The sequence below is a fragment of the Empidonax traillii genome, unplaced genomic scaffold, assembly GCF_003031625.1.
Source record: "Empidonax traillii isolate 1590-97213 ecotype Southwest subspecies unplaced genomic scaffold, ASM303162v1 scaffold111:size2041728, whole genome shotgun sequence".
NCBI lineage: Eukaryota > Metazoa > Chordata > Aves > Passeriformes > Tyrannidae > Empidonax > Empidonax traillii.
Window position 1 is genome coordinate 1788794 of NW_020955304.1, and position 142831 is coordinate 1931624.

At 49.2% G+C, this 142831-nt stretch overlaps 2 protein-coding genes and 1 long non-coding RNA gene across 5 annotated transcripts in view; all 3 read right to left on the reverse strand.

Moving 5' to 3' along the window:
- Window positions 1-24610: 24610 nt before the first annotated feature.
- On the reverse strand, window positions 24611-106553 carry ADCY9 (adenylate cyclase 9). Of its 2 annotated transcripts, XM_027882777.1 has the most exons (10): window positions 104673-106553; window positions 61919-62091; window positions 56864-56968; window positions 52540-52757; window positions 48379-48481; window positions 45132-45340; window positions 38607-38766; window positions 35437-35585; window positions 32566-32607; window positions 24611-26744 (listed from the first exon to the last, which is right to left on the reverse strand). In XM_027882777.1, exons 1-10 carry the CDS (start codon window positions 106369-106371, stop codon window positions 25556-25558), a joined length of 4047 nt encoding a protein of 1348 aa, XP_027738578.1. In that variant the 5' UTR covers window positions 106372-106553; the 3' UTR covers window positions 24611-25555. The 2 variants fall into 2 exon arrangements, with proteins under 2 accessions (XP_027738578.1, XP_027738579.1); XM_027882778.1 differs by lacking the exon at window positions 56864-56968.
- Window positions 36475-37213, reverse strand: LOC114057022. Its single transcript, XR_003571114.1, has 2 exons — window positions 36994-37213; window positions 36475-36775 (listed from the first exon to the last, which is right to left on the reverse strand). It is a non-coding gene; the product is annotated as an uncharacterized LOC114057022 (long non-coding RNA).
- Window positions 106554-121688: 15135 nt separating the features above from the next.
- The window catches only part of SRL (sarcalumenin), a 25279-nt gene continuing 4136 nt past the window's right edge, over window positions 121689-142831 (reverse strand). The window contains exons 2-7 of one of the 2 annotated variants that reach the window (XM_027882779.1): window positions 136536-136634; window positions 135551-135646; window positions 132053-132088; window positions 127491-127607; window positions 126538-126771; window positions 121689-125372 (exon numbers count right to left, since the gene is read on the reverse strand). In XM_027882779.1, coding sequence (XP_027738580.1) covers window positions 124561-125372; window positions 126538-126771; window positions 127491-127607; window positions 132053-132088; window positions 135551-135646; window positions 136536-136634 — 1394 coding nt within the window. In that variant the 3' untranslated portion in view covers window positions 121689-124560. The remainder of the gene's footprint in view (window positions 125373-126537; window positions 126772-127490; window positions 127608-132052; window positions 132089-135550; window positions 135647-136535; window positions 136635-142831) is intronic. The other variant, XM_027882780.1, reaches the window with a different exon arrangement.

The following is a 142831-nucleotide window of genomic DNA, read 5'->3' on the forward strand; positions in this document are numbered from 1 at the left end:
TGAGGTCTGGCTGTAATCACGTGGAGGTCTCTTACAGACCTCTGCTTCTATCACTGTATTACTCATTAGTTACCCAAGTAAGGGCTCCCTGGTGCTGCCTGCTTTAATTCCCTTCAAAACCAGCGAGTTCCCATCTGTTTCAGGATGTCTCAGTGTGGGACGGGGTTTAGTGTCTCACAGTGACTCCAGACACGAGAGCAACAGCTCTTTTCCTGCAGTGTTTTAGTGTGGTAGAAGGCATTTATCCCAGTTTAGGTTAAGGGGGAACATCTTGCTGTTGGAGGTGAGGGGTGGAAATCAGGTCAGATGTCGGGCCCAGCTCAGGACAGCAGAGCCCTTTGCTGGCTGCTGCTTCAACTTTTTAACAAGTTTGGTTGGTGTGTTTTGAACTGCAGCTTGGATCACTCCTTCTTTTTGCCCTTCCCTTTACAACCTGGGCAACCTGGAGCAGTGAAAGCTGTCCCTGCCCAGGGCAGGAGGGTGGAATGAGATGGGCTTTAAGGTCCCTCCAACCCAAACCAGTCTGTGATTCTGTGATTTCATCCCTTGTGGAACTGCTGGAGCAGCTGACCCCAGGAGTCCCCGTAGCACTTAGCTCCCCTGATGACCCCCATCCCTGCTGCTGCTCTAACTCTGCAGCTCTGGCAGGAAGTCAGGATGGAGATTTACCACTGGGGACAGATCCTGAGTGGTCCCACAGCTACCTCCTGGCTCTGAGAGGTTCATGCTGCCTGGTGCTGGGCAACACACCGATGTCACACAAGCACTGTGACTGACCACACAGCCACTGAGCAAGGGACTCTGACAGCCCCCTTGCTGTGACAGGAGCTGCTGTGTTGGTGCCTGGGAGGGAAATGCCACGCACTCAGTGTTGGGAATGAGGAGCAGACCAGAGGAGTAGACATGGAGGGTGTGGTTCCTCTTCCCTGAGCTGGGAGAGCTCATCCATCTCCACAGTAAGTGCCAGGCTTGCCATGCTGGGGAAATCAGAGGGGGGCTGTGAGTCCCAGGAACAGAGTGGAAGGGCAAGGAGGTGCTTTGGAGAGAGGGAATCCTTCACCCCAGGCAGTGGGGGCAGAGGAGGAGGATCCTGTTGCTGCTGGGTCCTGCAGCTTCTCTGTGACATGATGTCCCCTCAGGATGGCCTCAATTGCCTCCTGCCATGAGATCCAAACGGCACCGGGTTGATGGCAGCAGGGAGAGGAAGACTCTGCCTGTTATCCACTGCCCCTGGAAACAGGGCTATGATTAAATACCCCAAAAACCGAGGAGTTCTGCAGTGCTCAGGGTGCCACAGCCCTCTGGTATCACTATTGCAGGAGTCAGATGGCCTCAACTGCTGGTAAACGCGGAACGTGGAATGAGCTCAAACATAGCAGGAGAATGTTGTGAAAAGAAACTCTTTGAAAGACACTATGTAACAAGCACAGTCTGGACCCCCGTGCAAGGCTCCCTGCTGCCCCAGCTGATGGCTGAGCTCTTGCTTGGATTCCCGTGGCCTTCATCCACGGTGCTCAGGAGGCAGGGTGAAGCAGGTGCTTAATGGATAACTCCTTTATTCAGGGACTAGTTCCAAGAGAAATTGCATAATAAAATCTGCACTGCTGCAGCCCATCACCAGACTTCCTGTCTCCAGAATTAAGCTGCTTAAAGACACAATTCCCGAGATCCTACCTTCCTTCCCCACCCAAAACATGGAAGTATCATTTCTATGGCTTGTGACCTCAAAACCTCACAGCCAAACAATTAGCAGTGTTTGAATAACTTCTGAGGAGCTCTGCCCTGTAACTTGTAGCCACTGTGGCATCACCAGAGCAGTTCTCAATGGGAACGGGAGTCTGTTTTTCCAGGTGATGTTATGTCCCAGCACCTGGATGCATTGCCATCCCCAGGGAAAAGAGAAGTCCAGAGCCTGTTGCCTCCTCTCCCCTCGGCCGCCGCAGAAGGTGCTGCCTATTCTTTCTCCAAGCACGTCTGGTTACACACACCCTGCACTCATGGGATTGTGGAGCGGCTCTCTGTGAAATAGCTGTTGTTTCTGGTTTCTGATTGTCACTGTACGTGTGAATTCCATGGTGCTCAGGAAGTGGTGGTAAGCCAGGACCGCAATCACGGCGCTGTTCTGGGTTTAGCCGGATGGTTTCTGCACTTCTGCAAACCCTCAGCTCCCTGGGCTGCGGAGCTCAATGCACCTCCCAAAGGGTCTCCTTGCTTTGCTTGATGCAAAAAAAGTGGGTTTTTGCAGGTGGCTAAACATGTTCTGTAAGTGCCATCCTGTCATCTAATGCTGTCAGGCACTGGTTAGATCCAACTCCGATTCCGCTCTGCTTTTCAGTATGTATCCATTAATTCAAAGACATTCCCTACCTACTTCTTGAAAGAGTCTAGTGGGGGCTGGATGGAGACTTGGACATCACTGTGAACTGCTCAAATTCCTGTCTATCATCTGGCAAAGCCCCATCCTCCCACTGGCACAACTCAGATGTGGAGGAATCTCCCATGTAACAAGTAAGGCTGTCTCACAGAAGTGAGAATAACAGTTCAGGAAAAACATGTACTCTTCTGTCATCAGCATAATCAAATCTATCACTCAGAGGGGTCCTTCTTTCCTATGTCCCAACTGTGAAGCCTTTTTGCTGGAGTTGCCCTGTATTTTTGCCATGACTGACAAACTATTAAGAAAAATCTGTATAAATCTGTCTTTGCACTCTCACCCCGGGTTGTTGCTTGATAAATCATAGTTTGCTTTTTGTCTGAGGGACAACAGTCCATTTGCTTTATTTTTAAAGTCAAACTGCTATGAAAAATCTCTGTCTTTGGGCTGTGCTATGTTATGGTTTCTCGTCCATGTGATACCAGCTCGCACCCTGCCCCACAGTCAGCTTAAAAATCATATTTCTCTCCATAAAATAGTGAGCTCACTTTTAGCAGTTGCAATTAGTGGTTTGTGGGTGGTTTCAGCCAACATAGGCCAAAAGAAAGACATGGAACTTTTTTTCCCCTGCAGATTACATTGCAAGATCCTTCCCTGAGCACACAGAAAGGCAGGATGGCCACAGATACACTCTGGCCATTTGTGATGGGAAGATTTCTGTGTTTCCCACCTCCCTGCCTTGTCCTTCAGTTAAAGATTTGGCCTTCCCCATCACACCATCAGGAGGAGGGTGCATCAGCAAGCTCTTCAGGTGCTGCTGCTCTCAGCTGGCTGATCCCACATGACAGGCAGTCCAAGTTCAGGTGCTGAACTGTGAACTCTGGCAGCGAGCACTGCTCACATTCCCTTCTGGGTCCCCACAGGATCCACCTCTTGCCTGAACCCGTATCTTGGAGAAACACCTCACCCTTCCCACGAGGCTGGTGCCTCCCTCCAGTCGTTGTGTGTTCTCTCCTGGCAGCTCAGAGCAGCGGTGTGTCAGCATCTTCAAACCTAGGGGAGTGGATGTTCCTCGTCCCTTGGTAGGTGTCTCCAGACTCCTCCTCACCCACTTCTGCCCTCTGCTCTTCCCACCATGGCACAGCTGAGATGAGACCAGTACCTGGGAAAGATGGGGCAGGACTATTTACAGGAGCACAGAGTGACAGGACAAGATGGAAGAGATTCAAACTGACAGACAAGAGGTTTAGATATTAGGAAAAAATTCATCCCTATGAGGGTGGGCAGGCCCTGGCACAGGTTGCCCAGAGAAGCTGTGGCTGCCTCAGCCCTGGAAGTGTCCAAGGCCAGGTTGGACAGGGCTTGGAGCAACCTGGGCTGGTGGAAGGTGTCCCTGCCCATGGCAGGGGATGGGACGAGATGAGCTTTAAGGTCCCTTCTAATCCAAACTATTCTATGATTCTAGGATCTAGGGCTCAGCATGTTTGACCACGCTAAGCATTGCTCCTTTTGATCCAAGGCCATCCTACCATCTATTAACTCACTTGGACACACTGCATATGTCTTTTGTGGAAGTAATTCATTACTATAAATCTCAAAGTTCATGTTTTTTTCTCTCTCTGCATATAGCTTTCATTTTTTTACTGGTAGCAGCACTCACAGCAACGCAGTGACTTCCACGTAAGTGTCTGGGATGACATTTGGAAACGCCCTCCCTGTGTTCTGGCTGACAGTCCTTATTTTTTTGCTGCAGCAAAATCTGGTGTTCCCAAGAAGTCTCTGCCCAAGCTCATAGTCTCACCACCATCCTGTGAGCAAAACTCCGCTGAGCCAGGCCATGGGGACACTGGTGGCATTTCTCCCTGCTCTGCTGTTGTTGTGGGTGGTGGAGGCAGCTACAACAGCACAGCTCTGCAGTTCCTCCTGCTCCACTCAGCCTTGCCTGCACCTCTGCTTCTCCTCTCCCTAGTGTCAGTCATGGTTTCAGTGCAAGGCTTTGGTGATCTCTAGGAGCTTCATTCCTGGGTAATTCTCCATACCTTGTCAGTGTTAACCTCGGCTCCCCCACCAATCTGTATCCTTTTGCTGGGGGTTCAATTCTTAAAAAAACTTAATTTCTCATCAGAGACTCTGTTAAACTCCCAGAGTCACCCAGAGAGCAACTCCAAGCTCTTTTGCAGTGTCGGCCTCTCTCCATCACCTGGGTTAAAAGCCAGCTGTGAAATCTTTTGGATTTGGGTGGTGGATAGGTCCCAGGTCCCTCACCTTCTGTGTTAGGCTCCGAGGGTTAACTCTGCCCAAGTTCTTGGAGCAAGGTGCAGCCTCAGAGGTGTCTGCCCTGTCCTCGCTCAGGCACTGCCACAGTGCTATCACAGAATCCTGGAATGGTTTGGGTTGGAAGGGACCTTAAAGCTCATCCAGTCCCACCCCCTGCTATGGGCAGGGACACCTTCCACCAGCCCAGGGTGCTCCAAGCCCCGTCCAACCTGGCCTTGGACACTTCCAGGGATCCAGGGGCAGCCACAGCTTCTCTGGGCAACCGGTGCCAGGCCCCTCACAGGGAAGGATTCCTTCCTGCGGACTGTGCACTCTTCCCATGGAGGAAAGGGCCCCCAGCGGCCGCCAGGAAGCCTTTCTGGAAAACTGTCCTGCTGAACCAGTTCCAATTTGTATGAAATCCTTCAATATTCATCAGGGCAGGGAGCACACTGAGTTGGGCTGACAGGGGGGAATACATTTACTGCCGCTTTGTGCCTCCACCCTCTCTCTTCCTCCACCACAAGTGTCCTTTCCTTGTTTTGGACAAAAAAAAGGGCAACTTCCCCAGGAGTTCAGAGCTCAGTGCTGTCTGGTTTGGGACATGATGATGGCTCTTTTCCCTTTTTTTCTGGCACACAACAAGTTTGTGGAAAACTACTTTATTCAGGTGGGTAACTCTGGAGTATTCAGGGACTCAGTGAGTATTCAGAAACCCCCTGAGGTTTTAGCTTTTGGAATTTGGAAAGCACTGAAACCTTCTGATGTATTAATTGATAAAGAAAGCACTAAATTTCCATGCTGTGTGAGCAAAGCTTTAAAAACAGCTTTTACCTCTGAAACTGAGAAAAATGAAAGAAGTAAGAAAGGACAAAGTGACCAAAATTCATCAATCCACCAACCTTCCCCTCACTCAATTTTTCACATCAGTTTGATTCAAAACAAATTCCTTATTTTTTTCTTGTTATGGCAACAACCAGTCCAAAGGCTCCACTGTTTCTGCAGCCCGGTGGTTCTCTCAGAGAGCTCCTTGGGTATGGTCTGGTTCTCATTTATCCTGCTGGGTGCACCTTGCATCCCTGCCATCACCTTGTTTTGGCTGCCTGAATCACACCTGCAATCTCCTGGGTGCCCAGCATAGAGCCAGACCCAAACTCTTCCTGGTGGTCAAACCCAGAGTTTCTCCTAAAGCACGAGGGCTTTAGCTGGAAAACCTTTTTTTCAGCAGAAATCACCTTTCTCCGTAAGTTTGCACGGTGCCTAAATAGTGGGCTCAGGTGAAAGTAGAAACAATTATTGCCATTATATCTTCTGGTTCATAGAATCATGGAATCACAGACTGGTTTGGGTTGGAAGGGACCTTAAAGCTCCTCTCATTCCACCCCCTGCTCCTTCCACTCCACTCCAGTAGCCCAGGTTGCTCCAAGCCCCACCCAACATGACCCCGAACCCTCCCAGGGCTGGGGCAGCCACAGCTTCTCCGGGCAACCTGTTGGGGTTAAGGGGATCAGAGCAGGGCAGCAAAGTGGCTGTGGTGGTGGTAACAATCAGCACAGGAAAAACTGGGATCATTTCCCCACCCCGGAAAATCTGTGTGAGAATGACTCCAGTGAGGTGCTCGACTCAGCTGTTTCAAGGTTATCAAAGAAATGATCACCCTCCCAGCTGTGATGTCCCGTTCTGTGACATTAATGGCAGGGAAATTTAAAGCCGAAGGAATGTCTTGGCACAGCATGCAATTTGCCTGGGGAAATTAGTTTCAAAAAGGATCAGAAAGTTAAATACTACTGCTGAGCTTAAACGAAGGTGAATAATTTTATAGCCAAAATAATATTTTTTCTACGATAAATTATGTAGAAGGCGAGAGTAATAAAATGTCATGCTCCAGGGTATAAAACAATCCCTGTAAAGGTCAGGAAGCTCTTTTAACATACCTGCACATCCCTGCAGATGCATTTTAATTTGTTTGGATTTTGTGTCCTTGATTGGACACGATACTTGCCTCTCCTGAAGTTCCTCAAGGCCAAACACCTCGTTGGGTGGACAGAGAAACCTTCCCCCGCTCTCCCAGGATATTGTTCCATCCTTTTAAGCACGAAGCAGAAGATTGTTCCACACATCACTCCTGTCCCACTCCTGCAAGGCTTGACATCGGTGGCATCTCCCCCTCAGCCCAAGCTGTCCAGCCTGCACGCTGCTTAATTCCCACAATGTGGAGTTCAACAGTTTGGCTGTCGATGTTCTCTGTGCTTTGGTCTTGGATCACTCACAGCACACGAGGCGTTAAGAAGAGAAACTCTCTTTTCTCCTTGCTTTCCCTCCTGCCACACCTCAGCCATTAAAGCTTATCCTTGTGCTTAGCAGGGGAGTGCAGCCAGAGCAGCCCAGCCTGGAGGTCCCTTCATTGTCATCCCAGAGTGGGGCTTGACAAACTGCTGCAGCTCATCTCAGTCCCCCAGCTCCTCCACGTCCAGTGTGCTGTTAAATATCCATCCATGTGCTATTAAATAACCCCCCAGCAATAAGTTTGGCCCCTCAGTCAGGTCAGCTCCGCTGTCTGTGGCCCAAGCCCACATCTCCCTGATTACCTGAAGGCTTCTCAGCTGCCTGCCAGGTTCCTCTGCACAAGGCAACATTTGGTGCTCGTTCAGGGCAATTTGCTGGGCTGCTCTGGATGTGAGAGCTCTGAAATTTATTTCACACTTGTGAAGCACACCCAGACCCAACCTCTTCACAGCAGCTGTCAGCGATGCTCGCAGCGTCCTGCAATGCCTGTGTGGAATTTGCTTGTGGGCTTTGTACAGTTACCCTCTGGGAGAGAGAAAATAGGGGAGAATTCAAGCTAGGAAAGGCAATTTACATCGTTGTTGAAGTGTTAAAGCAGGACAGAGCTGTTATCTCAAACCTAAAAGCAGCCAAAGACTTTGTAAAATACAGGATTTTCATGGAATCATAGGCTGGGTTGGGTTGGAAGGGACTTTGAAGATCATCTCATTCCACCCCCTGCCATGGGCAGGGACACCTTCCACCAGCCCAGGTTGCTCCAAGCCCCGTCCAACCTGGCCTTGGACACTTCCAGGGATCCAGGGGTAGCCACAGCTTCTCTGGCCAACCTGTGCCAGGGGCTCACCACTCTCACAGCGAGGAATTCCTTCCCCATATCCCATCTAACCCTGCCCTGTGCCAGTGCGAATCCATTGCCCTTTGTCCTGTCACTCCAAATCCTTGTCCAAAGTCCCTCTCCAGCTCTCTTGGAGCCCCTTTAGGCACTGGAAGGTGCAGAACACAGATCACCTGAGGCATCTGCAAAGAGGTACCAGTCACCACTGCAGTCATGACACGGCCCTGGTGTCCCCCTAGCCTTTGATCAGAGATGCCCAGAATGATCTTTGCCTCTTCCAGAGCAATGGCAGCTCCATCTCCTCTTCTCCACCTCTCCTTGAGCAAGTGACCCTCTGCACCTGCACACCAGTGTGAGTTCCACTGTGACACTGTGACATCTTCATGGCTTTGGTTATGGATCTGCATCGTCAGCTGTGCCCAAACCAACCAAAACACATCCCAAAACTGTCTGGCTTTGTATTTTCTTGGAGCTGAAGTCCAGTTGAAGCCATTAGATCTTTTTTTTCTCTATTTTTGGACGCCACAAGTCAGTGCATTTCAGGTGAACGTGGAACCCTGTCACTCTGGTCTGATGAAAGCCTCGAGAGAGCAGAGCTCCTGTCTGACAAGATGGGAAGCCACGAGGTGCCAGCACGGCCCTGGTGCTGCCAGGGAGGGTTTCAAAGTTCCCAGCACCAGCCTGGAGCTCCAGCCTGAAGGAAGGGGGACAATCCAGGCACCCCAAACCCCCTCCCTCCCCAGCTGGCAGACCGAGTGATCTCACAGCACTTGGGCAAGACAAGAGATCCTCGTGGCTTCACCTCCCAGGTCCCCACTCGCAGGCTGAGCCCTTCCTCCCAGACACCGAATTAAAGACAGTAGAAAACAAGCTGATTTTGCTTTAAAGGCTGCGAGCCTTGGCGTGGGCACCGCGCCCCTCGCACAGAGACTGGCACTGCCACAGAGCTGCTCCTCACTTCGAGGCTGAATTTGTCCAGCTTCAGTCCCTGGGACATTTCCCTCCCTGGAAATAATCTGGGGATGCTGTAGTCCATTATAGCAGGGCTGTCACTTCCCTCGATCAGATCTCTGGATGGGAGCTTGGTATTTAACACTCTGATGTCCCCACATACCCCCTTCTTTGTACTCTCTATTTTTTCCTTTTTTTTTGAAACATTAAGGAAAACATATTTTATTTTCAGGCTTTTCTGTGCAACTGCAGGGACCAGATACTCTTCCTAAACGACAAGAGCTGAGAATCTCGTGCACTTGCACCACCACAACGATCCTGAAACCTCCTCTAACTAAACCACTGCCCAGATTTCAGCAGGACTATGCGGGACTGATGGACATGCGGGCTGTGACACCCAGCGCAGAACACGCGGGCTCCAAAGTACCTAAAATTATCTCCTGTTGGCTTCTGAGGATCCGTCTCCACCCTCCATTCAGAATGACAACTTCTGGCAACAACAAGAAAACAGAAATGACAGATGGTAACAAAATCTGGTACACAAACATGACAGTAGGCAGTATAATGAACATTTCACCCACTCCTTCATTTATGCTAATCGGCGCTTTTGAGCAACCGGAATTGTTCTGCCAGACAGCCGCGGAGCTGGAGCTCAGCAGAGCAAATCTCAGAGGGCCACCAACCTGAAACCAGGGTAAAACCTACCGGGTGACTCGCTGTGAATGAAATGAAAGCATCACTAAACTCCAGCTGAAAAACCCCCTTGCTCCTGAAAGGCTCATCGACCTCTCCTCCCGCCTGAAATTCCTGCCCTGAAAACACCACGTCCACAAAACAGAGGCAGTCCGTCTTTCCTGCTCCCCAAAGCTCCACCAAAACTCAGAGGAACCAGCAAAACTGAGAACCAGCAGCCTTGCAGACAGTACATGTTGTGATAACAAAATGTATTTGTTATGGCGACGAGAAATTGCCTTTAAAAAGCCCTTCTCTCCCAGATTCAGCTCTCTGGGATGGACCCTGTCCCTGCAGGAAAATGGTTACTCTTCCCTTTGAAGCCCACTTATCTCACGCTGACATTCTCAGTGGAAGGTGCTATGTCACCCACAGACCTCCTTTTATTTCCTATAAAAATGTAAATCAGCCTATTTTTTTTCCCCAACAACCTTATGTAATGATCAGTGTCCTCGCTCAATCATTTGGAAGACGTGCTTTAGCCTCTATTTTATGCAGGAATCTGTTAAGACTGAAACCATTCCTCTCCTCTCTTCCTGGGATTTCAGTGCTTGCAAGAGATAGAGCTGATGCAAAGCTCTGTCGCTGTTCCCGGGGTGGGCCAGACCTGAAGACATCTCAGAGAGCAACAGCAACACCCTTATAATCTCCTGAGGGTATAAAATAATCCTTCCCATAAAAAAATTGCCAGGGCTTTCAGGAAAAAAGGGGCAACCTTGAGCAATTGCCCTCAGAGCCGGCTGGGATGTGTAATGGTACAAAACTGTGCATATTTGTAATTATAAATGAGGTCCTCTGCGATGAACATTCCCAGACACTTCCCTTTGTAGGTCCCAGTTTTCCTTTGCTTACAGTGCTGTCAAACATAACCCACGGCAGGTGAAACACTCTCTGTGGGGACAGAATCACAGCGAAAACTCGCGAGGAAAAGAGTAAATTTTGGCCAAAGCATTTCGGTTGCTTTGGAGGTGAAAAGCCCCATTAGGTGGTCCTGGTGCGTTTCCAGTGACCAGTCTGTGCTCAGCCCCAGGAGAAGGGGCTGGAGATAGTTTTGATGTCAGCAGTTCACCTGATCATAGAATCACAGATCTCCCACTGTGCTTATGAAGATCCACCCAGACTTCTCTGACATAGGGAAAACTTGGCTTTTTCTGCCTTTTGTCGTATTCCTTTGTCATTTCCTGCCCTGGCTGAAGCATCCCCACCTGTTTAGTTGTTCCTTGGGTGGAAACAACTCCATTTCTTTAATAATCCTTGTTGCCTTCCTCCTTCTCTTCTAGCCCTTCTGTGCAAAGCCACGTATCAGTTTTGAAGCCAGGGAATCTCAACAGTTGGAGCAGGAGCCCATGGATCCATCTACCATGGATGGAGGTACGGTATGGCAGAGCAGGGCTTCAGCCTGGTTTGGTTTTAGGGCTTTTTTCAAGGCTTTGCACAGACACAGAGGCTTCTCATCCCCTACCACCGATACTGCCCCCTTCCTTTGCCTGCTGTGGTGGGTTTCTGTGGCTGGGTTTTGGTAGTGGAGGGGGCTAGAGGGGTGGCTTCTCTTAGAAGCTTCCTCTGTCCCATGGAGCCAATGCCAGCTGCTCCAGGATGGACTTCCTGCTCCTGGTCAAGGCTGAGCCAATCAGGAGCAACAGGAACACCTCTGGGATAACAGATTTAGGGACAGAAGGTTGTTGAGCAGAAGAAATTCCAGCCAGGGAAGTGCAGAGTGAGAACATGGGATAACAAGCAGACACCGAGGGCAGTGCAGAAGGAGGGGCAGGAGGTGCTCCAGGTGCTGGAGCTGAGGCCCTGCAGCCCCTGGGGGAGCATCGGGGTCCATCAAGGATTGTCCTCCATGGGAGGGACCCCACGGGAGCAGGGACGGACCCAACTTCTCTCCCTGAGCAGTGACAGAAACAACAACTGCCCGTGACCCCCATTCCCATCCCCCTGCATCGCTGGAGGGGAGAAGGGAGAACAAGGAAGCAAGGAGGGGGGGGGGGAAGGTGTTTGAAGGTATCTGAACAATGTTAGAGAATGAAATGATCGTGGAGAATTTTTGCTGTATTTGTGGTAAAGGTACAAGGGGTGGATTTTGGGTAATTTATCAACTTCAGTTTGGTGTTATGGTGATGTTATTTTGATTTTTGGTGGGGGGAATTTTCGTTATATTCTTTTTGGTAGTTTGTTATTTCTTGTTTATGTAAGAGAAGGTTGTGTGATGAATGTGGAACTTAAAATTCTTAAATCTGTGATTCACAGAGGTGAGGGGTGGAAGTACCGACGTGAGTCCCCCACAGGGGCTACAAGTCCTACCCGGGAAAAACTTGCTCCAGTGTGAGTTCCAGAGTTAGGAAGCCACACATGATGCTCCTTCTCTCCAGGACCTGGTGAACTGGCTGGCAGGTCGTCTGGTGAGCGGGGATCTGTCCTGGGACGTTGTGAAAAAGTGGGAGCTTCTGCCTGTTGTTTGCCACGGAAAAGGGAAGATGTCTGTGTCCAGCTGCTGCCGACAGCAGGAACACCAGCTCAAACCCAGGGACATCAGCTTGGGATGCTGCTGCTCCGATGCTGCTGTGCTGAAGGAGGCTGAACCCCGCGTCCCTGACGGCCCAGGTGTGTTCACAGGGGTCCCACAGCCCCGGGTGCCCCCCCGGTGCTGCCCGGCCACGGACACCCAGCTCTGGCACGGGCTGTGTGGGGCGCAGGGGTCGGGCTGTGGTGCTGGGTGGTCTCCGTGGCTTTGCTGCAGCCCCTGGGGCCAGAGCCCCAACAGTCCCCAGCTCTGCCGGGGCCGTCCCCACATCGCAGCTGGCTGGACACGCTCAAAGTTCACGGTGCTATAAATACCCGGAGCAGGGCTGCCAGTGCTGCCGGCCGGGCGGGGGGGCTGGCAGGACCCAGAGGGGTTTCGTTGCAATTAACCCTGTGGGTGCACAAGTCCTCTCCTGCGCGGTTTGAGAAAGAGGAATCCTCCCATTCGGAATATTTCTAAAGCCAGAAGAGTGCAGCAAACTCCTTCTGTGGCTGATTCCTGCTGGGAACAGCCCTGGGAGAGGTACTGGGATTGTGGGAGCACAGGGGGCTGCAGGACATGGCAGGGAATGGGTGTTTTGTGGCCAGGCACATCCACAGTGTGACCCTCCAGCTTGGGCAGGTCCTCCTGTTGGGGACATGGTGATGTGGGGCCAGCATGGCTCGTGTTGTCCCCTAAAGCAGAGGGGGCAGCTCTCACTCCCCTCCAAGCACAGCCTGGCTCTGCACAGCCCCACTCCCTGCCCTGTACAGCCCCACATGCTACAGCCCTGTACCCCCGAGCCTGCCCTGTGTCCCTGGCCCCATGTGCAGCTCTCACTCCCAGCAGAAGGGCTAAAACTTGTTGAGAACCCCGGAGTGCCACAGAAATGCCCTAAATCAGGACAAGTTCCATCTCGGACTCAGGGACAACCCCAAAACGCAGAGTCCCCAGTGGTGTCAGGTCACCTGAGGCAGAGCACAGTGCAGTGAGGTGTGAAGGGCCTCTCCCTGGAAAGCCAAACACATGGGGAGACCCTCACTGCCCCACCCGAGGCTGTACAGAGCCCTTTCCCGGTGCCAAACTATGATGGAATGTGTCTTTTTAACCACTTCCCTCACAATCTCTGCCATGCTGGGTTGAGGGGCAAAACAGTCTCTAAGGAAGAGCCTCTCCCCTGCCACCAGCCTGGGAAATGTCACCTTTTGTGTCTCTTTGGGCCAAGCAAAGGCACCTTCATCACTTCAGTCCCCATCATTTCCCTCTCCTCCCCATCACCACCGCAGTTCCCCCTCAGTGCTGAGGGATGCCACTGCTCTTCCTGACACTTGACTGGAACTGTATGTTACTCAGGTGAGATCTCCTCATGCCGATGGGGTCCTGCCCCACGGCTGCGCCCTGTGCCCCGTCCCCCATGCTCCCTGTGCTGCTCTGGGACGGGGCTGCCCCAGGGCTGGTCCCCCCACACCCCCACGGCCCCCGCGTGTGGCACCGGCGGGCTCGGTGCCCGGCACAGCAGCGGAGCAGGGCAGCCGGCGGCACTAGGGGGAGATAAAGGCCGGGACATGCCGGGCCCTGCGCCCTCGCCAGCCCCTCCTGTCCCCTTGTCCCCAGGGCCACCCTGGCCCCGGCTGCTGGTGGGGACAGAAGAGAGCTGCAGGTTTCCCCCTGTCACAGTCCCGTTGCTTTGCGGGGCATCTTCAGTCTCTGGGAAGCACCTCTGGCAACGAGAGGCCTTACAGCATTTGCACCTTCATGCAGCAGGTATAAAAGCAAGAAACCACATTTTCCCACATGCAAACAGCACAGGGGTACCCCAAAAACTCACCCAGGAGGAAGGAGAACAGCACAAAGCACCCAGAACAGGGGCCAGCAGGGAAGGAGAGTCTGGGGACCTGCCTGGAAGCAGGGAGTGACACATACTGCGAGACCTCAGCTGCAAGCTCAGCCTGTCGCTGCCCCAACTCCCCTTTCCCAATGCACTCAGGTGCACTTGGCATTGTCACAGCTGTGACAGCCTTCACAGGACCCCAGCACCAGCAAACTGGGCACCTCCAGGGCTAAAACCATTTCAGGGGACATCTGGCTCTAGGCACCACTCCGGTATCACACCAGCTCCTCTCCTCCCATGGATGTTCCTTCTACAGGGGCTCCCTGCAGCCCCTCTCACCAGAGACGGGCAGAGTTTGGGGGAGTTCCCAGGAGACAAAGAGCCAAACCAGCAGGACCTGCCCCAGCAGAGTTGATTTTGCCCTGCTGGGTCACACAGGGCCCCATGGGTGCAGCCATGGCTCCTGTGTCATGAATTGGTGCCAGATGCTGGGCAGGCACAGTGTGAGGGCAGCTCCATGGGCAGGAGCTGTGAGGGGGGCACTTCTCCCTTGTATGTTCTGTGGATTAGAAAGCAAAGTTACACTTTACCCCCTTTTTCCAGGAGGAAGGATTCAGAGCATGGCTGGCACAGAGTTAACCCAAATACTACTGATAAAGGTTTATACACTGCCTGTGATGCCATCAAGCCATGGTGCCCTCAGGATCTGGGCTCACCAGGCACATCCCTGAGCTCCCCCTAAAGAACCCACACAGCACCTGCCCCCAAACCACCAACCTACCCCAAACTTGTGTTTTCTCTCCTACTCTCCGGTTTGGTCGCACTGTGGCATCGCTTCCCCTGCAGCCACACCTCTGATTTGCTCATATTTACAGTTATTTAGAGCTCCAGCTCCACAGTTCTCAGCGCCCTCACTCGTGAGCTGCTCGTGTGCTGGCACTGAGGGGAACAGGGCGGTTGGTAACGCAGCAGCGATGTTGGCCTCGGACCAGGAGGCTGGATGCACAGGGAGGAAGGCAGAGGGTGCCTGGGCCGGGGTGTCATCTGAGCCCCTGCGGGAACAGGGTGTCTCTGCCTCGATATGAGCTGGCAAGAGTGAGAGGAGGGAAGGAGATCCTCCGTCAGCGCTTTGCTATGCTCTGCACTCCCTGTCCCCCACTCCCCGGACACACGGACTCACCGCTGTGGTGGCAGGACACCCGCACCCAGGGCTGCTCATCCTGGGTCCTTGCCCCCTCCCAGGCCTGGAGAGTTTCATGCTCTACCTCGGCTTCGTTACAAACACATCTCAAAAGCAGAGGTTGGGTGCATCCGTGCTTTTCCTGCGCTGTGAGGTGAGCGAGGCGCACGCAGGAGCACCCTCTGGGTCACCCCCTGTGCCAACTGTGTGCAGACAGACGTGGCTCTGACACTGTGCTGTTGTATGAAAGGGTTGAAGATTTGTGCTCAGCCCCCAGCACAGCCCTAAACCTTTTGGGGGCTCTTGTGCAAGTCTGGGGTTTGCACTGTCTCTTAGCCAGTAGCAGACATCCGTGGATTTGCAAACCAACCTGGAAGTAAAGGCTTACTTTTTCTGCTATTTTTCAGTAACATTAAATAAGGACAAAGGCATTGCCTGGGATCGCTTGTGGCACCAGTGCTGTGACTGCAGCACAGCTTCCTCCCTGTGAAACGCATCCTGTGCCACCATGGGACACCAGTCCAGGATCTTGGGCTGCAAACGGGCAGGGATTGGGGTTTGTTTCAATTGCTCCCACACTGCTGTTTTGCTTTTAGCAAATCATCCCTAAGATGGTGCCCTTCTGCTGCATGTTTTACCCATTCCATTTCCATCTCCCAGCTTGGACACAGCCTTTGAAAAAGGACATTTCCCCTCCCAGCCCTAATCCAGCCCCTCCACAGGCAGCACCAGCCTCTTCGCAAAGCTCCCGCTCACCGGTGCCTCATGCCAAGCCCAGCGTGGTCACTTGTCTCAGAGCATCGAGTACAAAGCATATGCAGGACAGATGGGTATGAGGCTTATAAGATAATTAAGCATGTTAATGAAGTTCATTTGCATCTAGCTCTTAAATTCCCATAAACTCTGCGAAGCTGGGAAATGAGAATCGCTGCTCGACACCACAAACAGCAAAAGTTTAGTTACCAAAAGGAAGTGGTAATTATCAAGTCGAGACTCAAAGTCATCAAGGCCCAGCTGGTTGCAGCCCCCCAGGTCCCCAGAGCTGTGACACTCGATGCCACCAGTGCCACTGCAGCAGCCATGGAGGTTAACACAGAGTGCTTGATGGGCTTTGCTGGACTGGAGCAGGAAGAGTGGGGGGAATTACTGCTCCAGGGAAAGATTTGACCCAGAGATGGAGGAAAAGCTCTGAGTGGTGTGGGGGAGCCAGGTGAGAGCACCCCCTCTCCGTGGGCTGCCCCTGAAGCAGGACCAGGGCAGGGCCCTTCGGTGAAGCCTCAGCGGTGGCACAGCAGAGAGAGGCAGGTGGGCACCCCTCAGGCACAGAGGGAGTCCAGGGCTGTGACCAGAGAGTTGGAACTGTCCTAGGAAACCAGGGGAACAGCTGGAACTTGGGGATTGCCAGGGAACACCCAAGGATACCTGAGGAGGACAAGGGTAGGAGCTGGGAGGAGATCTGCCCACACCCACCTTCCCCAGCACCGGAGCTGGGAGGGCACTGGGGGTCCCCGTGCCCAGCCAAGCCCAGGCCAGAGGTCACCTGCAAGTTCTCAACTCCCCAGGAAAGCTGAAATATCACCTCCAGTTCAGCAAGGAGGGCACAAGCCAGGCAGTGTCCAGCCATCCATGGATCACAGACTGGGAGACAGCTCCAGCTGCTGCAGCATCTCTCCATGACCCCCGAGCTGACGGTGGTTCCTCAGAAGCAGAGACCCCAGGAGCAGCACAGCTGTTGTCCCCCATCGTCCCAGAAAGCCTTTTGGGAACTCCTGTGAAACACACCCAAGAGATCTCTGGGCTTTGTAAGGAAAGTGAACTAATCAAGCACAGGGTGGATCTTTCAATACACCCAACGCTGGCGTACAACACATCCTGAACAAGAAATGAAGCACAGAGAGAGAAGAAACTTTAACATGGGGTTACCCAGGACAAGACAAGGCCAAACTGAACACAGGAAGGCAAGGTTTATTTGAAATACCTTGGCAAGATTTATTAAAAAATATCCCTTGGCAGTTGACAATCACCATGATCCACAGTTGGAACCTGACTGGACAACATTGGAACAGCTTTTGCCTAGAACAGAAGGTGAACACTCAGGAACACCCCAGCAAGGCCTACACACCCCTACTGGCATCAAACACCTGGGCTGGAACTGAGGAGCACGGGGCAAGCCCTGGCTGTGGCACCAATCACACCCCAGGCATTACTGTGTGCCCCAATACTTACCTGGGCTGTGGGAAAAACCCAACTACTTAAAATAAGGGGAAATGAATTAATCAGAACCCAGGTTCCACCTCTCCACGCCTCCAGGAGGGCAAAGCTCTTGGTCTTACTGCAGCTGAGGGAGAGCAGAAAAATGGGAAGTGGGAGGTCTGGCTGGACCCATCCAGGTGCCCCCTGAGAAGGGCCTGGTGCCACAGGACACGATGGTGGGTCGCTGGTCAGTGACAAGGAGCAGGATCCAGAGGAAACCTTCACATCTTCCAGCTCAAACCCCGGCTGGGCAAGGGCTCAGGGCTTCATTAGGGGCTTCATCCCCCAGTGAACCCTGATGAACACACGGTGGGAGGCAGGGGGTGGGGGGGGGGCAGACAGACAGACAGACACGGGGTTTGTTCTTTGGGCCAGATTCCGGTTTGGGAAGCACCAAGGCTCCTCTTCTCAACCAGCCACCCCCACTCAGCCAGTCCTTGCTCTGTGGACGCTCCCTCCAGAACAACAGCCTCACTGCCCTTCCCAAGCAGGTTGAGGGGACCAGGGGAAGGCACTGGTACTCCAGAGTAAACCATCACTGCTCTCTGCTGAAGAGAAAAGGAACGACTTCAAATTCATCCCCCGCTCTGGCCAACACAAGCTCCCTGTGGGGAAAAGCTCTGCTGACACCTCCTGCCACAGCTGGCAGTGACCTCTGGCATCTGCACAGCCCCTTCCTGAACCTTCAGAGCTGCACCAAAAAGGAGGAAAAACCAGGAAGGACTCATCTTCTCACCCAGCACTGGGAACAAGAAGGTCATTTACCACCAACTTCACGTGACAAATTCCTTTCATGTTTAAAACACCTCCTAGAAATGTCCCTAATCAAAAATTAACTCGGTGGCTTCGTGATTACCAAAGAAAACACCGTCAAAAGCCAGATCCAAACCAAAGGGCTGAGAAACCTTCTGTTCCAAACTGTTCCTCTTCCAGACCACGAGCAAAGGGCTGCGGCTGAAGCGGGACTGGAGCAAAAATACGAAAGCAAACCGGTTTGGAGTTGACATAGTGTATTGTGAATTACTTCTCAGCTTTTCTACATCTAAGAGAGCGTGAAATGAGCGTCCGTACAGTGCAACAGTTCAATATACAATTGATTACAGAGCTGCAGATAATACGTTGGATCTATATACACACAACGCTTAATATTTCACAGATACAACTTTTTTTTTTCCATCTCGGTTTTGTCCACAAAGCATTGGCAGAGTATTTACAGCGAGGCCTCTGCGAGGAAGCCCCGGCCCCCCGCACAGCCCCATCCGAAGCTGCCCGAGCAGTGGGTGTAAACAGAGCAGTTCCCTCCTCCTGCGAGGGAGGGACAAGGTGGGGAACAACGGGCTGAGCTGGGCAGGAGGGAAGAAATAACGTCCAGCTAACCTGGAGGCTTCAAAACACTTTGATTCGCCTTTTAAAAAATTTTAACTGGGAACTGTTCTTAGTTAATTTTCATCTCATGATTCGGTAACGCCTCGATGACGTTCTCAGGTAATGCTTTCTCCCCATCTGTGTTTCTGTTCATCCCCACGTGTGCCTGTGCAAGGACTGGCAGTGGTGAAGCCCTGCTCCTTAAGGATGCAGGGGATGCTCAAGGAAACAGGGGAATGCTCAGGGGTGTCTGTGCCGGCTCCCAGACCCACCCACCCCCTGGCAAGCCAAAGCCAACCCTGGTTTCAGCTGATCACTCCAAAAATAATCTCTCTCAGGCTGTTTGGAATCAGGTACTGCCACCCTCGACACCCAGCAATGGCTTATACAGGGGGATGTGTGGACAGACCCATCCCCATCCCCATCCCATCCCCATCCCCATCCCCATCCCTATCCCCATCCTCATCCCCATCCCCATCCCCATCCCCATCCCCATCCCCATCCCCAGCCAGCCGTGGTCAGACAGCAGTGCTCCGATTTCCAGCGCAGGGTTTCAGTAACCAGCTGAAATTTGCTCCCAGGAGAAAAGGAAACCAACAGGCAGGAGGGAAGGTGCATTTACAAAGGTGTCCATGGACTGGCTGCACGGAGCAGGCAGTGGGAGGCTGTCCTAGAGCAAACACTCCCAGAGCTTTATCACTGTGCCAGCCATGGGGACAGCTCAGCTGCAGGAGCTGCTGCTGCCTGGGCATCACCGTGGCACCTGCATGGCAGCTCTAGGGGCACATCCAGATCCTCCCCAACCACCCTGCTCAATGCTGAAGTACCAAAAAACTCCAAGGGTGGGAAAGGAGGAAACCAGCCCCTGCCATCAGCAGAGATGATGTTTTATGCCAAGTTAAAAACGCTGTTTCATGGGAAGAAGGAGCTTTGCAGAATAACACAACACCTAAAGCCACCCTGCCGGCGTAGGGGAGTGAGGTGATTTTCCTGAGAGCACAAGGGGGGAGCCTGTTTACCTGTTCCTGGGGAACTCAGAGAGGGTGGCCAAGGTCCTTGTCATCTTTGGATACTGCTGCTGCCTCCTCGCTAACTGGAGACACCCGCCATCGAGCAGGAAAAATTCCCAAATATTCAGCTCAAACTTAGAACTGTGTTGTTTGTCTCAGCAGATGTTGGGGTTCTTAAGGCTCTTGGCTTTAGAGAGTTTATTACTTTGGAAGTTTAAAGCTGTAGAGTGGGGTGTAACAGGCTCTGTCTTAGCATATATATTGTACATCTCTGTTTCTCAACAGGGTCTCTGGAACCAGAAGCAAGTAAATTGGGGACAGGGTCACTTGGGCAACCAGGGGCTCCTGAACAGGGACAGGAGTTGTACAGCCAGCACTGGAAATCCATCCCAAACACAGCTCTGGGCTCACTCAATAAAGGCAAAGCCCCAGAGACTCTGAGGAGGCATTTCCCCCCCACACACGGACCATGTGCCGTGTCCTTCCCTGCCCTGAGTTCAATCTCCATACAAACCATCTCCAATTCCAAACTAACACTGAGCAGGTGCATTAAGGTGGATACAAAGACATGAGTGACCAAGGGAGGAAAAGAAGGAAAAACTCAAGAAAGTTGCTTCGTTTTGACTCATCTGGAGGAGGATTTGGGAGTCAATGCTCAAATTAGGAATGTGTAAGTGGTGCCACTGGTTTCTCCACACACCTGGCACTGAGCTGGATAACAAACTGGTCCGAGCATCACTGATAAAAGCTGAAACTTAATTTCTTTAACTGTTCCCAGCCATGATCTTCTCTGCAGTTCTTCAGCTTCAATGAGTGCTGACATTTCTGGATGTTCAAATCCATGATGGTCACAGAGATGCTCCAGGGGCTGCAGCACCTGTGCCATGGAGACAGCCTGGGAGAGCTGGGGGTGTTCAGCCTTGCAGGGCCTAAAGGGGCTCCAGGAGAGCTGGAAAGGGAGTGGGGACAAGGATGGAGGGACAGGACACAGGGAATGGCTTCCCACTGCCAGAGGGCAGGGTTAGATGGGATATTGGGAAGGAATTCTTCCCTGTGAGGGTGGTGAGGCCCTGGCACAGGTTGCCCAGAGAAGCTGTGGCTGCCCCAGCCCTGGAAGTGTCCAAGGCCAGGCTGGACAGGGCTTGGAGCAACCTGGGCTGGTGGAAGGTGTCCCTGCCCATGGCAGGGGGTGGATTGAGATTGTTTTTAAGGTCCCTTCCAACCCAAACCATTCCAGGATTCTATAAACTTGTTGCAGTGAGCCAGAAAACAGGGAGAGAACGGAGCAAACCACCCCAAGGCAGGACAGGAGAGGCTGAGAGCAGAAAGCCCAATGACACTGATCTCTGATTGGAGACAGGCACATGGGACAGCCCTGGAAAGGACATCAAACTCCAGCTCTGGAGCAGCGTGTGGGAAGACACCGAGCACCTGCCCCAGGGCAGAAAAACTTTAACAGCTACAATAAGGGACCAGGGGAAAAAAAGCTTTTGGTATCTTCTACCAATCTATTTTTTCCAAGCTAATCTTCTTCCTCCCAAGCCAGTATCAACTCCTGAAGATGGGCAGCAAACAGTTCTGCCCGTGTTGTACAGCCCAGCTGCTCACCAGGGCTGAGACACAAGTTCAGCTCACATCATAAAGACCTGGAAAAGGTTTTATACACAATACTTGCACGATATTTCTACTCTGTGTCCACAAAGCACCTCAAACCTCCTCACCATGGCACCCTCACACTGCACCTCTAAGACATGTTCCACCCATGTTTTATTTTCTCCTCAAACCTTTTCAGAGCCTGACATTTGATTTTAAAAGAAAATCTCATAGGGCAATAAGCCCCTGGTGTCCTGTTTTTACCAATGAAACCGTCTGGACAGAGTTCAGAGGGTGGCATGAACGCAGATTTTAATAAAATCAGCCAATTTTAAGGCACCTTGGTGCCCCTCCCAGAGCACAAACACAGCTCAGCTTCACACCCAAGACACCTTCCCCTGCAGCCACCAGGCACAGACATCACACCTGGACACACAGATCAGCCTTTGGAACCACCTGACACCTCATTCCACGTTCCCTTCTCCTCATCTCCTCAACTCCAGGATGTGGAAACACACAGGGACATTCAGAGGCTCTTGGTTTGTAGCTCCCTTCAGTTTTGCTCCAGGCACCTCCTTTCTGTGTTTTAGCCCTAAAGTGACATTATCCAAATACTGATGTGTTTTGTAAAGCCCTTGGAGAATCCATCCTCTCCTCCCCTTATTTTATCACCCCAAAATCTTCCAGGGACACAGCAGGAGCCACAGCCAGGCAGCAGCACCAGCCCACCCTGCTCGCAGGGCTCACATTACCTCCAGCAAAGGGGAATGGCCCCAAATCCTGGGAAATAACAGGCAAATCCATCCTTCTCAAAATCATAATGCCAGGTATAAATCAACAGGAATGCTATTTACCTTCTCCTCAATGAGAAACCTCTCAGCCAGGAGGAAAATCAGCATTTTGGTGTGTTAGCAACAGGTTCAGACCTCCCTGCTGACAATAACCTGCGCATTCGTCATTACTCCGTGCTCCAGAGTAGGTCCTGCAAGCGGCAGAAGGGGACACGGGGATCTTAAACACTCAGCAACCTTCCCAACCTCCTTCTCTGGATCATTTTTAACTCATCACCATTAAACGACCCTAAAAATCGGCGCTGACTGTCCTTGTGGAACAAAAGCCCTCCCCGCTCGCTGACAGCTCTGTGCTGGCACCCACGGCGCACACGGGGATTTTAACAGAGTGAGCTTTGCCCGTGGCGGCCTCCCAGCAGCACACACGTGGGCAGGACTGTGCAGCAGAGCCGCCCAATCCCGCTGAGGACGCCCCCAGAGCCGTTTGTGTGTTAGGACGAACCTTCAGAGGCAGAAAGGGAAGCTGTAAAGGTTCAGTTCCCGGCGCTTTACAACAGAAACGGGTGGCTCCCGGCTCTTTGTGCCTGGAAAACCTCCCTCTCCAAATCATACACCAAGAGCTGAACCTCTTGGTTTGGTTATTCCACTGCAGTAGAGAGATGTAACCCCCGAGAGCCGCAGCCCCAGCTGTGGAAGCCTCGCTGCTGGCCTCGCAAGGAGCAGATGAAGGCACCGCTCACCCGACTCGCTGCGACTCTTCCCAGCTCCAGAGTTAAGGCAGAGGAACGTCACTGGTAGCTCCCAGAGCACACAACGGCCCTTGATTTCAGGACCCACTAATGGCCCTGCCCTCAGTCCCTTTATCTGCTCAGTGCCAACACAAAGAGGCCCTGGTGGGCTGTATTTTGGTTTCCCGGTGTTCCCACAAACCCAGCGCTCCCCCCGCAGCCCCCCGGTGGCGGCACAAGAACGGTGAGCACTTTACGGGCTGGAGGAGAAGGGTTTTGCACCTGCAGTGCTTGAAGGACGAGGAGGAAGGTGCTTTGGGTCCAGGCCCCGCTCCAGCACCTCCTTCCTTTGGGTTTACCACGAGACGCCAACCTCTCCCGGGGTTTGGATATTGTGCAGCATCTCAAGGAGCTGGCACGTCCCGACTGAGCCCTGCCATTGGAAACAGCTGAGCAGGGAGGGAGCAGGGATGGCCCGGCTCTATAAGATGGGGAGAAAGAAGAGGCAGGGAGAGAGGCTGGAACAACTCTGAGAGCAAGAATATAACACTAGAAGGCATGTAAACAGTTCTGGACCATGTCAGATCCTCGACTGTAGCAAAAGGAACACTGAGACTCCTCAACTGAACCAAGAACCCTAGAAATGCTTCAGGAATACATTCTTTGGATGCAAGAGGTATTTGCAGAATTACTACCTGAAAGTTGGAAGTGCAACTCACTACAGGGAGGGGGGAGTTGTAACCTAGGGAGGAGGAAGCTGCTGGAAAACTGTGCACTCCAAACACCTCACACTGCTGCTCGTCAGGAACAGCCTCCAAACTGGCAACAGCACTTGTGGCACAGGGATTCCAGGATGAGGGTCCCCTGGATTTCTGTGTGCTGGCAGATTGAGCAAGATGAATTCTGAACAGCTTTCCTATCAAATAGAATACTGATGTGCATAAACAGCAGCTTTTGTGGGACTAGTGTGCAGAGTCCTGTTTAACTGAGATCCAGAAATCCCCCAAAATTATATCTGAGAAAGGCTTCGAGGGCTCCATGCTGACCCGTGGAGTGGAGATGGCTCTCCAATAGGAACCCCACAATGGATACAGTTATTACTCATACCCCCAAAATCACATGGGGATAAGAAGAATAATCAATATATTCTGCCTTGAGTTCGGATGGAAAGAACCACAGCCCCCAGCACCACGCAGCCAGCACAGCACTGCCCTCCCCCAGCTCTTCCCTGGCTGATGAACTTCTTTTGGGCATCAAAATCCTTTATTTGGTGTCACAAGGAGCTGGCTGAATGGGAACAGTTGAATGGTCAATCCAAAGCAGGGCATCAAACACCAGTGAAGGAGGCGAGGGAAGCAGAGGACAGACTGGCATAGCCCCTGGCCCACATCCCACAGTTCCCTCTGTGCCAGCAGCTCCTGAGCTCATGCAGGAACCCGCTCCCAGGGCTGCATGGATTCATCCACAGGACTGGGAAATGATTGTGCTTCTCAGCTCACTACAAGGACTCTTTCCCCATTCCTGCTTTCAGTGGCACGCAGGGAGCACGCTGCCCCGTTCCCTGCTGCACAAGCACAGTGTGTGTGGGGGGAAAATCCTGAAAAATATTGTGCAGCACCATTGGTTGGGTCCAGGGGGAAGCTGGGATACTCAACTGCGTTTGGTGGCTTCTGAAGTGTCTCCAGCTTGGAAACAAATATTGCCTAAGGTAACATCCTCACAGTGGTTGGTAGCTCGAAGAGGCCGAAACACCATCTTATTACTCCCCTTAAACCAATCCCCGGTTCCTCTCTCCCGATCCCTTCCGCACACGTGAAAATCCCCAAAGAAAAGAAAATTTAAAAAAAAAAAAAAAAAGCCAAACAGGAATAAAATAGATAAATAAATAAATAAAGGCATTCCCAAAACATTTATTTTGCTTTTTTTTCTCTCTCTCTCTCAGTCTCTCTCTCTCTCCAATCAGCTCAGAGACACCGACGCCACCTACCTTGGCCACCTCAGCCGCGTACGGAGCAACCCCGGACGGCGCTGGGAGTTGTGAGCCCTGCACTGCAACACTCCCGAGGTCTCTCAGCTGCTTCTGGAAACCTGTCCCGAGAGCTGGTGCTGTCCCAACCCTTATTCCTCTCCCACATATCAGTAACTCATTGGCTATACGGAAAAGAAGTGTATCCAAAGCACACGATGGCACGTGGAGGCTGAAGAAAGCATCAGTAAAGGGGAACAGAACTGCGGCGGCTGCTCCTCCTGCCCTAACTACAGGCTGAGCCACGGCACGGCTCCTCCTCCAGCCCGACCCAGAGCGTGTCACCCCTCGCCCAGACATTCTTGTGGTGCGTTACTGGCACTTTATAGCAGTCTCATATGGTAGATACATGCACATGTCTGTGTGTTACATACAAAAGGTCTGATAACAGTAAAACATTGTTCCGAGAGATATAAAAAACCCAAGGAGTTGCATTAGCCAAAAAAAGTGTTTTGTGAGAAACAACAATAAAAATGATATAACCACAGCTTTTCTTTAAAATTAGATAAATACCCAAAGCTATGATTTCACTTGGGGCCTCTGTACCTTGACAGGGAGTCCAATGGAGTATATCTGAAGGCACTTAATATCCTCTACTCAGCTGTAAGATGGTTGCACAGGGGAGCTGGGGAGCTTGAGATGTGATTTGGGGCATGAAGGAGAGAGATGGATGAAGACAAGCCCTGAAGAGCTGTGATCCACACAGCCCCAGGCGCCGAAATGAACGCAAACGTACGACCCGGGGGTGGAGACGGTCTCTCTTGAAAAAGAAAACTGCCAATTGCAAAAGTCAGTGTGTTTCTACGGACAGAGCACTTCATGCAACTCTGACAGTGCATCATACACTCTTAGAGATATTTAGCTTTGTCAGTTCATTGACCTCCTCAGTCCCCGCTTCCTCACAGTCAGGCTTCTCCGTGGCTTTGCCGAACCTGCCCCTCTCCTCTGCCTTCGCCGCCTCTTGCTGGAGCTTCTTGGCGGAAGGAGGGATGTCCTTGTTTTCTGAGTTATCTGTGCCATGGGCTGTGTTATCAGAATTCTGTACAGAAGGCACCAGGTTGGCAATCTCGTCCGTGGGAGACCGCCCGATGCTGCCATCCACTTGAACCCGAATGTCTGGAGATATAGACAACTGGTGATGCGGCACAATCCCGTTGTCCATGCATTTTGGGTAAAGGTAGGTCTTCATCTGACCCTTGCCCTTCACGTTGACCGTCCCCCTGTAGTCAAAGTCATACCCCATCTTGCTGAGGATGCGGTAGCTCTCCTCACTCACCTGGATGCGGCACTCGACGCCGGTGGTGTCCATCCTGCTCGCGATGTTCACGGTGTCCCCCCAGATGTCGTACAGCAGCTTGGTGGTGCCGATGACCCCGGCCGTCAGGGGGCCGTGGTTGAAGCCGATCCGGAGCTTAAAATTGAACCACAGCATGTTGTTGTTGAAGTCGTCCACCACCTGCATCATCTCTTTGGCAAACTCGAACAGGGTCTGCAGGTGTCCGTGGGGGTGGCTGCTGTCCTGGCACTGCGACGTGTTCAGCCCCGAGGCCGCCATGTAGGTGGCCCCGATGGTTTTGATCTTCTCGATGCTGCTGTAGTGGGCTTTGCTCAGCAGCTCGTCGAAATCCCCGATGAGCTCGTTCAGCACTCGGTAACACTCCTTGCCCCCCTCGTAGTTCTCTTCGTAGAACTCGCTGAAGTTCACGATGCTGGCAAAGATCACCCCGCCACTGTCGTGGTTTTTGGAGTAGCTCTGGGACACCTTCAGCTGCTCAGCCACGTGGTACGGGATGATATTCCTCAGCAACCAGTCAGCTTGATCCCTCATGCTCTGGATTTTGGTGCGATGGAGATCGGCCTCCACGTCCCCGTGGTAGTGCAGGCGGTAGCTGACCTCGAACTCTCGGTTCAGGAACCAGACCAGGAGCAGCAGGAGGAAGGAAACCAGAACCACCTCCTGACCAATCAGCTCTGCCGGCCTCTTCGTGTCATTTGGCACCGAGCTGTTGCAGGGGCTCTTCCTGGAGCTGGAGGAAGGGAAAAACAGACAGGGGCATTTAAAAACCACAGAGTCAGGGCACGGCTACTGCTGCTCCATAGACAGAAATCCTTTGCTGCAAAATGAAGTGTGGGAAGTGCAGCCACACACTGAATTATAAAATATGCATTGAGAACTTCATCTGCTGTTAAAAAAAACGCCAAAGAATTAATTTCATTCTTAAACTGAGTGTTTCCTTATTATCAGGTTCAGCACCATGGAAGTCACCCAGTACTGTTTTAAGGACTTCCCCAAGGAAACAGCTATCACAGAATCACAGAATCAGCCAGGTAGGAAAGGACCCCTGAGATCATCAAGTCCAACCCTTGATCCAACCCTGCCGTGGTTCCCAGACCATGGCACTAAGTTGTAAGTATCGTTATTCCTAAATATATAACTAAAAGCATACATGTAAATATGCCTCTACAATGTTTAGTAATAATTAACAATGTTTAGTGTGTTCAGATATCTGTGGGTATGTGCATGTCTGTGCGTTTGTGCCCTCTGTACAGAGGGGGGGTGTGTGAGTTTTGTGGGATTGTCTGTATTACCTCCAATATTCAGAAACATTTGCTTTACATTCCTTGTGCCTTTTCCTCGTCTCTCCATCAACAGGACCTTTGCCACGAGCCTTTAACGCTACACATGAAGGGTTTGGAAGAAGGCACCACTGTACAAGATACGTTGTGGAGAACCTCCGTGGCAGGGGGTTGGAATGAGATGATCTTTTAGGTCCTTCCAACCCAAACCAGTCGGTGGTTCTATGAACTGCATGGAAGTGGAGAGTGTGGAGCTCTGGGCTGACATCTTTTCTATGATAAAACCACTGAGGCTCCTCATGGTGGAGACAGAAAGTTTCTCAAAGTGCCAAGATTACATAAAATAATAAAAAGCTCCTGCCTCACAGAGACTGAGAGCAATATTTCAGATCCTTTCGACAGTTTGTCGCCTGCCTGTGCAGATTATGAAGCGCTGATGGAGCATCTGCCAGTGCCAAACCACCCCTAACGAGGAGACATCTGCACTCTACAATCTCAACTTTCTGGAGAGAGGCAAAGACACAAATTGAATCTGAGAAGGCCCCACCTATGTAATCCTAGAAACCAAGGCTAAACCCAGACAGCTTGGCACCCAGTCAGTTCTGGAGGCACCCAACTGCATTTTTTTGTATAAAATGATGCCAAAGTTTAGGATTTGATATGATCAGACATGCGCTGAAGTTTTCCAAGTGAAGAGATGGGGTGTTTTTTTTAAGGGAAAGCGTCACATCAACCCTTCTCCTCGAGAAGCAGAAAAGGCAATGCAAGCTCAGTGCCTCCATTTCTTTATGAAGAGTTTAAAGCTCAGGGCACAACTGGAGCAACAGCTCAAGAAGAGAAGGCTGAATTTGTTTCTATAGAACATGAAAACATTTCTCAGCTCGGTTTCTTTCTCTCTGTTCATGGGGGACAGGCTTCCACTTTGGAAATATTTTAGAACTGAGTAGAGACACGGTTTCTTTTTCTGAATATCATTCTCAAATTCTTGATTGACAGGAAAGTGTGAGGAAGAAAAGCCACAGCACAGCTGGGAAACAGATGAACGTGCCCCACCTCTGAAAACCTTTCTCTGTGCCCTGGTCCTCATTTCTATTAACTTTTATCACAGTGAGGCTGTAAGTAAAATATTTACAATACAGAGTGTGTAGACTGAATTTCAGATTAAAGATAAGACAACATATTATAGTGGAAATTGCTCCTTCTGTTTTCTGCCATAAATATGCTTCTCCCAGGAGAAGTGAAGGTGGATTCACTTTATTCCCTCTTCAGGAGGGAACAAGGAAAGCAGGAGATATGCCCAGCTCAGAGTAGGTCCCCATCATCAGTGTCCTGTAACTTACAGCTACTTTTCTCAACAGAACCCCTGTTATGAACTTAATTATTTCCTCCCTTGAAAGACAAGTCAGAGACTAAGCCAAAGACATGGCTTAGTGGTGGCCTTGGCAGTCCTGGGTTAATGGTTGATGATCCTTGTTGGTCCCTTTCGACTCAGGGTACTCTACAATTCCCTGACTTTAGGGTTTTTTTCCTGCCCAAACGATTCTATAATTAAGGTCTGGAATGGGAACAAATCCTGAAATACAATCCTTGCTACCTATTTTGCAGGTGGTGAAATATCCTCCCAGCCTGATGTGCTTATAAAGCAAAATGAGGGACGGGTAAAGTAAGAGAAAAGATCTTGGAAAATAAAAAAAAAATAGGTTGAGGAAAGAATTTTGTTTAAGAAAAAACAACTCAGGTTCTTCTCAGAATCTGAGTTTGTTATTTCCTGCATCTTGTGGGCAGAGAGCGGCGAGAGGATCTGAGCAATGATTATGTTACTCCTTTGAGAGTACAAGTTTCATCCAGATAATCCTCTGCAACATCAGACGTCCCTGCCACAGGGATTTATTTGAGTCATTAAAGGATTTTTATTTACACTTTGTTGTACAAAACACTCCTCAAAGTACTTTAACTCCTCTCCAGTGAATTAGGCGAGAGCCACAAGTGGTACATTAGGAGAAGTGGAAGGCACAATCCGCTTTTTGGGAAGGAGCTGCTGCCTCCCACTGCCCATTCCTGAAGCTCTGGCACCTGTGAGCTCTCAGTCACCTCCTCAGCACCGGCCTGACCTTCCCTGCCATGTGGGTCCCAACCCAGAGAGTGACTCGCTGTTCTCTGACCTGATTTCATTAATAAGGAACGGGTTGGGATCCCAAAAAAGAAGGTGCAGAGTGTTCTCCAAAGCAGGGGTTTCTATCCTGATGCTACTGCTGGAAGCATCAGCATGGAAAGCCCTGATTCCAGCCTGGAGGAGAGAGCGATTACAGCGTCCTAGTTTGGAAAGTCGATTTCTGGATGTCCCAGTGACCAGGTTACAGGACCTACAGGACTATAAATCACCTCACAGGTCAGTCAGCAGTGATGACCTGGAGTCACCCTTCGGAATGAAAAGAAGAAAAAAACCCCCACAGCTCTGACAGAACAGATCACACCTCCCCAAATTCTATTTTTTTATGAGTTGCCACAGCAGAAAATGAATTTTCAAAGTCATTCAAACTGAAATCTTAGGCTGACAATGTTCCTTTAACTCAAAGTGGTGAAGTGCTGCCTGGCACAGCCACCTCACTATTAACTTGGCACCTCCATCCAGGCTGTGTGAATATGGAACAAGTGGGAGCTCCGGAGATGGAATCTCGATCACAAATCAGAAAGATAATGGCTTTCCACTTATAGTTTTGGAAAGCCAGTTTGCTTCTGAGCCAGCACCCCCTGTCTGGGTTTGGATATCTTGCTGTATCTAGAGAGGATGCCTGCCTGCTGAATCTGAAGAAGAATGCAGTGCAGGAATGGTGAGGAGAAGGGGATCAAAGTGCTGCCTTCGATGAACAACTGATGCCTGTAAACCTCTCCCTACAACCAAGACATTTCAGTCCTCCCTATTGCTGATCCTCCCCAAAAGCAGCCACAGTGCAAAACAACACACCCCACCTGCTCTGAGGTAAGGAAGGAATGAAAATGGGAAATATTTCCTGCTTAAAAGACAAAGTTTACGGTCATATCCTTTGGGCTGGAGAACTTGGCTGCCTGGGAAACAAGGCAGATTCCATATTTTGATTCATGGACAATCCAGAGATTAACTTTGTGCTAAGACTTCCTCACCATTGCTGGTGTCTCTCTTCCTAGGCAGCATTAATATTATCTCAATTCCTGATCCAGGAAAGGGAACAACCTCATTAAAGGCCAAACATAAGTTTGTTTGGCCCTCTTAGAACACAGGAAAGCTTTTGCAGTGCCTGGGGTGAGAAAAGAACCTGATTTCTTTAATTCCACGAGAAAGGTGCTGCAAAAAAAAAGTTTGATAAGGGAGTTCCACCTTTTTATTAGTCCATCACCAGGAAAAGGGGAGATTCTGTCTGCACAGCACTCGAGAAATGGGGTACACAATAATGTACAGGAAAAGAGCCCAGAAAAAAAGCCAGATTCTGTTTAATGGTAGAAACAGAACAGGATTAACTCCCAGTTCTCTCTTTTAACTTCCAGTACTTGTTAATTGGCAAGTTTGGGCAGTGTCAGGTCCAGTGGAGCCTGGACTGAAGGGCAGGGCTAAGCAGTATGAGCTCATGCACATGGGTCTCTTCCCCAAATAAAGGAGCACAGAGAACACACAAACCCAGAACACCTCCTAAGAAAAAGCGAAGAATTAAGTTTAGAAATGTTGGTCACTGCCTTATTTGGCCTTTAAACGATAACTTAGCCTTTGCTAACTCTCACCTTCACCTGTAGTGATTAAAAGTTGTGTATTTATGGAAGAAAAGTACTTGCATGCTTGATAACTGATTTTTTTCACAGATTTCTGTCACTGAGGGGAAGAGCTGGTTGTTAATGATTTAAGGCAGGATGAATTACTCAGTAGTGATTAACAGCTGGTTGGGAGCCTGTTGGGGAAGAGGTTTGTAATTCTGAGCAGCACAAAAGGTTTGGTGACTTCACAAACTAATAATAAACCACCAAGGATCCAAACCTGGACTGATCCTAAGACATTACTGGAGTGATCACCACACTTTAACACTTTGTTCATTGCCTTTGCAGCAAGTTCCCTGCAGAGTTTGTTTATAAAAAAATCAAGTTGCCTCTTCTTTTGGCTTTAAATTTCCATTCTGGATTCAGTGCACTGGAATTCTGCTGTGCAGGTGAAGTTTTACCTTTATGAATCAAAGCCACGAAGAAGGAAAACCCGTGTAAGAAAAACCAAAGCCCTCTCAAACCCCAACACTGAAGTGCTGAGTCCTTGGTGAAGAAAACGTGACAGCCCAGGTCCCACCTCTCTGTACTAAACCCACTGTTTTCCCCACTACCACAGAATTCATGGGGATGACAGGTTTTAAAAAGTGATTTTGCTTTGACACATACTCCCAGGAAAAGCATCGTGCTCCTGAAAGCCCAGTTTGGGTGAATTGCTGAGCCACATGTGCTCAGGGTTAATAGTCCAGTCAAGCGCAGTGTGACCTCAGGATTGGCCCCAAACTTGTAATCAGCAAACATGTACTTGTCTAACACCAAACACAAGGAAAAACACTTTAAAAATGGTATTGCAAAACTGGCAATAAAACCCATGAGAAATTCAACACTGAAATGATCAGAGGGAATCTCTAACCTGTTCGTTTAGGGGGCCATCAATAACCCAGCAAGAGCTTTTTGTTTGATTGTTTGACAAGTCTGGGGGCTAAAATTTCCTTTGCTCTCAGTTTTCTTCTGCTGTTCTGCCCAGGTGAGCTGAAGTGACAGCCAGTCCCAGACTGTCACATCTCACCTCAGGAAGGCACCTGGCTGCACATCCAGCTTTCCCAGCAGAAGCTCCTCTCCCACAGGGAATTCTCCCCCCTCCAGCTGTGGGAGCATTCAACTCACACTGCTCCTGAACGGTGCAAACCAGCCAAGGGGACCAAACAAACAGCTTGTGATGTGCAGATAACGCCCTAAAAACTGCTGCTACTAGAAAAACAGATGCTGTTTTACAGAGCTCCTCCATAGTTCTATTGCCTAGAAATCCAATTTAAAGAGAAAATATCATTACACCACTCTGACAGCAGCATCAGCTCTGATGAGTTTTGGTCGTGCCCAAGCCCCCTGTAAAGGAAATTACACACATGAAGAGCTTAAACACAACCTGCTGAACCAATTTGTTGAACTCCCAAGTTATTACCGTGGATGCAAAATCTCGCTACGTATAATTCACTGAAAATGTTTCCATCCCTAAACATAAAGATAGTAAGTTTATATAAAGCTTACCTAAAGTTCTGTGCCAATTCTAGATGAGGAGTTTCCATGGAGCTGAAATTAAAAAAAGCACCGATTTCAGAGGGGAGGTTAAAGCAATAAACAAACCATCCTGCAGAATTTCAGAGAGAATGTTAAACTTCCCTGTTATACAGACCAATAACTGCATCACACACCTCATCAGCTTCAAAAATCTCTGTTTGAACACGACTTATCTGCTCTTTTGGCTCGAAAGAAGGAACCAGCCAGAGATGCAAATCCCTGCAAAGGGAAACTGATGATTCCTGGAACGAGCAGTTGTTAAACAATCCCATCTCACCTGGGAAACAGGGAACTCTAAAACTTGGTTATGCCTTCATCTTATCTGAGCACACAGTACAAAGATTTTAAAAATAAAGCACAAAAACCCAAACCCCAACTGCTCCAAACAAACAAATCCCTAATGAACACAGGGTTTTTTGAAGATGCCATTACAGAAAATAAGCAGTTCAAGTGCTTTTAAGAGAGAATCAAATTCTCAGGGTTAGTTTCATCTGTAAAAAGACGTAAAGAAACCTGCAGAATGGATCCACCTGTGACGCAGACAAAGCTGCAATAACCACTGTGACAAAAAATATTATCCAGATTCACGGTAAGAGGGGAACAAGAAGATGAATATTAAGAAGCAGAATTTATGGGTTTCACTAATTCAGCCTGTTTTAATTAGTTTTGTTCAGGATAAATTCTATCAAGCACCTCTTCAGATCTGCAGTTGAACTGAGCTGTACTACTCTAAACATTTATTTCTGAGGGATGAAATGGCAACATATTCCATGATTTCTGATCTTTCCTCATGAATGGTCACCACTCTTCAAATCACAGGTGGGAGAACACTATCATTAGCAACATTTCTTAAGACAATGGTTTTTTACCATTCATAGAACCCCTCCACACTCAGCCAAAGCTGATGCTGTGAACTGACACCACAGCAAGGTCCCCACTTCTGTGCTTTGGAACAGCCTTTCCCCATCCCTCAGTAAAGTTGAAAAGCATGAAAATCCCCAGCTTTGCGTTTCTTTTGCACAAAGTCCTAACACAGAGCCTGTGCACAAGTCTGTTCTACTGCCCTCTGACCCAGCTGTGTGACAGCAGCTCTGTGCAGACCCCCCAGCACGGGGGGAGCTGAAGGAGCAGCAAGGACTCCTGCCTGGGGGAATTATGGAAGAGTAACCAGGGAGTCAAGGACTGGCATCAAGGGTTTGCTCTTCACTGACTTCCCTGAAAAACCAAACCTGGGGCTGAGGGGGTCAGGCTCTGCTCCCAGGGAACAAGGGACAGGACAAGAGGGAACAGCCTCAGGTTGTGCCAGGGGAGGCTGAGGTTGGATATTGGGAACATTTCCTCATGGAAGGGGTGGTCAGGCCCTGGCACAGCTGCTCAGAGCAGAGGTGGAGTCCCCATCCCTGGAGGGATTTAAAAGCCCTTTGGATGTGACACTTGGGGACATGGTTAGTGGTGGCCTTGGTGGCACAGTCAGACTCCATGAGCTCAAGAGGGCTTTTCCAACCTAAAGGATTCTGTGATTCCAGAGCTCTCAGCAAAGCTGGTGGCTGGCCAGTGAAAGCATCAGTGCTACAAGGGGAAAAGTGAGGGGAGAAAGTCATCTTTGCTCCCAGGAGAAGGTCACTCAGTGCTGGAGGACAGACAGTGTTGGCTACGCTGGGAACCAAAACCCAGGGGGACAAATCCATGAGGAGGAAGGGGAGTCTCCAGGACCCAGACACTCCTTCCCTCCACTGAGGCTGGAAAGGACTGTCCTGCCCTCCTTGTCTGAGTGCTCTGCAGACTGACAGAAAAGGGATTTTTCTTTAGTCCAGCATGATCTGGAAATACTTTGTCAACTGACTCCAGCTCTAAGTTAATTTTTTCGACTTTCTTCCCACAGCCCTTCCAGCCACCTCCAAATCACAGATGTGAACAGCTGTGAGGGGTGACTTTTATGCTCCCTCTTTTTTTAATATAAATTAAATCAAGATTAAAAGAGACTACTGAAGATACTTCAAGAGGGGATTAAAGCTAAATACTCACATAAAACATGTATCTGCCAACTCTTTCTGGTTTGTTCGGGGGTTTTTTCATGTTTTTCAACACAAAAAAAACATGAAGGTCTCCGAAGAAGGAGAGGAACTAGGCTGATCTAGCAGAAGACCTTGCAGAGTCCATCCCAGGAGAACCAAAGGCTGTGAGAGGTCTTGAGCCAATGAGAAGTGCAAGTAGATTATAAAATTTTGCCAGTAGGAGTAGAAGGCTGGAAAGACCCCCTTGTCTCTCTTGGCAAGAAAACAGGAGAATAATACTAACAATTTCTCCTTGGGGAAAACTGCTTATCAGAGGAAAACTGAAATAACTTCAGGCTATTGCACAGAAACTGCATTATCTTGATTCTTCTGGTTACTATCCTTCAGCACCCTCTGAACAGGCAGGAAAGCGAGGAAGGAAACCGGTGCGTTGAGGAAGGTGGTGGAAGAAAACCCAGGGATCCTAAGGGCAAAAATAAATCCAGGGAGCTGTGGGGGAACATCTGGGCTCTCTGGCACCACCAAATACCTGGGAAATTCCTTAACAAAACAGCTTTTCCCACAAATGCTAAAAGGCAATTCTAGGGGCCTGCTAACACGTGTGCCCCTGAAGCAGGGGAGGTGGGGACGGTGTCACACAGGGGAGGGCCCCCAGGAACCATCCTGAAAACCTTAAAACCAACAAACAACGCAGAAAAAAAACCCAACTGACGTTGAGGTGGCGGAGAAAGTCACGGCAGGTGGTAAAATCCTGTGCATTAGATCCTCCCTGCAGCGGTGCAGAACCCCCAGTCCATTCCCCTGGAGCGCAGGGGGGGACACTCACCTGTCCGGGCACAGGGACACGTAGAGCAGGATGAGCAGCACCGCTCCCACCACGGTTGCCAGCAGGGACCTCATCCAGGAGCTGAGCTGGCAGAAGTTACAGTACTGCACAATGGTGATGAGAATGGCACAACACATGAACATGGTGTACTGCAACAGAGAGAGAGAGCCAGTCAGCGCCCGCCCAGCGCCCCGGGGCACCAGCGCCGGGCAGAACGGGGCACAGGGAGCAGAAGGGTCTGGTTCCATCTGCGCTACGGGCACGGTGCAGCGGGAGTCAGCACGTGAAGATGGGCATCTTCCCTTCCAAGGGCAAGAAAAACCTTTAGCACAGGTAGTTGGGCGCGATTTTGCCTGGGTGGAGTTTGGTATCGCTGCGTTGCACAATTATCTCAGCGGCTCCCGGTGCCTCCAGCTTACCTTTGCAAAAAGCTCAGTGCCTCTTCTTATTAAAATAAAACAAAAATTAAAATATAAAAAAAAAAAGGTCAATGTTCATGGCAACCTCCACTCCACTGCTGGGGTTAGATCCCATCTGTTTCAAACTGAACATCAAAATTCCACGGCACTGCAAATGTGGAATGCAACTTCACCCACCTGCCTGCTTTTAAAACCACTTTTTTAGAGGACACTGTCACACTGATCAGCAGCAGGGGAACTCAGGTTGAAAAGAAAAGATCTGCCTTGGTCACTGTCGATGGACACTTGGTGACACAATCATCACACCAATCTCAAACCCCCTTTCCCTTTCCCACAGCTTCACTGGATAACGAAAAGGAAGCACAGGACAGACACGTTGCCCAGAATACCTTCATTTCCCCGAGACACAATCCTGCAGTGGTCAAATTTTGTGCCAATTTTGGTTTTAGCAAGAATATTCACGACCATCCGAGCTAAAACAGAGACTCCACACTTGCATTAGGGAGTTCTGTTCTAGCTTTATGCTGTGTTTTACAGCATGAAATGATCATTCTCTCCCTTCCTTTTATTTTTAATAACAATCTCTTCACTAATAATCTCTTTTTATTTCTCATTTTACATTTCCTGTACAGCTGAAGCACAGACACTGCAATCCTGTAGCATAACAAACAAACATGTGATTCAGAGCAGACACAGAGGATGGGAAAAAAAACCTTACATAATTTACCATTTTTAAACCACAAGCACAGTTGCTTTTTTTTTTTTTTTTTTGAAATGACTCAAAAACAGATAAAAGGAGTTTCAGAAGTGTCCATAAAAAAACCCATAACTTAAACTTACTTTTTTCCCCCCATTTCAGGTCTCCTAAAGTGGCAGAGCACTGGTTCTCACTCCAAGTGATGCCCCAGCATGAAGCCAGCCTATAGAGGGTCAGGATGTGCTGGATTTTACTATGGATGCATGGCTTTGGAAAGTTTTTTTTTTTCTTAGTTTGTTTTGTTTTTGTTTTTTTTTTTTTTTTCATGGCTGTTTTTGTTAATTTTTTGTTTTAATTATTTTATATCCAGGGAGGGTATAAAATGCTATGAGTAAAAAAAAAACTTCGCAAAACCATGTCATAGTAAAACAGGACACTTACCTGACCCTCTATAGATTGACTCCATTTCCTAGAGCTCCATGAGTGTGGAAACACTGAGCACAAGCCGAGTTGGGACATCTCTTGGAGAGGGAGCCAACAGCCCCACGACTCTGGAGGACCTGCAAGAGGAAAGAAAGCAAAGTTCATTCTCAGTTTGGTGATGTAATTCACCATTTCACTGCTGCTGCTGCTGCTGCCTGAAGTGTTTCGGCTCAGCCTGTCCTGAACACACCAATAAAGGTTTTTAACGCTTTTTTTATTGTTTTTAAACGTTTGGAGAGATGATCAAGGATGGTGATGAATGGGATGATATCAAAACCAATGGACAGATCTGAAGGTTTTTAGGTCCCTTCGCTTTAGAGAAGACATTCCTACGATTAATTTACTGATAATCCTGCAGGAGTGAGACCAACATTAAACTGAACTAACAAAAAATAAATGAACCTCCTAAAAATGCTTCCCTGAAGCTCCAAATGGTGGAAGCTGCAGAATGGTTTTAAACATGGGATGTAACAGAAGGTCAAACACACTCTCCTGTGACTGTGATAAGCACGGGATATGTGTTTAAATCAGCAAGGACCAAAAAAAACGTGTGGTCACATGTTCCCATGGAATAAACACTTCCCAAGAGCCAGGAATAAGCTGGGATAGGAAGAGTGAGGAGGATCTGGCCATTACCTACACCCAGAAATAGCAAATGCTTTGTGAAACAATTCCCTGAAGCTCCTGGAAAGGAGTTGTGGTCACTGAAAGAAACTTTCAGAGAAACAAACTTTCATCTCCACTTTGAGGCCATTTTATTCACAGTTTTTAAGCCCTGATTTTATGCTACAGTTGGCCTTTATATTAAACTGTTCTTCCCCCTTCTCATCACTGCCCGTGGCAGGGGGTTGGAAAGAGATGACCTTTAAGGTCCCTTCCAACCCCAACCATTTTGGCATTCTATGAATTCACAGAATTTACAGAATTTCGGTGAAATTCTTTGAATATTTAACCCCTTGTCCTCCCCTTCTGAGTGCTTTCATTGTCAGAGACATCAAATCCCCTGTGGATCTCTGTGTCTGGGCTAAATACGCCAACTTCTTTCTGTTCCTCTTCAGGAGGCAGTTATTGCATTCCTTGAACCATTTCCACAGCTCCTGCAATGATCATTTCTAGGTACTCAGAGCTCTCTCTCTCCTTTGAGTTCCTCCATCTCACTCGGCAAAGCCAAAACACCCACCACTAATGCTGTTTCATTGCTGAGATCCAGTCACTACACAACATGTCCACCCAGAAACTCCAAATCCAGCCTCGATTCACAAGCCTGAGATAAACTCCTTGCACTGTCTCGAATAAAACCCCGCACAAGTGCTTGGTCTAAGAAAAAAAAGGAAGGTGAGTAACAGGCATTTCTAGGTTTGGCTCTCCTCTTTTGTCTGAGAGTTTTCAAAGCAGCCGTGGCTGTATTTACATAACAAACCAGGAATTCCATCATCCACAAAGCCCTCTCCCTCCAAGGGATCCGTATCAAACAGATGTAAAGCACAGGGAGGTGGAGGAAGGCGGCAGGCAAACAGCAAGCTTTGTTCCATCCAAAACATCACATCGTGGAATGGAGTTCGACAACTTACATGTATATTTGTTTCAAAATCAGAGGTGAAGTGCGAGAAAACTGCAAGAGCTGGGAGAGAAACCAGGATGGCACCGAAGAAATGCCGAGGCAGCCAGCCAGATATCACCTCCAGGAGACGCTTGGTGCAAGTCATCACCTCCTCCAGGAAGAACGCCATCCTGGAACACAGCAAAGCAGGGACGGGGCGTTAATGGCAGCGCATCACCCCACGGTGATTCTCTAATTCACCTGCAAGAACTGAACTTCAGATCCCTCACTCGGGCTGTGGGAGCAGCCACGGGGTGTTACATCCACAGCACCTGCCTGTGATTCCAGGGAATAATCCACCTTTGCTGACAGATGACAGGGTGAGCCTGTCAGGGAGAGCAGGGAGAGCCTGGGGATGGGGGCTTTGAGGAGGCAAACTGAAAGCCAAATTTTGCTTATTTGGACGGTTAAGCACAAGGAGGACTTCTCTCCACTCATAAATAAATCAGGCAGGGAGAGGGGAAGCTTTTACGAATTAAAATGACTGAAAATAAAAGCAGAAACGTTTGAAGAGCAACGTCGTGCACCCCACTAACAGCTCCAGCACCCAGGGCTGTGCAGCTCCATCCCGCTGCCACCCAAACCAGTTCTCCCAGTCGCAACCGCCCCGTCTGCAAGCAGGTTCTGTTCCCTCTCATTAGGGAAGGGGAAGAGGAGCGTGGGCTGAGCCCTGGCAGCCTGGCAGGAGCGGAGCTGGAGAAGCAGTTGGGCTGAGCCCCTCGTGGGCCAGCTGGCACCCGCCCCGCTCCTTGGGAGCCAGCACAGCATCCCAAACGGATCCCACACGGCACACGGGGCAGGAACGGCTCGAGCTGCCGATAAAACCACGGCCTGAACCTGTGAAGAGCTGAGGGAGCCAACTGGAAGAGCTCTGGAGAGAGGCAGCTCACCGGAGATGCTCCTTAATGAGAGCAGCTCTAATTGCTTCAAATGAATAAGGCAAGGTAAAAGGATGCTCAAAGCTCAAGGGCATCGCGCGGAAAACTATTATTTATCCACAGAAATAAATCCTTGGGATAACTTCCTTCTCAAAGCTCAACATCAGTCACTTGAGAAAAATTGCAACTGCTGTTCAAGTGCCTAATTATTTTTACGGAGATGTAAAAAGGTAGTGGAGCACAGTTAGCTGCATCCAGAGCCATTAATGGGATGTGTGGAATTACCAGACTCAGTCCAGGCAGGCACTTCTGGACAACAGCAGAGCCCAAATAGTACAGAATTACACCTTTTTTAAACAGAGATGCTCACAGCTGGAAAAAAAAAGTATACATACACTAAATATGAAATTCCCAGTCTTCAAAGTTACATAAATTACCCCATATCACCATATTTCTAAAAAGAGAAAAGCAACACATTTATTCTTAACCCTGCTGTCTGAAATACAAGGGTTTATGCTGGATAAAAGACTGATACAAACCACCTGAAATGAGAATTTGACACTCATTCCACACCTTTAAATATTCATTGTTTATGAATGATATTCTAATTCTGTGGTCTGGACTTCTGTGAGTTTTGCCACCACAAGCATTTTTTGAAGCATCAAGAGCTCTTCTCTAATTTCACTTATTTAACTTTAATAAATAAGTCTGGAAATTATCCTTAAATGCATAGAAAAAGAGAAATCTGGGAGGATGGAATACACTGTAATACACTGGGATCCCACGAGAGGGTGCTCACAGATTTGCCAGTTTTCAGTTTAATGGACTTCCATTCACACCAGAAATTAAACCTGTATTCCATCAGGAAACAGAGCTTCCAAGACAGCACTGAAATTTTAAATCTGGATAGAGAGCAAGATGAAATTTAAAAAAAACCCCAATACTCTGTAGAGTAAGAATTGGGGTTTCTGAAGGGTTATACAGGGTCCTACCCTGATGACAGAACTGCCCCTGTGCCCAAGGGCAGCCCTGGTTGCTCAGCACCAAGAACGACTGAAATAGAAGTTCCTGCCTCGAAGAACAAAGTTCCGTTCTCCCAAAGCCTGTGGGACTGGGATTAGGATCTCCATGGCTGGACTGGGAGAGAGGAAAGGGAATGGGACTCCCTGCATCCCCAGTCTCTCCAAAGGCAGCTCGGCAGCACCTCTGCCCACGCTCCCCTGGATCTCCGCATCGCTCCCATCCTGGCTGGCACAGCACCCAGCTCGGTGGCACATACCCAGTGCAGCTCATGTCTCTCACCCCAACCCACACACCAGGGACTCCACTTCTTCAATTCTCCTTTTTGCCAAGCCTCCATGCCAGGACAAATTCCTGTGGGAACTATAGCAACAAATCCATCAGCGAACGCGATCGGTTAATCCCGCAATGAGGCCGCTGCTTTATTTAGGCAGCTGTGCGTGTTTCCAAAGGGATAGTGCAAATGCCAGGGCAATGTCACATTTCTCCTGATAATCTTTACCTTCTTGCATTGGTTTTTTTCAGGCTGGTATTTATGTCTGGAATTAAAGGACTGAATTCCCCTCCTCAGCAGGGAAAGCCGGTGGATACAGCCCAACGCTCCCAGCGCAGGAAGTCAGGAGCGCATTAAATCCAGACAGCAGCGAGAGCTGCAGACAGATTTAATGGCTACAGGGCAGTATCAGTAAATAATGCAGTGTCAGTGGGCAGCTCAACGGGGCTTAAATGCTGAAGCTTCCGAGATGTTTACACAAGCTGGAGTTCAAATTAGTAACTTTGACATCAATGATTAATGGCTAATGGACACTGTTACCATCATTTCTGTATTTACTGGCAGTTTAAAATCAATTCCCAGAGTTCAAATCAAAAGCTTTTGGCACAGCAGTAATTTGGTGGGATATTAAATACCAGATGTTAGAAATAAATAAAGGCAAACAGACTCCATTGTTTTCCCCGGCATCAGTACTGTGTATCAGTCGTGTTAACAGATCCGGTTCGTTAAGCTCGGGATGCAGGAAACAATTTCTGCTCCTGGTCACTGGGAATTTAGGGAGATCCAAGTGCTTGGCCACAGGGTCTCTCGGCTGTGAACAGATCGTGGGTGGCACTTCAGCAAGGCTGGGAAGGTGAAGCGCCAGGAAAAGGGCAGTTCTGCTTAGTCAGACAACAGCACAACTTCCCCTTCCAGTGTCTGATTGCACTCGCTTTCTTCATCCAGGAGATAATTGGTTCTGCTGTCTAGAAAGGTCCTTTTGAATTCAGGGATCAACTTGAAGTGCTCCCACCCCTCACTCCTTTGAACAGGGCTGAAACACCCACTACTCTGCCCTCAACTCTTCACCCCCAAGTCTCCTCTGAAGCACATTACCAAAAACAACGTGGTTTTTGTAAACAAACTCACTTATGGCCAGTTTTACTCAAGAACTAGGTGCCAAAATTATCTAGTTAGCAAAAATCCTGTATTTACACAAAAATAGTGGGCAGCTGTCTTTTACCTGCATTCCTGCAGACACACTCCTCAGACTCCCAAGTGAAACCTTGCACTTGTTGTGTGTTCAGTGACATTTCCCAAGCTTTTTTTTTAATAAAAAAACAGAATTTCAGGGCCTCTTACACTTCAACTGAACTTGTCAAAGTAGTTACATTTCAAGTGGGCAGAAGGACACTCTTTACAGAACATTTACAGAGCAGGAGATGACATTCTCCATGTGCTCACAAATGAAGCACCAATTCTTGCGTGCAGCTTTATACAATTAATTTTCGAGTGGCTCTTGTGTTAACAGTGGGATCCTCATCTACAGGTACTCCAATAATTTATTATTAGACACTTCAGAGGAATCAAAACATCCTTTTCCCTCGTAAGCTTTGCTCCACGAGGCCTTCTGCTCCTCCAGAACTCAAGTTTTAAGTTGTTTCTCCTTGCCCTGGCAGAGAAAATGCGCTCATTCCCCCTCCCTCGGCTGGACCCAGGGCTGAGCCACAGGAGCCAAGTGATCCTTGCTAGGCTGAGTGCTGGATTTAATTACAATTTAGACTGATTTAAAGACAGGGTGTTTCACATCACGATAATGAAAATACAATGTGAAACTTAGGCAAGAATTTTCTGGTCTTAAAATAATCCCTTTTCCTGAAATTCTGGGATTGTGCCCAGCATTGTAGTCCGATCTCCTCCCTGCAGATATCTCGCTGGTATTCTGTGATTGTCATTTGGGATGACATTTCTGCACAGGAAGTTCTGCACTGCATAATGAGTGGTCAGAGGGAGCAGTCCTCACTTGGGAGAGGATTTGAAGACGAAGAATAGGATTTTCTTCTTTCTGCTCAAGGGAACCGGACAGCAGTGTGTGCCCCAGGAGACTGGGGTGGCCCAAAAGCCTATTTTGTGTATTTACTATAAAACAAATGCATATTATAAATTCTAAACAACAACAAACCCCCCCTCCAAACCCAACTAGACACCTTTTCTTACCAAAGCTCCACCCAAATACACCACTGTCATTACACCTAAAACTGAAAACCTGCAAGAAAGGCCCCACCTGGGGCCTCAATTTCCGCATCCCTGCTCCTCATTGGACAGAGAGGGCAGGGAGGGGCAGCTGTCGCTTATTCCATCCAGGAATTCCTGGTTCCCAAAGTAACCAGGAGAATTTGTGGGGTCCCTGGGTTGACCACACAGTGTTGCACTGAAGCCAAACCCCTGCACAGCCACTCGTGGCTCAGGAAGGCAAAACTACTTTGCCAGTTCTTGACTATATAGACAGACCGAAAACAACAATTTTCCTTCTCCTTAAGAAAACCAGAAACCAGCAATTATAGAACAGGACTGCAATAAAACCTTATGTACTTACCTATAAATATTTCTAAGATTATAGCAATAATTTTTATAAATGGACAAAACAAGGGAAGGCAAATGCAGTGTAGCGTTGGGAAAACAAGTGGGAAAAACAGTGAATTGAAAAATACTAAAATGAAGCAAGAATTCACCTGAAAAGTGAGTGAACACAAATTTTCTCCAAATAATCTGGATGGTAGAAAGTGGCTGTTCAGCAAAGTGGGTGTTGAGCTGTTCACAGCTGAACAAGTTCACGGCCACCAAACCGAGCCCACCTGCTGCTGGTGAGATGGAAGAGCTGCCTGGGCACACTGAAGTGCCAAAACAACTTCTCCCTCACCCAAACCAGCGTGCAGAGACTTCTGCGAAGGGGAAAATGCATTTCTGATGCAAGAGAGGACAGAACACGAGTTAATCTAGTTTAGGATACACTACAATGACAGCCCTCCAGTTCAACCATCTCCCAGTACAGCCCTTAACACCTTCTGGATTTCTAGGTTTTCTAAAAATGCTTTGAACTGCAACAATCAAATACCCCTACTAAGAAATATCATCTTCAAAAGCATTTCCACTGTTCACACCTGACCTCTCTCCACTCTATGTGCCAGCTTTGATGTAATCACACATACATTTATATGCTCATTGAGATACAAACTTCCTTCAGTGACTAAAGCACTAATCCAGTGTTTTGTGCCTTGACCTTGTAAAGCCAAAGCAAGAGTGCACACTGTAACCTCTTGTTTCTCTTGAAACAGCAGCAGAATTGCTTCCCACTTGGAATCACAGAAGCATTTTGACTTACACATTCCTGACAGGTTTGCAGAACTGCAAGGGAGGACAGAGGTTCCCACACACCACCCTTATCACGCTCCCGTGTCAAGGGAAGCGCCGGGAAAACGGGGATGAGGAGGGCCCAGTGAACTTGCCCTCACACGTACACACAAACAAACAACTTATTAATAGGTCCATCAGCTGGGTTAATTACAGGTTGCACGGGGTATCTGCACAGATCAGACAACACACCCAGGAGAGCACGAGCTCCACGTGTACAGCTGCTGGTTGCCACACCGGGCTGTGTGAGTGACCCCACGTTACAGAGGAGCTGCTCGCTGATTGTTACCTCAGCAGCAAGGCCTGTAGGTGTCCTCGGAGCCCTGGACACACTGTGGGTGAGTGGGTACAACTGGGGAATGGGGAGTCACTGTCCAACAGCCGAGCCTTCCCCTCCAAGGGCACAGGAGAGGTTGAGGGGCAGGACAAGGATTCAGGGACTGAGGATTCTTTGCTGCTGTGTGGGGCTGGCACTGCAAAGTACCACTCCTTCTGCAGAGACAAACCAGTGCCCCTTTCCCTTCAGCAGCAGTGCCTATCCCACAGCCCTGAATCCAGGGAAATGCTGACCTCCAATTATGTTGTCAAACAGAAAACACAAGCTCTTTACAACATTAATCCACGAAACTTTAAAAAGAAACTATTTCTGGACAGATGTAACGTGACTTTAGTAATTTTTCTTCTTTTTTTCCTCTGAGAGAAGGACCGCTCTTTGCACCTCTGATCCACGATTTCAGTTTTAACCCCAGAGCTGTGTACCTTCACCTAGGAATTTTTTTTGGGGGGGGGTGGGTTTGTTTGAAGGACAGATAAAAATTTTCTGTTTGGATTCTGGTAGCCCTGCGAGGGGAGGCTCATCCCAAGGAACAGTGGGAGGAGCAAAACGTTCCCGAGCCAGGCACCACCTCAGCTCCCCCTGCTACTCCCCGTTTACCTGACTGAGACGACGAGGGACAGCACTTCCAGCAGGATGGCCACCACGAACACGGCGACGGCCGCGGGGGGCGGAGGGGACGCCACCATGCCGTGCCTCAGGAAACACGTGATGGAGAGGATGAGGAAGACGGTGGTGGACAGGAACACGTCCAGGAGAGAGCTGAAGGTAGCGCTGGCGAACGTCTTCACCGGAGCGTTGTTTTTAACCTGTGGGGTGATAAACAGCAGCTCCAAACAACAATAATAAATAAAGAAGTTTTGGCCACTTCATTAATCCAGTGTAAGGAGTGTTTGGACACAAGAGGCAGAAGAGGTGGTGCCGTGGCTGTCACAGTTCCCTGAGAAGACTGTGTTGAAAAAAAGCATTGGCAGCACAGCCCCCAGGCTTGAGGTGATTTTTTACACACTATCATGATACAGAAATAAAATAACACAAAAATTGACTATTCTGTGCAAAGAAACATGAATATAATTACTAGCAGATAAAGCTGTGAGACATTTTCTTCAATGATTTCAATTACAAATAATAGCAGATTTTACTTTTTAGCCTTGATGGGTCTTTAAGAAAACCCTCCAAACACCTCCCCACAGTAACAGCTCCTGTGGCAGGGTTCACATCTCCCCTCCAGACCATTAAAAGCAGCCACTGGGACCGTGTGTAATCCGAATTGATCAGAGCTCAGGACACCAAGTCCTGCTCTTCCATAACCTCTCACCACACATTCTCACTCCATCGTGTCCTGGCCCAGTGCTTGTGCAGCTGTGCTGGTGCTACTGTGGACAGCCCAGCTGAAAACCAGACCATGAGCTCCACATCCCAGCTCACTCGGACGAGCTCAGTTTTAGGACTGTCTGTATCTGCCCCAGCGACCACAGAAAGCAAGTTCCAAAGACAAACAGAAATTATGTTATCCATGTCAACAGGAGGGCACCCAGTTGGAGGGTTCTGGTTTCATCTGGAAGTTTCCTTTGCTCCTCGGAACACTTCCTGTACTTGGCAATATTGGGAAACCAACTTGTCCCTCATTTGTACCTCTCTGCCACCCAAAAAATTCAGCCAGCATCACTTGCCAAGATTACCTTTTAACCTGAACAGCAGCAGAATCCTGTTCTCACACCGAGTCCCACCCATTGAATTAAGGGAAGCAGCACCGTATCCCCAGGTGATGGTGTTAAAGATGCTCTGACAGTGCTAAGGAGTGCCTTCATTTCCCAACAAGAACAGGCTAAGCAAGCTCTTGGGAAGCAGAGCTGACTCGGGAGAGGGATCACAACCCGAGCATGCAGCTGGCACTGTGTAATTAGAGGTGAATTCAGGGGTGCTGGAAGTTACTTTCAGCAGCAGTTGACTGCCAGGCAATTAGAGAACTAGGAGTGCTGACAACTCTTTTCACTCTCCAAGAGAAGATTTTGTTGCTGTTTCGGACCAGTACTCTGCTAATATTAAGGCTTTAAAAGGTTTTTGCCCCAGTGCTGCAGAGTTACTATTAGAGAGTGAAGATTCCTATTTCCAGGGAGATTTATATAACCATTTTCAAATTAATGGCTTACTACTAACAAAATGCACAGACCTCATCGGTGCTCCTTCTAGGAATTCCCTACATATCCCCATTAACAGGTCAATCTGTATATGTTTGATTATTACTACTTCACTTCCCTTTCCAACCTTTCCATTGGAAACAACTTGATTTACTATTTCCTGTATAGTTTTTGCCAATAAACCAGTATGCCATGGGAAGTTTCTCCCTGTTGTTGCTACAGGAGCTTTGTGCAGATGCCATTAGACTGTTGTGCTGCAGGATGAGTGAACAAAGTGAACAGACTGAACTGCAACACAGCTGGGCTTTCCTCTGGCAAAACAAATTAAGTTAGGTCTCACCTGGAAGTATTGCAAAATAAGCAAATAGGGGCTATTGGCAGGGAGAACACGACAACCCTGCCCAGAACTGAAAGCAACGAGCAGCAGAAGCAGAAATCCCACCTGCCCTCAGATGTAGGACATACCACTGGGAAGAAAGGAAACCAACACCTACATTTATCCCAGTGCAGTTCTGGGATCAACCACACTAACAGCTCTGCACTGCTGGAAGGGAAGGGCCCATTTCCCTTCCTGCTGCCAGACCCTTACCTTGGGCTGGCTCTGGCATCTGCAGACCCCCCCTGAGAGCTGCAGGTTCCACACAGCAGAGAACAGAGGGATGGGAAAAGAAAGAGCCCCAGACAGAAAAACAAACCATGAATATTTTATGGTGGGCCAGTAAATGAACTGCTCACGGCAGGGGGGAAGGCTGGTAAGCACCAGAGCCATTAGGAGGAGCAGAGAGGAGGAGGAACAGGAAGGACAGAGCAGAGCAAATGCCTTCTTTTGGCAGCAATTTTTCAGCTGCGGGTGAAAACGCAGCCTCGGTTCTAACTGACACCTAATGTCACTTTATGTAAATGCCAGTTCCTATCAGCCAGGCTGGGATATCCACTGACATGGAAAGACTGTGATATTATTAGCTCCCAAGGGAATTGAGGACTTGTTATGCTCAGTGCAGAATCCTGGAGCACTGAGTTCCTCACAATTTACTCACTGCTCTTTACAATCCCCCAGTGTTTCTGAATGCAGCACTCCTATGGAATTTGAGATCAGCACAGGTTTAGGTTCCACAGGGGTAACTGTGGGGCTGTGACTTGAAAAAAAAAATCCAATTCCAAGCTGCCATTTTCAAAGTTGGGATATCTGATGAGAAGGCAAGTAGCATTGGGTCCTTTACTGACATGGTTCCCTGGCTGATGTGGAGCCTTAAAACATTAACCTGAACAAGGAGAAAAGGCAAGTGAGAAGTAATCAGTGAACCTTGGTGGACTGTGAGGATGGATTTCTAGCCCAAATGTAAGACTAGATTTGGAGTATGGGGTATGTTGATGCTCCAAGGGCTGGAACCCCCCTGACTCTGGAGACAGGCTGGGGGAGCTGGGGGTGTTCACCTGGAGAAGAGAAGGATCCAGAGAGACCCATGGCAGGGGGTGAAAACAGAGGAGCTTTAAGGTCCCTTCCAACCCAGACCAGTCTGTGATTCTGTGATAAAGTGAAAGGAGACTGTTTGCAGAGCAGCAATACCAGCAGTAAATCTACATTTGACATTTCACGGCCCTTGTCATCAACCACAACGAGATGTTTTGAAAAAAAAAACCCCAGAAAACGACAGAAAGTTACTTAGATGGATCACAGAAGGAAAGCAATGGCAGGAGAAACACACCTCTTCCTGGTAGCTCGTCCTGTAGGCCATCTCCAAATCCTGATCCAGGAAGTTCAGGCTCAGCTTGTTAATAGGTGGTTTAAAGAAATAATCTTTCATGAGGCTAAAAAAAAAAAAAAACAAGAAAAAAAAAGACAACATAAACATCAGTTTTTTCAGCTGTACCTCTTCCAGACCCCCCTCTGCTCTGTGGTTGCTGTTTCCAGGGATGCTGGACCTTGGTTTTGAAGTTCCTTTGGCTTTTCTCTGCTCTTGATCACCAAAGTACCCCCTTAGTCACAGCACTCACTCAGTCAAAGGAAATGTTCCAGCAAAAAAAAATGAGACAGCAAACTTTTTTACTTTCAGGAAGAGACTAACAAGTCCTTCAAGAAACTTAACAGCTCTCACTCCAGATGACTAGAGATAATTGCAATATAAGCCAGCAAACAGTAAAGGTTAATTGGTGCTACAGAGGCACAACCTCAGGAGACACGTGGCTGTGGGATATTTGTGCCTTGGGTGGAATTCTATTGCTCAGAGCAAGCCAAGGATGACAAAGGTGACAAATTGTTAGGGGGAAAAAAAAAAACCCATTGTCCATTTTAGAAAACAGCAGTTTCTCGTTATTTCAGACACTAAAATAACTCAGTAACTCGACTGGTAAAACACTCCCTTAAGGATCTGGGCTGCAAAGAAATGGAACCTGAGCAGACAGAGAGCTCAGATTTACTGCTGAACAGAGGATTTAAAATGACCAGAATCATCAACAAAGCCAGTGACAAATAATGACACCAGCTCAGAAGGGCTAAGGCACCCAGAGGCAGCATCTACCAGAGGGTGCTTATGCCCTCCTTCACCTTCTCTTCCAGTGTAAGATGCAGGAAAAAATCAAAATAAACAACAAAAAACAGGCTTCAGTCATTGAAAAATTGTTTATATTTCCGATCCTCTGGAGGAAAAATAGAAAGTTGAGTTTTGCATGAGTTGTAAGAGGTTTATGAGCGAAGTTTCCTAAAGACAGCCCTGGCACTTGATCTGCAACCCCCCTTTTTTTGTTTCTTGAGCAGGTGTCAGAGAGCTGAAAGGACTTAGAGATGCACAGGAGGTCAAACCCTCAGCAGATGAAGAAGCTGAAAGATCCTACAGAGCCTCTCTTTGGGGAAGGCTGGTTATGGGTTTTTTTCTGCTCAGTTTTACTGAACTCTTGGCAGAGGGGTCTTTGGGAAGTACAAGCTCCCCAGCACACAATGGCATGTGGGAAGCACTTCTTTAAACTGCAATGCAAGACCAACCAAACACAAATCCTTAGACTGATGCCAGAGAAGACAAAAGACTCTAACCATGAATATGGTTGATACTTTATAACCTTGGCCCTGGCCAATATATTGAGAACACCAGGATACCCTGGAAGAATGACAGGACACATTCACTTGAGTCACCCTTCTGTCTGTCATTACTCCTTGTCTTCGTTCCTCCCCTCTCTTAGATCATCTAAGAGCATCTTATAATAAGAATTTTAAAAGCTTTTGGTTGTTTGTGTTTTTTTTTTTTTTTTTAAGATTGTTGAATTCCCTTTCTTCCTCCTGGGAAGCTCAACAGAGGATGGTGACGTTGTGCTGGGTGATGTCAGAGGAACAATCCAGCTTCCAGGGCAGCACGAAACAGAAGGTGCTGCAGGATGGAACCGGGGAGAAGGCGGCATTCCCAGTGCCAATCCAGCTCCACGTCAACCCACGTCTGTCCCAACGAGGAAAATCCCACTTGACTGAACAGGGGGAGCTTCATCCATCCCTGGGTCTCTGCTCTGGAAGTCTAAAGAGATTATTGGAAGTACTGCCCTGATCAGTTCATGAGTACTTGTTTCTTGTACTTCAGGAAGTTTATAACCTAAAGAATACTTAATTTTTCTTGGAAATAAAAATCCCCAAAATGAGAATCCTTTAAGGATGTTCCCAATGAAATTAAGTTCAAACATTCTGTGCTCTTACAATACAGTTTTCTTTTAAAATATAGAGTAATGTGCAGATTACAATGAACAGTATTTTTACAGTGATTGCAGTAAAGCCAGGCTCAAAGCTCAAACCATACCCTGTTTGTCAAATACGTAGACACAAGTTGTAAGAACTGATACCTTTTCATGGAAGTATTCTTCTGTAATTCCTAATACAAACGTGCCACACTAAGACTCTCTTCATTATTATTATTTTTAAAGGCAGTGCTGAGGTATCAGCTCCAAGGTTAAATCTCAGCCTGCAAAGACACTCCCAACCACACAGCTAAAGCTCTAGAAGGAGACTGGAAATGAAAAATATCACCAGTGTCCAGCATTTCCTCAGGACAGCTTCCTAATGCAGTGTCCAAGCTCCTGAATCCCCCCAAGGACACGTGTAACCCTTCCTGGCTCTGCAGGAAGCCTGTGGGATTAATTTCTGCACCTTAGCATCATATCTGGGTTAAGTACTTCCTGGCAACAGGAATGATCTGGAAATGCCCTGCAGTGGAAATTGCTGCCCAGTGCTCAGGGAATGTCACTTGGCCGCTGCTGGGTTTGCAGCAACGTCAAACCAATGCAACAAAACCCACTGAAAATGGGGAATCCTGTGAAATGACACCTCCAATTCCACGTCCAAAGATCCTCACAGACGCTCGATTTGTCAGGACCAACAATTATGTTTTACAGTAGGGGATCAAGAACGCTCTTAAAAGGACTTATTCCACATAATTTCTCATTGAGAGATGTCGAAAAGATCAGTGTAAACCAGTAGGCCTAAAGCATTTTGCTTAGAGCTAATTAATCAGAAGATTATTTTTGGAAAGTTATGTTTACACGAACTGAGCTCGGCAGAGAAGTTTCCGTGGCAACAAGAAATGGCCCACTTAATATGGTAATGATGATATTTAATTGAGCCCAAAAAAGAGCCAGGCTTTGACTGATCTCAAATCACAGTTCTGCTTCTTCCTTTTTTTCCGAATCAGAGAGAATTATCCATTTTGGGAGTGCGGGAGGAGAGCACTGGGAAACCAGGAGCTTGAGCAAAGTATCTTCAGCAGACCCACGGCATAAATTAGGCCTCTTCTATAAGTTAAAGTTTGCAGCGTGCTGGTTACATTTTAAACAACAATCCTGTTTGTTCTTGCTGATTTCTGCCAACACTTGGACTTTCCCGATCCAACTGCCCTCTAATATTTGAAAATATCAGCTAAACACCAACTCTCAGCCCCCAATGACAGACCACACACGGAGAAGAACAATAAAGGAATCGAAGTTTGAACTGAATTTGACCACAGGAGAGAGGGAAACTGAGAAAAACTGGATAAGAGATTGGAGAGGGAGTCCTGTCCTTTGCTCTCACCTCTCCCTGCCTCAGTCCTGTTTCCAGTTCAGGTGATGGTGTCCCTGTTCCAAGCAGCCCACAGCAGTTTCGAGGATATTTAGACAAAACACTCTCGATTTGAGTGGAAGCAGTGAAACAAAAATAAGAATAGCCATAGATAATAACAAACTCGAGTTATCTGTTTAGTTGCTCCAGTCAAGTCACTGTCATAACAGGGGATAAATCATTTTGTGTTTATAAAAATCCCACACTACTGAATTTTGGAGAACATTTCCTCTGCCCAAAGTGTTTTTTTCTTCGTTTGAAACAGAGAGAGAAACTACCTTTACAATATGTGAGTAGGTAGCAGTTCCATGAGAATTCTCTCCTATTAATTCTGTTTTCAAGCCCAGCATGATTCCTAGGTGTTAGTCACACAATGTTATCAGATGTTGTTCTTTTGCTATACAAAAACGCGAGTTCTGTGGTTCAGATTTCATGTCACACCTTAAATTGCAGAGGAAGGCACGAGCTACGTGCGTTTAGACAGCTTTCGATTGTCAAGATAGGGCTGAACTTTGTGACAAGTGATTTAAAGAGCAATTTCCTCTTCCAAGGTTCGACTGAAGGAGGACTGCTCACCATGGAAGCGATGGAAAAACTGGCTTCACATATTTCTAAACAATGTTTCTGATATCAAATTCCTACCGCAGTTTAGGCAGAACAAAGACTAAAATCAGGAAACGTGTAACGTGTTGCATGTTAACAGTAATTAGACAGAAAGCACACAAACGAAGACTAAAGATATGGGGCCCTGGCACTGTCTTATAACTTCTACAAGATTTTTACACTCCATTTTCCTTACCTGTCCTCTTTAATCACATCCACAAAGTGAGCATCTGTCTTTTCTCGGATGTTTTTGAACCTCAGAGGGAGGAGAGCTGACTGATCCAGGCTCACTCCGCCCCACCGTCCTTTCTCCTGCAGCATTTCATACAGAGAGGTCTGACTGTTGCTGAGCTTTTCCTCCTGTGGAGGACTCAGAAGTCCATTCTGAGTCTTGGGACTGTGTCCTCCTGGAGCCTGGGTGGCAGGAAGGAAAAAATACACAGGGAATGTCAATGGTTGAGAGGGTAAATAGATGAGATTTCAGGGAGCAAAAGCTGAAAGCAGCTCTTCCTCAACACACTGAGTTCTGACCTGACCATGTCAAAGGCCAAACTCCACCTGCCTTGAATCCATCCCCATCTCCTCTGGATGTATCTCCTCCATGTTCTGCAGGCACATCCCTATTTAGGTGTCTTTTCGCTTTTTCTGTACCGACTTTCCAAGGAGCAGAAAAGGATTTTCACACGTGCAGTGACAACCAACCACAGCCCCGAATTCCACTCACTTATCTTACGGTCAAGATTCCCCTAAAAAGCTTTTTAAATACCCACATCAGCTGTGCTGACTTTCCATAGATCAGGAGCCAACTCACTCTGCCAGGCCTTGCTGATCCTTCCACTACAGCCCTGCTGCTTTCCCAGAGCTTCCTCCTCTCTGCTACCTGTGGGAAGAGCCCTTTTGTACATCTCATCATCCTACCAAAAAAAAAAAAAAAATCCTACAAATTAAACTACATTTTCTTCACTGACTGAGGCATACTTCTTCTTTCTGGTTTGGTTGGGTTTTTTTTTTTTTTTTTTTTTGCCTTTGTATTAATTAAGACTGCAGTGTTAATTCTGACACCAGGCTTAGGTACAGCGTCACCAATTCTGCTTTCACTCGAGAACACAAATTACTTTTAACCAAAAATCATTCTATTTGCATGGAGCCTGGAGTTCCTTCTTTTACATTTTGTTTGACCTAGACCAACATGCACTGAAGCAATTCCAAAAGAATTAGATAACTAAGTGTGGTTGGAATGAAAATGAACTGCAGTTAGTCAGGATCATTTTCAAATGCAAACACAGAGCAAACTTAGCATATTTGAATGTTCATCTCCCCCTCCATGTCTTATCACTTATCATGTAGCATTTTATCCTCATCCTGAAGCCCACTCATGACAGAAGTTTCTCCATTCCTGCCTGTACAGCTCTGACAAGCTCCTCCAGAAGACTATTCTTGGATGCCACCGCAGTGACCATAAATAAATACCATAAATATCATCACCACCCCAACCACACGCTGAAATATGTTACTGACATTGTAAAATCAACTTAGTTAAACTTAAAAAGTATCTGGTTTCTGGTTGCCCAGGCAAAATGAATTCAGTTTCCTTGTGTAACCAATCCTGTGAAGCAAACGAGGCACTTGGACAGGGACAGGTAAAGTGAAAGGTGCAGGCACAACCAGGGGAGATGCAAGGCCAATGGAGCAGCAGGAGAACCTCGTGCAGGGAAGAGGAGGAACCACTCAGGCTTGGCTCCCTGTCCCAGCCCAGACCTCCAGAGCTAAAGCCATAACAAGGTGTGTTGGAACAGTTCCCTGGAGTGACAGGAAAAGCAGGAGCGAGGTGGGTTGTGCTTCCCCTTCCTTCCTCCCTCCCAGGGGGACGGTGGGATCCTGGGGCTGCCCCAGCGAGGTGTGAGCCCGAGAGCCACGTGCTGGGAGCCAGGAGATGGAAGGATTCCCAGTCTAGTCCCTTCTAGCCCTCACAACAGTTGTTTTGGCAGCGTGCAGGTGTTCACTGCGCAGCGACGGCAGCCGAGGAAGGAATAGGAAATTGGGTGGTTTCCTTGGTGTGCTGCCAAGGCTTTGCTACAGACCATAATAAGCAGGAGGGAAAGGTGATTTCAGCCACACATATCCCAGCAGGGGCAGACCAAGAGCCCTCTTGGACGGGGAGGTGCTGCTTGGGACAGAGGCATGAGGACTTCTCACATAAAAGGTTCTTTCTTTCTAAGGGAAAACATTCAGCAGCTTCCAAGCAAGTCCTCCTGCATCCCTACCCAGCCTGCTCAGAGGGAACGTGGATGTGGAGCACAGGGCATCCTGCAGAGCCAGGAGAAACCCCCTGGTTCGGAGAAAAGGAGAACTAACAAAGGGAAAACAAAGAGGACTGACCAACAAGGTGCTGGTGAAGGGTTTTCTTTTCTGGTGGGGGTGTTTTTTTTATATTTATGCTAAGGATTGTATTTGCTCAGAGCACTTCCCAGAACAACCAGTTCATTTTGCTATGATCAGCTCAAATAAAAGATCTGGACTCCTGTGCACTGTCTGCTCTCCCTGCTGCTCTTCAAGATCATCTGGAAAAATGCAGCGAAAATTTCTGCTCCTTCAAAGAAGGTCAGCGTGGACTTTCTCTTTAGCTCCTTGGCAAAGGCTCAAATCCCCAAGAAAATTCTTTCCTTCAGTCAGCTCAAGGTTTCCCTGTGCTGTCTCCACTCTGTTAATCTTTACAGGCAGGGATTAGAGCATGAAACTGTTTGTGTAGGAGAAAATCCCTCTTTATTAAACGTTGTGAGCTCCAGTGTTACTGTGGCTTCTGAAGGCAACAGGCCATACGGGTTCGCCTGAGAACTCATGATGTGAGAGTTCCCTCTCATCAAAGGACAGGGAAGCCCCAGAGGCTGTTGGGACCCACAAAGGTCCCAGGATGTGTTCAAACACCAGTAACATTCCCAAAAGGCAGGGGACATGAGGGCAGCATGTGGTACGGAAAGGGAACAGGATCCAGTGATGAGTAGAAGGAGCTTACGGCTCTTTTTCCCAAGAGACCAGAAACTTGAAGGAAGATTTGGAAATCAAATGCCACAGTCACTTAGTGCATGTGGCTGTTCTTTAAGCTCTCAGTTTAACAGGCACCCCAGACTTACTGCAGAGCCACGCAACAGCTCCAATTTTTGGCTGAGTAATAACCAAACCAAGTCCAAGAAGGACGTGCGATTTGGTCTCCACTAACGTGTTTCTTCCAGTGAAATTACAGCCCTTTTCCTCTGCTCTGCACAGGCCTTCTCCAAGCAGGGTCAGATGACTGGCTGATTCACACACACGAAGCCAGTACAGCTGCAGGAGGAAGGAACTTGAAGGATAATTCCAATGAAGACATCGCCTGACACGGGGCAGTCGGTACCTGAGGACAGTCTCTGTCTGCAGTTGGACCCTGGAGATCCCCGGCACGTGGGCAGAGGCAGCCCGGAGAAGAAACATCTCCTGCCTACCTGCAGGAGATCTCCCAGGGTTTTTGTCTTAAAGATCTCGTGCTGGTTTGAGAGCAGTGAGTGCTGGCCACTCTGCTCCACCTCCCTCAGGGCTGAAGGGATTATCATTTGACTCTTTTCTTAGGCTGTTTCCTGGGAATCCTGGCACAGAACTGCTGGGTAACACACCCCTCCAGCCCAGTGAGGCAGGCCTTGCTTCTGAGCTTACAATTTAAGCATGAGACAACAGGTCAAGTACAGACAGAGAGCAGGGAGACAAACACAGATTAACACAGTGGCTCAGCAGTGGAGTAAGTGCTGGCAAGGTTTTCAATCACCTTCACAGGCGAGAAGAGTTGTAAGACGGACATGAAGAACAAGCCTGCTGCCTCAGAGTGTGTTCATGAAGCGATTCACCCCGAGGAGGGAAAGCATTAAACTTATTTGAATATATAACAGCCAGGTGACGAGCACTGGTCCCCAGTCTGCATTTAGGCAGGAGATTAATGTTCAGGAAGGAGAGGTGACAGTCAGAGCAGAGGCTGTGAAGGCCACGGACAAGATGACAAACAGGCATGGCAGAAGAATTAAGTGGCTTCAGGAAAGCAACCGTGGCAGCAGCACGAGGAATACAAAAGATGCCGTATTTGTGGTCAGAAAAGGATGCAAACTGACTGAAAGCTGTGAATTGCAGCTGTGTGCATGAACAGGAATGGCAGAACACATTGACAAGACACATCACTCGTGGTGAGGTGACACAGCCCACTGGGGCAAGGCATGGAGAGCCTGGCAGTGCTGCTTGTGCCTCCTGAGTAGCCTCAGCATAACTGAAAGAGTCCAAATTTTAGGTCCTTCTCAATATCAATCCAAGCCCACAAAATCACTAAAAATTCTGAAAATTGAGGCAGGGGGACTTGAACTAAATTAGAGAACACAACTGCCCCAAACCAAAATCCGTTCTGCTGCTCCAGGGCTCGAATAAAGGAACAGCGGCGCAAAAATGAGAAAGCTGAGGGAAGCAGAGGAATAAGGGAAAGGAAGGGGAGGGAGAAATATTTAAATTACCTTTGTACTGTTTTTATGCTCATCCTGACAACCATTTTGGATAGCTCCTTCCTCTATGCTGACATCGCAGTGGGGAGCAAGGGTGGTACTACATGAAGGGCAAGGCTGCAATGAGACAAAAAAATTTTAGCCAGGAATGTTCTGGTGTCCTTGTAGTATTATGCAATTTGTAATTCGGTCCACTCGTATACTTGCAGCATGGTTAAAAGATAAACAGAGCTACAGAATGGGAAGCAGGGAGCAAAATTGGACTGGAACAGAATGCACCGTTTCAAAAATAAATCACAGATTTGCTGTTTACTGGAGCTAAATCTAACCCAGGAAAGCTTCACTGGTGCAAGATCACAGATAGACTGTAATCGCTGCATACTGTACAGGACCTCCCCAAGAGGAGTAAAATGCTCTTTAGTAGGTGGAGTGCAATTTTCTCGTGTAAAAACTGCCTGCAAAGGGACCTGAATGGCATTAGGAGTGAAGAGTTAGCACAAAATGCAGCAAAATCCAGAAAAAGCACAAAACAGAGTGATGCATTATGAGCAGTACAGGGAAATGGAAAGCAACAAATCTGAAACTAATAAAGGGAAACACTTTTTCACACAGAGCTCTAAGGCAGGGGAGTGGAACTCAGGCTGTTGTATGTAGTTGAAGCCAAACACTCAGCCAGTGTCACAGGGAACACGGAAAGCAGACCCATCGGGATTTCCACTGGTTCCAGGTTGTGCATTTTGGAAGCAACCTAAAATGTTGCACTTGAGCTTTTAAAGCAAGCTAATTCCTTCGAGTTAAAACGTGATCTTCTTCAGGGCAGTTAACCCCAAAACTGTGTCTTCCAAGATCTTGGCTCTTTCCTCCAGTCCTGGCAGTGCAAAGGCAGGACCCTGTGCTTGAGCCCTCTTGGCAACTCCCCTGCTCTGGAGATGGTCACTGTGACCAGGCTCACCAGAGGTCTGCTGTTCATTCACCCCATGTTCATTTTAGCTGTTTTTTCTGGGCTCAGCAGGGGCACATTCAAGTCTCTCTAGTCCTGGTCCAAACCCACAACGTCTGCCTTCAGGTTCTCTCCCGGTTTCAGACACCAGTGTGTTAAGTCTTTTCAGAACTGACTCTTCATCCAAAGCCCCGTTTCTATCTCTGGTGTCATGCCTGAAATTGAATCACCCAGAATGTTTCATTCTCAGGTCTTTCTCCCAGCCCACTCTCCCTGTGACTGCTGACCCATCTCACCACTCCCCAACGCCTCTCAAAGGCCTTCATGAGGACCCTGAGCCTTCTCAGGAGCCAGCAGACCATCGGATCTGCTGCTCCTCAGGGGCACAGTCCAGGCTGGAGCACTGAAATTACTCAGTTTCCCAACTGGCATCAGATAAGCAACTTACATCCACTTCTGAACCTGCACAATCTGAACAAACACCAGCACAGCTGAAGAAACTACGAAGTCGGTTCTTAAACAGTTGTGTTTAAAAATAATCTTGGACTAAATGCCAAGAATGTCTTGACCACTTTGTGGAAGGCATTATTAGATGGCTTGAAAAATAAACTGGGAACGGGCTAACAAGCCCTCTAAACTCCTAGAGGGTCAGTTAATAGATTTATCCATGGCAGAAGTCAGTCAATGGCAACAAAACCCAAACACCCCCAGCAATAAATAAAGAAAATACTCCCTGTTTGATCTTGCTAATAAATGAGGAAGGTCACCTCAAACACTCAGCTCCCAGGGTTAAACCAGGAGACAAAGGGCTGGGAAAAGCAGCCTGACCCTTGGGAAGAGGTGGAAGTCCCTCTGACTGTCCCTGTGTGTTCAAGTCAACATCATTAAGCTCCTTCCCTATTGCAGGCACTCACAGGGCTCCGTGTGCTGTGACCTCACTGCCATGAATAAAACATTAATGCACTGCCAGCAAACAGCCAGACAAGCAAGAGGACTTTCTGTTTTCATACCAAGCAATGATTAAAACATTTTTACAACAGCTTATGACTGCCTGTCAAGTGAGGCATTTCATTAAAGATAATAGGGAAAATAAACTGATACCAAACCTGCTTAAGCAGGTTACAGCGTTTTCGTTCAAAAACCAGCTGCTATTATAGACTTAATTACTTAGAGTTTTAGCCTCTGTCTTCACCATTTAATTACATACATTCACTTTATTGATACCCTCATTTACTACAGTTTCCAGTTAAATGAACTACAGAGACACCAGAGGAGGAAACGCAATTCCTTTCATGGATCAAGTACTGCTGCGTTCTCCCTCCTGACTTTCCTTTACATTTGTTCAAGCCCCAAATGTGAAAGTCATCCTTGGCATCCAATATGGCCACTTATTCCCTTTAAAGCAAAAATATTTCATCTTGCCTGTAATTTTGCCCCTCCTACTTAAGTCTCTTTTGCAGAGCTGGAGTCATCTCCTCCTACACTGACACTGTTTACAGCTTTGTATTTAAAACAGTCGCACATAAGTCATGATTCTTTTGCAAATTATTATCTCCAGACCCTACCAGGGAGCTGCAGGCTTTAAAAAAAAAAACCCCAGCACACAAAATCCCAAAGGCTGTAAAAAAGAAACCCACTCCTTTTCAAATATTGGGCATGATCTGTGATTAAACTGCAGTTGTTCTTTGTGGACATTTTTTGATATTCATATTTATTTAAACTGAAAGAGGGCAAATTTAGATTAGATATTGGGAAGAAGATTTTTACAATAGGAGTGGTAAAACACTGGCACAGGCTGCCCAGAGAAGCTGTGGCTGCCCCATCCCTGGAAGTGTCCAAGGCCAGGCTGGACGGGGTTTGGAGCACCCTGGGCTGGTGGAAGGTGGAATGAGATGAGCTTTAAGGTCCTTCCAACCCAAACCATTCCATGACTCTGTGACTGTATCAGCAGAGAGAAGGCTGGTGCACCTCCACCCTTGTGCTGTGGAGCCTGGAATACCCGTTCCATGTTTGAGAGGCAAAGCCACTCTGCACTCCTGTGCTGACATTACAGTCTCAGAACACGTTTTCAAGCCCGTGCTCAGCACTCACAGGATTGCTCCACCACTCCATGGCATCCACCATACAGGTGCTTATCAGACTCCAGGGAAACCTGGGCTGGAGTCATCCAGAATTCACTCCAGCGTCAGGGAATTGTGAGGCTGCTTGAGAAATCCCTGGCCAGACGAGCAGCGCTCAGGGTGATGAGTAAAACCAGGCAGCTACAAACTCTCTGCAGTAGCTGAGGCACAACAGGGTATCCAAGGCAGCTGAAACTGAGCTGGCACTTGTCCGAGAAGCTCTTCTTAGCAGCTTCTTTTAGCTTCTCCTTCCCTCCCTCAGACAGTCACGCTGGCACTCCTGCACTGTACAGACCATCACTGAGCATTTAAACACTCCAAGAGCCAGGAGCTGGATTTGGACGATGCCTGTGGGTCCCTTCCAACTGAGGATACTCCAAACAGCAATTAACACCATGCAACAGCCCCAGAGCAGAGAATCAGGGACAAGGCAGCAAACAAAGCATAGTGGGGCAGCAACGTGCTCCACACCACCAATCAGCTGCTTAGGGACGGTGGTGCAGCTGTACCTGCCCTAAACCCCACGTTTTAGAAAACACAGAGCTGATCCTTAACAACAGACTTCATTTTGGACCTGGATCATTTTAACCAGTGCCACTGGAAGTTTGTATATAACAACTTTATCACACCCCAGCTGAAGGTGGGGGTCAGTCCTGGACTTCACTGTAGTTTCAGGGTCCTCAGTCACAGCCTCCTCTGCTGTCTGCCATTCCCAAGGCATCCTCACTGTCTCTCAGAACAGCACCCTCAGCTTCACTGCTTTGTTTCATCCCTCCTCTCTCCCTTCTGCTCCAGAGAGACAGCTCAGCAATGCTGCTCCACTTGGCACGTTCTTCCTTCACTGCTTGCCATGAAGGAGTTTCTGCCCTCGCTGTCACACGTGGACTTGTGCACGGCCAGGCACTGGGCAGCACTCACAGGGTCATTTGTACAGCTCACCACCGACTCTGAGATGTATTTTCCTGCCTTATTTGCTGGTGCTTTCACTGAAAGGTAAGAAGGAGATGGAAAGCTGGTGCCTGCAGGGTGCCAAATAGATTCTTTCTTACCCAGGAGAAGGAATAGAAACGTATCACCAGCAGCTTGGATGCTGTCAAACCACAGACAGTGCATATTTTGTGGAGGGATAAAGTTGGCTAGAGCTGCCTCCTGCAGTTCAACAGGCCTGGCTTGCTCTCTGAGGAGCTCACCTGCCTTTGGACAGTCCAGCTGATCTCACTTGTAACGCAGTGCCCTTACTGCAGAACATAAAAGCACGTGCAGAGGCAGGGGAAAGGTGCCCTACTCATGCTCCCCTAATCCAGACAAAAAACAAACAAGGGGGAAAACTGGAGTAGCACAAAAATCATCCCCACATCAACTCCATCAGCTCAACCTCAAACTTGTGTTGAGGGGATCCAGTCAGGACTGACCACACTGAAGTCTCAGGACAGGGACCCTGGTTCTGACATTTGTGCCCAGCTCAGGCAGCCCAGGATAAGGAACTCTTAGCACGAATGAAAAGAGAGAATAGACATCTGTTGTTTGGGAAATCTGTTCTGGGCTGGAAGATGGAGAGTAACAGCAAAGCTCTGAAGCAATACACATTGTTTCACAGATTTGCTTGTCAGGAGATCTTGGGAGAGGTGTGAACGTAACAAAGCTTATCATTCCTCAGAGCTGAATCCATACAAATCATTGCCCTCAGCTCTAGATACAGGTTTCTAGAGCAAACAGATATAACAATGTCACAGCCCCTCAGAGAATTTTCTCCCACCACACAAACAATCCTGTTATCTGTTAAATACTCATAAAAATGCTCACAGGTACACAACCTGCATGACAGAGGAATGGCAGAAGCAGCAAAAGCAGAAAATCACAGATTTTCGTAGCTGCATAAATCAGGTTCTTTTCCCCCCACACAAATTCCATATGTAAAGCAGTGCATAAACAAGCCTGCAATGTTTCCCCATCCCTGGTTTGCGTGGTTTGAGGTCTGTGCTGCTGGTCTTGGAGATGAGAACTCACCTTTGGTTTCTCCACCTGTTTGAGAGCCTCGGTGGAGTCCCGGGGGTTCTCGGCCGAGGACGCTCCCTGTGTCCTGGCTCCGTCTGTGGACTCCAAGCCAGGCAGCAACGCTTGTGAACAGCTGCAGTGGGGCTCCCTCACCCTCTGACCTGAGATCAGATAGGTCTTCAAACCTGCAGAAAACAGAAACGAACGGTCAGGGCTGCAGAAAGACGAAGACAACGCTCCTTTGGGCTGCAGTGACTACCAGAGCACTGCCAAGGCTCGGGAATACAGCACACAGGGGAAGGCAGGGACTGGGAAAAACAACCAGATGTTGTGTGTGAAGTGATGGCATGAAGGGTTACCCAGACCTGCTGTCCAGGCACAAGGGGCGACTCGAACACACAGCAAAAGCCAGGGCCGAAATGTACTTTCTTTATTCCATTTTCACTCGTGTGCTTCTGAAAAACACAGCTAAGACCTTGTGTATTCGCTTCCAAGTTGTAATTTCAGCTCTCCCATTAACCCTTTACTTGTGGAAAGGATTTTGCAGCCTGGTTTTTCACTGATATCTGTATTAATATTCTCCTTCTGAAAAGCAGCACGCATTCCTCCACTTGCCAGGGAGTTGTCGTGAACACTGCTTAGTGCTGGTAGCACACCGAGAAAGGAAATGGCATTTAAGTGCTAGAAATTCTGATGGGTTTTCATGGTTGGTGCAGACTTCACATTTTTAAAGAACAAAATCAATCTCCCTCTCTCGCACGTACGCCCACACACGCCCTCTGCAACTGGTGTATGAATTGAAGCATAATTGGAAAGCAGATCCAATATTAAAGGCCAGGCTGGTAAATAGCAGGTTGTATCAAGCTGAGCTGTATCAAAAACCTGTTCAAAAAAACGAAAGCTCGGGATTTTGTTTAGCATATCACTTCTTCTACTTCCTTGAACTTCGCGGTGTGATGTTCTGGGTTATTTCTAGACACAAAGACTGAGAAGGAGCCGTTAAATCACTGCTTTCTGAATTCAGAGGAGTTCATTTCATTGCCACCGGCTGGGCAATCTCCTGCTCAGCACCGAAAGGCAGCGACTGTGCCCTGAGAAGCGTGGAGGTCACCAGTGTGCAGAGGGGGAAAGCGCTCGTTCTTCTGCGGTGCCAGATCCCAGTGTCCCTCGGGATGCTGCCCCTGGCTCATGGGATGGCTGCTGGCTCCCACGGGGGTCAGCTCTGTGTCCCCTCCCTGCCCTGACAAATGTCACCCAGTCGCAGCCAGACACGACTGTCACAGCCATCGACCGCACTCGGCTGCCTCTGTCCACGCTGGAAATAACCATGTCAAGCTGCAGCCTGTGGAAGAGGGCAGGTTTCTGCTCTGTGTGATAAGGTCCCTCTCTCATAACCTTCTTCACAGACAGAAAATCATATTCTACAAACCCTGGTTAGCTCTGTAATGCACAACAGCGACCCCCTTTCGGCCGTAACCTTTCCAACAAACCTAAGTCAGGCACACTAACAGCAATTTTGCAGTTTCTCTGTCTATTCCAGTCGTATCCTCAACTCCAGCCGTCACAGAAACCCACATCCATATCCACCATGCCCCCCTCGGGCTCCAAAGCTGCCGGGAAAGCTCTGGTGCTCCCAACTCCATCTCACTTGCTCCATCTTTGAGATGTTACCCCACAGCCAATCTTCATTTGTAAATCATTTATGGCAGTGCTTGGATTTTATGTGGCAGTGCTGCTTAATAAAATCCTGAGCTGCTGCTGGCTTCCAGATGTCAGGCTCTGTCCTTCGAACTTCCACCGATGGGGGCTGTCGGTTGAGGAATTCACCACAATCAGCTTACAATTACATGTTTAGAGTGGGAAAAGCTTCAGCCTTAACTTACTACTTCTATTTTTAAAAAGCTACCTTAAAGCAATGGGATTATTTCCCTGCTCCTATTACTCCTCCTGTATTTTATTTTTCTCCTAAACAAACGTCTTTTCTTTGTTTATTGTACTTTTGAAAAGGCACTTCTTATGTCTTAACTGTGCCGTGCAGCAGAATTGTTTTGTCAATCTGTTGCACGCAGTAAAATCACCTCCAGGTTGAGCTCCACACTCAAGGAGGAAAGAAGGAAAAGGCCACAGTAAACCAGATATTAAAAATGGGTTTGGGAAAGCAGAATCCACCACCTTGTCCTCTCCTTCCCTGGCAAACCCACTGGCAGCACCCACCCTGCCCCTCAGGCTTTAAGGTCAGCTGAAAGGGTTGGGTTTGGCACCAAGAGCTATAAAAACCTCTTTATTCCTTTCTCATGCTCCCCAGCCCCACCACATCCCTGCAGAAGGAGCGATACTCAAAAGGGGTCATTTGAAAAGGCACAGAGAAAAGCCAATAAATATCCTGCAGGATCACAGCCCACGTTTTGTGTGGAGCCAACAGGAGAGCAAAGAAGGGGAAAAAAAGGTTATTTTTTTTAAAGTTTTGGAAAATAAAGAGGTGTAAAAACCTCTGTTTGTTATTAAATCCTTCTTATGATAGGAGAATTCAGTTTGCTCCAGCATTCCTTGGAACTCTGGGACACTTCACCAAGCAACTCCTACGCTGGGTCTGAAATATTTCGGTATAAAACAGGATCATTAACGGAGTAGAGCTGTAATGGTGTAACTAAGATGTATTATTTGGGAAGAGGATTCTTCCTCCCTCTCCATACCCCAGGGAATCAGTACAGTCAACACTGCCATTTTCCATACACGTGGTGTGTGGAGTATGGAAAAGCATCCACCCCACTGTGCTGCACATTTAAATCAATTAACTAACGTGGAAATAATAAATGAATGAGCAGAGGAGCTGATATTTTATCTGAAAGTGCAACTTTAGGTGTGTGTTGCTGTGCAACCAAGTAACCCCAGACACGGAAAGGAAGAAAGTGCTCCGAGGTGCTCCCAGTGTTATTTCTGAAGGCCAAGCTCAACCTTTTACTCCCCCTTATTTATTAAAAAAAAAATTCCCTGAAACACAACTTCGAAGGAGCTGATGGCAAATCTGTACTCTGGAAGGTTTTATCCTGAAATTCTGCTTTTTCCAGAGGTGGCTCTTGGAAGCAAAGACAGGGAACAAGTTACAGCAACCCACTCCCAACAAAGTGATTTAATGCAGACAATATTTTCTGCCCTGGAGAAAAAAAATGAGCTACATCACGGATCTCTGAGAAACACAAACCATTTCCTTCACTGGACTTCAGGGTCTGAAAACCTCTAAGTGTTACAAAGACTAACAGCTCCTGCACACTGAGCCAAAACACTTATTTCTTTAATTCAACTACTCTGAATATTGATGTGACAGTGTTCATAAAGGACATTTTTGACGAAGTAACAACAGGTGAGATGCCCACTGTGTGTTTATTAGCCCTGAATTTTAAAAGAAATAGTAAATTTCTGCACTTGGCTCCCTTTGTTCTGTTTGCTTTTCTTTTAGCAGGCATTTCTCTGAACTTAAGAAAAACAGAAAACCATCCCAACCACAAAAAATACTCCTAACAACAACAACAACAACAACAAAAACCCCTATGTACACACTCAGACACAAATTATTTTCTGCATGCACAAAAATAAACAAGAGCATAAAAAGGGTTGTACACAAACATCCCAGGTGGAATTCCAGCAGGTTTTGGCGCTGTGAGCCAAAGGGGAGTTGGGGAGCACAGGCAGAGGATGGGGCTCCCCCTGCCCATCCCTGGGAACACTGGGAGTGACTCCACCATCCCTGGCTGCAGCAGGAAAACCCTCTCAGGTAATCAGTGGGGAGCCACTTGCTGGGAAGGAACGGGGAAAAGGAGAGGAAAGATGTCCTGCTCCTTCAGGTCCTTAATTCAGTCATTTACTCCTTCCTTTCAGCTCATTTATCCTCACAATTTCAGCTCTTACATGAGGAAAGGACATCCCTCCACGCAGCTGCTAAAGATGGCCTGTCTTCTCCTACAGGAGAGGGGGGATTAACACAAATACTGATAAGCAATTCCTGGGCAAAATAACATTCAAGTTTCAATTTTTGATGCTTCACCTGTCTGGGACTGAAACTTTTTATCCTCTGTTGACAGCAGAATCCCTTCTCTCTGGCAAACATTGATGCTTCTCCTGTCTCTGTCTAATGACAGTCAAATGCTTTTGAAACCCTTTTCAGCACCAATTTGAACAGACACCAGAAAAAAATGAAGCAATATTTCAGTCACGGCCTTCGTAATTCATTTAATAAAAATAGAACCCCACTTTTGTTCCATCTCCCTGTTCCTCCCTCCGTGGATGGCTTCACCTGTTCATTTGCAGTGAGTGCAGCTGAACTAACAGGCGAGCTCCCTTTTTTTGATTCCCTGCTTTCCAGCACCAGCCCCCTGCGCTGGGAAACAGTAACATTCCTCACCCGGTGTAATCAACTCCAAACTGTATTGATTCCACCCCCTTTGCAATAACAATAACGCTGCTCCTTCCCTGTTCATCTCCCCATCATTTCCCTCAGAGCCCCCGTGGTTTAGCCATTTAATCACATCTCTTCCTGATAATTAAATTGACAGAACTACCCGAGCTCTGTTTTCACACCCCTCTCCTTCTGCAGTGTCTCACCTCACAAAACTGGGGTTTCCAAGAAAACTGTTTCCCTGGGAGAACCCCCGTGCCTGTCACAGCCAGGGCAGGGCAAAAGGCACTTTCCAGCTAGAAAGTGATTTCATCTCCTGCTGCAGATATGAGCAGTACAAGCAACCAGCAGGGTCATAACAAGAGCTTTGCAGTTCAGGATTGGCTTCAGCTCCTCCCTGCACTGATGGGTAACTCGCTCCTGGGTTGTGCTTCTCTGCAATCCATCAGCTCTTGCCTTCTCTTTTTGGAAAGGCAGGAGAAAGTTTTCTCCACGCCTTTTAAAGACATCCTCTCCACACTTTTTGCCAAAAATTTGGGAGCTCAAGTGTTGATATTCAGGCACTGCCACTCCAGGGAAAGGAAACAGATACCTACAGTGGGAGGTATCTCATACAATAAAAGATGTTGCCAGACCATTTAATCAGACTCTGACCTGCTCTTTAAACTAAATTTTGAACTGTGATTTCTGGAACGTGACAGCCAAATAATAATTAAAAAAACCCACCAACATCAAAAAAAGAGAAAAAAACCCAAACCCCACACAAAACCCCCCAAAAAAAAAAAACCCCAGAAAGGTATTTACTTCTAATTGCAGTCTGTTTTTGGCTTCTCTCTAACTTTCCTCTGTTGGTTTTCTATTTTTATATCTTGTCAAAGCTTAAATGATTTTTCAAGCACTAACCTAGCCTAATGTTCATGCAATAAATAATATAGCGAATACCCCCAGACTGGGAGATTTAGTATTCTTTGGGTCCAAGGTGCTGCTGAATCTAAAGATGATTTTCAGTAGCAAATACTCTTTGCCCCTTTAGGCACTGGAAGGTGCATAATATAGATCATAATACACAACAGAGATCAACTGAAGCATCTTCAAAGTGGTACCCAGCCCCCAGGCTGGAGGTGGTGCCAAGACAGGAGCAACTGTAAATGTAAATAAGGGTCGCTATTTATGTAAAAATATTCTCAATATTCTCTCCCCTATTCTGCAAACCTTTATTTGTCAAAAGACTGTTACACCAAAAACAGCTTCAGGAAGTTTTTCCCCTTAAAGCCTCAATTAATTTCACGATTTGAGGACTTGTATAAGCAGAAAGGAAGAGAGAAGCAAAAGCTCAGAGGAATGTTACCTGGGCAACAAGACCTGGTCAATACAAACCAGGGGCTGAGACAACCCTGCAAAACACTTTCCAGTCACTGAACTGTCACAGCTGTGAGAGCAGAGACACTGCCCTGGTACCGACTCCTCATCACAGCCCCCAGAATTTGCTCTGGCTCTGCAGCCCAACTTGAAGTTTTGGCTTTCACACGTAAAGAAAGGCCTGTAGATTTGTTTTCAATTTGAAGGAAGAAAGTGCCTTGTAATTAGACTGTCTGGAGAGAAAGCATGTCAGCTACTGGGGGGGTGGGGGGAATATTTATCAATTTCTGCTTGAACCTCTGCAGCAACCCAGCACTCCTCAAAAGGGGCCTGGGCAGGTGATCAAACACCTTGGCCACGCTGAAAGAGAGGGCAGAGCTTCCACGAGATGCTCTGAGAGTGGAAACACTGGCCCAACCCCAGCTGCCAGCTGTGCCCAACGGGCTGTGCCAGGTGGAGTTTCTCTGATTTCCTGATGGAACTACCAGCAGCTGTGGTTAAACACCAACTAACCCAGGCTGGTCTCCCTCACTCCTCAGGAAAGCCCACGGAGAAAGGAAGGAGAACTGAACTCCAGCTGCAAGGCTGTCAGAGCTCCCACCCCACGCACCCACAGGGTGCTGCTTTTCCCTCTTCTGACCACAAACCCGCAGTTCCCTCATTTTTACTTTTCTAGAACTTCCCCCTTTTTACCACTTTCCCAGATAAATTAAACAGTTTTTTTCTCAGACAGGACTAGAAAAGGTTTCCATGATTAGACAGCAAATACACATTTACTTCATTCTTCTAGAAAACATCCCCAGCTGGGGTTGTTTAGCCTGGAGAAAAGGAGGCTCAGGGGGGACCTTCTGGCTCTGCAACTCCCTGACAGGAGGGGGAGCTGGGGGGGCTGTCAGGCTCTGCTCCCAGGGAACAAGGGAAGGGACAAGAGGAAACAGCCCAAGCTGTGCCAGCAGAGGTTGAGGTTGGACATCAGGAAGAATTTCTTCATGGAAAGGCTTGTCAGGCACTGGAAGGGGCTGCCCAGGAAGGTAGTGGAGTCACCATCCCTGAAGGTGTCCAAGGATGATCTTGGAGGGCTTTTCCAACCTTAATGATTCTGTGAATCACTTCTGGAAGCCAGAAGCACCTCAGTGTCTTTTCTGTCAGCAGGCAGGGTGTTGGTCACACTCCAGGACGGTGGATGACTTCACAAGAAATAAAAGTAATTTGCCCCAACCTGCAAAGCAATGGAGCAAGTCCCACCCTCTAACCTGTAGAAACCACTTCCAGCTCAGTGCAAATAAAAGCACATAACCCAAAACACCTGGATTCCAACAAAACCTCCAGCCTACCTGGAAAAGCACTTTGAATTAATGGAGCAACATTTCCTGTGGCTAAAATGAGAAAGGGAATTTCTGAGCCAACTTGCTATCTTAGGTCTCTGGAAAGCAGAAACAATGATAATAAGAAACAGAACTTTACAGACTGGAAAGACAAAAGGAACTACAAAAACCCAAATCCTAAACCTATCCTCATAATCTCCAAAGAGCCAGAGAAACCAGAGGCATCTTCTGAATTATGGAAAACCGCTGTTTTCCTTATGCCTCTTTTGTTTAGCAAAATACTTACTTTTGATCAGCTAACAGACATCAGCAGGTTTGGAAAATGCTGATCAACAACACATGTGTAATTTTGGTATTCAGCATCCGCCAGTTTTAAGTGGGGAATCCTGGACCCAAACCCCACAATTTACACTTATAGCTAAACTGCAGAAATGAAGTTACAGGCTGGTGGTCCATCCTCCTTCAGCCTCTTTTTATCTTCTTCTCACCTGGGTGAGATAAAATAACCCAACCAAACAAAAAACTCGGGGGAGAAAAGGCCTGGGCAAATCCAGCACAGACACGCAGCTCAAACACACCGGTCCAGCTGCCACTGCTGGCTCAGGAATATATTTACACAGGTATTTTTAAACTCTCCTGGTAGATGAAAGAGGGGCTGAAGAGCGAGACTGATCCTTATCCTGGGGTTTACAACTGCCCGTGTTTACGTTCTGCTCCGCCCGTGCCACGGACCGTGCAAACCGCAGATGAGCCTGTGCTCGGCAACCACTCTGGGTGCTGAACACAACTTTTTACCTCAGTACAACTCACAGCTGGACACCTTAATAGGAAAGAAAAGCAGGTCTGAGGAAAGGCAAGCCTGGGATTTTGCAGTCCTGCCAGGGGCAAGAGCGTGCCCCGCACGGGAAGCTTGATTTAGTAACGTGCTGCTGAGCAAAGGTTCTCTCTGTCCTAAGGGTTCCTCACAAAACCTAGGAGGTATCTGATGTGCCTACATTTAAAGCTAAAAAGAGGGCCTAATTCCAGCTGTAGGATATTTGGGATTAACTGGTTTGGATACTGTCTGGCTTTTCCTGACACTGATCAACCCTCCTGTAAACCCTCGCAGTCTTGGTCATGAAAACAAATTCCATGATGCAATCACACGCCTGAAAAAGCATTTGCTCTTATTATATTGACATTATTTTTCACATTTATTGACCATCCCTTTGCAATCTGTGTTAATTTTAGCACCTGGAAAGGAACAGGCGTGATGGGAGAAAATGAAATGTTTGAACAATGCAGCTGCCAAAACAAGAGCGACCCCAGCCCACGGGGGCACGGTGCTTTGCAGGGGCTTCCAACTGCTCCAAAAACTGTGGGATTCCTACCACAGAACACTTTTCTGAAAGCACACTTCAAGAATGATGAATTAGACGCTGAATTTAACTGCGAAAGCAGCCAGTTTAGAAACTCAGCATTTGCTTCACTGCTGGACTGGGAATGAGGGGTCAGCGCTGAAGAAACTGCAGAGGCGGAGGAGCAGATGGATGGAGCAGCAGGGATGGAAACCAGGAGCCTCAGTCCAGCACTGCCCGGCCCACTGGGGCACCCACTGCAGACTGGGAGCTGTGGGATGGAGAGGCGCAGGCTGTGGGCGTGGCTGCAGTGATGTAAAGCAGATGTAAATGTGTTGGAGATGTGTTCTGGTAGGCTGGGGACTCTGCTCTTCGAGAAAAATGATAAGGCCACAACAACACTGCAAAGTCTTTTGAAGATGTTAAAGAGAGCATTTTTCTTCCACTTTGGTGTTCAGGATGCAGATGGGGGTTTGGAGTTTTCATGGTAGACACGAAGGTACCTCAGAGTCCAAAACCAGACGGCCGAGGCCATGACCAACCCCAACTCCTCCACCTGAACAAACTCAGGGCCACAGCTCTGCCCCTGCAGCTCCTCCAGCACACACATCCCTTACGTGCATCCCTGTCTGTGCACTGGATTCCTGCTGCACAGCACCAGCATGGAATCAGCAGGATGACAGAGGGAGCCTTTGGGAATAGCTCCCTGCACAGCCTCTTCAATCCAAGCTCTCGGGCAGGATCTGTCTGCGCTCCCCTGGTGAATTTGCACACGTGGGAAGTTCTGACATTCCACATTGCTCCCAGAGGGCAGCAATCCTTTGGGGATATGTAGGATATACTTCCAAAACTTCCCTTTCTTGTCAATGAAAAAGCGTTTCCCACTTAAAGCTACATTTTAGTGTGGGAGGGAAATGAGAGATCTGAAAACCGGGCAAGGGACATCTCTAAGGCAAGGACTTCAAACAAGCTGTTTGAACAGCTGCCTCATAAACCAGAGATCTATGGACAGATAAGGATTTCTCAAGAATAACTCCACTGCTGTAGATGGGACAATTATACAAAGCCACAAACTTTCCAGAAAGACATCGTATATATTACATTTTCTGCCTGCTCAGGGCTGGCACACCTCAGGAGCTACAGATGGCCGTGCCAGCCTCTGCTACGTGCAGCTGGAATTAAAAAGTGAAAGACAGAGAGACTCCAAGTGCAAGTTTTCTCAGCTCTAGGAATGGGAATTTATTAATTTTAAACTAAAAAGGCGAGGCCAGGGTGAAAGCAGTTAGAAGTTTATTAGAAATCCCACCCAGCAAAATTCCCCTCAGGACCAGAAGATGCCACCTATCTTTTTGATTGATACTTTGGATTGATGAGTAACAAACATGCAGGATGGAGAAGAGGATTCCAACAAAAAACAATAGTCTGATGCAACTGGCCCTTGGTAACATGTGGCTCTCTGGACTAACACTTCCTAATAGAAACCAGACCCAATTTAAACAAGATTTTAGGAGCCTGGTTTGTTATACCAGTGCAATCTCTGTGTGTTGACAGGACTACAATCAGGCAAATTCTTTCCCTCTTGCATAATGCAGGTAGCTGGATGTGACATGCTAAATCAGCATTTTGTTTAAACCAGGGCAATCCCACGGGCTGGCACTGCCCTTGCCCTCAGCTGAGACTGCCCCACACTCTGAGGACTCACAGCAAAGGAAACCCAAAGCAGTTAAAAACCACGTGCAAAGCTGGCGGGCTCTGCACGTGGGACTTTTTTTGGTTGGGAGCTGCTAAAAATTTAGAGTTCAAAATGTAAAATAAAAACCAAGCGTCATCCTGTCATCAGTAGTTTTTGATATTTTTTTTTTTTTACCAAGTAACATTGAAAACGCAGAGCAAGCGCCCCCAGTTTAACTCATGTCAGAAATACATAATCTCAGGCATCTCTGAGACCACATATAAGGAAACTGTAATCCATATGTGTCCAGATAACCATCACCTGCTGGTCAGAACGACCCTCCTCAGCTAAGCTTTCCTCAGTACTGGCTCCCCACAGGTGTCACTTGTCACCTCTTCCCACGCCAAAAGGCCGTAACAAAATAAAAGCAATGATCTGAGAAGGCAGGGCAGGGCTTCAGGAAATGCTGCTCTTCTGCTTCACTACAAACTCTGGCCAGCTTTGCCCCACGCACAAGGGCACCTTTATAAAAATGATCCTCACACTCTCCAAAAAACCTTAAATACTTAACTGAAGAGAATGAGACAGAAATGTTCTCCAGGCAATGAGAATCGTTCTATCCTCCTATGAAATAGCATTTCTGGCTGCTCCTACGGGAATGTTTTATGAAATTTTACCGAAGTACATTCAGTGTTGTTACTGTGAAAAACACCTCTTAACTTGATTAAACTAACTCATACTCAGAGAATACAAAAGATTTGTCCTCAGGGGACCAAATTAAAGGAAATAAATCTGCATAGTCTAGATAATTCCCACACCAAAAATAGGAGGATATTAGGTTTTTAAAGTTACATCTCTGTATCAGTGTTCAAAGTAAAGAAAAAGATGATCTGGGATCCCCAGCACAGGAAGGACATGGACCTGTTGGACCAAGATCACCAGAGGGATGGAGCAGCTCTGCTGGAAGGAAAGGCTGGGAGAGTCAGGATTGTTCAGCCTGGAGAAGAGAAGACTTCAGGGAGACCTTTTTGTGGCCTTCCAGGACCTGAAGGGACTGACAAGAAAGATGGAGAGGGACTATTTACAAGAGCATATAATGACGGCACAATGGGGAATGAATGGCTTCCCACTGACACAGGGCAGGGTTAGACGGGATACTGGGAAGCAATTTTTGGTTGTGAGGGTGGGCAGGCCCTGGCACAGGTTGGGCAGAGAAGCTGTGGCTGCCCCTGAATCCCTGGAAGTGTCCAAGGCCAGGTTGGACGGGGCTTGGAGCAGTTACACAGCGAGCAAGCACAGCTTTGACAGAGGCTGCAATAAATGCTGCTCATCCAGGAGCTGGCACCAAGCCAGCACACTCCAACATGTGGGATGCCAGCAATCCCCCCCAGGACAGCTGCAGGAATCACGGGAGCATCAGGGTATTTACTCAAACGGGCTACAAGAAACCAGACAAATAGAGTAGTGATGTTGCACTGGTGAGTTCAGTGATTTCCCAACTCCCCCAGCCCCTGGGCCTTGTGCAATCCAAGCAGGCAGTTGTAATTCCAGGTAAGTTGTTATTCATAACTCGCACACCGCTTGTTTACATGTGGTTGACTGTTTTAAATGGTTACTAATTCAGAACTGAAAAATAAAGCTAATGCAAATAAAGCTGGTGCAGGAGGCACTTCAGAATAGCAATATGCAGCAGTGGTATAAACACTGGAGAGGTGGTGAACAAGAAATTCCCAAGAGCAGCCACCACCTAAGTACCCATCACTGTATTTTAACTGGCAAACTCCAACCACTGAGTATTTGCAGTGTTTCTAGCTCAAAATGAGATTCATTTGAGAGCCCCTGCTGAGAACAGCTACTGGCTGTTGTGTCTCCCCCAAGCAGAGGATCAGCTTTTCAGTTTATTTCCCCTCCTTAAGTAAAATACATAAAAAAACAATTCCTCCCCAAAATAGAAAGCATCTGAAAGTCTCAAAACAAGGTTAAAAAGGAAATATTTCCATGGCTATGTTTATTCACACAGTGAAAACGTTTCTGAAATTCCTTCCATTTCCTCAGTGAACGGCACTGAGACACCCTCTGGTCCTCCCACGACACATCAACCGTCCCCTTCCGCTTCCCAGAGCAGCCACAGCTTTGGATCCCTGGCCAGATCCACAACACTCTCTCACCCAGGACACGGCACTAAACCCACCACAGAGATCACCCAGGAGTTGCCACCCCCAGAGCAGACACTCAAGGACGTGGTGGCTCCCGTGAGGGCTGGTGGCAGGACAGCACCTGCCGCTCCATGGGAAGGATGTTGAGCTCTTGGCTAGCGGGGGAGATGGGAAAAACACAGCCAGGCCTGGAAGAGTCTTGTCCAATGGCTGATTCGCCTTCCAGTTGTTTTCAGCCTGTGATCCTCAGACTCTGGCCTCTAAGTGAGCCAAATCACACATACCCAGAGGATCTGCAAACCAGGACAGCTTGAAAACCATCCCAACGAGGGACCGTGCAACGGTGGAATGGTTTGGGTTGGAAGGGACTTTAAAGCCCATCTCGTTCCAGTGCCCTGCCATGGGCAGGGGCACCTTCCACTACACCAGGTTGCTCCAAGTCCCATCCAACCTGGCCTTGCTCTCCCAGGACATCATCTACTGCCCTCTGCCATTGTATCACCCCAGTGGAGTTCACTGCCTCGCTTATTACTAGAGAACAACAGTGGTGGGCAAGAAGAGTCATGACACCCTCACCCCCAACTACAAGGACAGCAAACAAACTCTCCGTCACATGACGAGGGTCTCCCCCCTGTCGAGGGTCTTCAGCCCATCCCTCAAAGCTCCCAGAATAGAGCAGCCAAGCACCTGGGGCAGGGGACTTCAGAGCCAACACAAGAATCTTGTGCCAAGCCTTAAACCACGTGCGGTTACCCCAGGCAGACCTGTGGTCCTGTGCACTCACTCCAAATGCTTTATCACTGTCCGGTTTAGCAACCTGTACTTCACCAGAGAAAATAACGTGGTAGATTGTAACATGACTCGTGCCCATAAAATACAGAAGATACGTCACGAATTCTTTCACGTACCCAAAAGGTAAAACTACCGGATGAAATGAATATTGAGATTTGTCACTTAACAGATTTGCTGCTTAACGGATTTGCTTGATCGCCATTAGGTCACGTCACTACTGGGAATGACATTAAATAACACACAGTAAATAAATATTCTCCAAATGCAACTCCACAGACTTGTCTGAAATGAGTTCATGCCCATACTCTGAGCAGCAAGTCTTTGCCCAGTGCTGATACTCAAACCTAGTTTTAAGAACAAAGGAGAGACTGACACCAAGCCGAGAAGCAAGTAGAAATCTTTCAAGTGACATAAACCAGACATGGGCAAAATCAGCATTTCTGCTTTTCCAAGGTTTGAATATTCCATAAATCATCTATTATTACTCTCCACATTTGGCCCAATCCTGGCAGCTGCTTCATACCGGAGCAAGTCCCCAACAACCAGCTCCTCTGTCAGCTCATGGCCCAGATTTGATTTCTTCATCCTCTGCAAAAACATCCTCAGACTTTGTGCTAATAACTAGCTGATTACATTTCAAACCCTCGGGCTAAAAGTTATTACTGGGGAGTACAGGAATGTGTCTGGAATGCAAAAACAACCGGGGTGAAAAATCAGTGGGCTCTGAGCTGGTATAAATAGATAGTTCACTGTGGAAACTCATCTCCTCTCAAAAACCCAAAAAACAAAGACCCACTATCTCCTCCAGTTAATCTACCAGAGAACTGACTCAGCCAAGCCTCCCAGCTCTTAGGAAAAGGCATCTCATATCTACATAGATACAACATAAATAATGTTGCTGATGTGTTTGCATGTTAAACAGAGAACCACCCTGCCTAATCTGTTGATAAACTCATGTAAGAAACAGTAGTGCTATGCCAAATACCTCACATCTTCGAAAGAAAAGGGGGAAAAGTTATTCTTGGGGAAGCTTGCTTTATGGTTAAGTGATACCAGGTTTACTGACAGAACGTTTCTGCTGTGAAAAGTTACTTTGGGTCCAAGCAAATTCCTCCATCACCCTTCACCTGGGAGTTCAAGCCGAGTGTTAAACCATGAGATCATGATGAAAGTCAGGTCTCTGTCTGCAGGCTCTGCAAAGGGTGTTCCAGCACACAGCAAGAGAGCAGCCCTGCAAGGGGCCCACACAAGCAGCCCCAGGGATCTTTGGGATCTATGGAAAGCAGGGGATCAGTCCCCCCCCCCCGGTTTGATTTTTGGGGCTTTACACTCTGCCTGCCTAACTTACATCCCTTCTCATTTAGATGGGGAGTTAATCGCTTTGAGGTGGAAACGACATGGGGGAACAAAAATATTTCAGGTCTCCACAAGAAGATTTTTATGAAAAGTACTTATTTCACTGCAGCCATACCCTGTAGAAAAAAGCTTAAAAAAAACCAAAAACAAAAAACAAAAACCAAACAACCTAAAAACTGAAAGTCAAGCAGAAGCACAGAAACAAAAGAAATACCCTCTTCCCCATCAAAACCCCAAAAAAGGGCTCTTGGCTACACTTAAGAAAACTGAAAGAAATCAAAGCAAGGCTAAATATTTCCCCAACCCCTGTATTTGCATCTGTGCTGTTGTTGCTGTTTCCTGCCATAACTTGGTTAGAATTGGAAGAGCCAACTCCAAGGTCCAATTTCTCTGTACTTCTACTGAATCACTTGCCTAATGAAGTCTTTCATGACTTATTTGAAGATCCAAGCATTCAAAAACAAAATCCCTCAATGGAGAATGGAGCATTTTGTGGGATTACTCTTTCCCTGAGGTTAGGGATCAAGATTTCTGAGAAACACAATGAATCACAGTGGTTTTAGCTTACTCATCTGAAAAAGTGTGGGTTTTTAATCTGATAACAAGCAATTCTTTTTTTTTTTTTTTTTCCTAAAGTATTTGAGAAACACTATGGACTTGTTTGAATGAGGAACACAGTATGCTTTTGTTACCCTCACACTTGTATAAACTATTTTATGTAAAGGGAGGATTTCATAACCAACCTTTGACACTTTTTGGTGTCAAAACTGGGATAAACCTTATGAGCTCTTGCTGCTTTAGAAGCCAGGCAGCTGCACACCTCAGAGATGCAAAGGAAGCTTCTAACCAGAAAAATTCACAATGCTGACATCACCCTTCAATTTGCAATGTCTTCCTTCCAGGAAACTGAAATTAAACAACCAGCATAATGAGATTAAAAGTCACTGCTGCCACGACACGGTTTGAAACAAAGTGCAGGACTTACAGGAGAGCTCACAGGTTAATCTTCCCTGTCACCAACATCAAAACTTCAGTCCCACAAGGCCACATCTCAGTTTTCACATCATTTTTGTGTGCACTGAGATCTCTGGTCTTTACAGACATTTTGCCTTCCCAAGGTGTCATCTGACTGCCCTTCACCTGTCCTGCTGCTCTTGCATTCTCTCCTTCCTTCAACCAGCAATACACAAATTACAGATGAATTTGATGTCAAAATAAAGAGCATGATCAAATCTGAGTAACTTTGTTAATAAGTTTGTTCAATAAGAGTTTAATTTTTACTCTTTTCAATAAGAAATACACAGTGAAAATAATTTTTAATATAAAGGAAGGTACATCAGTGCTGTGGGTGTCACAGAGAGATTTTTCTCCCTTAAAAAGCATCACCTGAGGTCATCTTCAAAACACCAGGAAAATCAGAATGACAAGTATATTATGATATATATAAACTCACAAATAAACATTGCTAGTACAGTGGGGTTTGTTCCACCTGGGACACTCCCCTGAGCTGGATAACTCCATTCGTGGCTCTCTGGAAAACAAAGCTTCAGCATGAACAGCATTATCTTCCTGCAGAGCACAAAATCCAACCTAAACCAAACTTCTTGCTCTAAACCCACAATTCAGCAGCTTTTTTCCCCTGCTTGGACTAGCAGCTGTCTAGTCCAAGAAAGGACATTTTAATTGCTCATTGATCCGTGCCACTGGAATTTCATGCAAGAGTTTGCTTGGGAAACCGGAGCAGGAACGGATAAACTTTCAACTGAGAAAGGAAATACTTCTCTAATAATTACTGGAGGGCTCCACTAAGTCACAGCCATCTACCCAAGGTATTACACAACAGCTGGGTGTCCTCCTTGCAGAATACAAAGATTATATAGACTGTGGAATTCCTACAGTATTACCTAGAAAGAATATCTCACACGAAGCCTATACAATAGTTTTAATTTTCTTTTTTTTTAATTTATGAAGCTGCTACAATCTTAAGGAGCAAGGCCTGGTTTTAAAAGGAGGCGTGCTTTTCATCTTTTCTGTCAGAAGCTTAAAAGTTGTTTACTTTAGAGGAAAACTGATTATTTGAAGTCTGCTCTCCCATTAGCACCACAGCACAAGCAAAGCATTTGTCTTTCCAGCTGGACCTGACTGTGCACACACATCCAGGGTGGCTGCACTTTCTCTCCCAGGCAAACCAACAAGCACAGAAGGCTGGAGTTAAAAAAATAGAATAAAAAGATAAAAATGCAGCTGTGCTCACTGAAGCCTGAATCTGATCTTTTTGGTGTGAAGCCCGTGCTGCTTTTTAGATTGCCACTTTATCTACTGGAGGGTACAGCAAGTTCCGGAAAAGATTTGCCAGCTCAAACAGGGAACTGCTGTGACATCTATCACCACAGCTATGCTTTGCTCAAGATAACAAGGTGATGTGGGGAGTTCAGCTGAGGGGCCCAGAACAACATCAGACCTCAAGGAGGAGCTCACAGAGGGGAAAAAAACCCCACAGTATTTGAGGAAGACACAGAGCAGTTGTTGCAATATAAATACCAACACTGTGTGGTGAGGTGAGGCCAAGCCCTTTTTAACCTGATGCACTAAAAGCGCTGGGAAGAGGCTGATCCCAAAAAGGAGGAGCGTGAAACACAGAACCTGCCCTGAGAAACCAACCCTTCCAAAGGCTCCCACTTCGATGTTTCTCTTTTCTGGGAAAAGAAACTTTGTGGGCAACATCTTCCCCTAGTCCCAAACAAAGAACCCACTGACCTTCCCAAAGACTCTTCATTGTCTTTGTTATCAGTGGGAGAACGTGTGGCCAGAGCAGTGTCCGGAGCAGCCCTGGGCAGCTCCTCGTGCTCCCACGGCTCCTGGAGCACCGATGGCACTATTGCTCCTGGATGACCCTCTCCAGGGGCACTCCATGGATGCTCAGAGGAACACACAGATCCATGCTGTGCCTGCAGCAGGGCCTCCAAGAGGAACCCCTCGGTTGATGTTCCTTTCCCTTCCTCTAGTTTTGTTTGTGGTCAAGCGGACCTGCACATCCCCATATCCCCTCTGTTTTATCCCCTCTGTTTCATTCCAATGAGAAGAGGTGGAGTCCATCCTGTAATTGCGTTTTGGAATTATTTTTCCCTGAGAAAAGGTGGATAAGACCATTGATTTGTGTTAAACCAAGCCCAGAGCGGAGTTTTCGTGTCTTAACGCTGCTTTCAAGAGACAACATAAGGCAGACCCCACAAGAGAGAAGTCAGAATCAGGCTACAAGCCAAGCAGTCCAAAGGGAACTTCTGGCCAACTTCTTCCCTGGAGACAGGCCTGGACCAGCTCAGAACCACCAGCAGGTCAGACATCAGGACATGCTTCACAAGCAAGGCAATGGTCCCGAGGGTCGCTCATCAAGGTGCACGTTGCCCTCTGGAAATCCTTTCTGTGAACGTGTGCCCACAGTACCCACAGAAAGGTCCCTGATGGGCAGAAATGTCCCTCTGGCTCCAGCAAAGCCACGTGAGAATTCCCTGCTGTCCTGAGCAGGCTCAGCCCACCCTTTCGCTGCAGAGAAGAGTCACCAACTGCACCAAGTGCAGGATGAAGTTCTCCAGGTGCATTCTAGAGTCTCTCCAACACGAGAAGCCAGGTTCCACCAAAACACACACTAAGGAAGAGCCCAAGTCCTCATAAAGCAGCTTAAATCCACCACACCAGTTGCAGGAGGGAGACTGATCTCCCTCTCTCAGCCTCTTCCACTGTGCTTGTCTCCCCAGGGGTGAGTCGCAGTGGCCATGGAGACACGAGCGCTCCCTGCTCGTGGTTCTCTCAGTGTCAAAGCAAGGTTTGAAAGCAACGCTCAAGAGCAAAGTTTGGTGCTTCCCCCTCCCTGTCCTGCTGTGCTTTAGAGAACGTGAGGGCAGGGAGAAGACAGAGCCAGGCTCTTCTCCGAGGAGCACAGAGACAGGACCAACACACGGTGAGGACAAGTTACAGTGGGGGAGATGCCGAAAAAACCAGCTCTAATTAATCCTCTACGGAGCAGGAGTTTGGACAAGACAACTTCAGAGGTCCCTGGACAACCTGGTTACGCATAGGAAAGTACAGGAAAAGCTTGGTTTGCCTCAGAGATCTGCTGCGTGCCTGTTTGGTTTACATTGTCACGGATCCAGTGGAAGAACACATAGGCAGGAGGGAGTTTTCCAAGTTTTCATCATGTTTGACTTAAAAATTCCACTTCCTGCCCTAATTTTCACAAAGAGAGGTCATACTAGATGATTTCTTTCAATTCAGTTTCCTTTCAATTCCATCTGAGCCCCTCTATGGTTTTCAGCTGAGATTTCAATCCTTCAACATTCCCACTGCTATTTCTCCAGAAACAACAAGTGGATTAGAAATTCCCACTCTGCTCTCTGGCTGAGGAATTTCCACCATAACCTCACATGACCTTGGAAAACACTGACCACATAGACTGAAGTTGTGTTTGTGCACTGAAAGCTTCATAAAACACCTTCTGTGAGATGTTTATGTGGGGCAAGACCTTCTACATCTCTGCTGATCCACACTGATAAACCGAATTTCGAGTTCAGTTGTCGAAAGGAGAAAGGCTCAAGGGGCGAACTGGTTCACCTGACTCAAAGAATGAAGGTTACAGCTGGAAATCACCCATGTGAAAATGCCACAGGAGTTATTTATATCCCTTTTCTCATTTAAATTTAAAGCAGGACAGCAGGACTGATATTGCTAGGTGCTAATGTTGCCGAAATGCAATGGCAATCAATAGCTTTTCCAGGAAAGCAGTTTCCAGTCTGCTTCACCTCTGCCAGAAGCAGCTTCAGCCACCTCCTGGATCCTCCAAACCCAAATTATCTCCAACACCTTCCTTCTGCCAAACACACTAATTTTTCTCCCATCACCCAACAAGTCCCGAGCTCTCACACTCTTTGCAGCTCTCCTGACACAAGTTAACATAATGAACAAAAAATATGCGACATATTGAATTAAAAATCTGGGAACAGCTCTCCCAGCTCTGGATCCGCCGTGCAGATTTGATTACTCGTGCACAGCGAGGCAGAGCGTGCTCACACAGCCGCCTACTTCCAGTGCAAGGGAACATGAAGCTCTTATCAAGCCTCACACTCCACGTTTCCAGGTTGAAGGAGAGTCCAGACCACAATTTAATGAAAAGTGATTCTGATTCTCACTCTCCGTGTGCCTCTGGAAACTTCCCACTAAGGCCACCCATCCCAGCCGTATTTTATTGGTAAACAACCGACTTTGTGTGCTTAAATCGCTTTCCTTTAGAAACGTGCAGGGTTCTTGTGCGTTGCGGGGGAAAGAAAAAAATCAGACGGGAAGGAGAAAACGCGAACACAAACAGCGAAGTCACGTAAAGCCTTCACGGCAAAATCCTTTCGAATCCCAACTCAACTGGAACATGGCAGCCTCGGAAATGATGGTTCTAAACCACAAACAAGCCAGGGAATGTTTAGTAACCCCAGGCAAAAATCCCCTGGCCTCTGCAGCAGCACAGCTCCAGCCCGAAGCTCTCTATCTATTTATAGACCTGGGGCACATATCACCACAATAGCTGATTGTGCTTTGCAGCTGTTTTGTATATCTAGAAGGGCAGGAAAGAACAGGCTGCACTTTGATCTTGCCCTTTTTTGGAGTGAAAACAACAACAACAACAACAAAAAAAAAAGGCCATTAGGAAGGACTCAATATTGTAGACTCACAAGGGTCCAGGCTCCCAAAGCCACAGCTTACACAAGGCATGGAGCACTCCCAGCAACATGTCCAATTGTTTACTGGGATTATAAATCCAGGCTGCAGACAATATTTATTCTAAAAGCATGCAAACTATTTCACCTTGCATGAAAACATATGTCAAATCTAATTATAGGAGGCTTTACTCCCCAGAGCATCTGTTGAGGGATGCACACATAACATTAGGATTCACAACTGAATGCAACTGCATCATTAAATTAGCACTGCAATTAAAGAAATTAAGTATTTGCTCAAGATAACATTGTGTGATGAGAATTAACTATGTAGAACCTGTAAGGTGGGTTGGGATTAAAGCTTTGTAAATTATACAAATGTGTCGGAGCTAGTGCTGCCGAAGGCAGAAATTCGTATTATTCACACAGTCAAAGGAGTAATCCCTGGCTTAGGAAGAGAGCTGGTCCTTCCTGAGCTCTCCATTAGGAAGGATCTACTGGCCACGATGTGTTTCACTCCAGCATTCAAACAGCTGGATAATGGGCAGCACCATGAGGAGAAAAAGCTTAATTTTTTTTTTTAGCACCAGAAAGGAAATAAGCCAAGAGCAAGCACCCTCAGAGACCTGACCGTACCATACCCAGTCTCCCTGAAGAACATTTCTGATCAATTACTGACAGGATTTACAAACTGCAATAAAAGGTAAAATGGGGTATAAATGCACTGCTTGCAGCTCCTGCCTAAATGAACTCGAGTAACTCGTTTCCAAACAGCCACACGGACTGAAGAACGTGAATATGTTTATAACCCAGCAGCTGAGTGTGTGGAAGGGATTCAGGAACGTCAGGGAGAACAAATAAACAAATTATAGAATTAGGGAGATGGCAAAGTAGCAGCAGGCTGCAAGAAATGCAGCTGATCAAATGGAGGAGAGAACAGATTTAAGAGGAGAGTTGGCAAGATCGGCCTTTCGTTAAGTGCTAAATGGCCTCCTAATTATCTGTATTGCAGCATCAGCACAGCACATTTGATCATTCAGAACAAAGCTTTGGGACTTTTAAATACCTAAGATAGGACATTGAATAGTACTTTGTAAAACCTCGTTTTGAAAGGAAATATTTAGGAATATCCCTATCCTGAATATCAGTTTATCTCTGTTGTGTCCTGTATCTCTCTATCTTTTTTATTTAACCAAAAATTCACAGGGATGGAGAGTTCATTATTTCACTTCTAGAGCACTTGAGAGAATGTTCTTGATTTTCATTAGCTCTATTATATAATTACCTATTAGTTTAGGAACTAATATATAATTAATAACTTACTAAATAAATTATTTATACTGGGGCAATAATAAAAATGTTACATCACCCTGAGCAGGGTTATCAGACTTGAGGAACTATTTATTTCTAAGTGTATATAATGATATTTCACATAGATTACAAAACCCAGTAAGTTAAACAAAACCCATCAGAGATACCTCTGACAAAGTTTTTAACCTGGTCCAAGCAACATATCAGAAAAGTAAGGAATATCCTGAAAGGCTTCAGTGTATTCACATCCTGCAGGGCAACCCAAGACTGAATTTTCACATTTCAAACTCATCATTTTAAGAGCTGAAAAAGCTGAAATTTAGAAAGATCTCTCACATTATTCCCTTTTGCAAAACTTTAAGTAAAAGCATGTTTTACACACAAAACACAAGCTTTCCAAAGCAGATTTAGCTACAATTATCAGTGGAATTCCAGATACCTGGCACCACAATAACTCTCTGCAGTACAGGGATGCTTTCCTACGACGTTATTTCTACATTAAAACGTGTTAAACATGAAGTGGAAATGTCAGGTTGGCTCAGCCTGAGTTAAACTTTAGCTCTGAGCAGTTTACAGCTGTTGTGCAGCCTCACAGCACTAAAAGCCTCCATCCCCCCGGGTTTGTGCCCCAGTGGAAGCCACTCAGCCCTCCTGACACAGAGAGGGGACAGCAGAGCTTGTGAACTGCTGCTGCACACCACAACCGTGCTGGAACAATGCTCAGGCTCGTCCCTGAGTCTGCAGGAATGGGAATTCCAGAGGACAGTCCCTCCATGGAGGGACAAGGGCAGGGTATGATAAATACCCCACTCCTGCAAAACACGAGTGCTGAAGATCGAGTTCCAAGGAGGAGGAGAAAAACTAAACCCCACTTGTCTGGGGAGAGGCCTGAGATGAGAGAGGTTAATTCACAGTATCCGGGAGGGACAACACACTCATCCCCCCCAGAGCAGTTTCCCCAGGCAGTGGTGCTCACCCTGGAGCCAGGATGAAGGCCAGGACTTCGAGCTGACTCAACACCGGCATTCGATGAAGCCAGGCCCACACTGCCCGACCACACTCCTCATTTTTTGATTAGACAACACCAAATCCAGACTGGAATATATGGATAAACCTCTGGGAATAACAGACTTCACTGCCCACCAATTTGTGCCCGCTGACAAGCTCAGACCTCCTCTGGGGACGGGTGACAAACACGTCAGGGATCGTGTCAGAGACGAAGCTGTGACCACTTTGAGATCCACTTTCCAAAACAGAAATGGGATTTTCAGAAAACATTCCCATTTTAACGAGCCGTGGTGCACACTAACAGAGCCCCAGAAATAGTTTTACAATTGAAACATTACACACAGTTACCGCTATTTATACTTCAATATGTCAGCCTTAAATATTTACTTTTCCACTCACTTGGTTTACACGGTGTGCCAGCAGAGCACTTTCTTGCATCGTTTAAAGAGCTTATAGAAATTCAAAATTATCAGAGCAATAAGGGAGATAGATTATAAAATAACCCAAATTAAATGGTGAGGCAAAACATATTCGCTACTTTTTTGTGCAAAATTTAATTTCGTGCAAAGATTTCTGACCGATTATTAGACGCTTTGCATTATCGGTCCTGAATAAAAAAAAAAAAAAAAGAAGAACTTTTTATAAAAAGCTTTTCAAAAAAACTGGTTTGAACTTTAAATCTCTAACCAGGCTTTACATCTCTACATGGAGACCACTCATCAGCTGGCAGCATTACATCATCCCCCTACCCTAGAGGCCCTGAGAAGCCAAGGGGTAAGTTCAAAGTAAATGTTTAGAGGTTTGAGCTGCACATCACACGGCTGTACCAGCAGTTACTGGACATTTTTTCCCAGAAAGCAAACGGGCTGGGCAGCTGTATTTTGACAAGAAATGTTGTTTCCTTTTATGGCCCACAGTTGGTGGCTGTGGTCTGCGGGGGGAAGGCAGCGGGAAGCACGCCGGGCTTCATCCAACAGCACTGCTGACCCTGGGCGAGCTGTTCTTCCCAGAGTCACCCTGATGATTCCCTTCCTAGCCCTCACTTATTTAGGTGCAGAAGAGATGCTCCAGATAGGATATCGTACTGTTTACTTTCCATTTTGCTCTATTTTAAGTCCCATAAACCCAGACTTTAAACAAACTACTTGGACTGAAAAATGTTTACGGGCATTTCCGAGCCCACCGGATTTGGGCTCATCTCCCACACGGGAACCAAGACAGGGCTCAGCTACTCTGCCACTTGCTTTTCCATTTGTGTATCTAAATTTCTGTGTCATTAGAACCAGCTAAAAGGGGTTTGGACGAACAAATGGCCTGGAGATTCACGGCCGGTTCATCGACACTGAGATTGCACAACGCCCCAAATCACAGCCCATATAAATCCAAAGGGATGACTGTGACCGTTTCCAATCAGGTTTTTGGCTGTTTCTTTGGGAATTCTGTCCTGATGGGCACGTTAACTGAACAACTGCAAGGAAGGAAACAAGAGGGCTGAGGATGTGGGAAACCTCTGTAGCAGATGAGCTGCAGATAGACAAGGAGCACCTGTCCAGGAGCACACAGATCTGCTGAGCAGGTTTCCAAACCTACTCTGGCTACTCACTCCCATGACTTCACTTACCCCCTTCGATTCAGCTTTTCACTCCTTCAGTTGAACCAAACACAGAACCAGCCCTTTCTTGTGGCTTTAATCTCAGAGTGGAAACCTGGAATAAAGGACTGGGAGGAAGGAAAGGGGAATGGGGAGAAATAAGAAGCCGGAGGCACGGAAGGAAAATGTTTCTATAAAGAAGATAAACCAAGTTTTCCAAATGGCAACTGGAAATGCAACAATTCTAACAGACACGGAGGGGGAAAGGGCAAGAAATCACGGCTGAGCACTGCCTGCATCATGCTGCAAACAGCAAAGCCTCGTTACCTCCCTGACTGAAAAGTCCTTATCTAACTTCTGCCCTTTCCTAAAACAAAGCAAAACTGACATTTTGTATGGAGGCAAACTCCAAGCAGCACCTCACGACCACTGCACCGGCACAAAGAACCAGCCTCTTAAACGGGATGCACTTTCCCTTGTGGTTCCTTAATTTAATTTCAAGAAGGGTTACACTGAGGAGAGGAGAGGGGGAGAAGCAGAACAGAAAGTGATAAAGCCCAGTGCAAGGGAGCAGCAGGAATGCAGGGATTCAGCTGAGGAGCAGCGACAGCAAGCCTGGAGGTGGGTCTGGAGGGATGTAGGTTTGCTGGGCAGTTATTTGCACAAGCTTTTATGGGCATGGGAAAACTGCAGACGTTGTCAGGAAACACCTAACCTCCTGTAATGGAAAATCCTGTGCAGAAACACATCCTGGCCACCGCCAGCACTGGCTGAGCCCCAGCCTGGTGGGGATTCTCTTGTCCTCCAGCAAACAACATCCAACTCCAGCAATGCTGAAAAAAAATGAGTTTGGGAAGTGGATGGAGAAATTGAAAAACTTGTCTTATTTCCAACAAAAGCCCAGAGAAGCTGTGGCTGCCCCATCCCTGGAAGTGCCCAAGACTAGGCTTGGAACAACCTGGGCTAGTGGAAGGGGGTGGAACAAGACGGGCTTTAAGGTCCCTTCCAACCCCAGCCATCCTGTGATTCCAAGATTCTGTGAGAAGGCAGGATTTACGTTACTGGAGTTAATCTCAGGTCTACCCCACCTGCACTGATCCCACACGAGTGGGAGCCTGGAGAAACAGCCACCAGTTCTCCCTGGTGCTGGGTCAAAGGCTGGACTTGATGATGTCAGAGGTGTTTTCCAACCCAGCTGATTCTCTGTGTGATTCTGGGATTCTTGGGAATGTCCTGTATTGTACCAAGTAAGGGCTCCAAGCTGCCCACCACAGCTCGTTTCCTCGTTAAACACTCACTGAGACGAGTGAAATATATTTATACTTGGCTTTTTTTTTTCCCCAATCCAAGTTTAAAACTCTGTTTCCACAACCTTTCGATGCAGAGATCAGGACGAGTGAGGGACACAGCTCCCACTGTAATTTTAAGTTGCAAATTAAAGGCAAGGCATAGGCTGGGGAGCTCAGGGCTTGTGGAAGTTCAGTGTTGTAGAAACTGTTTGAATTGTAAGGAGGTTATAATGGGAAATTTAAATAATTAAATCACGTATTGTTACATCAGGCTTGAACGAAACCAAATAAAAGACTCAAGTTTCCAACTCACAGAGAGAACAAATTATTGAGGGATCTGGATACAAACATACACTGGCAGCCTTTGGTATCAAACACAGCCCGGTGTGATTTAACTAGAAAATCAAAGAGAAATAAAAATTAATAAAACAGATGCAGAGGAATTCTTGGGTAAGAGCCCTCATAAAAATTAATCTGAAAAATACAATCTCCTAAAACTTGCTGAGACCCTTAAAAATTAGTACTTCAAGGCAACAATCTTCCCAATTAGGAGAAGAAACACGATTGATTAAAAAAAAACCCACAACAAAACAACATCATCCCAAACACCAAATAAAAAAAAATTAAAAAAAAAAATAGCAGCACCAAAAACCCCCAAACTCTGGAGAGGGAGGGAAGACAAGTCTCAAGTTTTGAGTACCTAAAAACAGCCCTTGAGGTGCTCCTCCCCCAAGGATATTTTGATCTTAGTCACGTGGGTTTTTCTAAGGTATTTTTATTTAGTCTCCCTGTAGATAAGTGCAAGGAGAAGAGCAGCTAACGTGGTACTAAATTAATGATTTGATGGCTGACCTCGTGGCTGAGAGAGGCATTAAGTCTGAAATATTACCAATAAAACCATCAGGGCTCGGTGACCTCAGAGAACATTCTCACATTCACAGACTGTTTCCATCACTTGCCAATTTTGTCTCAATCACAAAAAATCAAGTTTGTTTTCTCATTCTTTGATATTTACCTGCCTATTGATAAGCCTATGTGATTGTACAGGTAGATAAGAATCCAAACAAGAAGAGAAAATATTTGAGAATGTCCCATGGTACACAAGTGTTCTTCTTTACACAAAGAGGAACTGGTGAAATGGTTCTTTTACTGCTGTGGCTCATATTTTCACCCAAATCACCTATCTTTTGCTTTCATCTTGCCACATGTAACACAAGTTTGGAAAATATACAGAAAGAGCAGCTAGCACGACAACCTTTCCGAACAGCTGCGTCTGATTCCTGCAAGTTTGGACAGCACGAGTGAAGCACCCAGTTAAACAGCCTGGGAAATGCTATGGCAAGGCTTGCAAATAAATTCCACCAGCAAATACATCTGTAATCACAAAAACTTATCACACAAAGTGTATCCACGACAAAAGCAGCTCCAGAGCAGGAATCACCCAGCGCTGAGAACCGAGGCCAGGCTTGCTGCGCTGGATTTGGATTGGGTTGGCCAAAGGAACATGGAAAAGCATGGGAAGAGAGGACCGAACAGGCAGATGTGCTCCTGCGTGGAAAACACCAACCTGGGCTGCCACATCTACTGGAAAGAGACAGGCAGCTTCTATCTTGGCATTTGGAAAGGCTGCAGCATCCAAAGGTTTTCACATCAAAAGCAAAACACACCCCCCCACACACACCAAACGTGAGTTTGCAACGTATTTTTTCAGTTCTGAACTAACTGAATGGATGTATTTATTTATTTACTTACACATGTGCACGGAAAAGGTAAAAATTATTGTCATTAGGTGTTGGGGTTTTACCAATGGGAAAAGTTTTAGCAATGAAAAACCATCTCTATCCACTTCAACTAGACCGATTCTCTTTCATGCCATGTCCTGGACAAGTCAGATGATTCACCACACAACAACACCCCCCCCAACTCAAACCAACAACCTCAGTAAACCAGCCACAGCTCTATGCCAAATCATTCAAATTATTCCAAAAGAAGATTAAAATTCTTGTAATGCCATCCTGCTGAAACACAGCTGAGCTGGAAATTACAGAGCAATCCATCGCTGCGCCCGCTTTTGATCCCTCCTGGGAGGTGGGGAGTTCCCTACCCAGAAGTGACAAATGCTGAAGCTCAAAGGGATGTTGACTGGTCCAGACCTCACCTGCTCCAAGGCTGGACTGCCAAAGGTGTCCCCACAGAGTCCCTTGACTCCTGCTGGAGCTGTTGGTGTTCCCTGCACATTCGATTCGCATCTTTTTAGATGACACTTCTTCTGTTATTGAAACGAGTCCTGAGATTTAAGGACCAGACAAAGAAAAATTCCACAAAAAGTGCTTCAGAGTAGCTTCCTGCAGATTTCAGCTTCTTGTAATCTCCTCCCTCGCACTGTCACCCAAGGTCCCTTTGATTTCCACTTCCCCCCTGCCTCCCAGTTTTTCCCAACACCAGCACCAAATTCCTCTCTAATTTACCTCTCGAAGATACAAGCTAATGGGTAATTAAAAATACAAAAGAGAATTCAGGAATAACTGTTTTCCTTTAACAGCTTCCATCCCATTAAAATGTCTTGCTGTTGTAATGCCTACAGGGATTATCTCCAGTTGCAAGAGAACAAAGAAAACAAACACCGAAAAATTATCTAAATAAGCCACAATATTTTGAGAAAAGCTACCTTGGTGCTATTGGACCTTGGCAACTTGCACCAAAATATGTGAGATACTGCTCAGAAGTCAGTTTTGCTCTTCAGTTCTATGGTTAGAAACCATAATCATACCAATGTCTGCAAATACCTGCCTTTTCCTTTTTAGATCAGCAAATTGCATTGGTAACACTATCACAGCTCCCAGTGCAGAGTCCACCACTGCCTCCACTTGTTTATGCTTTCAAACTATTAGCAAACAAATATTAAAGTAAATTAAAAGGGGGGAATAAACTACAGCATGAGCATGTGATCAACTACATGAAACTGTAAATAAAAATACAGAGTCATTTTTAATGGGGGGGACAACAACGACTGCTGAGTTTGTTTATAAAGGAGTCTGGTTCTCCTCCAAGTTTCACGTTCCAGCCTGAAAATAACTTCTAAAAACAGCTGTCAGGTTTTTTTTGGGAGGAGGGAGAATGATCCACCAGCAAATACGACCTTTCTTTAGAGCACACAAGTTATCCTGGGTAGTGGCTTGGGCTTCACTGAGAAAATTCCACTCCTCCGTGGCTCCTAAAATCTGCAATCAACAAGGAAAAAAGAGCATCCAGAAAGAAAAACTAACCTTCCTGGAGAGCTCATGAAATAGAGAAACACCACTGTCTCCATGCTCTGAGACCATGGGAATTAATCATCTCCCACCGGGCCAAAAATCAGCCCTTCATTTTCCTTTCACTTCAGCTCTTCTGAATTCCCAATCTCTCCATGCATGGGGACATGTTCACAGCAGAAGTGCTCACTTGAAGAGCTGTGGCAAGCAGTCCCTGTATCCAAACAGTCAAATATTAGCTGGATGTTATTTGCTGAAATCAGTCACTCCTACACCTGGCACAGGTAGAGGCTCTTCCACGTCTTAAAAGTCTTGGAATTTACTTTGGGGAGTGCAAAATAATAAAAAGCATCTTAGATTTACTGCTGCTGCTGTTGCTGCAGAATGCTCTTTCCATCTCCAACATCCAAAAGCCTAAATTGTGGTAAATGAAGCAGCACAAATCGCCCCAGATGTTAAGGCAGCAGCAGCAAACTTTAGATCGTTAAAGAACCACTTCCTTCCAAAGAGATGTCACTTAAACCCCCCTCTCTTCCAGAACAAGCGTAACATTGCATAAGAAAGATAAATCATTATCTGTTTTGTGTTAAGGAAAAAAAAAAACCTTACTGAGAAATATTGTTTCTAATGCTGCTGTGCTGAGCCTGCAATCCTTCATCCTGTTTTTGGAATGACAATGCCTGGTAACCCCATAGTCCCCCTTGTCTTCTCATTCTCATGTTTGAGTGCAGATTTAACTTTTTGAGACTGCAAATTATTTTATGAAGGTCACAGAAAAAAAGTAAAATTCTCCCCTATATTTCCCCTTGTTTCAACGTGGGGTGAAAAATGCTAAAGGCAGAAAATGTGGAACTGTGATGGGATATGAGAAAGTATTCCCATCTCAGCACAGAAAGAGTATTTGCAGAAAACAGTGACCAAGCCAGACACCGTGTCCCATGGAACAATAATACTACTTTTATCTACTCACTATTTAGTCTATGTAACTCTCCTCCAGCAGCAAGCACCTGGATCTCTGGAGAAACCTCAAAATCAGCGTTTTGGGAATCACTGTCACCAAAACACTTAGCACAGTTTCTTATCAATAAAGCTCCTGCCCCTGCCTCAGCACAGACCAGCACTTCATATCCCTCACCTGACCACAGAGACAATTCAGAAGTGAACACATGTGTCTCCTTGGGATTTAAAGCTGGTTTTAGGAACCCCACAGTAGAATGTGGAGCAGAAATCTCAGTTACAGCAACGCTTCATCGCCACATCTTCAGGATGCGTCTGGTAAAGCTTCACATTCCAAACACCTCCCATCAGCAACAGTCAAAGCTCACAGAGCAGGAGACTGAAGTAGGGTATTCCTGAGGGTTGTTAGAGGAGGCAGGAACACCACAAAACACAAACAACGAAACCCCTCCGACATCATCTCGAACTGGAGTTCGACTGGGTAGGACCCACCTCCTCTGGCAGGTGATTGAAGGGGCACGGCCAAAAAATGATCCATTCAGACAGTCAAATATCCCGACAAAGGCTCTGTAGGGATGGGCTCCACAGGTAAAAAATCAGGAAGTTTATTCATTAGGAAAATAAAAGGACTCTGGAGTTTTCTGAGCAGGCGCTTGGCTCGCTCTCACCTCAGAATCCAGGTACAAGTAACACCTTTAATGCACACAAGTTACTCAAGTGCCTGGTGATCTTTCCAGTCCCTGAACTGTGCCCATGTGGTAGATTTTTATCGCCTGACAAGGGAGAGAGTAAATACTAGAGAGCAAAATTTCATCCCCCGTTTGTTATGGTTCAACTGTATATTAGTATAGGAATATCTAAATGTATACAAATCAAGAAATTCAGTTGAGGCTTTCTTGAAAGCAAAAGGGTTTTGTCTTCAATTTAGGGGACAGGGCAAAGTCACAATAGGGGAGAAAAAAAAAAAAAAAAGGTCAGAAAATAAGAACTATTTCTTTGTCCTGAAAGGTTCTAACAGGCTCAGCCCCACCAGCTCCTCAGCACCTGAGGAGCCCAGGGAGCAGCACAGGCTGCTTAATGAATTCAGTACTGCTTCTTGTCCAAGAAGTGCCTCAGTAAATTAAGATCAAAGGATGAACCCTTTCAACCACCATGTAACAACAGCTACACTTCACGGGTTCATTTTCCATAAGATTGTCCTCCAATAGTCACTGCAGCAGAGTTGTAATTTTATATATGCACTGGAAGGACAATAAAAACTCTCATAAATACTGCTGGCCATCCTTCTTCTGAGCCCAGAGTGCGTGTTTACAGCTGGAACTCTGTGTTCACTGCCCAGAGGAGCTGTGGCTGCCCCATCCCTGGAAGTTTTAAGGTCAGGTTGGACAGGGTTTGGAACAACCTGGTCTAGTAGGAGCTGTCCCTGCCCCTGGCAGGGCAGTGGGATGGGTTGAGCTTTAAGGTCCTTTCCAACCCAAACCATTCCACACTTCTCTGATTTTATACTGAATCACCTAAAAACAGCAGCAAACACTCTGAGAACACCATTTTGCTTTACTTGTATTTGTGAAAGTCACTGGCTGCTTTTAAAGTTCCCTTATTTAGATAAGCTATAGGCAGGCTCAGTGTAAACCAAACCCAGTTCCTGACTGCAGGGTTACGTATTCTCCTCACCTGGGCTGTTGTGTTACCACAATGTCCCAAAGATCACATTTAACACCCACACACACACAATCACATTATTTCCCCAAATCAATAATTCTGCTGGTAAAACCAACTGGCTCTTCTCTGAAATGACACAATTATAAGTGCAAACTTAAACAAGTGCCATTTGAATTCAGAGGATTTAGTGTTTAAAAAGCTGCCCCAAACACTGGTGGGTCATGGTCCAACTCCTGAGCTTACTAAGCAGTGCAAGAATTACCAAATCCTTTGCTCCAAAAGGGTTAGATAAATAACACACCGTCAGCATAATCCAACTGCAAAGCCTGGGCTGTTACAACAGCAGCAGAACTCACACTAATTTATGACCATCTTGGCTGCACACTTGGTTATGGCTGTTATTAGGCTCATACAACTCAAATCATAATCTAAATCCCAAAATACATCTGTGATACAGTTCACTCGAATGTGTTGCAAATACACTGCTTCAAAGAAGCACTGGTGAGGGTGGGAGCCCAGCAGGCAAATATCCTAACTCGGAAAAACAAAAAAATCTTCATCTAAATTTTAAGGCAAAAACTTCCAACTTTGTCACCTCCTGAAATCTTGGAAAGAATTAAATGCATAACAGATGTACTCCATTTTAAATATAGCCACATCACGCAGGCGTTTTTTTAGAAAACACTGTGCCTGCTCAAAAAATGCCTTCCCGTATGGGCTGATTCACTGTCAGCACCCAATCACGGACACAAAATCATCACCAACTCCGGAACAGCAAAGAGCCACGGCCAAACTGCCTCTGTCCCTCAGCAGGGATGAGCAACACAGCACAGTGGTCATCCTAGAGCTTCAGCAGGGCTGGGGAAACAGCACCTTCCTCTTGGTACCCTGAACCTTTTAAAAAACCAGCATCCTTGATGTTCCTGGAGCTCCCACCTTCTGCTACCGACAGGCTGGTTTTATGATGCTCCCTGTTAAGCGCAGAGAGCGAAGCAGAACTTTTATTAGCAAGTGCCACCCAGCTGATGAACACGTAGCCACCCGTGTTACAAGAATTAAACACGATTTCCAAGCTGAATAAACACGGTTCAAGCATCTGATTATGGAGAAGTAACAGCCTGAGACGACAACTCGGAGTATTTTCACCTGAAAAGTATCCTAAGAATGCCCATAGTTACTGAAATGCTATCCATACACACAGAGGTATGAGGGAAAGGAGACTATTTATGAGGGCCTGGAGTGACAGGACAAGGGGCAATGGCTTCTTACTGACACAGGGCAGGGTTAGATGGGATATTGGGAAGGAATTCTCAGCTGTGAGGGTGGTAAAGCCCTGGCACAGGTTGCCCAGAGAAGCTGAGGCTGCCCCTGGATCCCTGGAAGTGTCCAAGGCCAGGCTGGAGGGGGCTTGGAGCAACCTGGGCTGGTGGAAGGTGTCCCTGCCCATGGCAGGGGGTGGAATGAGATGGGCTTTAAGGTCCCTTCCAACCCAAAGGAAGGGTTCTGTGAGTTCAGAGGAGTTTTTGGTGTAAAATCCCATCTCCCAGTTCAGTGGGTGAGAGTGCTGTGCTGGGGAGGAGGAAGAGGTTTGTGTGAATTCCCTGTACAAGAGCTGAGTCCGATAAAGTGAGAATGGGGTGGAATGGGATGAGTTTTGAGGTCCCTCCCAACTCAAACCATTCCATGATTCTATGAACACAACAGTTTTACGTAACTAAGATTTTTGGACTTATTTGTGGAAAACTATTGCCAAATATCAAATTAAAGTGTCTGACACAGGTAAGAAAATGTGACTTCAGTGAAGACTAGCAGACCTTTGTTTACCTCTGTATCCACAGCAAATTCCAGCAGCAAGGTTTCATAACCAAAGACGTATATGTTACTTTAACATCCTCACCAGAAAAATTCAGTTACTGATCGTTATGGATTCCAGAACCTCGGGTGAGGCACGGGGTGTGTGTGTGCTTCTCTTAAATGGTTTATTGGAATTATGAAACAACTTACCATAAATTTTCTCATCCTCACGTGGTATTTTTAAGAATGCTCTCTGGTTCTAGTTGATGCCCCATTGCCAAGCAGCAAGTAAAACATTAAATATTCTTCATATTGTCTCATTAGTACCTTATAGGTACATGACAGAGAATCTCTTTCATAACCTATATCTTAGTAGCAAGATCAGTTCCAAACAGGGAGTCAGATAGAGCCAAACAAGTTCATAGAATCATGGAATGGTTTGGGTTGGAAGGGACCTTCAAGCTCATCTCATTCCACCCCCTGCCATGGGCAGGGACACCTTCCACCAGCCCAGGTTGCTCCAAGCCCCCTCCAACCTGGCCTTGGACACTTCCAGGGCTGGGGCAGCCACAGCCTCTCTGGGCAACCTGTGCCAGGGCCTGCCCACCCTCACAGCCAAGAATTCCTTCCCCATATCCCATCTAACCCTGCCCTCTGGCAGTTTGAAGCCATTCCCTCTTGTCCTGTCACTCCAGGCCCTTATAAACAGTCTCTCCTCATCTTTCCTGCAGGGTCCCCTCAGGTACTGGAAGGCCACAATTAGGTCACCCCAGAGCCTCCTCTTGTCCAGGCTGAACAATCCCAGTTCCCCAAAGCCTTTCCTTGCAGGAAAGAGGCTCCATCCCTCTAATCATCTTGGTGGCCTCCTCTGAACTCGCTCCAAACAAGAACCAAGTTCTAAACACTGGAAATAGATGGGAAAGGTTACGAAAGCCTTGGATCAAAGCCTGATTATCTCCTGGTACAGTCACTGCACCAGGGCGTGTGACACAGCAGAGTCTCCATCTCCCTCCTGGAATCCTGGGGCTGTTTCTTCTGAGAACAACACAGACCTCCTGGAAACACGGGCAGCATCACGCCGGCCAAACAAAGGAAATTCGGAGCTAGTGTTGTACCTGGTGCCCTTACAGGAACATTTCCTCATTACATCCTGCCTGTGACACTGCTCCTGTCAGGCCCTGAGCATTTCCAAAGGATTTATCTGCTGGACAATCGTCCAAGTCGGTCAGAGGTGAGAGACACTCAGTACCTACAGGACGGACTTCACGTGTCCATTCAACACGAGTTAAAGAAGGCAAGAACATGATTCCAAGAACTACGGGAAACAGCTACGGAAAAGTTCCCCAGCAGGGTCTTCTGAAAATGGCACACTAAAAATTAACATCTATCAGGCACATGCATCTAAGTCAAACACCAAAGCTGCACATTTAAAACCCAAAAGGATTCCATTCCTGACTCAAACATCCTTATTTGTCCAATGAACATAAAGAATTAATATCAGAAGCAGAAGTTTTCCTACATTTCCTGTGGGCTGAGTCAATGCATGTTTTATTTCAATTACAGACTTACTTTTTTTTTTTTTTTTTGTAAGTGGGGTGGGGTGTTTCTTGTTGGGAGCTTTTTTTTCTTTTGCTTATTGTGCAGTTAAACACAGTCAAACAAACTATCACCATTTTGGCCCTTAAAACATAATGAACTGTTAATGTCAGTAGTATTGTTTATCCATAGCTTTGCTTTCCACTTTTCCCTCTTCTCTCTGCTCAGAGGAAAGAAAGGAATTTTCCTATCAAGGCCTACAAATTAATAACACTAGAAGGAAATTAATGTCTTTATAAACAGAAACAGCTGGATTTGCATGCTTTGGGGCTCTCTTTCTGCGTGGCCCCTCTGCCCCCCCTTCCAGTGGCAGGACCTCTTGTTTAAGGAATCATGTGCCCAGCAGGAGCTCTGGGAATTCCAGCCCATGACGACATCCACACAAACAGACTTGAATTAACTCCAGCTGAATAGGGGGGGGAGAAAAAAAAATCAAAAGGAAGCAAATTGCTCTTTCACTTGTAGATCATCAAGATGTTGCCTTTCCTTTGTCTGCATGTTCCTGTGCATGTCAAGCAGGAGGCAGAAGGAAAGATCCCATCACCGGGCTTGTGGACTTTATTCCACCAGTTCCTCCGCACTGTGCCAATTTTGGAGGTTTTATAAATAATGCTATTTTATGACAATAACGTGATTTCTAAATTTACCGAGTCATGTTGCAGAGTACAGTTTTAGACGTGCAACAAGAGGAACAGCAAGTGCTATCAGCGAAACGAAGGCTCGCAATATACTCGTTATTTATATGCTTTGCCAAGAATTCCCACAGTCAAGTTACTGTAACAACTACAAACCCAAAAAATTTACAGGCAGCTGTGAGGGACGTTTTGATCCTCAGGGATGGAGGCTGAAGAGATACATCTAGAACGTTTAGTCCCTTCACAAAGAAATTTCAGAAGCACGATTTAAAAAAATACCGCTCCCCAAAGCCATATATCTTGGAGGCTTATTGCTCAAGGTTAAAACTTTTTTTTTGGGGGGGTGGGGGGGGGAATGAAAGCAAGTATTAATTTGGTGAAAACAATCTGGCCTCGAAGGGCAGCACAGATTTCTGGGGCAGTCCAATCCTGACAGAACTACCTAACCAGCCAAATCTCTCCTGCTGCCCGAGACAACCTGTGCCCAAACACGACCCCAAGGGGGAAAGAACGAGCTGTACATCCCCCGTCTCTGCTTCTTTTCCAACTGCCACTTTGTATTTTCACAAAATTACTACTACTTTCAAACCCTGCATGGCTCCTCTTTAAATCGAGTTTCAGCAATTCCCTCCCTCAAAGCCATGAAAGAGCCATCACAATAATGCAAACTTATATAACAGAACCTGTTAAAATGTGTTAATGAGGCTATATTGACTAGCTGGCTTCTTTGCCAGAGCAACTCCCACAGGAAGTTAAAAATTTAAAGGCTAGGGAAAAAAATTTTTTTTTCTTCCTTTCTTTTCAAAGGACAGAAATGAGATTGAAAATCATCTAAAAATAGCTGAGAATTTTCAAGTGTCAGGTGTAACGTAAAGAGGAATGGCTGTGTCTCCTTACAGAGCCAGGATGGAAAGAGTGAGCTTGGGATTCAGGATCAAGACACAGAGAGCTTACACACAAACTGTAGATGATAGGAAATAATCCTGATTTCCTAATTTTAATAATATTCCAGGACAATCCACAGCAACTTGAAACCCAGTGAAATTGTTCTCTGTTTAAAAGTGGTGAATGTAAATTCTTACATCCCTTGCCTGCCAGAAGGAAAAGTGAAATAACTGCAAAAAAAAAAAGGTTTAAACAACCCATTCAAATCATGCATCCTCCTCATGACAGAAGATGAATATAAACTATGCCTTTGACTTTGCTTTGTCTTTTCCATCAATCTTTTTCCCCCCCAAAAAGCCACCATGTCAAGGCTTTTATTTATGGAAGACGTTCTCTTGCATTTAAATAGTTTCCTCTACCTCTGAAGGTTTACTGAAGCCAGCAGGAAGGAGACAGCTCAGATCTGTAATTTGTAGGGTACCTGCTTACACGGCAGCACCAAGATTTGGGGCAGCCAGACAGAAATGCAGGTGAGAGACTCTGCAGGTGGCAATCCCAGAACGCAGCAGAAGCTGCCGTGTCCCTCCAGGATCACAGGATCCCGCATTTCAGCACTCACCTTTCCCACGAAGCTCCGCTCTGGCCTCGCTCACTTCAGCTCCTGCAGGATGTAAATGTTTAAGGTCTAATGAAACTGTTCCTTCACTCCACAGGGCTCATCCAAGGCCTGAAGGGGCAGAGCTGCAACACTTCACCACCAGACAGGCAGTGCTGCCCTGACTCTGTTGTTAATTAGTGTCAGGGCATGACAAGATCAACCAGAGCCCAGGTTGTTAAATGAAGTGTGTGGTCAGGGTCAGGCTCCACGCCCTTCACAGTGAAGAACCTTATCCAGATCCTAACGATACTTATAAATTTCTTTTCACTGTGGCCAGTCAAATTAGCCCGTAAGTATGATATAAAGAACTCAAAGGCTGTCCAAGTTTCCCGTAAATAATAAAAACAGCTGAAGTGGGAGTATTTTTTAATGGAGATATTTTTCTACTTGGTCTTCAACAAATAAAATCATGAGCAACTCAACAAATCTTCCTCGAAACTTGGAGAAATTGTGACTTTCCTGCCCAGGTCTGGCAGCAAGCTGAGCAGTACCTGCACACACACACGGGTTTACTTACAGAAAGTTATGTCATTGCACTGTCAAATATTTAGAAAGCTCAATAATCACTAGGTTAAGGCACTTTACTACAAAGTTCCTTCTTTTGTTTATAGCTATGAAAGACATCTCCACTGGGTAAAGACTTGACAAGAACCGGGTGGAGCAACTATATTCACTATTTACCTCCTTTTTTCCTTGCTATTACATGGTAAAATTACAGATCATGTCAAAATGTTCTATCAGTGTAGAATTTGCTTCTCCCTGGCAATATGCCTTCATGCAAATTACCTCTAATTATAATTCTTTATCTGTCACCGCACACTTTTCATTTTTGAAATACAAGAGTGAAGTCAACCTGTACATGATATCTTCTTTTCAGTCTCACACATAAGATCATGAATCACTACCTCAATAAGAAGTTAACAGGTCAGATTATGTAAAACTGGTAGAACTGACTGGTCACTAAAATTTTCTATCACTGTCAGCACGTGGAATTCTGTTTGTGGGAAAAGGGAAATACATGTACATGCTTGATTCATTACCACTTAAAAAAATGGACATTTGTTCTATCTATTCCTGCCTGTTGGATTAGTATCAGAACACATGAAATCCAGAATTATAATGCCTGCCATGTAAAAAGCCGGTAACTTAAGATTTACATTTATGAAACATGATGAAACCAGAGGTTGGACAGAAAGACCTGCACAGCAGCTGGCAAGACACAAGTACCTTAACCCCTCTTATTCATCCCCAAAACCTCCCTAGTCAAAGACTGCTGCTCTCAGCCCCAGAGCAGAGCTGAATCCATGAAGAGCTCTGCAGAGCCATCCTGCTGGCACAAGCACAAACCTTCTAGATTTACACTGTGCCCAGCAGGCTGGGCCCAAAAAGCCAAGGAAAACTTTTCATTTGATCTTTCCTCTACCTATGAACTTCCAGAAGCACATGACAGCCACAGGTCCCCTGTGCACAGGGCTGGTAAAGGGCACAGGAACAGGGCAGGCAGGGGAGATTTCACTGCTGTCGGGGGGTGATCATGGTCTCCCCTGATCAGCTGCAGAGGGGAGCAAAAGAAATAAAATTCAACGACTTATCTCTTCATAACCTCACCCAAGACTTTTGTCTTTCAGGAACACCCATGCCCTATTCCCTGAAACCCAAACATGAAGTAGCAGCAGAGTATGAAGCCACCAAGCAGCGCTGTATCCATGTGCCACGGGAAAAGCATCCCACGGGGTCGCAGGTTGCCATCCTGCAAAGAGCCAGGCTATTCATGGAGTAAAAAGCTTCAGTACGGAGCAAAACCGGTGACTTTTATAACTAATTTACTAAAGAAATGCTTAAAATTAAAGGAAACGTGGAGAACAGTGAAAGACAACACATCAAGCTGGAGATCTTTGATAACCTCTATCAGGAAGGGCCACCAGTGGCCATAGGTGAGTTTTCCTGCAGTAAGTGCTGTCAAAGTCAACCTTCCCTCTGCCACCAGGCACGGCTCAGCCAGCTGATGGAGAGCAAAAGGATCCCCTGGCATTTTTCCCATAACAAAATAAGGGACAAAACCCGAGAGAAAAGCGTGGTCATACCGTGCCCAGGGCTCCAAACACAACCACAGCAATAAGGCCGTTCCTCGAGGCAAACTGCACAAGATGTCTGGCTGCAGAAAGTTCAGGAATGATCGAGAGCATCAGGGAACACAAAGAGGCCCCAAATGAGATGGTGGTTCTGCTGTGCTGTGCTCTATAAACACAGAGAGAAAGCATTCCTGCCCCAACGTGCTTACGTATTTTGAGCACTCAAAAAACACGATGCCGGTGACCCTGGTATTTCTGGAAGAGTTGCTGGCTGGTAAATAGCAATATTGTGACCTCCTAAGTAACAAGAAAGAGAAAGGCAAACAACCAAGAAGAACAGAGCAAAACAAAAATATTTCCATAAGCAGAACTTTTTATATCCCAAGAGGAGGTATCTGTCTCCAGGGCTCAGAAGGGACACATTAACCTGTGCTATGAGACTTCAATAAATTTATTAGCTAGGAAGCTCAGCAAGGAAACAGAAAAAAAGTGAATTGTCTCAAATCCTACAGTAAAATTGTTATGGAAAATATAATTGAACTGATGGCTGGGGTTTATCTGTGTACCTCAAAAAAACCAGTGCAACACTGTTCTCCTGTGCTCCCCTCACATCCAAGAGGCAAAAATATTGTAAGGCATCCCTGGCTCGCTCTTTGGTGGTTTGTTTCAGACACCATCTACCTAATTGCAAAGTCAGAAGCAGGAGGGGACATACCAGGGCCCCACTCGTGCACTAGGGAGCCAAGGAAGCAAAGGATGAAGAAAAGATATTCCCATCCTACGATTTCAGCGAACCACAAAACAGGAGGAGAAATTTAGTTTTGCCTGGTCTACTCCAATAAACAAGTGGAGCAGCACCGGGACAACCTGGGGTACATCCACCTGAGTATTTCCAGCGGAACAGGGAGCAGGGCTTTGCAGCAGTTTGCCCAACCCACTCCTCCTCCCCCTGCTTTGGTGCACACTGGAGAGCCGTACCTGGATTCCTTCTGGGTGAGCCGAGCCAAAGGACTCGCTCCAGGAGCACGCCTGATGTGCCCCAACCACAAAGGTGCTTTTGTTCCAAGAGCCATCCAGGAGCAGCGTCAGGCAGAAATCCCGAGGTGTAAGACGGACACCGCGTCCTCGGCACCTCCCAGTTTGCTCTGGGAAGAGTTGACTTGCTCTTGTTGACTCAGCCTCACAAAGACAGTACGACTGCTGCGGCAGCTCAGACAATTAAGAGATAATATGCCAGATATACAACATAAAAAATAGGATATAATTAAGATACCAGAGGTTGAAAGGAAGCTGAGAAGTGAAGTACCAGTAGGGAAACAAAGCCTGTGTCTGTTATCTCCGCAGCGCTTTTATACTTGAAGAAAGCATGAGGTATGACATAATTAAACAACCACAACAAACTTCCTCTTCTCTATCACTACTATCAACAGATTCTCGGGGAAAATAGTAAAGCAAAGCTTCCTAACAGCACCTCCATTCACAGAACCGAGCAGGTGCTTGCAGAGAACAATTAATTAACAAGTGAAATCTCAGTCTCCCTTATTAAATCTCAGAGCTGCTCCCTAACAAAACCCTCCCCTGCAGCAGGTCCCAGACACCAGCCTGTGGCACTGCTCTTCCATGGCTTTTACCACTGCTTTTTTTTTCTTCCCCTGATGACATTTACCTACCAGCTGAGTAATCTGGCTGTGGAACAAAGTTCTGAGGAGACAGGAAGAAATGGGCAGCTCTGCAGCATCCTCCACGTGCCCCTGAAAGTTTGGGCATCAGAGGGAAAGGAGCTACAAATCTGTGGATAAAGGTGGTGACAGCAGAGGTGTGCTTGGTTTAGAACTACAGACAGATTCTGATTTCTGTATACGACATTGGTAAGAAATGGAAGCTAATTACAGTTCCACAACAACAAAACACAGAAGGGAAATGGGGAAGGGAAAAAAAAAAAAAAACCAACCCATATTCCTTGTTAAAGTAATTCTTAACACGTGCTTGGGCTGCTTTCATAGCTGTGTTTCAGGGTAAGGAGAGACCATTAAATGTCAGTCCACAAAGCAAACTTCATCTTATCTAGACTGCATTTCAGTTTGTCCATCTGGAGTGCCCTGGCTGAAGCAGGAGATGTGAAAGGCACTCAGAGCTGCAAAATCCAAACCACTGTACTGAGGAGGCACAGCAGTCTGTACCTTCTCATGACAAACATAAACAAGGACAGAAGTCTAAGAAATACCATGAAAAATCGCTCCTAGCATGGGGTATAATTGCTCTACACTGTGCTCTTGTGATCTCCTAGAAAATATAAACAAATAAATAAGAATATTTAGGAGCAGTACTGTCAGTCTCCACAACTAAGTGCATGTTATTTTGGGATTAATAATAAGGATAATTATAAACACAGCAAAAATACTGAATTTCATTTGTTGCTACAAAATGGCCTTCACACTGCACCTGGATGCAAAGGTACACAGAAGAGGGAAATATCACAGGGATGTTTCTCTGCAACCTATTCAATGTATTTTCAGCAGAACAGCAAAATTCATCTTAGAGTAACAGGGAGCTTACATCTGATCTCCATTTTCTTGAAAGCACACTCCCAGTGAAATACATCAGCGTCCACAATTTTCAAAGAAATTAACTGAAATTGTATTTTTAGAAGCTAAACAGAAAGCCAAAGCCCAGGGACACACATCTGCTTCAATCCCATGGCTTCCAGCCACCAATGTCACTGTGGATCTCGTTGCTCCCCGTGAGCCTTCCGCTGCAGCCCCGTTGCCATCTGCCTGTGGACAGCCAGCTCACCAAAAATAAGTTTTTGTGTCACAGCAAAGCAAGCACCTGCCAGGGGCGAGCGGCTGCCACTGCTGCCGCCACTGCTCTGCAGTGCTCTCCCCACGTCCTTACTCACTGACCTTTCCACAACCATCCCGGCCTCCTCAGTGTTTGTTGCAACAAACACCTCCTTCCTCCATCACAACGCCCGTCTTACGACTCCTTTGCGTTCTTTCACTCGGTTTTTCTGTGCTTATTTCAAAAAAAAAACGGGTGCTTTTACACACAGAGACAGCATAGGAGGGTTTGTTACATATTCCACTCCCATTCTGATCTCTCTGCTCCCCACTTTGGGGAGCTCCCCACTGCAGACAACCACCTCTCAGGGAGACAAAGGCACAGAACCGAAGAGCCGGAGCTCTGACAAAAGACAATTAAGCCCTCAGCGTGTACAACCCTCCTGCACGTGCCTCCAAGTGCTGCCAGAAAGCAGCCAAGGGTTTCACTTCAAAATGAACACTGCAGAAAAATGAAAATCAGACCCTTAGCCAAAGGGAACCAAAGGATCCCTCATTTTCTCCTCCAAATGGCAAATTTGCAGTTTCATCCCCAAATCCTTCGAGCTGCAGAAAGGAGAGCGTCTGCCAGCTCACTGAGCCACCTGAGTAACTTTTTCCAGCCTAACTCCGAACTGCAACAACTTGCCATATCAAACTGCCAAATCTACAGTGCTCATTTCTTTCTGTGAATCCAGCTGTCATTTTTCCCAAATGCCTTCGCAGTCCCAACTCTCCCGATGCCAGGAAAACCTTTTCACAGATATACATAATTTTGCAAAACACATATGCTCTTTGTATGGCACATGGAGTCAATTAACAAGTTTACTTACTGAGTTAAAGGATGACACACAACAGTAAAACAAAAACCTCTCGCAGACATCAAACACGTGAACCTTCTCATCCCTAAGAGGTGACTCTCACAAGGAGTGCTGAGTCTTAAAGCCTGTTCTGAGTACCCCAGATATTTCACGCTTATCTCTTTTATTCTGTAATTACCACGGTGTCTGTGATCGCCAGCACGGGGAGTTACATGGAAAACACATTCAATTTGCTAGTCAGCAAGCACAAAGCAGGCGCTGGGGCAACTATTTTCTCTCCTAAAAGAAAAAACAAGTATAAATCAAAAGAACTAAAGGCACGTACCTTTCAACTGGTCAGCTACCACGCTCTGCCCAACGCGCTCAATCACCTTCCCATCCTCCATTTCATAACGATCATCCAAATATTTGGCAGTAGCTTCTGAAATATGGACCTTCCCAGCCACCCCGAGCTGCTCCATCAGATTGGCCAAGTTGACATCGTTGGACCACACATCGAACTTGAACCTCCTCATTCCCAAAATGCCGCACAGGACCGTCCCGGTGTGAACGCCGACCCTCATGTTCACCATTTCTTTCTTCTCCTGGCAGAACTGCTCGATGGCTCTGATCATGCCCAAGCCCATCTCGATGCAGCAGTAGGCATGATCCGGCCGGGGCTCGGGGCAGCCGGCCACGCAGTAGTAACAGTCCCCCAAAGTGCTGATCTTCTCACATTTGGTGTCCTCACACAGGCGGTCGAAGCGTCCAAAGAGGTCATTCAGGAGTCCCACCAGCGCGTGGGCCGATTTGTTGGCGCTCATTTTCGTGAAGCCGACGATGTCTGCGAACAAAATGCTCACTTGCTCTATCTGCTGCATTTTAAAAGGACGGAATATTATGGGGGTTTTCTGTATGGAGGGCTTCTTCTTCCTGTTTTTGGGGCTTGAGGTGGAATGACGCTTGATGGAGTTTTCGCTTTCATCATCGCCCTGCTTCATTAAGTCATCGGCTATTATTCTCGGCATAACAGAATGAATCATCCTCTCTTTCAGGGCTTTTTCCACTTCCAAGTCTTTTCCATGCATGATGGATTGCCCCACTTTCAGGAATGTGCTTCTCGATCTGACTTCGGACATGATAAATAAATGAATGCCAATGGCATGGATGCAGATGTGCAGGAAGGCTTTGCTCAAGAGCTCCCAGTAAACCACCCCGGCTCCGAGAGGTGCGAAACAGTTCTCGTCGCGGAAGTGATAACCAAAGGTCTCGAAGAGGACCGAGTACGACAGTCCCAGAAACAAGCTTAAATACAGGGGTAAGTGCATCACCGTGTAAAGCAACAAGAGCACTTCGATACACATAGAAAAACTGCCCACTTGAGAGAGACAAGTGTCTGTGGGATCTGCCGGGGGAGTCCGATTGGACATGTCACCACTTCCTGAGACAGGCTTCAGAGCCTGGAACTGCGGAGCGAGGGTCAGGGCAAACACCAGGAGGGTGAGTATCAGCGAAGTCCAGACGTAATGGCGGGCGTAGGTCTTAGTGAAAGTGAACACAAAAAAAGCTACACATACCAGGAGGAAGCACAGAGCCGGCACCATGAAAACGATCTGTTTCTCTCTCATGTGTACGCCGAAGTAGATGCCCCAGAGCAGGCAGGCCACGCCGATGTAGAAGAGGGCATAGCGAAACCTGCGCTGGGTCTGCGGGAAGCATCTCTCCATGCAAGCCTCCTCCAGATTGTTGGAGTCGAACTTGGGGTTCCACCACTTGGAAGAGGCCCTCTCGAAGAGCTGCGGCAGCTTCTTCGGCCGCCGGAGGCCGGAGCCACCGCCGCCGGCTCCGCCGGCTCGGCGGGTGCCCCCCGACTCCCCCGAGCTGCAGCTGGAGGAGATGCTGTACTTGCAGTGCTTGGAAGAGGAGCAGCCCTGGTGCTGCTTGGGGTTGATTTTCACCGTCACGCTGTTGCTGTCCCCGCTGGAGTCGCAGCTCACCTCGGTGCTGTGGTGATGCAGCAGCTGCTGGTGCGGTGGGGAAGCCATGTTGTCAATTCCTCCTCAAGAGCCCGCGACGGAGTTGGGTCTCAGGGGCTGCCGAAGCCACCGGGCTCCTCGCAGAGTCGCCTCTAGTCTCCCCCGGTCCTCGCCGCGGAGGGGCGGCCGGGCAGCGCCGCGGCGTTCGGCCGCTCGCCGGGCTCCGCACACAGCGCGCCGTGCCAGCCCCGCATAGTCCCCTCGCCTGGGCCGGGGCTGCCGCCGCCCGCCGCGCTGGCCCCGCTCCCCCGCAGCCCTCCCGAGGCGCGGGGCGGGCGGGCCGCTGGCTCAGCCCCGCGGGGGGGACGCCGGGCCCCCGCCGGGAGGGGACCGCTCCTCCATGTCGGTGCAGCTGCCCCGCCGCTTCCTCCCCTCACGGCCGCCGACAAGGGGCCGCCTCCCGCCCTCAACCGCCCGCCCAGCCGGGACGGCAGCGGCGGCCGCTCCCCTGCGCTCCGCCCGCCCGCCCGCCTGTCAGAGGGGAGGAAGGGGAGCGCTGGGACGCGCTCAGGCGGCCGCCACCATCTTCCTCGCGGCGCGGGGGGGTGCGGAGGGGGCTGCGGGAGCGCGCCCCCGCTCGCCAATAGGGCGCGGCGGTGCGGCGGGAGCGCGCGTCCCCCCCACACCCCCCCCACACTTCCCGCCCCAGCACGGGGGGCGCGGGGAACGGTCCCCTCAGAGAGGGACGGGCGCGATGGCGGGGGGACCCTCCGTGAGGGAGCGGCGGGACAGCGACGGGTGGCGGGAGCCGCGCGGGCCCCTCAGCGGGGACAGCCCTCGCCGAGGGGCCGGGTGCGGGGTTCCCGGGCTGCCACCGCCCTCCCCTCCGGCTGACACTTGTCGTGCGCAGACAGCACGCGCTGTACCGAACAATTCAGCCCGAGCCGCGCTGCAAACTCGCCGCGTTATTTTTCTCCGCTTGTTTATGGCTGACGCTATCTCGCCCGCACCGCTCCCTCGGTTTCATTATCTCTGCTCGCAGATGGCCCGCGGCTGTCCCTCCTTCGCGGGGTTTCTGCTCGTGCTCCAGCTCCCTCTCCCCCTCCCAGCTCTCCACCCCTCGCCCTTGCTCACAGGTGATGCTCCCAAATTGCCCCACCTGGTCCCACTCAGCCCCTCAGCTCCAGCCCCAGTTCTTCCTGCTGTGGCTTCTGCTTCCCTGAGTCCCATTTACTGGTTTCCAGGTGAGCCTTTCCCAGAAAAGCACTTCACTCCAGCAGTCCTTCGTTCTGCAGCGCCTCTTCCCAAACAGCGAGTCCCTTCTCTTATGAAAACCACACCATTCCATTCAATAAATCCAAAGGCATCCTGGCTTGTACCAGTAATATTGTGGCCCCTCCGGTCCTGGGATCAGTTCTGGGCTCCTCTCAGCAAGAAAGATATTGGGCTGGAGTGGGTCCAGAGAGGGAAGAGAGCTGGGAAGGGGCTGGAGCAGCAGGAGCAGCTGAGGGAGCTGGGGGGGCTCAGCCTGGAGAAAAGGAGGCTCAGGGGGACCTTCTGGCTCTGCAATCCCTGACAGGAGGGGGGAGTTGGGGGGGAGTCAGGCTCTGCTCCAAGGAAACAACCTCAAGTTATGCCAGGGGAGGTTTACACTGGATATTGGGGAGATTTCTTTCCAGAAAGGGTTGTTAAACATTGGAAGGGCTGCCCAGGGCAGTGGTGGAGTCACCACCCCTGGAAGGGTTCAAAAAACAAGCGGACATGGCATTTCTTGATATGGCTTAGTGGGCATGGTGGTATTGGGTCGAAGGCTGGACTCGGTGGTCTTACAGGTCTTTTCCAACCATAATGATGTTTTTCAGAATTCATAATAGAAAACTCACAGTTACTCAAACTGAAACCTGCCCTTTTTTTCCCTTTCCTTTGTAAAGATGCTACTTCTCTCCTTAACCGTGCCATGACACGTTTTTGCTAATACTGTTTTGAGGAAATTTTTATTTCCTGACACACTCAAATACCAAAATAATCTGTAATAAAAATTTCCAATCAGTAGCAGTACTTGTTCTGGTTTTGCTATGACATAGTTGTCTCTTGAATTCCAGCTAATGGCTCGCTGATCAATATTTTATAGTGACTGCTGCTTTCCATGTGGCTCTTACATAAACACTGTTGGGAAGAAAGAAATCCCTGAGCTGACAGAGCAGAAAGGCAGGATGGCCTCCTGGGCTTGCCTATTAATTGATAAATTTACTAAAAGTTCAGTCCAACCTTTTTATTGATTCACCTTAATGTACTTTAAGTTACATTTTTACTTCATAAAGGATGATGAATTTATTTAATCTGGAGGAATTAAGAAGTGCAACAACTTCCAAGGATTGAAAGATACGATGGAAAAAGTGACCTCATTGGCAAAGACTTAAAGGTAAAAACTATGTGTGTTTTTTCACTTTGTTACGTAAACCTGTAAGATTTTTGATGTTGTAGAAATGGTGTGATTTGAACTTTTGAGATTTCAGAGGTACCGAAATTCCAGCATAGATTTTTATAGGCTTTTTTAATGATTGTTTTGGCTTATTATTATTGCTTTCAAGTTCAGCTGGCAGTCTGGGTCAGCTGCATTTCCCAAACACCCTCTGACAAAGGTAGGAACTAGAAAGAACTAAAATATGGTGGAGGACAGAAAATAGTTTAAGCCACTATTATTTTTAAGTGAGGGTGGTGTTGAAAAGAACATCAGGGTCCATTTCCCTCCAGCTGAAGATGTGTGTGTTCCCTCTGACATCAACAAAGTCATGACTTCATTCAGTTCCTTGGTCCAGGGTGATTGAGAATCTACGGGCAGTAAATAATTAAAATATTGCTTGCCTGGAGTGTAGTGAAATTTGAGGCCTTTAAAATTACTGAAGCTCGCTTGGCTGGGCTTTAATTTTCACCCGAGATGAGGATGAGGATGTGGAACGGTTCCTTCCTGCCAGGTGAAGCTGTTGTGTGGGTGCAGCCGTGGGTGGGCACAGGGAGAAGGAGGCTCAGGTGTGTGTCCTGCACAGAGAGAGCTCAGGTGCACGAGTGTGCTCACACAGTCCAGGGAGAGATGCCACTCGTGCATAATTCCTTGTGAGCACTTAGAAGAGTCCAGCATCTTTTGGACATGTGTGCAGGAGGAGGAGGAGGAGGAGGACAGGCAAGAGCAAAGCTCAGTGAGAAGCAAGAGAAGTGTATCTTGTTCTCCCCGTGCTCAATAAAGCGGGACTTTGTATATCCTTAGAATAAACAGAATCACATCAAAGATACCAGCTACATCACAAGTTTTCACTGAGTGACCCACATGATCCCAAATTTTGTCTGGCTGCTACTCAGAGGCAGCTTTTGATCTCTGCTAATGAAGTAGTTCCTCTTTCCCAGCTGGTTCGAAGGAGTGAAATGGGCTGGAAGGGGACATCTGACTTGTCCAACCCTGCTTTGGTGGGCTTCACATCGGGATTTTGAGCTTGTTCGGAATCTTTGCTCCCCCAGGGAAGCTCCCATTCGGTTTGTAACTCATAGACTCCCACCCTGGTCCTCCTCTTGATGTTTTGGGTGGAACAGATGCCCAGCACTTACTGGCCCAGCCATTCCCCAGCTTCCCCTCTCATTATCAAGTTCAGTGGAAACAGTGTGTTTCCATGGTTGGGGACCAGTTGTCTTCATTGTCATTAGCTCTGTTCTGGCTGGGACAGACCTAATGCTGTCTCCTGAAAGACCGAATTTTTAATTCAACTTTGCTTTTATTGTGATTTTTTTTTTTCCTCTGTTGAACTCAAGAGTAAATACGTATAAGCAGCAAACAAGAAATGCCAGCAATGCTTGGATTTACTTCAAGTGTGAGTAAGGTTTGTTTTAGAGGGCAAGAAGTGGTTTGAAGTTGTATCCATTATTACCCCTCGCCACTTTCTGGTTTGTTTTTGTCCAGGAGGAATTTAACCCCACGCTATTATATAATAAAGCCAGTATTATTTCCCCTCTAAGGCAGTGCCTGAGGGGGTAGTGTCTGTAGCATCCTTCAAGAAAGATGCTTCCTCTGCATCACTGTCTTAGCAACCACACTGAGCACGTCCTGGTAGAGCTGGGAGCCTCCACACAGGCTGGATTTTGAGTCTTGGGTTCCTTTTGGCCTGGGTTGTGCTGGTGGAGAATTCTGACCGCCCTTCCAAACTGCTCTGTGACTGGTTTCCTTTCTCAGAGACCGAGTTGGAGGAGGTACTTTACAGAGCAATAGCTGGGCAAATACAAACCCTACTTGCAGAGTTCTCTGAACTCCACGCCACTAAATATACATATTTAATCTGCAGAACTGAGTTCACGTCTCCTCTCAGAGGCACAGCTTTGTCAGCTCTAATGACGAGCTCTTGCTTGACGTTCATAATATTGTGCTTCCCCGCTTATCTGATGGAGCCACACGGAGTTATTTAGGGGGTTCTGAAGTGTGACAACCCACATGATGCTTTTTTAGACTTCACAGGCTGCCTTCAGGAGGCAGGAGAATATGACATGGGAACGGCTGGCTGGAACAACGGCGTGTCTTGACGCCGCCGTGCTTGGTGGAGCTGGGGAGGAGGAATGCTATTAAGAAGTTTTGCAGCTTTTATTGCGTGCTGTCAAAGGAAAACTTGCAGCCTGAAAGGACAGGCGTCATGGGCTATTGATCCTGTCTCGAAACAGCATAAATATTGGAGGCAAAGACGTTAAAATCTGTTCTGACCGTCCACAGACTCCAGGGAGACAGCTCGGATGCCCCATTCCCTCCTTTCTTACCTTAATAAATGGCAGCATCTCACTGTTTTACAGACTTCTGTGCCTTCATCCTTGTGGACATGAGCAGCATTCCCTGCAAGCTTTGTTTTGAATCCTGGTAACCTCTAGGTGAAAGAACTCATTAAAAAAAAACCAAACCCCACCCAATTTTCTGACTTCTGTTCACAGATTAACAGGTAAACATTAGAAGATATTGTGAAACATTGTTCCTGCTCCATGGTTTTTAAAATTATTGAAGCATCACAATGCTTATCTCATTTTTCCATAGCAGAGGAGCACAAGGATTGCCTTTGCCATCTTTTCCATATGAAGCCATGGAAGCTGAGTAAGTGGGTGGTGCATTCTTCTCACTTCCTCAAAGGGGCCAGTGTTTGTTGGTTTGTGTACTTTCATCCTTCTGAAATTGCTGTTCAACCTATTCCTATTACTGTGACAGTTTTGTATACCAGATGCACAGATAAAATAAGTGAGTAAGCAGTGGAAGATCTTTTTATGTGAATTGGATCTTTTTACATGACTCAGGAGGGAGGATAAATCCTGGTCGGGCTGAGTGGGAATCTCTGGCTCCCATGGGACCAGGATTTTACTTGCAGGCTTTATGGTTGTTTCATCAGAGTAGTCTTTACGCTGAAAGCAAAGCAGAATATTCTGCTTATTTGGCAAAATGTCTGCCACCAGGAGGTGGCTTCACTCAAATATACATTTCTGTAAGACGAAGACAAACTTAAAATTTATTGCTCATTCTGTTCATAACCAGAAGTTCTCCTGGCTTGCCAAGCTGCTGAATCAGCTTGGGTACCTCACCCTTGAGTCAGCACAGCCCAAAATAGAAAGTGGCTCCGTTTCCGAAGAGAGGAAGTCCCACTGTTGCCTGCAAGTACAGCCTCATCTAACGGGCTTTTATAGCTATGAACGCTCGGTGGAGGGACTTGTGTGACACTCTGCCCCTTTAAAAAAGGAAAGGGAAATAAGGAGGCATTTTCTGACTCAAAACAGGAGCGTTAATGTTGCTGTGAGTGGGACTGTGTGGGTGTGGAAGTACCGAGGAGTAAAGAGTAGGAGAAGGGCTGTACAAGTGGCAGTCGTTGGCGTCCCCTCAAGTCAGCATCAAGCTACTTGCAGCTTCTCAGGACATTCAAATCAGGGAGACAAGAGACAGGCTGCAACCAAGTTGAAGCCAAGTCTTAAGTTATTAAGAAATAAGAGAAAGAGGACAGGGTAGGAGTTCTAAAATACTTACTAGAGATCAGCTACAGTGGTGCTCGTGCAGCATTCCCAAGGCAGAGTTGAGTCAGTCCTGCTGCCATGCAGTAACTCCACTTTATAGCCCAGCATAGAGTAGCAAAAACCAGTGAAAATGACCAAGAGCTGCAGTCCAATAGTGGGAAACAACACTTAAAGTCATCAGCTGTCCCCCTGTGCCTTGATGCTCCTCCACCTGTATAGCATCACACCTCACAGGATCTTGCAAAATCAGGTTTAGGAAGCCAAGGCCCTAAAGGAGCAGAAAATAAAACTCTCCATTCACACAGTTCACTTATTTAGACAGCTTGTCTTCGTAGCAGTTTGTGTGGGAAGACCCTGATGGATAGGGGAGCTGAGCAGCAAAAGTAATTTGTATTATTACAGCTTGAAAAGTAAATCATTCTAAACTACTCCAAAGTATTCATATAACCTTGCAGGCAAGATTCCTCTTAGGGTGACCCTTGGTACAGGAGTTTCCTGCAGAATTGTGAAGGAAACTGCAGAGATTTGGAAAAAAAATGTTGTTTCTGCAATAGGTGTGAATGTTGCAACACGCAATGTTACCATTCTCTGATTTCTGCAATAGCACAGTTGCAAATTGCAACGCATTTTATATTTAAGTGTTTTGGATTATTCAGCTGAAAAGAGGTGGGAATTAGAATTTACAGCCACAATTCCAGGGTTCTGCAGCCACCTCGTGCACACACCCCTCAGGTTTGGGAGAGAGCCCTGCTGCAAATCCACAGAAAACCCCGGTTAAGGAACTGCAGGGAATTACACAGCATAAAACTCCTTGAAACATCTGCCATGTGTGCACCAAGCCCTTTTTAAATTTAGGTTTCTAGGAAGAAGAGGGTTGCCGTGGCATTTTTGTGACCTGATCCCTCGTCTCGGTTGATCCGCGATGGAAAGGTGACCCCGAGCCCGGCTGAGCTGGGAATGGACCTGGTGAGAGCCATCGCTGTCCGAGCCGAGCAGAGTGTTCCCAAATGCAGCCCTGAATAGATTCACTTGCTCTTTTCCCGGCTCTATTTTAACCACAGATCTGTCATTCTGCCCTGTGGGTGCCAGAATTTAAAAAAAAAAAACCAATAACAGAACTCAGTAATGCTGGATTTTTGATGCCTTTTTTTTTTTCCCCAAAGGTAGAAGAGAGCATTCTTCTCACCTATACCTGGGATTTCATCTGTGTGGCTGCAACTCTGGTGCTGTCCAGGAAGATAGATGACTTCCACTACTCCAATCAGAGAGGATATATCTGAGAAATTTAGCAATGATGTGGCAGGTATGAAGTGGAACGCACTGAGAAACTATTGTATCAATTTTTAGTTTGCATTTAAGAAGATTTTTACACACTTTTGTTCTTAAGCTTGGAAAAAGTTCACTTCTCCTGTCTGCCAACACTGGAACCAGTCCTTACTTCAATTTATTGCTGTGGTGGTAGGCTTGAGATGTCGATGAAACAAGAAAAAAATTCATACGGGGTAATTTAGAGACTCAAAGAATCATGGAATGGTTTTTGCTTGGAAGGGACCGTAAAGATCATCTGGTTCCAACCCCCTGCCATGGGCAGGGACACCCTCCACTAGCCCAGGTTTAGTGTGAGAGCAAACACCTGCCCAAAAATCAGGTTTAAAACTGAGGGGGAATGCTTGCTTCTGCCACATGCCTAGCTCTGTTTTCAGGGAGGAAAAAAAACTGGGAAGAAATTGTTGCTGAGAACATTAAAACATGACACTTTGGCTCTGGTGGTTCTCACATCTCCCAGGTGTTTCTACCCATGGTGCTGCCCTGACAACTGCAGTGTATTGTGGAAATAAAGTGTGAACTCGCTCAGGTCTGGGTCTTGCTGGTTGTGGGTGAGGCAGACACATTAAATACCTCTTGACAGAGGTAAGAGGGAATGCCTGCTTCCACGGGGAAGGGGGAATAACACTTCTGGGAACTGCAAACACAGCAAATGTTTGGTGAAAAGGGCACGTAGAGCACAGTGAAAGGTCACGGAGGGAGAAACGCTACAACCCAGCATTTACGGGCTCAGTGGAACCAGGATTTAGGAAAGGGGCCCTAATCCTTTTATAAACCAGGAATCTCCTTGAATTGGGTTAATGGGAGTCACTGTTGATGGGCAAAAATCAAATAACCCTCGTGCTTCGTGGCTCGTGTTCAACTCTTAATGACACAGGCAGGAAAAATCCCACGACAGGCTTTCCATCCCACCAAAGGTTCCCTCCAGCTTCCAGAGGCTCTGCTTGATTTGTCCCTGCCAGAACTGCTCAGAGATTGTTTTGGTGGCTTCAGAGAGATAAGTTATTTACCAAAGGGTATCTCAGAGAGGGAATTTGGTGCAGACCATGCTAACATGTGTGACCCCATCTTGTCACCTCACACCTGAAACTCTTCCACTTAACTTGTCTGGTAATTTGGGAATTCCTAGAACGAACATTTGAAAAACAAAACCAGGAGCTGAAATTTCTTCAGTACAAACAAACAAGCAGATTGTGTTTCTTGTGCATCCAGTCAAAACATCTCAGTTATTAATGTTAAATTCCCGTGTGCCTGAAGAACCTGCTCCTAAATAAGCTCCAAAGCTGAAAAAATTAAAGTAAAATATGCCATCATCTCCAGCTGAAGGATGTTCCACACTCACAGAGTCCCTGCTGTGATTTTGGGAGATGGAGGCATGTTCAGAGAAAGAGAAAAGGCTCCAGCCACACACCAGGGAAGCGAGGGCTCAGAAGCAGATTTGTTGTGCTAAGTGGCTTTTTCCTGCCTTCTCCTTTCTCCTCTTTTACCACCCTCGTTTCACTTCCTTCCTCAGCTTTGGCCTGTGGACAACCAGGGAAAATATTCCATTCCCCTTTCATGGCTGTAACCCGTATTAAATCTTGTTCTGTTACAACCCAAACAATGATTGCCAGGTTTGATTCTCTTCTGTGGACCAGTTAAGCCCTTAATGAGGGATTTGTTCTTAATCTGGGTCTCTCGCTTCCTTTGTGTTCAGTTCACAGTCAAGGCCTGTGGACTCCTTTAGAGACACTTTGAGTGGAGGTGTGTTGATTTTTAACCAGATCTTTCCTCCTGTCCTGCCTTTCCCCCCAGAGCAGGAGGCGCTGAGTCCATCACTTTGCTGCTCCTTCCTCCAAGCTGGAAATGTGGGCAGGGCTCATGGAGAGACCATCATGTTCCTAACCTCCTGCTGACTGCACAGCAGCCCAGAACCCACCTCTTCCCCTAGACAAGAACTAACCACGGGAATTTCAGCAGCACGGAGGTGCTGCCTTGATTTTTCCCAGAAAGGCAACACATGGCAGTGACAGCTTAGTGGGAGGGTGTCTCTTGTCTCTCTCCTCAACAGGATAAAGCTTCAGGTGGTCACTGCCTGGAGCCCACACCTCTGCCCCACTCAGCATCCTAGAAGAGGAGGAAGGTGTCGGCTTTTTAGCCCAAAGTCTTGTTTCAGTTTTACTTTAGGCTGAGAAATGAACACCCAGGAATGCGGGATGCTCCTGGTGCCTTTTGCTGCTGACAGCAGGGATGTTCCGGGCTGCCCCATCCACCTCCTGCATCTCCAGGCAAAGGCGTGGCAAACACTGTGTGCTGAAAAAGCTCCCTTGTTTAAATCCTGAAATCTTATAGAAAATGCAAGCAAGGCTTAAGAAACCTCTTAGTGAGCTGAAAATGTTGTATTTCGTGTTTCTGCAGCACAGGGAGGGCTCAAAGCTTCATTTAGCAAAAGCAGCCAAATCTACTGGACTGTGGGGTTGGAGGACTTTTATGTCCAGCAAGTAATAACTGTCTTTAATTAGCTTTATTTACACAATAGATGTCGATGTCGAGCTCTCTCAGTGAAAAGGGCAGAATGTCCTTAAGTGGGAAATGGGATTTTTGGAGTCTGACAACTTAAAACCAGTGTGAAGGTTTGTGCTCAGACTGCCTGGGGAGAAAAATCACCTTTGGCTCAACAAAACAGGAAGGATTTCAAGCCCACAGCAGAGCTTTTTCAAGAAACTAGTGAAAATGGAGGATTATAGTTTAAACTGTTTTGCAATCACTGGCCTCAGTCCTGCAGACACTTTTCACATGTGCCTCACTTTGTATCCATGGCTGGCCTGCTGACCCTCATGGGATTATTCACACCTGGAGATAAAAGTGAAGGCCAGAGTGTTCAAACTGTAGCATTTTTATCAGAAAAAATAACTTCATGTCAAGATCTCCTTAGCTGGTTCATTGGGATCCTTTATGTTTGAAAAAAAAAAAAAAAAAGTGAGAGATTCAGGAATTAAGATTCCTGAGGCAGTCTCAGACCTGTTCCCTTTTGTGAATAGCACCTTTTGTTGTGCTGGATCACAGCACTGGGCCATGAAACTCTTTCAGCAGCTCTTAAAAAACCCCACCACCTTTATATAAGTTGAATCTACTGCTCACCTGAAAACACTGCCTGCATTTCTTTCTGCTCTCTGATGTATATCAAAGCTAAAAGTATGTTTGGCCACTACCTGAGACTGAAAGGTATCCCCTCATCAACAGGAATTGAAACTAATTGGGAAAAAATTGGATTTAAAATTTTTTAAAATATTTTAAAATATTTTTTTCTCTTATATCACGGGTTTATATTGAACCTGCCATGAAACTACTTGTTGAAACCTCTGAAACAAGACCAAACCTCCCCTTCAAACTCTCTTTCCACCATTTCTCAGGCTGTTTCTGCACAGGAGCCAAACTGCCCTTGCTCTGACTCACATTTTGGCATTTTCTGTTTATACACAGGATGACGACGTTTGCAAGCAAAAGGGAAAAACCCCCGGTGTGTCCCTGTGGTCCCGGAAAAACCTTCCCCTCCTCGGCTGCCTCGGCAGAGCCCGGGGCCACGGCGGGAGCCGCGGGGTGGGCGCTGCTGTCATCGCTCTGTGCCACCCAGCACAGGCCATTCCTGCAATCCTCACATTCCAGCCCGCTGCTCGCCCATCCCCACCTGCCGTGTCCTCAGCTGGCCGGGCTCTGTGGCTGCCAGAGCCCCAGATCTACCCAAATTTAGGCAGGCCTGGTTACCCCCCCCCCCCCACCAGCCCTGCCCATCCCTCCTGACCCTCTGTGATTCTACTCACCTTTCACGTGATCCCACCAGCTCCAACGTTTTCGCTGTAGCATTCCCGGCACCGGTGTTGTCCTTGTCACAGGGTTTATTTTGCCTTGCTGCCCCTTTTGTATCTCCAGCTCCCTCTCTCTAAGTCCTGTCTAGGATTTTTTGCCTTTCCCCAGGCAGTGTCTGGGCTTTAAGGACTTTCTGTGTTGGGAACAGCGACACAGGACACGCCATGACCTGGCATGCCTGGCTTTCCATTGCTGTCACTCCCACCTGCCTCTCTTGGCATTACCTAAATTTCAGCCACGGCTTTTGGTCACTTTGCAGTCCCATCAGTCTTGTGGGAGAGTCAGAAGAGGATCTCCCTTCAGCACCCCCCACCATAGCTCCTCTTGGTGTCCTCTGGCTCAGGCTGACCCGTCTCAGCTGCTGAAAATCCCATCCAGACCCGCCACAAGGTGGAAATAGTTTGCTAAATGCCTTATATTGGGGGCAATGGCACCCCTTCATCACGCAGAAAGCACCAAGCACTTGGATTTCTGCCCATGGGAAGGAGCAAAAGGAGCACTGGGGTCCAATTAGGTGAGCAGGTACCCGGTGCACAGCCTGGACTTCGGCCAGGGCTGAGGCTGCAGCTGCAGCTGACATGAACTTTCCATCAGTGGCAACAGGTCAGAGGCAGCTGAGGCTCCTTTCCTCCCTGCTCTGGCCCTCACTGTTGGGAGCTGTGGGCAGGATTAAGGAGAAAAAGCAACGTGTGGGTCATGGGAAGAGGGAAAACAGAAGCGGCTCGGCCAGCCGAAGAGGAAGCGGGGGACACAGATGTCCGTGGAAAGCTGAAGCCACTTACAGAGGATGCGTTTACTTGTGTTTCCTTCCACTAGAGCTTAATTGCAATGTTTTTAACGACAGGTAGGACAGGAGCTGGGCTCCTGCCTAAGCACTTGTGCGTCCTGCATAAAAGTGCTGAATTTAATATTAACAGCAATTAATCACGGCTAGCGGGAAGGAGCCGGCGGCGTTCCCTGCCCCGGGAGCGCTTGGTTCGCACGTTCAGCCCTTTCACTCCCATCTCCAGGCCCGTGGCACTGCAGAGTTGCAAGCAAGCAAAGGGCTTCCCTGTGGAGCTGAAGTGGGGGTGGTGGCACTGGCACTCACTTCCCATTGCCTCTGGCAGCCTTTGCTGGGAATAACAGGGTGTTTTGGACACCCCGTGTCGCTCCCACGGGTAGGAAACAGCCACTCACCACCAGCTCACTCACCCACATTCCATTTTCTCTCCCTCTGCCCCAAAAGGCTGCTGGGATGATTCCAGGTCACAGCAGGCCAGCTGGGTTAGGGTTGATCACAGGATTGCTGGGATACTGATGGATTTCTCCTGTTGCTGGTACCACAACTCCCTCTCTCATTAGCAGCACTAATTGCTCATTACATGTTTTCCATAGGTATATGAGTGTTTTGGAACAGCTCGTTTTTGCATCCTGTAATTAAATGACCACTAATGAGTGCATTAGAGAAGGAGGAGCTGAAGGCACCAACCCATGTGGGAGTGCTGGATATCCATATAATAACTGACAGGAATTCACTGGCTGCACCAGCTCCTGGCTGGGGACAGCAGCATATCAGCACCCTGCCATCCCTCTGGCCTCTTGTCCACTTTGATGGACACCCCAGGTCCCGGCTCACCAGCCCTCCATCCCCCCATTTTGCAGGAATAACATTTTCTGGACACCCCATGGGGCGAAAATCCCCTTCCCAGGGCTCTGAACTGCCCTGGCTCCTCTCCTCTTGCCCTGAATGTCACCCAGGTGTACGAAAGCAAATGGTGACCCCTTGGGGCCAATATCCATCCCCTTCCAGCAGACAATCCTCTGGGACATCCCTGTTCCCAGCCCAAGGCTCTTCCCGAGGCAGGCAGCCCCAGAAGTGGGCTCGCCCCCCACCCCTCACCCTGTCTCCTCTGGGAAGTGCTGATGTCACATGCAAACCCCAATTTTGGGTGTGCAAAGAGCTCCAAAGTCCTCCTCCAGTGGAGATGTGTGGATGTGGCACTTGGGGACATGGTTTAGTGGTGGCTTTGGGAGTGTTGGGGGAGCTGGTGGACTCAGTGATCTTAGAGATCTTTTCCAGCATTAATGATTCCCTGTTTTCTATGGGTAACCTGGAGGAAGGCGGGGGGTCCAAAGCCCCTGCACGCTCTTCAAGGCACAGCTTTTACTGATTTACCTCCCTGATTTTACCTCCCTGGTTCAGTGCCCTGCACATACACATCTTGGGGAAAATGTGTTGATTTGGGGGCTCTCTGCAGGCACAAACTGGCTGCAGTGCTCTGGTTTGAGGAGGGACGTGTCCTGAGGGCACACTCTGCACATCCACGCTCAGTGTTGCAACTCCTCTGACTCGGAGCAGGCAAGTGGGGATGGAACTGAGCCCAGCCTGTCTTGGGAGGGTTGCTGGAGGGCTGGGGTCAGGGCGAGCCAGGGAGTTCTCGGTGCTGCACAGAGCTCCAAAGTCCCAAAAAGGAGGGACTTGCGTGGAAAGGGCGTTTTGTTTGTCCTGGGAGCTGTGTCGAGCATCTGCTGCCAGCAGGGAAGGTGGCAGCCCCAGCTCTGGGGTAGACAACCAGGCGGGTAGATTTTTGTGACCATCTGGGGAGGGAGTGAGCGGCTTCATGAACGTGCCACAGCTACTGGGGGGCTTCCAATTGCGGCATGGGACATTATCGGGGGGGGTTATCCCCAGCCTTGGATGCATGGGGACAGCAAGGGTCAGGCTGGATGGGGGTGGTGGCACAGGGTGACCTCCAGCATGCAGCAGGCAGAGCACCAGGGCAGCCTCCAGCTCCCAGCAGACCTTTCCAAAGGGTTTTGCTCCTTTTCTGATGGTTGGATACGGGTTATTTTCATCCCTGAAATGCAGAGATGCCACTGAGGGGTTGATGTCATGGAGGACAACCAAAAGGCACTGTAAACCCCTTGGGTGGTGTTTGAGAAGCTTTGGAGACCTCTGGAAAACCTGCTGGACGCTGCCCTTGGCGGGAGCACCCCGAGCACAGGCGGGATCCGGCCACCACCGGGCTCTCGGCAGCACCAGCAGCTCTCCCCCGGCAATGTCACGATGACAAATGTTTGTCTTTTCCGTCCAGGAGATTACAGCGGAGCTGCTGCCAGCACCACGTCTCCCTGGAGTTGGTGTGCGCTCTGCCAGCAGCGTTACCGGCTCATGATTCACATCTTTGCAGCAGCTTTGGAAGGAAAATGTGCTCCTCGCCAGGCAGACCTTCACGCACGTCGAGATGCCACGGTTTTTCCAGACTTTCCGAAGGAAGCCAAGTGAGACATTCCTTCTCTTCTCCCAGCTTTCTTGGAACAATTTTCTTTGATTAGTGAGCGAGACAGATAGTTGGAAAGACAGACAGACAGGCCAGGAATAGGGTTATAACGAGCAGTTTGCATCAGCCCCGGTTGCCGGTGGGAGGGTCCCTCCATCCGCCCCTCGCTGGGTGGTTGGTGAGAGCCCCTGCTGTTCCCTGTGGTCCCCCACCCCTGCCCTCCTCTGTGGTCCCCAAATCCCTGCCCTCTTCCATAGTCCCCAAGTCACTGTCCTCCTCATGCTCCACAACCCCTTGTCCTCCCCCACGGTCCCCAAACCCCTATCCTCCTCCATGATCCCCAAATCCCTGCCTTCCTCCATGATCCCCAAATCCCTGCCTTCCTCCATGGTCCCCAAATCCCTGCCTTCCTCCATGATCCCCAAATCCCTGCCTTCCTCCATGGTCCCCAAATCCCTGCCTTCCTCCATGATCCCCAAATCCCTGCCTTCCTCCATGGTCCGCAAATCCCTGCCCTCTGCTGTGGACCCCATCCCCTGTTTTCCTCCGGGTCCCTGACCCCTTCCTTCTGCCGTGGTCCCCGACCAGCATCTCCTGGGGCAGATTGGAGCAAGGATCTGTCTCACCAGGGGCAGATTGGAGCAAGGATCTGTCTCACCAGGGAGAATCACTCTGCCCTGAGGCACAAAGCAAAGGAGTTGGGGTTTTCTTTGCCTGTTGGGCCTAAGGCACAGGAAGCCAGGTTGGAAAAGCAGCCAAATGACTCAGGCATGGCTGGCAGATCCCGTGCAAGGGATGGGGATAAGGCTGGGGTTCAGGGAAGGAGATGGGAATTCCTGCCTTGCTCCCTGCAGCTGCACCCCCTCAGTCTCCCCAACCCCAGGCACTCACTCCCACACCAGCAGGAGAAACAAAACAAGCATCTCCAGGGAATGTGCTTGGAAAATACCAGGTTTTATTAGACAGGCTGATGTTCAAGCTGACAGTTTTATCCCAATGCACACGATCAGGGGCATCTACACAGGCCTGTGTTCCAGCTCCCTCCCTCCCGCAGTGCTCTTGGGTGAGACGCTCACCCCCCCCCCAGTGCTGTGGGTGCTTGGGGTTTCTTAGCAGAACAAAAAGGCCTCCTTGCTCCCCATTTGCACTCCCACATTCCCAGAGATCTCCTAAGAAAGCTCAGCAAGAGCTGGGCTGGGAACTGCAATCCTCTTGGGACTGACAGCCACTCGGAGCCACGGGAGAGGAAGCGTCGCGGTGGCGTCACCTCCCCGAGCCAGCACGGAGCCGAGTCATCGTGTGGGACGGGGAGCAGGGAACAGCCCCCCACTTCTGAAGCCACTGGTGCAGAAACAGAACCCAAGCACACCACGTCAGAGGGGGGAAAGGGTTTTTGCTGTCACGGAGGAGCCACATCCAAGACGCGGGCACGGGGCTTTGCACGGGGCGTGCGGGTGCCGAAGGGATGGGGAAGGGAGGAGGAGAGGCGATGAGGGCTGGAAAATAAAGCAAGAGGAAAGGAAACCAGAGAAAGGAGGGGGAGAACGATGGGAGCAGCCTGAGAACAGAGCAACAGCGCCTTCCAGGTCAATGCTTCTTGTGGGATGGGGGGGCCTTTCCCTGGCTACCCCACAGGCTTTAGGGGGCACAGGGCAACAAGGACAGAGATGGTGCGATACAACCCTCACAAATAGAAATGTTTGATGGCCTTTGCTCAATGTGACAGTGACACACAGTGCAACAGCAGGAACAGTGACAGCATTAGCCCGTTTCTGTCAGTGTTTCAATTCCATTACCTCTTGAGTAAACCATGCAGACCAGCCGAGCAGAGGAGAGTGAGCAGTGAGACGGAGAGGGACACTGATGGGCAGTGGGATCATGTACAACAAAGAAGGAACAGCAGTAGAGGGGCAGCAGCGCTTGGGCAGGTTTGAGACATCACTTTGAGCTCATGCACTGACTCATGAGCACATCATTTCTCTCCAGGCTGCTCTGGCTGCTGCTCCCTCTGACATTCTTGCCTTCCCTTGCACCTCGAACCCCTCTGCACTGCAGGCAAAATCCCTCTGCCTGAGCCACGCCCCTTCCCATGCTTGGACGTAGATTTGGATCTTGGCTTCATTAGTTCAAATGTAAAGTCCTACCTCAAAGCAGAGGTCAGGAGCATGGCAGTCCCTGGGGCAGCGTCCCCCCAAACTCACCTGGACTCAAGGGGACCTTTTCTTTGCAGCACATGGGAATGTGGAGCTCCCACAGTTCTCCTGCCTGAGCTCGTGTCCCGCTGCACACATGGAGATGTGGGGTGCTGCCCTTCACACCCTTCCCATCACAACACAGCCTTCCATTCCCAGCTTTCTCTTTCCATCTTTCATTCCTTTTGCCTTTTTCTTGCCTCAGCCAGCACTTCCATGTCCTCTTGTTTCTGTCAAAGGGAAGTCCTTCTGCTCCAGAGGTTTCACCATGGACGTTTGGCAGGAGGAAGGACAAAGGATGTTCAGCAGCTCCATGTGGGCTTGAAGGTGCCAGTCTCCATCCAGGACAAAAAAATCTACCTCCTGGTTGGCTTGGGCTTGGGTCAGCAGCCAGCCATGCTGTCCATGAGGGCCAGGTTTCAAGGTCAGCTGTCCGTGGGGAACCTCACCCTGCTCGGGTGCTTCCAAAGCAATACTCCTTCAGGACTGAGCAGCGATGCTCAGAAATGAGCCAACAAATGGCTACAATGGGAGGAGTTTGGAAAACAAGCCCCAGAAACCTGCCTGAACTATCCTGGGGAAGGGCAGAGCAGCAGGTGGGCAAAAGGGATGTGACCTTTTCCACTTCACAACTTGTGACCCTCCCATTCCTGCCTCCCTCCGTGGAGCACGAAAACGTGGGGGTCTGACTGAGGAATCATCAACATGGACTTGAACTGCCAAATCCTCACCCTCAGAGCCCTGCTGATCCGCAGGTGGCACTTGGCAGCGTGGATTTTGAGTTAATGACACTCACATGCACAGAGTGCCCTCTCCTGTGCTGACACAGGGGAAGGAATCCCTGCTCACAGCTCCTCGTGGTTTCGGGTGCTGGCCCTCTTCCTCCAGCACAGCTCAGCCGCTGCTGGCCGCTCCTTCCCAACCCACTTCCTCCTCTGACATGGACTTCCAAATCCCATCACAGCTACTTGTCTGGAGCTAAAAACACCTCTGCAAACGCCCCTTCTTAAGGTGAACACCCAGGTGAAAATCATCTCAGCTGCTAAATGGAAGGAGAACTCACCAGGTGACCTAGAAGTCTTGGAAAGAAAAACGAGATCAATATTTGCCGAGATCTGTAGCATGTTTGTGCGAGAAAACAGCAGCTGGGACCTGGCCTCTCTTTCCTCGAGCAGCACTTTGGCCCGGGGCTCCCGGTGGTGCCTGGGTTAGTGTGTCACTGCTCTCCCCTGTGCTCTCACGCCGTGCCCTCGTTCTCGCTCCCTCGTGTCTTCGGGGATGCAGAGGTTGAAATTCCTTTTCGCACACTCTTGGCATCAGTGGAAAAGCAGCTGCTGTTCTAGCTCCCCGTGCATTGCTCATACTTACAGCTTAAACATTGCCTTCTACTCGAAAGAACAAAGGTAAAATGTCAGGAATTCACAGTTTTTATTCTCTTTCTTCTGCCCACCCATCTTCCCCTGCTGTCGAGGTCAATGACTCAAAGTCCTCACCGTACGGCAGCCTTTGCCGGCGCGGCACTCAAAGGGTTGACAAACCGTGGCTTTTTGGACAGATAAGACATAAGCTCATTCACCAGTAGGAACACGTGGACGGTTGGGTTACGGATCACCTTAGGGTTTCCTGTAGCGATTCTTTGGGGTTTCACCGCAGCCGGTGACGTCGCAGGAGAGGACGTTGGGCTTCTTCCCCAGGCCGAGGCTTCCCAAGAGGTCGGGAAGCTCGCGGGTGATGGCCTTCTCAATCTTCTCCAGGAAACACCCTCCCATGTAGGAACACTGCTGAGACAGCAGCTTGAAACTGGTGATGGGGTTGATGCCAAAGAAGTCCTTGTAAGCCTCACGGTTGGGGAGGTCAAATTTGCTGACATTGGTCTTTGCCAGAATGGACTTAAAGATAAAGAACCTGTCAGGATCTTCCACAATGTCCCTGAACACCAGTTCTCCATCGCTAAAGAAGGTCATTTTGTCCTTGTAGGTCTGCAGGTAGCGGTCGACCAGCAGGGCGTGGATGCGCACGCGGATGGCGTGCTGGCGGATGAAGGCGATCTTGTTTTCCATCCTGTTCTCAATCACCTGGTTGAGATCCTCCAGGAGCGATATCTCTTCCTTGAGGAACAGGTCCCTGTGGGTTTCGGGGTGGTAGTCATGGGGCCAGAAGGAGCTGACGTACACCCTGGGTGGCTCTGTGACGTTGATGAGAGGAGCCAGGCTCCAGAACAAGGCGCCGTAGACTCTCATCAGCTCCTGGGTGGCCAGGCTGTCGGCTTTGTTCAGGATGATTCGGATCTGAGACTCGCGGCCCTTCAGCTGGCGGAACAGCATCTCCAGCTCCAAGCCCACGTCCAGCTTCGTGGGGTCAAAGACAACGAAGATGAGGTCGGCTCTGTCAATGAACCACTGGCACACGTCGTTGAACGGGTAACCTTTAGGAGAGGAAAGAGAGAACTCCAGCAGTAGTGGCCAGCACAGGATGAGTCCCTTCATCAAGGGACAGATAAACCTTGAGCCTGCAGTGCCTTGTGCCCCATTCAGGTTGGACAGGGTGTGAGGCACAGCAGACTTCCCCTGCAGCCTAGAAACTGTTTCTCATGTGCTGAAACACTTCAGAGATGTAAAAACCCATCTCTGGATGTCTGAGCCTGTGACTAGTTGTATCATACCCTCAGCTCCCCTCGAAACCTTTCTCCCTGCTGTAGGCCACAGGTTCCTGCTGCTCCTGTGAGCAGATATTGAGTCACAGGATCACAGAATCCTTAAGATTTGAAAAGCTCTCTGAGACCATCAGGTCCAGCCATTGCCCCAGAGCTGCCAAGGCCACCACTGACCCACATCCCCAAGTGCCACATCCACACGGCTGTTAAATCCCTCCAAGAGTGGTAACTGTCACTGCCCTGGGCAGCCTGTGCTGGTGCCTGACCACCCCAAGTTTCCCCAGATAGCCAACCTAAACCTCCCCTGGCACAACTTGAGGCCATTGCCCTGTTTCTTGTTCCCTGGGAGCGGAGCCTGACACCCCCCCCAGCTCCCCCCTCTTGTCAGGGAGTTGCAGAGCCAGAAGGTCCCCCCTGAGCCTCCTTTTCTCCAGGCTGAGCCCCCCCAGCTCCACCAGCTGCTCCTCATCAGACTTGTGCTCCAGCCCCTTCCCCAGCTCTGTCCCCTTCTCTGGACGTGCTTATCAGCCACATCATTGCAGATATCCAGGTCAAGGAGCACTGCTGATCTGTCCTGGCACCACAGGTGCTCTGGGAACAGACTGGTGTTTCTCTGGTCCCCACTGTAGCACCAGCCATTGGCCAAGCCTGGCTCCAAGGGTGACAAACAGGGCATTAACCGATGAGCTGAGGTGGACAATCAGCAGCCCAAGGAGTTCTCAGGAAATAACAGCAGCAATGTCTGCTCTAGGTATGTTCCCCAGGTCTGAACTGCTGCTGCCATAGCCATGGGCATAGAAACGTCACCATCCCCTCCAGTGCAAGACCTCTTTTGTGGCCCAGGGCTCTTCCCCATTGTGCTTCAACCACCTTTGTCACCTCAGACCAGTAGAGCATCTTTTCTGGGGTCCCTCAGGTGAGCCCAGTGAACCCCTACCTCGTTCTTGCTGCTTGCGGTTTTCGATGATGCCCGGAGTGTCCACGAAGGTGACTCGCTCCAGCAGTTTGTGGGGCACCTCGATCCCTATCAACTTCTCCAAGAAGTTCTGCCCAAACTTCTCCAGGGGCGAGAAGGAGCGGGCGCTGTCAGCAGCCATCACGATGCCCTCGATGGTCTTCAGCTTGGGGCCGTGCATGATGACGGTGAACTCGGAGGTGGTGGGTTCTGCCCCTGTGCAACGATGAGAGGAGCGGCAGAGGCGTGAAACCCATGCCAGGTTATGGACACAGCAGGGCTGGCCTGAGGCTGGGAGCACCACCAGCACCAGGAGCACTGTGTGCTTTCCAAGAGATGGGGCAGGGCAAGCAGTAGGGCTGTGAAATTTCTGCCCAAACTTGTTGGGAAAATGCCAGTAGGGCTTTTCTGTTTTCTGTGGGGGCTGCTTGCTCTGGAATTGGCCTGACTGCATAAGGTGGCCTGGGGAACCACCTCCCAGAGCCTCATTACCACAGCGCTGAGGTGGCCGTGGGCATCTGCTCTCAGCTGTGAGATGACATCTGTGGGAGCAGGGAGGAGGGGAATGACTTTTCTCCTGGGAGGGTGAATGACCTGGCTCCATGTGAGGAGGGATGGGGAGAAGACAAAGGCAGGTTGCCTTTGTGATGTGACCACTGCTGTAGGGGTTGGGAGCCTCACCCCTGCACTGCAGGATGAGGAGGATATTGTGGGAGTGACTCCTTCCCCCACCCTGGGGAGTAGGACAGACCCTGGGGCTGTGATGGGGAACCTCTCCCTCCACATGGCACCGCAGCCAGGCGGGACGGAGCAGATCTCGACCTCCCTGTCGTAACAAGGGGGAATCAAAGACGTGTGGCTGGGAATTGTTGACCACGCGGTGTGGAAATGCAGGCGCCGGCACAGCCGTGGGCAGAGCAGTGAGCGTGGCGTACCTGTGTACAGCTGGTAGGGAGTGTTGTCCAGCCCCAGGAGGTAGTTTATCATGGAGGATTTGCCGACGCTCCACGGTCCCAGGAATAGCACCATGGGCTTGGAAGTGATCTCCCCATCTGCGGAGAGGGGAAATAACAAGAGGAAGTGAAGGAACAATAGCCGTCGCCGCCGTGCCATTAGCGGCCGGCTGGAACGAGCATCCCACCCCAGCGAGGCGGTGGTGCTGCCGGGGGAACAGCCGCCCTCGGGGGGCCACCAGCCATTCACCAGCCAAGGCATTGCCCAGCGCCGGCCCCGCCAGCGGGATGTCCCCGTGCTCTGCGGCAGAGCCCACCTCGCCGCCTGCCGCTCGCCGGGGTTTGGCCCCTCCGCTACGGACGACTGGAAGGTCTTTTAAACCTTGTCTCGGTTTAGCCGGGGTGAGTTCGGGGCTGGCTGCGGGCTGGGGGTGTTGGCTGAAGGCGGGCACCGCAAAGCACGGGACGTGCCGAGGAGGAGGCCGTGCCTGAGCCGGGCGAGCACCTCGTGCAGAGGGAGCTGCTGCGGTTTCAGGAGCTTCGGGGCTCGGTAAGCGCGGTGCAAGCCTGGTGCCAGCTGCCTGCAAGCCTTTCTGCCGTATCCCCGCAGGGATCTGCCCCCGGGCCGTGGCTCCCAACCCTCTGGCCAAACAGGAGGTCACTGCCTGGGTGTGAGCTGGGTGTGAGGCTCCAGCTGGGTGTGGGGAGGGCAGGCTGGAAAAACAGCCCCACTTTGGGCTTGGGGCAAAGACAGGAGGAGAGTGAATTATAGTCCCTATCCCACACTCTTCAAGTCCTGCAGTGTTCCCCAGGAGCTGGTGATGCGCCCATAAAGACCTGTCTTCATGCCATGCCGTGGGGCCAGGAGCACAGAGGTCCCTGGACACACACTGCCAGTGCCCCCAGGAGAAATCCCTGCTCAGATGGGGCTCCTGCAATCAGCCTGTGCCCACAGCACTCAATCCCCCAGCCCCCAGGACACCGAGCAGGCAGTCAGCGGAGCTGGAGAAGGCCCTGGCCTGTGCCAGCCCCCGAGTTGTGCCCAGGGTAGCCAGGAGACTGATGGTCATCTCAGGTCCAAATTAGGCCAGAAATGGAATCAAAACCTGGGTGAATTCCCATTGATGGGAACCAACCCCATCCTACACTCAGGGTGGGAGAGGGTCCATCCCATTGTTGCCAGCAGGACTCCAGTCAGACAATGGGCTGGATGACACCAGAGGAGCTGGGAGCTGCTGTCTCAACCAGAGCTGAGCCTTCCACCACGAACCAAGGCAAGGAGATGCCCTTGAGCTGTGCTGCCCTCAGCACCTTCTCTTCATCCCTGTGCCTAAGGCAGAGTTATTTTCCCTGAGGTAGCTGAGAGACCCTGATCCTCCACGGCTGCTGCCCACCCAGGAGCCAGCAGCTTTCCACAAAGCCAGGGATCCATCTTCGACATGGGGGAAGCCACCAAGTCCCCACGGTGCTGAGCTCCTGCCCCGAGGGCACTGGAGGGCACTGCATGGCAGCTCCACACTGAGCCCATCTGACTGTGGGAACAGGAGCTGGGCAGAGTGTTCCAGTCTCCTCCTGCCCTCCTACCCATTGCAGAGCCACCATGTCACCACCAGGCAAGGAAATGGGCTGGGGACATCTTTCCACAGGGCACTGCTGCATCCATGCAGCTCAGCCCTCCTCTCCAAAGCAGGGGATGGATGGTCCTTTCTGCTGCCTGCAATCCATGGGGATCCAACCTTATCATCTCCCACAGGACCAAAGCAAATGTCGACACCTTGGACTTTCATTATTAATCATTCCTTTGCCTCTCTGTCGCCGCTGCTCTGCTTGCCTGCCAGCTGTAATTGGGTTTCAAATGGTTGTTAGTATTATTATTATTACCCCTGTGATGTTGTGCCAGAGGTTTGGGGTGGGTCCCCATGTGCTCTTTCGTAACACGTCCCTGGGCAGGTGTGGCCATGTGAACGTGGGCACCCCCGAGCTCCGGCTCCTCTGCACGTCCACCCCTCTGCCCAGGGACAGCCCCTCTGCCGGGTCACCCACAGCTCGTGGAGCCCACCTCCACCCCCGCGGGCTGCGTGGGCAGTGACAGGCACTGGGTCCTCACAGCTCTGCAGGGAGCACAGCAGCTCCCACAACATGAGGCCGTGTGTGGATTCTGCGAGAGCAGGGAGCATCTCCCACCCGGGAGGGTGTTGGCCTGGCTTCTGTCCCTGCTATGTCCCCGTGCCATGTCTGTCAGCAGCAATTTGGGTCACCTTGATGGTCCGGAGAGGAGAAAAGAGGCAGAGCTCGCCGGAGGCTGGGCAGGGCTGGGCTGGGCTGGGCTGGGCTGGGCTGGGCTGGGCTGGGCTGGGCTGGCGGCAGCTCCGCCACCGCGGCTCTCTCCAGCCACCCTGTGGCTGCTCGCTCCCAGCTCAAGCTCAGACGAGCCTCCAGCTCATCCCCCCGGCAGAGCCTGCGTCTGCTTGGGCTGCTCAGCCCTGGGGGTTGCAGCAAACTGCAATTCCAATTTGCATGCCCAAGTAGTTTTTCTTTCCTAGAGCGGTGGCTTTCTGGGAGGTTTCTCCCCGCGGCAATGCCAGGCTGCCCTTTGTTAGGAGCGTGGCTGCTCTGGGGCAGGAGAATAGATGGCTCTGGGGAGACCTTGGAGCCCCTTCCAGTGACTAAAGGGGCTCCGAGAGAGCTGGAGAGGGACTTTGGACAAGGGCCTGGAGGGACAGGACAAGGGGGAATGGCTTCAAACTGACACAGGGCAGGGTTAGAGGGGACATTGGGAAGGAATCCTTGTCTGGGAGGGTGGGGAGGCCCTGGCACAGGTTGCCCAGAGAAGCTGTGGCTGCCCCAGCCCTGGAAGTGTCCAAGGCCAGGTTGGATGGGGCTTGGAGCAACCTGGGCTGGTGGAAGGTGTCCCTGCCCATGGCAGGGGGTGGAATGAGATGGGCTTTAAGGTCCCTTCCAACTTAAACCATTCCATAATTCTATGATGAACACTGGACCAGGTGTTCCCTCTCCTTGTCCTCAAGGCCAGCAGAAGGGCCTGACTGACCCCATCCTCGAACCACAAACACCAGCAGCCACTCTGCCCACAGCACGGATCCAGCAGCCCTCGGAGGGCTGGCCAGCTCGCTCCCAAAGCTTCAAAATCCGTGAGTATCATCAAGACACGTGTGCCCACAGATGGCAGGACGAGCCAGTGTGGCTGCAGATGGTCTGTGCCTCCTCCACACCGTGCCCCCCCTGTGCCCACGCCCACCCAGGCAGCCTGCGAGCACCCGAACCAGAGATGCAGATAAGACAGCTATCGGAATATGCTATAAATATCTACAGCCCGCTCTGCTACTGCCACTCTGGCACAGCAGGGAGCCAGAGGCTCTCCAGGCCCTGGCAGGGCTCTGCCAGAGTTGTATCCGTGTCCAAAGGAGCCCAGTTCAGCAGGGTCTGACAGTGTGGCCGTGGGGTAGGACAGGAGGGACAGGAGATGGGATTCCCCAGCTTGTATCTCAGCAGGGACGTTGTCCCCATGGTGCATCACGGGGCCCAGGGGAAGGGCTGGGTGTTGGCTGGCATTTCTTGGACAGTCTCCCATCTCCTGCTTCTCCAGCACACCCAGAGCAGGAGAGGCAGGGAGAGGAGCCAGCTCGGGCTCCCGAGGGGGCCGAGGCCGCCAGGCAGGGGCCAGCCCGTGTTACTGGGACAGCTGCGGCTTAAACTGCAGCCAGCAGGGATCAAGGGGGGACATTCACAGGAGTTTCTGTGTGTAGGAAGATGAAGGGTGGGAAGAGGTCCCCACTACAGTGTGGGTAACTGTCTGGGCTCCTCCAGTTACGCGATGGATGAGAGAACAACCTATAGGTCCAACACACAGAATCATGGAATTGTTTAGGTTGGAAAAGACCTCTAAGATTAAGTCCAACCACTACCCCAGCACTGCCAAGGCCACCACTAACCCATGTCCCCAAGTTCCACATCCACATGGCTTTTAAATCCCTCCAGGGATGGTGACACCACCACTGCCCTGGGCAGCTGGACCAGCGCCCTTCCAGTGAAGAAATTTTCCCCATATCCCACCCAAACCTCCCCTGGCACAGCTTGAGGCCATTTCTTCTTGTCCTGTCCCTGTTCCCTGGGAGCAGAGCCTGACACCTCCGGCTTCCCCCTCCTGTCAGAGAGTTGTAGAGAGCCAGAAGGTCCCCCCTGATCCTCCTTTTCTCCAGGCTGAGCCCCCCCAGCTCCCCCAGCCATTCCCACAGGACTATCAGAAACTGCCGTGGCCAGAGCAATGCACAACCTCTCAGTGTTAACCCAAGAGGGAAAGGGCCTGGACGAGGTGGGAATTTCAGGAAGGAGGGGGCTGTTGGGATTCAGGCTGGGACAAGTGAACCAGGCTCTGGAAGGGCTGGGAACTCTGGCCCCCGTGGGTGCCACGGCACGGTGGCTGCCGGGTGTGCCGGTGCCTGGGAAGCGTGGCTGTGCTGAGCCAGGTGCCTGGGCCAGCCAGAGGCAGCGCTGGCAGCATGCAGGGAGCAGGCAGCGATACCAACCTGTGGCCGAGGAGCCCAGGGTGCGTCCGGGGTAAGCTGTTAGCGGGGGACACGGGGAGAGAGAAAAGGAAATGTGAGTCCGAGGAGGGGGGCAGCAGCCTGGGTGTGGCCCAGGGCAAGGAGGGAGCTGACAGCCACATTCCCAGCAGGAGAGATGGAGTTACAGCCCGTGAGCTCCCAGAATAAGCACTGAACTCATCTTCCTGCACAACGGGGATGTGGCTTGGGGCGTCCTGCACCCCAACCCTGCGCTGCTCAGAGGGTTATTGCCTTCCCCAAAGGTGTTCACCGAGACACAGAGCCCAACCAGCCAGGGCTAGGACTGCCACCGACCTGGCAAGTGTCCTGGGGTCAGCTGTACCCCACCCCCGTGGCTGGCGATGGCAGCTGGGAGGTCATTCCTTGCAGGGGGGAACTTGCTAATTAGCACATATCAGTAATTAGGGCCACCAGCATGCACCACAACCTGGCATGACCTCACAGCAAGCTTCCCGTGGCCGGACTGGGAGAATCCCTGACTCTCAGCTAAGGACAGTCCCTCCAAGCACAGGGTTGGACCCAGCTGGAGCGTGCCTGCATCCACGTGGGATGGCTGAGCGGGGAGGCGGGAGGGTGGCAGGCAGGGAGAAGGAGATGGCATCTGCCAGGCTTAAGCAGAGGGTGTGTGGGAGCTTTCTGGGATGCACCCTGGCAATTCAGAGCTGACGGTGACAGTCACAACTCCCCCAGGACAGGTGACACTCGGTTCCACGGGTGTTCTCACACGTTGTGGGGAGCAGAGGGACAACTTGGATTCCACTGCTGTGAACAGAGCCGAGGGGAAGGGAGACAAAATGGAAGGCTGCTGTGTAATGGAGGGGCGAGGGTGCCTGCCATGGCACCCCTCTAGATTGGCTTACAGCTCCAAAGGTCACACATATTCCGTGACACTCCTGCCTTGCCGCTCTCCCAGCTGTCCCACTCTTCCCAGCCAGCTGAGCCAGCAGCTCTGCAACCTCCAGCCTCCCCCCTCTTACGGAGGGGGACAGGGGTGGGGACATCTCCCACCCTGCAGGGACACCAGTGCTGGAGTGAACCTCCTAGGGACAGGGGCACCGTGCAGGGGAAGGGCTGAGAGGGCTCCCAGGGTGTCCTCACCTGCCCTGCAAGGTCAAGAGGGCTCCCTGGGCCAACCCTGTAACTAATGTGCAGGTTTCTCTAATTACACTGCTAATGAGGGACTGGGACAAGCTGGATCTGTGGGTATGAGAGGCAAACTGCTGAGCTGGAGGTTTCCAGGATGGGGCTGTGTGTGCCAGGGGATGGCTGGGCTGTCAGGGATCCTTCAAGGAGTTTGGTGGCCACTGAAATATTTTGGAGGGGAGGGGAGCACAGCTAGGTTGTCTCCCAGCTGAGCCAAGGACTGCAGGCAATGCAGCATCCCCGTGCCCTTCCCTGAGGCAGTGCTGGGGCAGCATCTGCACCGTGAGGGTGCCGTGTAGGACACAGTGGGGTGTGCTGGGAGCTGACCTGAGAGCTGTCAGCCCAAGAGGGGCTGTTCCTCACCGTGAGGTGTGACAGAGCACTGAGGTGAGGCTGTGAGGCACAGCAGGACCTGCTGCCTGAGGGGAGTTCTGTTCGGGACTTGGGTTTGAGAGGGGCTGGGAAAACACAAGGGTTGGTGGTTGTTTCCTCTGGAGCTGAGAGGGAGAAAGGCAGTGGGGAACTGGGAAACAATTGCTTCCTCCCAAAAAGGGAGCAGGGAGGTGGCTGCTTGGGCATGGGATGGATGAAGGGCAGGGTGGGATGTCCTGAGGGCTGGGAGCTGAGGCTGGGGCTGCATCCTCTGGCTGTGAACAGCAAAGTGAGGGTTAGAGCCCACCAGCTGCCCCTGTAACCCCAATCATCCTCCTAAACTGTGTGCCAGGTTGAGTTGACAGCAAATGCCACCAACATGGGCCAGAGCAGCTTGGAGAGGAGTTTGGGATGTTGCTGGACCTGTGGGGATGCATGCTGGGATGCCAGCCCTATGTTCCTGGCGCTCCTTTCCCAGGCACGAGGCAGTGCTGTGCTGGCTGTGCCAGGGGACACCCCAGCGGCTGTGGGGTGACAGTCAGGCTGCAGCAGGACGTGCTGCTGTGACCCTCAGTTACTCACCCACATGGCAAACGAATCATGGTCCCCAGCCACTGGCACCAGCACAGAGCAAGGCGGGTGAGGGCACAGCTCATGTTTCGTGAGACCCACCCCTTCCAGAACCCCGTGGGTGGGGGGTGGGTGATGTCCAGCATGCCCTGTGTCTTGAGGGGACAGGGTCTGGGCTGGTGGTGGGGACTCTGTAACCCTGTCCCTGCCCCATGGGTTCCCTGTGCTCCCCACTGGCTCAGTGCTGGAGATGGGCTGGCTGGGCAGGGAGCTGTTCCAGCCTATTTATGGAATGTCTGACCCAGGTTTGGGAGCTGCAGTGAGGATGCTTGGAAAGCTGGGGTTCTGCCCTGCAGGGATGTACCCCAGGGGTTTGCCCAGCTGAACTTAGGACTGTGTGGTGGAGCCAGCCCAGTTGTAAAAGGCAGATCTGTGGGGAGGGTTTATCCTGGCCCTGCCTCACCAGGAGAGAGGGCACATCTTTGGGTGGTTGGGCCTGGAAACCTGGGGATGCAGGCTGAGCTGCAGGACATGGAGGACAACTTCAGGACCTTGGCAGGACGTGGATGTGGGCACGAAGCCCTGGGTCACCAGCAGCAGGGGCTCCAGCATCCCCTGGATGCTCAGGGCACATCTGGCCTTGGCTCAGGACAGAGCTTGGGTAAGGGTGCATAGGAGAGCTACCCCAGTGAACAGGGACCTCAGACTTAGGACTGAGCCCTCTGTGCTTGGGAAGTGAGGCTGCTTGTAGTCACAAGAGCTTTTTATAGTTTGTGAGCATCTTAGGGCAGGGCTTCCTCTTCTGGAGGGACACACGTGTGGCTGGGCTCAGCCCACACCATGCCAGGGGCCACAGGGACCTGCTCACCCACCCAGCGTGTCTGAGATTGCCCAGGGATGGAAACTCCAACGCTCAGGATGAGTGAAGGCTGTGGAGCTTGAGGGATACCGTGCCCACATGGCTGTGTCCTGCACCCATCAGGAAGGATGCCAGCTCCAGCCACCCCCAGAAAGCTCATCCCCAGCCTTGAGAGGTCCTGAGCTTCCTTGCCAAGGCTGTTTCGTTGGGCCGTGATCTCTGCTTGGCAGGGGGACAGGGCATTGATGTTGAGCAGGTGGGGGACCCAGAGCAGGCAGGGCTCAATGCTCAGCCCACACAGATGGCCCTGACAGCAGATGGGCTAAGGCAGATGCAGGAAACCCCGCTGCTGGGTTCACTAGGGCATGGCCTGTAAGCCCAGCATGGGCATGGACTTCTTGGGAAGCTGCAAAGGAAGACACACTATCCGAGGCTTTCCATGATCCGCTCTCTGCGCTGTTATCTGCATCCCAAGGACCTGGTGACGCTGGAGACCCCAGTGCCCGTGGCATTACCTGTGATCTCATGCTGCCTCAGCTCGTTGTATCTGTAGGAGTGCTCCAGGGGCTTGATGGAGGAGTGGTAGATCTTCCTCAGCCGCTGCAGTACTCCTGGGGGAGGGGGAAACATGTGGGCAGGTGAAATGCAAACCCCACTGCGATCAAGAGACTTGGCTCCCAGCTGAACTCTTGGCCAAACTAATCCCAGTCACACATATTGCCCAGAGCAGCTGTGGCTGCCCCTGGATCCCTGGAAGTGTCCAAGGCCAGGTTGGACAGGGCTTGAAGTAACCTGGTCTAATGGAAGGTGTCCCTGCCCATGGCAGGGGTTTGGAATGGGGTGTTCTTCAAGGTCTCTCCCAACCCAAATCATTTTAAGATTCTACGATTTTGATGCCTGCTCGTGTTTCCTTCTGGGCACTGTCCCCATCTGCTGCCAGCAGCTGATGGAAGGAACATCCCTTCTAAGTGCTGTTTAGCACTCAACACCCACGATCCCAAAAATCCCTCCACCAGTGTGCCAGGGCTTCCTGGCATGGCCCTTAAACTGCTCACTGGAAAAAAAAGGAGGACCTTTTTCCACAGTATCTCTTCTCATTGTCTTACCAGCCCAGACCTCTCACGGGGCCCGCAGAAGAAACCCTTAGAGTAGCAAAGCCCCAAAAATAACTGGAATAAAAATCCCAGCTCTTTGTTATGAGCTGCCCCAGGTTTCTCCGGGCAGAGGCGTGCCCAGTTTGCCAGCTGCATCTTCCAGCCTCTCTACCCTCCTAATTCTTGTACACCCGTGGGGCTGTCCTTGAAATACCTAAAATACATTAACCCAAGAGGAGCCAAAGGACAGCTATTGAAGACGTGGCATTACCAGACCTGGAAGAAGGAAGGTTAAAATCAAAGCACTCTAGGGAAGGAAAATCCCATCAGTGCAGAATGGTGAGGAGCCTGTCCTGCAGGGATGGCGTGGGCTGAAGGAGCAGGGTGTGCGTTGTCCCCCCCTCACCTGAGACATCATCGGCGGGTTTCTCCTCGTTCAGCTTGAGGGTGTTCTCCAAGTGGGACCGGTCGCGCTTGGTTGGCTCGCTGGCATCTTCAACCTCTTCTGGAGGAGAAAAGCGAGAGACCCGTTACTGCTGGAGGGCAGAACCCACACAGGAGCTCACGCAAGCGACCGCCGGGCGGAGGGCACGGGGAGCACACACGCCCTGAGCCTGCGGGCACACCGTGCCCGCAGGCTCAGGGCGTGTGTGCTCCCCAGCGGCCCCGTCACCCTCGGCATGCCGCCTGCTTCCCCTGAGGCTCCTGGAGGCTGCCAGGGCTGTGCCTGCTGGGGGAAGCATCCTGGGCAACTGCTTGGCTCCGAGGAGGGGCCCGGCCGCTCCCGGGGAATGCGAAGGACGTGCCTGGAAGGTACTCCCGGGGTTGGGACGCAGCACAAGAACGTGGCAGCTGCTGCCCGACGGGGCCCCGGTGCTTCCCCCGGCGGCTGCTGCTGCTGCTGCTCCCTGGGGGCTCTGCCTCGAGTGCAGGCTCTGTGCTGATGTCTCTCTTTGCCCGTTCCCCGCAAGAACTACACATTGAGCCGGGATTCACGAGGACGGGGCTGGCTCTGGCTCCTGGAGGACGTCCCGGCTGCCTTGCCTTTGCCAGCAGGGTCGTTTCCTCCCGGTTCTCCCACCTCTGCCCCCACATCATCCCGGAGCCCTCTGCGCGGTGCCCTGTGCCTCGTGGCTCCATCCCAGATGTGGGGAGCATGAGGCAGCTGCCTCCATCCAGGGAAGGCACCCCAGTGTCCCCCAAACTTGGAGACAGGGGCGTCCTCACCATGGAGGTGCTGGCACTCCAAGAGCCTCCAAGAGCTTTTCGATAAGGGGAACTGGGTTGGGCTGGAATGGGGTTTGGGGACAGGTCTGGGGACACCAGGGCCAAGGGTGGCACCACCAAGCCGTGGGACTGTGTTGAACATCTGCATAGCATTGGACTGAGGAAGACCTTTTGACTTGCCAAGTGAAGCCACAGAGACCAAACTGGGCTTGCCTTTTGGGAAAAATAGGAGGTTTTTTGAGCTGGTAGATGAACAAGATAAAAAGACTCAGCTGGGTCCAAAGGTCGCTGCCCAACCCGTGGGCCAAAGTCTACAAGTATTTCTAGGGAACCCTGGTGGGGGGTGTCCCTTTCCCTCAGTTAGCCTTTCACTGATTGATTGAGCACGGCCAATGCACTGGTAACTCATTGGCCTGGATTAGCTCTTCACACTTTCCCTGTGAACCAAGAGCTGGTGGAGAAGAGACCCACCATCCCGGGAGCATCCTGCCCCTGCACCGAGCTGAGGGTCCGGAGGCCTCTGCGGGTGGAGGATAAAGAGCCTTTAAGATGTCTGTGGGTGCTGGAAGGGGCCTGGGGCTTAAAAATCTTATCCACGTCCACATCCCTGAGAAGACATCATGGACTTAAAGCGGAGCGAGGGGAATATCAGCCAGTTTTGGCACTGCTGTGCCGAGCACCTGCGGGCTCCTGCTGCGCCCCCGCTGCCCACGGCCGTGTTAGGGGCAGGTGGGGAAGCACAAGCGTTAGGACAGGGCCATGCACTAGGCGAGGTTTAATGTGCCAAGCTCAGCTCCACCGGGGTTGATAGTAGGTCACTCTCGCCGCTAGAGCACACCCACAAGAAAAGATTCCAACCTCTCTGGCTGTGCCGGGGCTCGGCGGCAGCTGGGGGGGTGCTGGGGACCTCTGTTTCTGCCACTGGGGGATCATCTGCAGGAGGGTCTTCTGCCGCTGCTGGGGGGTCTTCTGCCACTGCTGGGGGGTCTTCTGCTGCTGCTGGGGGATCTTCTGCCACTGCTGGGGGGTCCTCTTTTGCTGGCGGGTCTTCCGCTGCTGCTGGTGGATCTGCTGCTGGTGGGTCTTCTGCTTCGTCCCCACAGGGTGGGTGATGGCAGCTGGCAGGGCCATCCCTGGCTGCTCCCGTGCCAACAGCTGCTGGTTTGCCATGGCTCTCTTTGTCAGAAGCGCTGGCTGCTTCCTTATCACTCCCTTCAGTTCCGTTCTCCGACCTCTCACCATCTTCCTCAGATTCCTTCTCCTCCTTAGAGTCTCCCTCCTCCTCAGACTCTCCCTTGCCTTCATCTTCCTCAGACCCCCCATGGTGACCTTCTTCAGACTCTCCTTGCTCATCATTTTCCTCCAGGCTCTGCTCATCCCCTTCTTCTCCCCCCTCCAGAGGAGACGCCGCTGTTGGCTCCTCTGTTTCCTCTTCATCCTCCCCGGCATGGTTGGCATCTTGCGTGCCAGAGCCGTGGATCCCTCCGTGATGGGCTGCCACGGCATCCTCCCCCGGGCTCTGTCCCTTCTCCTCGGTGCTCTCCTCCGTCCGGCTGTCCCCTGGCCCCAGCCCCCTGCTCAGGCTGCTCGCCGGTTCTTCCTCCCCCTCTCCACGTCCCTCCTCAGCGGCGCCGGGCAGGGAGGCGTTGGCAGCGCCACCGTCTTGCTCCTCCTCGGGGCTGCCATCAGCCACCTTCTCCTGCAGCCGGGGCTCTGTGGCTGGCAGGGGGCTTTGGGCAGCACCGTGGTCCGTGCCGGGGGTGCGCGGCTCTAAACGATGAGAACAGCTCGGTCAGTCTCACCCGCGGCCGGCACGTGGATATTTGGGGCACCCACCGACCCCCGCCAGCACGGGGGGGGCCCTGGGGGAGGAGTCGTGGCTGTTACCGAGAGGTTTAAAACTCATCCCCAAACCTTCTCTAGGCCCAGCTCAGTTTTCTGTCCCCGTCGCAAGAGGTTGGGCTCAAAGATGCGTTTTTGGGGCGCAAAGCCGAGCTAGCAGAGAGCTCTGTGGCTGTGCTGGTTGAGGCTGCCACCCACCACAAAGCACTGCAGGAAGGCGGCAAAGCAGCCCTAAAAAACGGGGGAAAGGAGTAAGAATAACAATTTTGAGGGGGGCTGTGGGCACTTGGCAGGTTAAAAGGGTCCTTCCCCAGCCCTGGCTCGGGAGAGCATCACACCAGCCGTGGTGAGTGGCAGGGTGAGAGGGAGGAGCTTCCTGGCACAAGGGGCTTCCCAGCTCGGGGTCCTGCCTTTCCGCAGGCAGGCACTGACCCCGGCTGCAGGGCTCGGGAGCTATTTATTGTGACTGTCCCTTCACTAGGAAAGCATCTGCCTCGCCGTGCCGCTGGCGGGGACACAATGAGTTTGTTCTGTGGCCCGGGAGAATCCATCCGTATTTTCCATAGGCTCCAACCGCAATTTAACATTAGTCGACGGGTGCCAAAAATAAAAGATCACGGCTATACTGTCTCCATTACAGACAGTTGCTGCTGGTCTAAATAATCCCCCCAAACGCCTAGTGCCAGGGGAGCACTTCAGAGGAAAGTAATTCCTTTGTACGCCAGCTGGCAAGCAGATGCCAAGCAGGAAAAAATGCCATCTCCACCCAGGCTGAGGGAGGAGAGCGGGCAGCGCTGGGCACGGGCAGCCCTCTGCTCCTGCTGCCACGCCGTGTCCGTGCAGGAGCCACGGGACAGCGTCCCGTGGAGCATCGGCAGGACCTCAGCAAAGCCGGGGCACGGTGGCTGAGTCCGGGAGGAGCAGGGCTGGGACCAGCACGGTGCCAGCCCCAGACCACCCAGCCCAGTTTGTCCCGATGCTGGGCGGGTGGCTGTATCTCCGTTGTGCCCGTGGGGCTGTTACCTGGCATCAGGACGCATCGGGAGGCTCGTGCCGTGCCAGCAGCAGGCACTGGGAGAGACAGGCTGCCCCCAGCCTGCCCGCATTCCCAGCGGCTCTCGGCTCCCTGGCACGGCAGAGGACACAGCTCCTCACCGTGCCCAACCTGGGCGTGTGGGTCACCCTGTCTGTGCCCTCACTGACCTCCCTGGCCTTTGCTGGCACATGGCTTGCAGGTGCATCTGTGCTACCGGTTCAGCTCCCAGATGGAAGGCAGATGGGTGGTGGGAGATGGCAGCTCTCGCCCTCCTGCCTCCTGCCCTTGTCTTCCAGGTCACCTTCCCGTGGGACCCCTGGGACCCTGCAGGAGCTGCTTAAAGGGGAACATTTATGTTTGACCTGCAAAACCCTGGGTGGCTGGGGGCCAACATGCCCCTGCCTGGCCCTGGTGGTCTGGAAACCAGCCTGGGTCACTGGAGGATCCTCTAATCTGATGGGAATAGGGATACTGTGAGCTTGGGCCCAAAATAGCTGGTGACCTGGAGGGCTGGAAGAGGAGTGATGGTCAAAGTGGAGAAAGGGGGCAGGACCAGGCAGGGGAGACCCTGAATGTCCTGAGGGCTTTGTCTGGGGTCTGTGTGTCTCCCCTGACCCAGAGGGGCCATCACCCACCAATGGCCAGGCGCAACTGCAACCCCAGTGCCCACCACAAGCCATCCCTTACAGGGAGAGGGAAATATCCCTCAGGCACTCCCACAGGGGTGCTCCTGCCAGTGGGCTGCTCATGGGCTTTTTTTCCTGTGACCTTCAACGTCTCACACAAAGTCCCTGTCCCCTTTGCACCTCCTTCTCCCTCCTGTTTCCCCTACATGGTCCCCCAGTCCCCGGTGGGGTGAGTCGTGCTGGCCTGCTGATGGCCGGGCGATGAGTGCGAAGTGGGCCGAAGGTTACGGGCTTAACACCCTCCGTGCACCCTCCCGGGGCTAAAAATAGGGCGGCAGCAACTGTACGTGGGGATCAGGAGGAGCTGCGGAGAAGCCCCAGCCCCCTGGGCCGCTGGCCCCAGCCCCTCACCCTGCTGCCAGCCAAGGGTGACGTCCGCACCTGGGGGCCCCCCGTGGGCTCCGGGAGGGGACAGCCACGGTGTAAAGTGACACCGGGGCTCCCTGCGCTCACACCTTGCATTGTGCCAAGCAGATGGGTGGCACGGGAGGGGAGCCCTCGCCCTGCTCCCCTCAGGGACCTGACCTCCCAGAGGGTCCTGCACTGCCCCTGCCACCCCCAGTCTCCTCCGGGGGGGCTGTCAGCTGCCTGGGGACCCTTTTCCCGGCAGTGACAGCAGGGGTGGAGAGCTCACAGTGGGACTCTGTGCGGCACAGGATGCCACAGCTTGTTTGCACCCGGGAAAAGCCCCTGAGGGAAGGGTAGGGGTGTCTGCCGGAGGCTGAACATCACAGAGTCCCCTCCATCCCTGCACAGAGATGTACAGAAAGGCGAAGACCTGGCTCCAAAATGGATCCTCGAGGAGGACAGTGAGGAGGGACTGATGGGCACAGGTGGCCCTGGAGGGACACTCTCCCCCTGCAGCAGAAATCGGAGCCCCGAGCGTGGGGCCGGTGATGGCAGGGAATGGCTTTTCACACGCCCCCTTCCCCTGCCTGGATCCCAAGCCCTGCAGCCCTGGGGGTATTATCCACTGGCTCCTGCTAGTCCTGTACTCCCCACGCCCTCCCTGTGGGATCCCTGGGGGACCTCGCACCGTCCATCCCTGCCTTTGTTCTGACAAAGCTCTTTGGAACCTCATGGAGAATGACTGGACACAAAGCCTGGGACTTTCTGGGATTTTCCAGTTGGACCTGCTGCAGACCCCCCCCCCCCCCTGCTTTTCCACAAGACCCCATTTCATGATGATGTCCTTGCCTGTCGGGTTCTGTGATGTCTCTGTGGCTTTCACTTGGGATTGAAGCAGCCTGTGGCCCAGCACCAGTTTGGAGCCAGCCAGGCCAACACCTTCAGAGGGAAGTGTCCCACAAGGGCTCAGGCAGCCCAGAGGACACAAGACCCATGTGCACCCCAAAACTCAGGATGCCCAGACACATCGTCACATCCCAGAAGCTTCGTGATCCCAAAACACCGGGATAAAGCCAGTATATTCCAGTTTTTTCAATGCAGAGAGAGATCTAGGTAACAGCTTTGTCAGACTAATTGGCCTCATCTGTGCAGGAGATTTTAAGTTTAGTCGAAAAAAGTCATAAATTGATTTGATTTCTGTAAAGAGTTGAATAGAACAGCATGATATTTTGATTAGAAAATGGTAAAAAAACCTCATCAGGATCTACCAAAAGGATTAAAACCAGGCTCGAAGCTTTCTGAATATAGAGATGAAAATGAGGAATCAGTGCTGTGGGGTGTTTATTCCAGTCTCCCCACCCTAAAGATCTGGAAGGAACCCTGAACCCCTGACTTGCAGAAGACAGGAAGATGAGGGAGGTGGGAGATGAAGCACTTGCTGCTTCCTGGCCAAGGAGATCTGGGTCTGTCAGTGAGAAGACAGCCCGGAAACATCAGGTATTTTGGCACAGGCAGATGTCACGCTGCACATCGAGGAACATCAACCCGTGGTGTCCCTTGCAG

Bases quoted from the DNA above. Each gene is read 5' to 3' on its own strand.
- ADCY9 (XM_027882777.1), bottom strand. From the start codon at position 106,371: ATGGCTTCCCCACCGCACCAGCAGCTGCTGCATCACCACAGCACCGAG. The intron at 35,586-38,606 runs GTAAGTTGTCGA...TCTCTGTTGCAG, and splicing joins ATTTTGAAACAAATATACAT to TACACCATGTTCATGTGTTG. The intron at 32,608-35,436 runs GTGAGTGTCCCC...TTTTAATTTCAG, and splicing joins GTGTCCCTGTGCCCGGACAG to CTCCATGGAAACTCCTCATC.